Source organism: Micromys minutus, assembly GCF_963924665.1.
Source record: "Micromys minutus genome assembly, chromosome: 20".
Lineage (NCBI taxonomy): Eukaryota > Metazoa > Chordata > Mammalia > Rodentia > Muridae > Micromys > Micromys minutus.
Genome location: NC_137955.1, coordinates 3516499 through 3660677, shown reverse-complemented (window position 1 = coordinate 3660677; position 144179 = coordinate 3516499). Strand labels below are relative to the sequence as shown.

Sequence of the window (144179 nt, the reverse complement as noted above, 5' to 3'; positions counted from 1 at the left end):
CTAAACCAATCAGTGGGGACGTTTTTTCCAGGTACTCAGCCCAGACCTCTCTGTGCCCTGGCTACTCACAGAACAGTTTCACCAGGCCTGTGTCCCTGGATCACAGCTGTTCTGTTGGCAGATTGTCAGAATGCCTGTTCTGAATACAGGGGCCTGGTGTTTAGAAACTGAGTCCCTACGTCAGAGTTCCTGCTCCCCTGAAACAGTTGGGGGGGGCAAAGGGAGGGTGTGTTTTCCAGTTGCTTTGCCCAGACCTCTTTCTGCAACAGCTACTTTCAGTGCAGTCTCTCTAGGCCTGTGTCCCTGGATCTCTGCTGTTCCTCCTCATGGAACTTTTAATCTAACAGACACATAATACACTGTTTCTTCAAAGATCATCTCTAAAATTGATTGCAGTATAGAACATGAAGCAAACTTTAACCAACACAAATAACTAATCTTATTTCTCTCATTGTATTTGATTATCGTTGGATAAAACTAAAACTTAATAGAAAGATAATTCACAGAAAATACATGAATATATTTTGAATCAAGAATGTACTTTGGCATTACTAGGGTCATTGGAGAAATCAGAGAGCAAATTTAAACATTCCTCGAACTGAATTATAAATGTAGCACAGATTATTTGAAACCTTGGCATATGACTAAGGCAGCTCTAAGATGAAAGCTTATAGTGCGCAGTCATTACACTAAAAACTTAGAGATATTAATTACCTAGTGATATTTTGATAAGTGATAAGTGTTAGTGATCTGTGACAGTGACAATTGATCTAGTGACATGCCTCAAGGCTCTAAAAAAACAAGAATAGGCTAAATCTAAATGCAGTGGTAAAAGAAACAAGAAATAGTGGGACTACTTAAAGTAATAAAATGGAAAGTAAACACCAAAAACAAAAGTCAAAAGTAAAAGTACCTCTCCAAACACACACACACACACACACACACACACACACACACACACACACTTAATTTTCAGAAAACCTAAACAGGAACAAAACCTCAAATACAAAGGAGAGAAAAAGTGCAAGTTTATAAAATTAGAAATGAAAAAGTAGATTTTACAGAACAGTTTCATAGAATAACTAGGGAGTATATCGTAAATTTACATGAAAAATTTCTAAACACATATGCCCCAGTGAAGTTAAATTGGGGTGATATAAATGGTGTAAAGAGACACCCAATGAAATTAAAACACTTATTTAAACTATATCCAGAGAGAAATGCCTGGGATTGCATGCATTCAGTATTAGGTCTTAGCAAAACCTTAACAGTGAGACAGTATTCTTCAAAGGGCTCCACAAAAGATAGATTGTATTTTTATATAGTTACTTATAGTCTGAAAACTTATAGGCTAAAATAGAAAGTTTCATTCACTTCTAGCTTTCAGAAGATAGAAACCTAATAACAGAATTAGTATTTAAGAAAGTAAAATAAATATGCCAGCTACCCTTTAGAGGGTTCTAGGGCATACATAGAAATGTAATAACATATTAGTTATTATACTTGCTCTAGTCATCTCTAGAAAGTTGGCTAAAATATTGTTGGCTGATAGAAAATAATGCACATGTATTCTGAATGTGTACCATTCAAGTATCAAAGAGTGCATCTCTTTTGTTTTCTATTTTGTTTATTTTTGAGAATTTCATTATGTATACTGTGAAATACAATCATATATACTCCCCATTCATATCCACCGGTCCCTTCCAAATGCTCCATTATGTGCTCTCCCTGTTCCATGTCTTTTGAAAATAACCAAGTAAGATTAGCTAGTGCTGCTTATGTACTTGTGTATGGATATCAGACCATCCATTGGCTCATAGAAAACCTACCATTAGTCACATTCTCAACAACTAATGATTCTTTCTTCTCCCATAGCTATTCACTGTCAATCTAGTCAGGAAGAGAATGGGTAGACAGAAAGTACTCCATCTTTGTCTTGATTTTTGCTGGCTTCATCGTTTAGCTACTATGAGTTCTGAATGCACTATCCATATCATGTCTAGAAAGCAACATTACACAGTACCCTCTGGCTCATATATTTTTTTCCTCTCCTCTCCCATGGTGTTACATGAGCCTTGGAATTGGTGGGGTTAATTTTGATGTCTCATTTAGGGCTGGACACTCAATCTCTTATTCTCACTATGTTGATCATTTACATATATCTCCACTGACATGACACAAAGACCCTTCTTTGATCAGGATTTAGAGTGGTTTGGGTCTATGGGCATAAACATAAATATTTAGAAGACACTTTGACAACATGGGCATTTAGCAAAATAACAATAGCAGGTTCTATCCTAGTGTCTATGACCTCCCCAGCAATGGGATTTTGACAAGGGCTTTAATATGAGATATACATTCTTTTTCAGGAAGAAGGCCTCAAGTTCAATCAGAAAACAATTATTTGTCTCATAATAATAGTCATGGCTCAGTTGTACTACTAGGCACATCTTTACTTGCAGAACCATTTTAAGCATGCATATTTCAGGGCTGGGTAAAGTTATTGATGTCTTTGCTCCTATAGAAACCTCCACAGCACCTTCTAGCATTATTAAAACTATCTAGAAGGGAAAACATTTCATCGTCAATTTGAAATTGAGTTCCCTGAGTCCTGTACTCAAAGTATTTTGTGTCTCCAGAAATAAGGTCTACTTACACAGAGAAACTGGTATCTGAAGAAGTGCTTCCTAGGATTTTTAATCTGCTGCCTAAATACTGCTCCCTAAAAAGCATAAATAGAAAGTATTTTAATTGGTTGGCAACCAAATAGCAAGAGCCAACACCACATTGTTGATTAATGACCATGAACGGTCATTAGCTCCAAGAGGGAGTCATAACCCACTCTCCATTCAGTGCCTAAAGGATCCAGAGCTTGATGCAAAGTGTAAGCACATTGACATGCCTGGCTAATGAGTGGAGCAAATCTGAAATGAACACTTAGCTGTGGTTTAGAGACAAGTCACATGGATGGAATTACAGACTTGCACATGTTTTTCCTGTCCATTTTATATCTGATAAAGAAAATATAATGATGCTTTTAATCACTCCATGGTTTTCCAGCTAGTAATTTTCAAATAATTCAATCTGGTTTTCAAAGTAAATGATTTCAAAGAAAAAAGTATGGAATTCCAATAAACTTAACATGGAAGGGTTGAAGGGAGCTAAAGGTCTTTAGCTGCAGACTCTGCCATCCCTGCTAGCCCAGCAATGTTGGGAAACACGAAAAGAACTTCTTAAAGTCTACAATGCCGAGAAATTTAAATGGAAGTGAAAGTCATGGGCTTTAAAGCTCTGGTCCACATGTTTGTGTTATATAATCACTGCTCACATTTATTTACTTAGTATTAAGACTACACTAACATCGTTAGGTTGTAGCTGTTTAGATTGTGATAAATGGCAGGCAGCATTTTCACCTAAACAGTACCAGATAGCAGATCTGCACTTTAATCACACACACACACACACACACACACACACACACACACACACATACAGAGAGAGAGAGAGAGGAGAGAGAAAGAGAGAGGAGAGAGAGAGAAAGAGAGAGAGAGAGAGAGAGAGAGAGAGAGAGAGAGAGAGAGAGAGAGAGAGAGAGAAACAGACACATACAGAGACATAGAGACATACAAAGAAACAGAAACACACAGAGGCAGAAACACACACAGATAGAGACCAAGAGACAGAGAGAACCTAACAGGAAGTGGTTCATTCACTTCAGAATTCTATTTATAAACAGATGGATACTAAGCCAGGGGGTAGCCACATCTTGTTCCCATAAACACACACATTCTACCCACCTTTAGACAGCATCTTTTTTACCTTTGTTTGGGTTTCTGCCTAGCAAAGTGCAGGAGAGTAATTCTGCCAGTACAGGAGAGTAATTCTGCCAGTGGATATGATAGGAAGGAAGGCTTTGTGGGTCTTTCTGCTTTTACCAAAAATTCTGACATTGATTAATCTCACCACCATTCTGCTCAAAAAGTTACAACCACTGAAAAGCTACTTACAATAGGGAGGCAACATTGCCTTGGATTGTGAGCAGACTTAGGAATGCAACCTAAAAAGTATAAAAAATAAAAATGTGTTAATTTTGTTTAGCTAGGCTAATTTTCTTCACTTAATACTGGAGGTGACAGCCACTTCACCACCCCCCCACACCTTCATGGGCATATAGTATTAATATTTCCAGGATTATTTATTTTTTTCTAGGAAAGGTTTTTAGAAAGTATTCCAGCTAGTTGTTCAAAAGAAGGCTTTAGTTTTGTGTGTGAGACTTGTGAGGTTAAATTTCCTGCTTCAGGGACCCCATCTAAGTCAAATACTTCATCAAGATTTCTCAAACCTCACAAGAGTTTGAGTCATCTTATTCCAAGTGGTATAGGTTACAAACAACACAACCAGTGTGTAAGTGGCAGTTATGTCCTCTGCCCCTTGCCAGAGAGTGAAATGTGTTAAGAATAGTCAAAGTGACCCACATTGATGTTTGTGGTCTTTATGTTTGGCATGATGAATGATCAGATCCCAGTGTGTCCAGATGAGTCTGGTACTTTGGCTCATTTTCTGTAGTGATAAGAGCATGCCTAAGATGACAATTTATAAAGGAAAAAAGTTTTATTCTATCTCATGGTTCTGATAGGTGTGAAAACTCTGAGCATGCTGCTGACCAGGACTTTGTGCTGCCTCAAGGAAGTAGAAGGGCATCTGGGAGATTGTGGAGCAATCAAGCCACAGTGAGCATTTTTTCCTTCATTTGAGAATTTCATATGTACATATAATGTGCTTTGATCCAAAGCACATCCTCTCCCCCTTCTACAATCCCTTTCCTATTACTCAGTACCATTTTCCTTTACCAACATCACATGTTCTTTTTAAAAAGGAGCACATGTTTCTACTTACTGCTTCCTGTATGTGCAGGGGTGTAGGAGCATCTACTGAAGCATGAATAACTTTTCAAGGGCCCTGTCCTTGAAAAAGGCTAACTCTTACTCATCCAGCAGCCATTAATTGCTAGCAGCTCCTTAGGGGTGTTGCTTCATGAACCCCTCCAAAATCCATGCTGGGACTTTTTTTCTGGCTTGATTTATTACAAATTTTGTGTCTGCACTCACATTTGCTGTGAGTTCATGTGTGCAATATTATAATTATGTCTGGTAAATACCATCTTGATGCAAATGTCTACTACCTCAGGTCCCCCACGGTCTTTCCACTTCTTCCATATCATACCCTTAGCCTTGCTGAGAGAAATGGGGTATAGCTGTCTGTTTAGAGCTGAACACCCCAATGTCTCTTATTCTCTGAACTTTGCCCATTATGGATTTATGATTAATTACCACTGATTGCAAAAAGAATTCTTTTGCATTGAGGCTGGAATTGTGTACTAATCTGTAAAACTTGGGAGGAGGGGGAGGTTTATTACTATTTCCATTTAGCAGAATAATAGTATTAGATTCTCCATTGGGTCTAAAACTTATTCAGCCATGAGATGTTTCACTAGTTAACATTACAATCTTAATTGCTTCATGTCACAAGATTCTAGTACATGGTATCTTCAGTGGTAAGGTTTTCCAATCAAGTCTGGACACCAACCAAGAGCAGTGGCAATCTTTGGTGGTGCTTATGAGATTCCATTACTAATAAATTGAAAAAGTTTACCTATACCAGTTTAGTAAGTTTTTATTTGATATTTTATTGTGTCTAGGAGATGCATGCTGTGTGTGTGTGTGTGTGTGTGTGTGTGTGTGTGTGTGTGTGTGTGTGTTTGTGCGTGCATATGTGTGTGTAGTAATAGATTCCCACATGGCATTTTCATAGGTTTTTGAGTATTACTCATCTCTCCAATGACCTCCCCTCTATGTTACCCTTACATTCTCCACAGCATTTAGTCCTTCCTGTTCCATTATTTCTCTTGCCCCCATCATACCACACACATTCTATCTCTTCATCTTAAAACTTACTCCCAGGCTCTGACTTTGTTGGGACTCCAATGTCAAAACATACACATCTCATGTTTCAAAACTAATATCAACATATGAGAAAATAACATCACATCAGTTGTCAGAAGGGATTTTGGTAAAATTTAACATCTATCAGAAAAGTTTTAAGTAATTTAGGAATAGATATAGAAACATATAACATAAGGGTATCATATGGCAAACCTATAGCCAATGTTGTGTACAATGAAGGAAAACTCAGTTTCCACTAAAATAACAAACAAGCTATAGATGTCCATTTTCTCAACTCCTATTCAATATAGCGCTGATATCTTAGCTAGATCAACAAGACAAGAGGAGATCAAGGGGATTTATGTAGGACAGGAAGAACTCTAAGTACTCTTGTTTACAGATGAAACAACTTATGCATATAGAAAAAGACCCTAAGAATTATATTAAAAAACTAGTACAGCTGAAAAACACATTTTACAAAGTAACAGGGTACAAAATACTTGAATTTTTTTTCAAGCACAGCTCAAGACTGGATATGCTGCTGCATACGTGTGAGGTGGAGGCGGAAGGGTTAAGAACTTCAGGTTAAGATGTATATGAACCAACTGCCATTATATGGCAGTGGCTACATTGCCAACTGGTTAGAAAACAGAAGTCTTGAATAGTATAGTTCCAAACAGGTTTCTACAATGATGGAAATTCTCATTTTCCAAAAAAAAAAAAAAAAAGAAAATAACATCCAGCATGCATGTATGTAGAAGCATGCATGTATGTAGAATGCTTAAAATGTGACCAGCATGGCTACGAAACAAATTTTAGGTGTCATTTAAAGTTAATTATTCATCTTAACAAGTATGTTCCAGATTAAAGCAAATGCATAGAGCTTTCATTCCCAGAAGAGCAATGGATCATAGTAACACTCCTTGTAATCCTAAATCTACAAATACTGACTAGATATCTTTCCTTCTCAACTTGGATAATTTGGAATTTGATCATCCTGCTAGCTCAAAGGTCAAACAAGCAAGGTCAAAGAAACAAACAAACAAACAAACATGGACCTTGATCAAAAAGAGGAAGTAAATTGTTGTCTAGCAGCAGGGATTCCATTGGGTCTAAAGAGATTTATTGGGTCATTAGTTTTAACAGTGAATGAGATATTTTGTTAATGATAGAATTATGATCGTGGGTATCAGAATTCACACAAAGATAAAGTCCGAGGTCATTGTTAGGAAAATCATTAAGACTGGTAGATCTATTAGCTGGGAAGAAGAGCAACCTAGACTCTGGTTGAGAAAAGAGAGGGTGAACGTAATCACTGCTCAGATCACCTTTGACACAGGTATCTTGTTTGCTTCCCAACTTCTCCTGTTGAATTTGTCTCATAATGTCTCACCCCCTGAAGATATTTAGATTAGCCAACCTTTAAAAGGAACCAGCAAATAGTATACTTCCCAAGGTTCCTAAAGAACTCATAGGAGTGTGGTCTTGGGTCTTGATATAGCTATTGCTTACACAGGTGCGCTTACTTTATGACAGTTTATCAATAAGTACATTTAAGATTTTAAATATTACCACACACATATTATATTGTTATGAAAACAGTCATAAAGCACAATTCACATAAACTTGTCATCACTACAAGTAGCAATATGTATGCCTATGTCATCATTTATTTTGAGTTCTCTCACTCACATAAAACATTCACTAAGGTAGACTACAGGAAGCCCATAAAACTCACGGAATGGAAAAGAATATAAATCACAGCAAGCAGGTCTCAGCCTACCATGAAAATAAGTGATTAAAAATAATATGTAAGCAACACCCAAAGACTTGAGAATTAAGCAATATACATCTAACACAAACATCAATAATGTCTTAAGGGAGAATTAAAAATACTTTGAACTAAGAAAAATTAAAATAACAATTACCATGCACACCGTACAGCAAAGACATTGCTTAAAAAAGTTACCAGCATGAAATTAATATATCAGGGAAAAATAAGGATCTAAACATCAGATATCTATGTTTCTATTTTAAAAAACTGGGAAATGATTAAATTAAATTTGATGTATGCACGGAAAAAATAAGTAATTAAAATTAGAGTGGACATCAATGAAATTCAGAATAAGAAATCAATAGGGAGGTAAACCGAAACAAAGTTGGTTCTTTCAAAAGATCAATACAGTTGATAAGCTCCTAAGCAGGTTAGCTTAGATACAAAACATAAACTGTTATATCAGAGATGAAAGAAGTGTAAAAAGAGTTCATTATACAGACATTAAAAGATAATGAAAGAATATTGCAAATGATTCTATAACAACAAATTTAATAATATAGATGAAATGAATCAATTTGTTGAGTTTAGACAAAAGTACAAAAACTTAGAAAAGAATAAATAGATCATTTTTATAGGTCAGTGCTTATTAAAATGAATTGAATCAATAGTTAATAAGCTTTCAACAAGAAAGTACCAAACCAAAGTATTGATAGTGGGTTCTAGCAAATAATTAAAAAAGAAATTATAACGATCTTTATTATTATTTCCTTAACAGAAAAATAAGTGAAAAGATTGCTTTCTGATTTATTCTGTTTTTAGGTTGACACTAAAATCATACCAAGATGTTGAGAGAAAGAGAACCACAAGTAGAAATGTATCTTGTGAGCACACATGCATACCATAGTCAATGAAGTTAAAAATCAGTATACACTTTGACAAAATAATGTTTGTTACAGGTTTGAAAGGCTAATTCAGCAATAAGAAAATTAATGTTATCACTTAGACTAAAGAAAAAAGTTATGATAATTTCAATAGATGTAGAAAGTACATTAGCCAAAATCCATGTGCCATTTATGGTTTTTAAAGATCCTGACAACATTTAAAACTCCCAAGAATAGAGAGATCCTGGGGCAGTGGCCTGGTCCTCACTGGGTCACACCTGGAGTTTTCTGAGCCCAAAGAGTGCTGTGCTCTCTGGAAAGGGGTCTTTTCCAGCTCACAGTGAGGGCCAGGTCTCTGTCATCAGACACAGGATCTGCCTGGGAATGGTGGTGCTTGAAGATCAGCTCCACAGACACTTTTTAACCTGGACCAGAGGTGATCCTCACACATAGGCCCAGAGAGGTCACACCAGGAGTTCTATGAGAGCAGAGTTCTATGCTTTCTGGAAAAGGGTCCTTTTTAGTCCAGAGAAAGAACCTGATCTCCTCCACTAGGACCTTTGGGCAGAGGGCTGAGCTCCTAGAAGAGCATCACAAAAGCTCCCACACCTGAGCCCACAAAGACAGAACTGCTCACTGCCACCAGAACTCACTGCTTGCCCACAAAGAGCCAAACACTCAGAAGCAATATTCCTCCTGAGCTCATGGGCCCTCAGATCCACAGGAGAGACAGGTGCCAGTCAGTGACAAAAAGATCACCTATAATCACAGATAACAAGATGGCAAGAGGAGAGCAAAAGAACTTAAGCAAAGGAAATCAAGACAACCTGGCAACATCAGAACCCAGCTTTTCCACCAGAGCAAATAGTGGATTACCAAACACACTAAGCCTTAGACTTAGAAATCATACTATGATGATGATGAAGATTTTCACGAAGTGAATGAATTACACAATTACAGGGGAACCAGGAGAAATCACTCAAAGCACTACAGGAAATTACAACTAAACAGATGATAAAATTGAAAACCAAAATAGAAACAAAAAGAAAACACAAAAATAATCCTGGAGATAGAAAACCTAAAAAAGAAATCAGGGGTCACAGATTCAAGCATCAGCAACAGACTACAAAAGATGGAAAAGAGGATCTCAGGGGCTAAAGACAACATAGATGAAACAATAAGAGATGATGCAAAAACCAAAAAAATTTCTAACCCAAAATGTCCAAGAGATCAAGGATACAATGAGAAAACCAAACCTAAGAATAATAGGTGTAAAAGAGGGCAAAGAATATCAACTAAAAGGCACAATAAATATCTTCCACAAAATCATAAAAGAAAACTTCCCTACCCTTAAGAATGAGATGACCATGAGCATAAAAGAAGCCTAGGGAACTACAAATAGATTAGACCAGAAAAGAAATTCTTCCAGACATATAATAGTAAAAAAATCCAAATGTTCAAAACAAAGAAAGAATACTAAAAGCAGAAAGGAAAAAAGAACATGTAACATATAAAGGCAGCATAATCAGAATTACACCAACATCTCAACAGAGACTATGAAATCTAGAAGATCCTAAGAGAATACAAATGCCAGCCAAAGTTACTATATCAAGCAAAATTCTCAATTACCATAGATAGAGAGACCAAGATATTCCAGGACAAAACTAAATTTACATAATATCTGACCACAAATCCAGCTATACAAAGGAAAATAGATAGAAAACCCAATATAAGGAAGAAAAATACACCCTAGGAAAAAACAAGAAAATAGGTAAGCAAGAAAACCAAAAGAAGAAAAATAGACAAACATAATTCTACCTCTAACAACAAAAATAACAAGAAGCAACAATACCTATTCTTAATATCTGTTAACATAAATGGACCAAATTCTCCAATAAAGGAACATAGACTATCAGACGAGATAAGTAAACAGAATCCACCATTTTGTTGCATACAGGAAACTCATCTCAGAGACAAAGACAGACACTACCTCAGAGTAAAAGACTGGGAAAAAAATTTACCAGGCAAATGACCCCAAGAAACAAGCTGGAGTAGTCATTCTAATATCAAATAAAATACATTTTCAACCAAAAGTTATGAAAAAAATAAGGAAGAAAACTTTTTACTCGTTACATGAAAAATCTACCAAGATAAATTCTCCATCCTAAACATATATGCTTCAAATACAAGAGCACCCACATTCATTAAAAAAAAAAAAAAAAACTCTACCAAAGCTCAAAACATACATTGTGCCACACACAATTACAGTGGGAGACTTCAACACCCCACTGTCATCAATGGAAAAAGTAGGGAATCAGTAACTGAATGGAGACACAGTGAAACTAGCAGAGGTTATGAACCAACTGGAATTAACAAACATCAACAAAACATTTCATCCTAAAACAAAAGAATATGTCTTCTCAGCACCTCACAGCACCTTTTTCAAAATTGATCATATAGCTGCTCACAAAACAAGCCTTCACAGATATAAAGATATTGAAATACTCCCATGAATCCTATCAGATCACCATGCACTATGGCTGGTCTTTAATAACAACAAAGACAACAAAAAGCCTGTATACACATAGAAGCTGAACAATGCTCTATTTAATGATAATATGGTCAAGGAAAAAATAAAGAAAAAAATTAAGAATTGTTTTGAATTTAATGAAAATGAAAATGAAAGCACAACATACCCAAACCTATGGGATGCAATAAAAGCAGTACTAGGAGAAAAACTCATATCTCTGAGTGCCTCCAAAATGAAACAAGAGAGAAGATACACTAGCAGCTTGACAGCACACCTGAAAGCTCTAGAACAAAAAGAAGCAGATACACCCAAGAGGAGTAGATGGCAGGAAATAAACTCATAGCTGGAATCAACTGAGTAGGAACAAAAAGAACCATACAAAGAACCAACTTAAATGCTGATGCTGGGGCAGCAAGCACTTTGCCTGATGAAGCTGTCTTGCCCTTACTACGTATTGCTTTTTTGCAGAAAATGCTGTACTTAATTGTTCAGGCTGTCCTGGGAAATACTAAGCAAACCTGGCTGGCTTTGAATTTGCAGCATTTGTTTTTACTTTTGCCTCCTGAGTTTTGTAATTACAAGTGTGATTCTCTGTACCTTGCTCCACTGTTTTTATTCTGATAAAGCCTATTCAGTCTTTTTGTTATGCATGTACATATAAACATATATTATGATTTAAAATAAACTCCTTAGCATACTGAAAGTAGAGAACTTTATAATAACCTTTATAATATATAATAGATATGTTATATATATAATATGTTATATAATATATAATTATATATTACATATTTGTGTTTAGTAAATATACTGTATTTATATATTATAAATATAATATACATATTATGTATATCTGTATATCATTTATAATTATGTATGCATGAAAGAAGAAAGAAAATCTGGCATGTGCTTTTGACAAAAACTCAAGTCTTTGTCTATATCAAAGAGGGTTAGTAAAGAATTAGAAGATGTAGAAGACATAAGTTAGAGAGATGGCTCAGTGGTTAAGGGCACTGACTGCTTTTCCACAGGTCCTGAGTTCAATTCCCAGCAACTACATGGTGGCTCACAACCATCTGTAATGGGATCTGATGCCCTATTCTGGTTTGAAGACAGCTACAGTGTACTTATATAAAAATAAAAGATAAATGTTTTTTTAAAAAAAAGAATGAGCAAATAAGCCACAGGATGGGAGACATTCCTCTCAAAAAGGCTAGTTTTCAAATCATGTGAAACTCCTAAAACTCAATGAGAAAATATGCCACCTAATTAAAAACCGAGGCCAAGATGTAACAGATGTTGAACCACAGAAGATAAACAAGTGTCCAGTATGCATGTAAAACAATGCTTAGCATCTAGCAACATTCCTGATATAATATCCTGAATTAAAACCTCCTAAATATGACATTCTAAGCACTGCCAGGAAGCCACACTTGGAAATTTTCACCCTTAACCTCATGTGACAAGTCGTTCTCACAATGGAGGTATACTATGTACAAATGTCACCTTACATGTGGGCTCTGTGCCTATGAGTGTGATGGTTTGAATTAGAATAGACCTTGTAATGGTCTGAGTGAACATGGCCCCCATTTGTTGAAGAGAGGAAAGGCCAGTGCCCATCAGGTAGAATATTCATCAGAATGTCTGTTTATTCTTTTGTCCCTTTGTGGAAATCACAGTGATCGGTCCAAGCCCATCTCAGTTCCTCTTCGTCCTGTCATGGTCAGCCTCCCTCTGGCCCTCTTTGACACTTCTGACATAAGGGTTTTTCTTTATGACTATACTGTTCTATGGAAGTGCATTTAATTCCCTTTATTACAGGCCAATCTTCCCTGCCACTGACATGGATAGTACCAGGGAGAGGAAGATATCAAATACATAATCGTTATCCCTCTCAGCACCTGGAACACTAAGTTTTAAATTACATTTTGATCGATTAACCAGATTTACTTGAACCCTTGACATGAATAATTTAGTCGCTTTTCTCAGATTCTAACCTCCCACTTCCCTAGGATTCTTGTCACTTATCTTATGACCTTTTAACCAATTTTGTTGTTACAGAACTGAGATAAAAAGAGGCGGTTTTTAGCCAATTTCTCTGAGCTTTAATTTCACACTTTAAAATAGGTGCTCAAATAAACACTTTCTTTCTGAGTTATTTTTAAAAAACATATAGAACTGTGTAGTGGTAGTCATTATTGCCCGGTACTCGTTTATAAACTATTATTCACAAAAAGTTATACCAGCAAGGAATTGTGGAAAGGAGGCAGGGAAGCAACTTCCATGTTTGTACAGCTTTCATGCGGGCTGCAGGAGGACCATGGGGTAAGCAAACAGAATGAAACACACCATGGAAGAAGAGCCAAAGCATCATTGAGCAGCAGCATAGGTATTTGCTTCTTTCCTCTTTCTTATGATGAAATAACTGGCAAAAGCAACTTATACATCTGTGTTTATTTCATCAGAGTTTGAGTATAGTCCAGTGTTATGGAGAGAGCATGATGGGAAGGGCATGGGGCAGCTGGTCTTGTTGTCCTCACAGTTGGGAAGCAGGGAGCAGCGGAGTTCTGCGTCCACTTGCCTTCTTCAGCCGGTCTTCCAGTCTGAACCGTCAGCCAATGGAATGGTGTTGCTCACACGTAGGGGGAGCTATCCCATGCCAGCTAACTCCATCTAGAGACTCGTTCCCATAATGCATAGAGATATATCTCCTTGTTGATTCTAGATCCTAACAAGTCAACAATCACACTTAACCGTTGTAGGACCAATTATTTGGAAATGGATTGCACACATAGTATTTGAGAAGGTTAACGGAACTGGACTTGGAAAAGGGAACATCTCTTGTGTGAAGATCCACCTCCCAGCTGGTGTTCGTCATTTCTCTTTATAAAACAAATGAACAAAAAAAAAAAAAAAAAAAAAAAAAAAAAAAAAAAAAAACCAGAGTGAAGTGTTTCTTCTAGATAGATTACAGCACCCAAGTTGGTTTTAGGACAAACTTCTGTCTGTGAAGTTACTTAAAAAGTACAATCAGTTTTCCAAGTTCTTTTTTCCTTCATGTATTCATTAATTTGATTTTGAGTTGGTCTGGCCCTCTGAAGCAAAACCAGGTGCTTTGCTTTGGAGAAGAGATGAGAATTGAGAATGGGTGACATTCTGTGTCTGAGAACAGCCTGTGCATCTCAAACCCTTTCACTGTCTGGACCACTTAAGTGCTGGCATCAGAAAATGTGGGCTGAGGCAGAACAATTGTGTGATTGTATTTAACATCCTCCAAGAGAATTTCAGGGTAGCATAAGCTGCTAATGAATTTCAGGAGGCAGGTGCAAGCCATGTAATTATTTTTCCATTTCCATCCTTCTTACCACTGAGAGCACTTGGTGATTATTCACTGATTTCCATGGAAAAGGCTTTTTGTGAGAAAGAAATATTCTATCAAAAAAAAAAAAAAAAAACCCAAAAAACAAAAACAAAAAACAGCAATTAGATGCTGTTCAAGATGTCTTAAATTGGAAGAAAAATAATACAAACGAAAGTGACAACATGTCAAATTTGAAGGAATTCAACTTGTTTAAAAATTTAAATGGTCACTTTACTTCAGATTCCTAATATGCTTGGTCACCAGAATTAATCATTCAAGTCTCTAGGAAGGCTTCTCCAATGAGATGTTCTTTCTTTTGGAGACTTATCTGGGTGGCAATGTTGGTTGTCCTTAGATTGTCCCCAGCTTCCTCTTGCTCTTCACACTTTTTCTACAGGTCCTTGATCCCACCTTTCTAGTGTAACATGCACTGATATGAAGACCCAAGATAAAGTGTGTTTAGAACACAGCCCTGGGCTCATCCTAGGACTTCAGAAAGAGAATCTCATGTTCCACTGTTATGGTAAAGGGCATGTTTATAGATGGAAGGGTGGCTGATTTTACCAGGGCCTTTTAACACCTTCTTCATGTCCTTTCAGTCTAATGTCTGCTGATCTACTTTAGCTTCGACTTTTTGAAGAATTAAAGGATATCTCAGTTTAAGTCATAACACTCTATCAAAAGGCTCTTCTACTAGCCTGCAAATTTCATGATTTTGTTTTATTATGTAATGAGTGAGTTAATGCAAATGAAGAGAGACAGATTCTGTATAGTCTTATATATAGATTTCAGCTCTGATTCTTTAGATTGCGTATATAGCATCAAGTAACCACAGAAGCCAGGGAAGCAGAAAAAGACCCTGTGGTGAGCAGAGGGAAAAGAGCTCTACAGAGAGGCGTAGGACAGAGGTGGCATGACAGGGAAGTAAGAAACCTGTAGGGCACTTTAAGTTGGGAGGAGTAACAGGATATTACAGAGGTGAGGGTGGGAAGAGAGATAAATAGCATTAAGGAGGTTTAGAAAAAGTCATAGAAAAATATTATTTCGGAAGCTTACTTGATATTATATAATAATACATATGGTTTAAATAGAGTTATGCCACATGGGTGATAATGCTGCCACCAAAAGCCATAGCATATCTAACAAAAACTTTAGTGCCAGGCATAAGAAATCTCCCTTGAAGCTGTTGGCCAGGGAAGCCCAAGGGATTCCCAAACAATATAAGTACTGCTCATGCCTTTGGTTTCCTCCCAGAACATGAAGGTAAGACTGTGCTTACTGGTGGCACGTTAGACACAGTACTTGGGGGAGTAGGGCTGGACCTGACCTGACCTGGATGCTCATACCCCAGAGACTAACTGTCAAGAGGATCTGAAGGATCTATGCATGTTGTCAAGGGAGAAAACCAATTGATAGTCATACCTAGCAGTGAAGAGGATGAACCAGCATGACAAGATATAGCTAAGGCTATCATGGTGACAGCTAATCTTTGGAGTGAGCAAAAAAAAAAAAAAAAAAAAAAAAAAACCTATTTTCTTTAACTAATAGTTCACTTAGTAGAAAGTAGTTCATGTCTGTTACTGTGAGCTTAGCGAGCTACCCATGATTGGAGGGATCATAGATTCTAGAAGAAAACTGTGAATGTACATATTACTGACATTTGTAAAACCAATATAATTCCTAATTCTATTCTAATTGCTTATCCATATATGTACAGATGAGTGTTGCTCTTATACTCACAGCTAAGTGTAGCTCTCATCATCCATCAAAGATGAATGTGCTCTCCCTAAGGCTACTGCAGTGACTCATAACTGATCAAATTGCAAAGACTAAGTGATCTTTAGAATTCCCAAGCACAATTTGTACATCTACCATTGCAAATTCTTCACACAAAGCTTGAAGAGCATTGTGTAGGATTGTAGGTCCCAGGGAGCCAGAGTGCCTGCTGCTAGATAGTGTCTTCTAAACATGATAAGGATTTATAAAAGAGTTTAAGAAGGCATTATGTTGTGTACCTGTAATTGTGATTGAAGTTAAAATTAAGGTCAAACACACAGAGAATCTGATTTCTAAAATTAAAAAAAAAAATGGGTTACCAACATTTGAATCTGTCTTTCAACCCAAAATACATCTTTGGAGGACACAGAATTAGTTTTGTCAGCCTGACATTGTTCTGATGAAGTGTCAATGGCCCTTCCTGTGACATTATAGCCAGAAAGCTAGGAGGACATAGTGTAGTAAGTTGCATCTCAGTTGTCTATTTTCACATGAAGGCAGTAAGTGAGATGCTTGAATATCCCTGAAGCAGGGAAGGACAGTATGGAGAGAATCTCCATATGGATAAGGTTTCTTCCAGGTAATAAGTCCTTCAGGCAATGACATGACTAGCAGAATGACTTATCTGTCCCAGGATACATGTTACAAGGACACCAAACTAGAGGATGATGGTGGAACTAACCAGTCTGGATTTGTAACACAGAGAATGGGGTTAGCTTCTCTTTCAGATTATCTTGGTTTGCTGGCATCAATAACATAAAACAACCTAAGTGGCAGAAGTAAATCATCAGTAAGTATAGCATGTTCAAGGGAGGTGCTCAAAGTTAATTCATTGCTGAATCTCATCTCCAGAAACCACACACCACAAAGAACTTGGCTGTTTCTTCACAGGATGAATGTGATAGTCTTAGGAGTCCAACAACCTGTAGATACAGTCGTAGGGATCACTCAGAGTTGCCAAGACAAACAGCAAGCATCAAGAAGAAATGTCAACTGTAGTGGCACCCTAAGTAATACTGTCTCTACAGTTTCTTTATCTGTGTGGATCTTGAGAAAGGGACCTGGGAAGAGGAAGAAGTCCAGAAAGAACAACCCAATTTTCCCTTTCTTCAGGCAAGCCTTGCCAGCATTAGCAGAAATAAAATGTCTCTATATTGAGATGTGTCTCTGTGGCTGTGGGCTTTAAGACTATATAGTTCTAGCTGCCTGAAAGTCAGTTTTCTTTACTTTGCCTTTGAAACAAGACCTCAACTCCTCCCCCATCATTCCATCCTGGACACTGCCATGATCCTACCTTGATAATAATGGACTTAACCTCTGAAATTATAAGCCAGTCCCAATTAAATGTTGTTGTTTATGAGTTGCCTTGGTCATGGTACAGTTGTAAAACCCTGACTGAGACTTTATTTTATTTTTCTTTCTCAGTCTGGGTAAATCATGGGGCTCTGATATTGGTGTTATTAAAACTCTTTAGTTCATTAGCCATTCTTCTATCTCATCACTTGATAGCCTGGGGTGACCTTTGTATGTGTTCTTATACTAATATCCACCCTTCTAGAACATTTTCCACCCTATGTGTGATGAGATCCTATACAACACATATCTGGCTGTTTTACTCCTTAGTTTAAAGCATTTGTTTTCATTTGCACTTGGATAAAGCCCAAATCTGTAGCATGTTCTTCAAAGAACAGGACCCTACCTGTTCCTCCTCACTTCAGGGCAAAACTCTCTCTCCTGTCTACTGTTCCATCATGCAAATATTCTTCTTTCTAGCCTGCCATTTTTTCTTAAATCAGTCGTTTTATGGCCAGGATCAATCTTCTTCATGTACTGATTGCTCAGCCTCCACTATTTTTGAAATTTCGTCTGAGGCACCCATTTCTGAAGGAAATTAGCTTTTTCTGGGCTGGGTAGCTATAGGCATTCTAATTAATGCACAGCAGTAGAATGTCTCCCCTTTTGTACCCTCACCAAAATGAAATGTTCTCTGTGTGAATTCCCACCTAGAGTCCAAGCTCTCAGAGGGGAGACCATTACTGTCACCTCCATACCACCTACTCTGTTCTTAGTACCATGCTCAGCACACAGTGGCATTCGGTGGTAGATGAAGCATGCCCTTTCATTGACTCTTCCATCTTCTTTTCCTCTCTGTCTTGTTCCTATTCTTTTATAATCTTCAGGGGGAAATGCTATATTTAATACTATTTATGCCTTGGTCTTTTGTGTATTATCACTCTGATTTTGTTGAAATTTCTGTCTGTAAAGGTGAATTGAAATAATAGGAAGGAAGCCTTTGGAGGAATTCAATTAGGAGAAGCTTATTTAATTCATCTATGGATGCCAAATCTAAATAAAATAAAAAAGGGAATAAGTGGGCCTAAAATTTAAAAAATCTACAAACATCTATTGACTTTCCTGTATGACCAAAGATACCTATTTCATTCCCACTAATCCATCAGACACTAGAAAATAATGCTGAGTAAACCATGTGAAACCCATTTTCTAAGAGAAAAAGTAGTTCCCAGACATGTACACTATACGTGTACATGTGTTTGCATATGTGCTGTATGTGCTAGTGCACGTTTGTTTAAAGTCTGTGTGCATGATGAATATGTGTATTGCATGTGAGATGTATGTGTATTACATATATATATATATATATATATATATATATATAATACATAGTATTATATGTTCTGTGTAGGAGTTGTATGCTTGTATGTATGTGTTGTGTGTTCATGTATGTATTGTTTGTATAATATGTGCTTGTGTGTTTTGTGCTTGCATGTTGTATGTATGTATATATGTGTAATGTGTGTATTTTTTGTGTGTTCATAATGTGTGTGTTTGTTTGTGTGTCGTGTGCATGATGTGTGTGCTGTGTGTATTGTGAAGTAAATATAATTGTGGTGTTCACACAGAGGGAATATAATGTATATTGTAGTACTAAATGCCTGAATGATCTACTGGCAGTAACAGGAACAACTAGGTAGGGGAAAAAAAGAAGAAAAGGTAGCAAAGTGTTCTGAAACTGAAATATAGCAGATCATAATGTTGTGACCATGGGATATTTATCTTAAGAAAAAAAATAGTATTATGGGAAGGATTTGCATAAAGGCAGAGTATTTAGCAGGATCAAGTTGGATGCCATATACTGACTGATTTGGAATGGTAAAAGAAAAAGCAATGAAAACAGAGGAAGTTGTAAAAAGTAATTTAATTCAGTTCATAATACTTTTCTATCAAGTTTGTCTACATATCTTTCAAAGTCGAGGATATTTGAAGTTCTGAATAGTTCTCCAACTATTGAAGAGGAAAAGGTTAGTAGCTAATCTCCCAGGTCAGTAGACTATCCGAAGGACTGATAAAGTCAGTTTCCATTCATCTAGGTTATTTTCTGAATACTGGCTGGGAATTTCAAACTTAGCCCTCTACTCATGTAGAGCTCATGTCCTCTGCTCTAGATTAGTGTGAATGCAAATATCAGTGATAACATGGCCTCTGTGAAGAGTGTATAGGCCATCCTTTTAAAATGTTTTTCTATCACTCTGCCTACTGTTCTCTCTCTCTCTCTCTCTCTCTCTCTCTCTCTCTCTCTCTCTCTCTCTCTCTCTCTGTGTGTGTGTGTGTGTGTGTATTCTAGATAGCTTAAGATTTCTAGATAATTGTAGTTTCTAGAGAGTCTTATAATTACTTAACTTATAAAGATATGCACACAGAGGTATTAATCTCCACAAAAGGGAAAATTTGAGTATACATAGATGAATAAATAAATTTAGGCTTTGCTCTGACTGTTAAAAATTAATCATGTAAAAACAAGGCTGGAGATAGTGAAGGAGCACCATCCAATGGATAATAATTGTTTTGAAATATCTGCTATAATTGCTTTGAATTGTGTTAATTATCAAAATGCATGTAGTTTTAAGATTGGTGGTTATGATATTAAAATCTTTTGGGAGAGAGGTCAGAATAGAGGAGGCCTGAAGAGAAAGGAGGCTCCTGAACTGAATCAATCTATACTTTTGGTGATTTGAGGTTCCTGGATCAAGAACTTGGTATTTTAGGAGAGAGGCTCTGTATCTGAGATAATAGGAAAGAAGAAAAGACTTTGGATTCCTTCCATAGCAATATGCATCAGATAAGATGGGGGAAGACCCAGTGAAGCTCTTGGATACAAAGAAGAACATTTCAAGAGGATCAAAGAGGACAGTTCCCTGATTCTTGATTCTGTTTTCAGAGATTTGCTTCCAGAACAGTTTTAGGAATACCTGGTGATTCCTGATGACCTCTTTTTATCCAGCTTTTCAGATAATTTTACTCAGAACTTCAATCAAGCACTGAATCTTCTAAGCATACAGAGTCTGGATAACAGATGCTAAAACTAGCTTTCTTAAGTCTAACATTTTTTCTTTTTAATTTTTTTACCCCTCCACACCCCTTAAAAATTTTGTCACCTCAATTCAGCAGGAACAAGTTGCAGAGAGTCATTATTTGTCTTTTGAGTTTGGATGTCTGCTTATGGTTATTTTAAAAATTATAGTTGTCATTTCAAAGAATAATTTGGAAATGGTCATACTTTTGAACATGGAGGAAACTAAATGGAAAGCTTAGCTTGGGATTTCTGTCTTTCTTTTCTTCTTCTCTCTTTCTTAGGTAAAAGAAGGGGCTTGAGGGGAAAATGGTAGATAGAGTATTATTACAAGAACTTAAATATATGGAATAGACTACTAAATTTATGCTTCAACAAAATCTTGAATAGATATAATGTTACACTGGTAAAATCTCTATAACTGGTGCAACATTGAAGTTATAATTCCGTGGGTACAGAATTGCAATCTCATGAAGTTCCATTTATCGATTCTTGATCTTAGAACATAAGTCATTGGTCTTCTAATCAGGAAAATTTACCTTGTGCCTATGTGTTCTAAGCTCTTACCCACTTTTTCTTCTAATAGTTTCAGTGTACTTGGTTTTATGTGAAATTTTTTGATCCACTTGCACTTGAGCTTTGTACAAGGAGATAAGAAAGGATCTATTTGCATTCTGCATGACTGCCAGTTGAGACAACACCATTTCTTGAAGAGGCTGTCCTTTTTCCATTGACTGCTTTTAGCTCCTTTGTCAAAGACCAGGTGACCATATGTGTGAGGGTTCATTTCTGAATCTACTCTTCTGTTCAATTGGTCTACCTGCCTATCTCTGTACCACTAAAATGCGGTTTTTAACACAATTGCCATGTAAAATTGCTTGAGGTCAGGGATGGCGATTCCCACAGAAGTTTTCTTGTTGAGAATATATTTTGATATTCTAGGTTTTCTGTTATTCCAGATGTATTTGCAAATTGCTCTTTCCAACTCTATGAAGAATTGAGTTGAAATTTTGATGGGGATTGCATTGAATCTGTAGATTACTTTTGGTAAGATGGCCAGTTTTACAATGTTGATCTTTCCAATCAATGAGCATGGTAGATCTTTCCATCTTCTGAGGTCTTCTTCAATTATTTTCTTCAGAGATTTGAAGTTCTTGTTATACAGGTCTTTTACTTTCTTAGTTAGGGTCACACCAGGGTATTTCATATTGTTTGTGACCATTGTGAAAGGTATCTTTTCCCTAATTTCTTTCTCAGCATGTTTGTCCTTTGAGTGAAGGAAGGCTACTGATTTGTTTGACTTAATTTCATTGCTAGCCTCTTTTTTGAAGTTGATTATCAGCTGTAAAAGTTCTCTGGTGGAATTTTTGGAGACCCAGTCTTTCTAATAGTTGCTATTACAAATTGTTTAAGATGATTAAGTAATGCAAGTTAAGGACCTTATAATAAACTCATGGTTATGTTATATTCTGATTTAATCATAATAAGGTGCTTTCAGAAGATTTGAAACAGAAATAGCTAAGAGTCATTAATATTTACCAGCTCAGATATACACTGTAACGATAGATAGTTTTCAAAAGCATCAGAAATTCAAAGAATATAATATTCATAATTATTTCATTATAATTAGATTTTTGACTAAGAGACTTGTCTACTCCTGACAGGATCCTCTTTCCAGTTCAAAGAAGATACTGAAAATCATAATTTCTCTGCGGGAATCACTATCCCTAACCTCAAGCTATATTACAAAGCAATTGTGCTAAAAAACTGCATGGTACTGGTACAGAGATAAGCATGTGGATCAATGAAAGAAAATAGAAGATCCATAAATGAGCCCTCACATACATGGTCACCTGAATTTTTACAAAGGAGCTAAAGACAGTCAATAGAAAAAGGACAGCCTATTCAACAAATGGTGTTGGTCCAATTGACACTCAGCACGCAGAAGAATGAAAATAGACCCTTTCTTATCTCCTTGTACAAAGCTCAAGTGCAAGTGGATCAAAGATCTCCACATTAAACCAGGTACACTGAAACTATTAGATGAGAAAGTAGAGAAAATTTTAGAACACATAGGCACAGGAGAAAATTTTCTGATCAAAACACCAATGGCTTGTGCTCTAAGGTCAAAGATTGACAAATGGGACTTAATGAGATTGAAAAGTTTCTGTAAGTATAAGGACACTGTCAAGAAAACAAAACAGCAGCCAACAGAGTGGGAAAAGATTTTTACCAACCCCACATTAGATAGAATCCTAATATCCAAGGTATGCAAAGAACTCAAGAAGCTAGACACCAGAAAATCAAGCAACCCTATTAAAAATGGGGTACAGAGCTAAACTAAAAGTTCTCAATTGAGGAATATCGAATGGCTGAGAAGCATCTAAGGAAGTGCTCAACATCCTTAGCCATCAGAGAAATGCAAATCAAAACAACCCTGAGATTCCACCTCACACCAGTCAGATTGAACAAGTTCCAAAACTCAGATGACAACAGATGCTGGCACAGTTGTAGAGAAAGAGGAACACTTCTCCACTGTTGGTGGGGTTGTAAACTGATACAACCACTCTGGAAATCTGTCTTGCAATACCTCAAAAAACTGGACATAGTACTACCTGAAGACCCAGTTATTCCACTTCTGGGCATATACCCCAGGGACACTCCAACATACAACAAAGACATACACCACAATGTTCATAGCAACTCTATTTACAATAGCCAGAAGCTGGAAAGAACCCAGGTGCCCTTCAGTAGATGAATGGATACAAAATTATGGTACATTTACACAATGGAGTACTACTTAGCTATCAGAAACTATGACTTTATGAAATTCTTAAGAAAATGGATGCATTTAGAGAATATCATCCTGAGAGAGATAACCTAGTCACAAAAAAAACAGACATGATATGCAGTCACTAATAACTGGATACTAACCCCAGAAAGCTCTGAACACCCCAGAAGCAACTCACAGACTATATGAAGTTAAAGAAAAGAAAAAAAAAAAAAGAAAAACCATTATGCTTACTCCTTACACACCACAAATACTTTGACTAATTCCAGGTTACATCCTGTTTCACATGTACTTTATGCTCGTTGTAGCTAGTAAGATCTTAATGCACACTGTCAAACCTTTAAAAAAGAAAACCAAGCACTGACAAAATGTATTCTTATACTTTTATGCAAAAATGCTTAAAATGTGTACATTTATCTTTGTTTTTTAAGATAAAATTGTTCAATAAAAATATTAATAGTAACAAAAAAAAAAAAAAAGAAAATCTCCATCTCCCTATAGAATTGCTCCAGTTATGCAAGGTAGCTACTGAGCATTGAATTCTACCAATTCATCTACAGACAAAAAAATGCAGTCTAGGAAGGAACACAGATACTAGATAATCAACAGTTTAGCTCTGTCAATATAGAGTAAGCTAGCCATTCATAGTTCGTGTTCACTTAAGGTCTGTCAGATGGTTTTGGACCAGAATGCTAAAACAAATGCTCCAATGCTTTGTGAAATAGGAACTGTCCACGTAGTCAGCTTTTTCTACAAATTGTTCAAGTGTTTGAAGTTATGGTTTTGTGCTTTCTATATATTCAGGCAATATTTAATTCATACTCATTTCTCTGATGGGGTTGAAGACTGTGTCATAATCAAAGTTAAGTTGTTTAACCTTGAGAAAGATGATGTAGATTTGAAAGAATGGTTTTCAGAAGGTAATGAAGTTAAAAACAGAACATAATTCAGGAATAGAGTTATAAAGCCTTTAAGTTAGGATAGATATATGAGTAATGTACCTAAAGGTAAAATTTATAGACTGGCCAATATTAGTATATATCATACCTTATATTGTATAGAGATGTTATAACTATGTTCAATATATATCTGATAGGAAAGGCCTTTTAAAGGAAGAAAAGGGGAAAAATATTGTAGATTTGGTTTAACACTTATGTTAATTGGGTTCTCAAAATTACACAGGAATCCCACATGTAAGACACTAAGTGTCCATGACCCCAGTTGGTTTTGATTGGTAAATAAAGTTACCAGCTACTGCCATGGCCATGCAGGGAGACAGAGATGAGACTTTAGGATTCACAGGAAAGGGGACCGAGAGAAAGTTAGACCTTTATGCCATGAAAGCAGGAAGATCAGGTCTGAGAAGTACAGGTCAGAGACAGCCAGCATGCAGGAGTTGGAAGCACGATTCAGGAGGAACAGGCTTGGGTCCAGGGCAGCTAGGATGGATATAGGTTTTAGTAAGTAATAATCCAGAAATAATGGAGGGAAGAGTGTGCCAGGCACATGGAGGTTTGGGATTGGTCTTGCCATTGAGCTGCTTAGGGAATATTTAAATATAAAGCTGTGTGTGTGTCTTTTATTGGGGAATACAGGACATTGGGGTGGGTATCGAGAAACTCATGCTGCTGCCACAGGGGTGACTTAAATAGCACTGATTTCTTTAATGCAACAGAGAGCTTTCCCCATCTTCTTTCAACTCCATAATTTGACCTTAGTATACTTCCTCAAAATTCTACACCAAGAAGCAGGAGCAGCTGAAACAAGGACAGAAGTCAATTATTTCACCAGTCAACACTACATAATCTCACCAGAATCATAGTACACAGATGTTAAAGAGTTGTGATGTAAAATTATACTTTGAGCTGTTCTGTCAAAACACACTGAAACAGTTGATGTAAAAGCAGTAGGGAGAAATTTCAATGAACTAGTAAGTACAATTCTGACTCCACTTTCTTCCTTTCCAATCATTTTTCAGGTAAAATAGGATGTTTATTTGTATAACAAGAAGATGGGGTGTATTGTTGACACAATAAAAATACTTCATATTTAAAGGGTTTGATTCATATAAACACTTTATGGTGTCAAAGAATATTTAGGTTTTTGTGCATTTGTATCTTTATTTTTGAGGATGTCTTACATATATACAATAAAACATGATAATTTATACCTCCATTCCTATTCTCCACCTGTCTCCATCCCCACCAAAAGTCATGCTTCAAATTTATGTCTTGTCTTTTATAACTTACTAAGTCAAGTTGATGTTGTCTATATGTTCATAGTGGTGGCATCCACTAAGACACCAGAAGTTTTCCAGTGGCTATATCCTCAAAGGAAACAAACAAACATGAGTTTCTTCTGTTTCTCCCTACCAGCAGCTATTTACTGGCAATAACTCTTTAGAAAGGCATGACTCCTGGAGATTATCTAGTCAATCTACGCTGAAATTCTAATTTGCTTTTTGTGGTTGAGATAAAAACTATGACCAAAAGCTACTTGAGAGAGGAAAATGTTTATATGGTTTACATTTTAATGTCACAGTCTATCATTGAGGGAAGTTATGGCAGAAATTTGAGCAGGAACCCAGAAGCAGGAACTAAAGAAGAAACTAAGAAAAAACACTGCTTACTCTCTTTGTTTCATTTTTATACAACTCAGGCCCATATGTTTAGAAATGGTGATGCCCTCAGTAGACTCTGGCTCCCTACATCAACTAACAATTAAGAAAATGCTTTACAGACATGTTAATTGGACAATGTGATGTAGACAACTAACATTTCTTACCAGGTGATATTGTATTGTTTTGACATGTAAAACTAACTATGACAGTTTCTCTCTTGCCAACTTAGAAACAGCACATCACTGTAGCCCATAGTCTTTCACCTCTTTTAGCATTCTTCTTTCTATACTTTCGCAGAACTAGTATCTGGATACTCACTTTTTTGTTTCTTTGTTTGTTTGCAGCCCAAAGCTCCCAAATCTTTCTACAACCCTTTCCACAAACAACTTGGTCAGGCTTATCACAGCAATATCTCAGTCTCTGGTATCACAATCTGTCAGTCACAGTTCTTTAAAGAAACAGAGCTGACTCTCTCTCTCTCTCTCTCTCTCTCTCTCTCTCTCTCTCTCTCTCTCTCTGTGTGTGTGTGTGTGTGTATGTATGTGCATTATGTGTGTGCATGTGTGTATGTGTGTATATGTGTGTGTATTCATTATATGTTAAAAGGGAGTGTGATAGCTTGCATTACACATTTCCTTTATTGATTAATTCAAATAGCACACAAGAAAATATTAAAGAGCACCAGAAGATGAGTTGATTCTTCACAGAGCATCTCCCAGACTTGTGCTGTCAGATGAAAGGCTAACTCATTTTTAGTTGTTTTTATGCTGTTTGGGCTTTAGTGTCTATCCTGTGTATCCCTTTAAAAAATACTTTGGAGCAGGTCTTTGTATAGAGTATTATTTTGCTACAGCTGCCATTACAAATCCCACAGACTGAGGCTGTGAGCAATGGACATATACTGTTTCACATGGGGGTGGGCGTGCTGCAAACAGAAGTTCAAGTGCTTCTAAAAGCCAAACTTTACTCATAGGTCATCATCTCCTTGTCTTCTTTTTGTGATTAATTTGTGCCCATTTTTTCTATACATACAAGATCATTAGCTACATTGAATTAGGGTCTGTGCTAACGATCGTATTTTACTTTGATTAACACTACAAGGAATTTATCTTCCAATACATGCACTCTGAGGTGCCAAGAAATGAAATTTCAATAGAAACTTACCAGAGTGCCTAATCAAGTCAGCCTGTATCTTAAACAAATGTTTTTACCTGTTTCTGAGGGGCTAACTCATAAAACCTATGAAAGAAAGAAAATGTTTTTAATCTGGAAGCCTGGACCATTATTTTATGAAGAGTTGAAAGACTAAAAGCTACAACCTTTCCTTCCTTTATATGTGTCTGTGTTTGTATATGGTCACGCATGTGCCATGGTGTGAGTGTGGAGGTCAAAGGACCACTGGCAGGACTGGTTTTTCCTTCCACCAGGCTTCCTTAATTGTGACTGAGGAGCTGTACCAAGAGCGAGACCGAGGTGTACCACCAAGTCTTCAAGATCGACCTAGAGACTCACTCCTTGCCAGCTGTCATGATCTCCAACATCTGTCAGATGCCAAATGCTTAAGCATCAATCCTCCTGCTGACCAATAACTCCAGGAATGTGAACTTCTTCACTAAGCCTCCAATTAGAATCTTGGACCAAGTGTCTGGGGTGCCCAGCAGGCAGTGCTCCTTCACCATAAAGTGAGGGCTGAGCAGTGAGCAGGTGACCACGCTGGCTGAGCAGCTCTTAGTGCCTGGAGTGAACTACTCAGGGTGGCAGATCACATGGGCTAAATTTAGAAAGAAAACATTGCCAGCAAGGGTTTCTCCTTCTGTGTCTGGCTAGACAATATCATCGACCTTGTGTAAAAGTATATCTTGAGCCTTTAGAATGGAGGGTACATCATGGGTTTCATTAGTAAAGAGGGAGAGCAGGCATTCCTAAGCACAAAGTCCTCTGGCACTTTCCTGCTGCAGCTCAGAGAGAGCAGAAAAGATGGAGGGGTCAGTTTTACTTGGGTGGAAGAGAACATCAGTGGCAAGACCCAGATCCAGTCTGTAGAACCATACACTAAGCAGCAGCTGAAGAACATGCCATTTGGTGAAATCATCATGGGCTATAAGATCATGGATGCTACCAACATCCTGGTATCTCCACTGCTCTACCTCTACTCTGACATTCCCAAGTAGGAGGCATTCAGAAAGTATTGTCAGCCTGAGAGTCAGGTGCACTTCAAAGCTGACCTAGGTAGTGCTGCTCCTTTGCTGAAGACCAAATTCATCTGTGTGACACCAGGAAGTGAAGCAATACCTTTGACCTGCGAATGCCATCCCCCCTCCCCACCCCTGCACTTTAGATTCATTGATGCAGTTTGGAAATAACAGTGAAGGTGCTAAGTCCTCAGCAGGAGGACCATTTGAGTCACTCACCTTTGACTTGGTCTGACCTGGGAATGTGCTACCTCCCCCATGTGAGGAGCTGGAACCAGAAGCTGCAGAGATGTGACTGAGACCTGGCCCCGTGTTCTACCCCTTAAGCATCCAAACTCCCAGATCCTATCTGAAACTCCTAACTTTATGGTTCCAGATTCTTTTAAAAGAAGACCTTGTCTCAAATTTATTTGTAAAAACAACACAGGACTCTGGTCAACTGCAATAGTGTGTAGGTGGGTGTCACAGCAGTCCGTCTGTCTTCACACTGGCAGAAACCTTTGTTATGGGGCCTTCCCAGGGGCCTAGGCATCTTTAGGAGCCTGAGATGGAGCTGAAACCTGGGCCTTAGATGGAGCTGTGGCCTCTTTCTTGGTTTGAACTTTGTGCTTTGGTTGGCAGCGGTTCCGAACCTGGCCCATGAAATCCAGATGGCTGAGTTTGTGTCTGGGACCCTTTGGCATCTTGGGTTTGATAGCCTCAGGCTTCACAAGGCCCTCAAAGGCCTCTCTGCACGTGCACTCACTGCCTTTGCATTGTTGGCCTGCATCTTCTTCAGGCTTTTCTTGTTGTGTTTCTTGGAAAAGCACATGTGCCTCAGAAACTTGAGGTCAATCTCCTTAAGAGATTCGTATCTTTCTGACTGGGGTTTCTTGATGCCATGTATGTGCCATGTGGGTTGTGTGTGGTGTGGTTCTTGGACTTGGTCATGTCTACACGGTAACCCAGGGCTCCTGCAGCGCCTGGGACTGGAAGAGAAAAAAATTTTACATCTTCTACTTCTGCTATCTTTGGGCAATCTGGGCACTTTTTAAGACAGAGAAATAAGTGAGTGTGGGTGATAGGTTTTGATGGAAACAGGAGAGTACCTTTGAGTCCGCAATGGGCTGTGAAAGCGGGAGAGTGGAGGGAGCAGAAGGAAACTGGTGTTCTGTCCACTTGCCCTCCTCTATCAGCAGCTCCTGCTCTATTGTTCCACAAGTGCCTCCTGGTGCCCATGGCATTCTGCTGCCCCTTTCTGTGAGCTGACACCTCAGGCTGGGGACTCCCGGCACTTTCCACCTTGCTAATGTCCACATAGAAGCTAGGAATAAGCCCATAGGTTTCTCTTTAAATTAAATATATATTAATCATCGATATAAACCCTGAAATGGTTTCGGATCAAATCAGTAAAGACATGAGAACTGTGGCTTGGCCTCTGGTACAAACACAAAGGTTAGAGGGAACCTAGATATTCCAGACTCTCTTCATGAACTAGGTTTTGTTTACCCTAATAATACTTGTCTGTTGGAGAGATGAGTTAGGCCGAGCGCACTGGAAATCCATTGTCATAGCCTCTCTCCAACCTAGACTCTGGACTCTGTTTCAGGGTCAACCTGCCCTGTGGGTGCCTTACTGTGCCTAGGGTCAACCTGGCTTCCATTCCCACTTGACTTCCCACTTGACCTTGCTAGTGGTATGTCTCCTTCCCATGTCCTGCTTACACTGGCAATCCCTGCCTCAGGACCTTGTGTAGAGAGGGATTGCCTTACAGGTTTGAACTTGACTCGGACTACTAGTCGTCAGAAAAGCCCAGGAAGTATGGTTTATTTTCTTTCTTTCTTTTTGTTTGTTTGTTTGTTTCTTTCTTTCTTTCTTTCTTTTTTGCTTTTAAAACTATTTATTTTACATATTATGTGTAATAAAACAGAAAAAGTAAATTCTAATCATATTTTTAAATGTTTTATTTGATACTCTCTGTATTTCCATTTCAAATGTTATCCCACCCCACACCCATACTTCCTTTCCCTTTACTTGCTTCTATAAAGGTGTTCCCTCTCCCAATCGCTCTCTCTACCTCAGTCCCTTTACATTCCCCAACACTGGGAAAATGAGCATTCACTGGACCAAAGGCCTCTCCTCCCATTGATGACAGACAATGCTATTCTCTGCTACATATGCAACTGGAGCCATGAGTCTCTCCATGTGTGCTCAATGATGGTGTTTTACTCCATGGGATTTCTGAAGGGTTTGGTGGGTTGGTGATGTTGTTCTTCCCATGGGTTGCAAACCCTTTAATCTCCTTCAGTCCTTTCCCTAGCTCTTCCATTGGTCCCCATGTTTGGTCTGATGGTTAGCTGCAAACATTCCCCTCTGTATCAGTATGGCTCTGGCAGAATGGGATACAGAGCTAAACAATGAATTCTCAACTGAGGAATACTGAATGCCTGAGAAGCACCTAAAGAAATGTTCAACATCCCTAGTCATCAGGGAAATGCAAATCAAAACAACCCTGAGATTCTACAATACACTAGTCAGAATTGCTAAGATCAAAAACTCAGGTGACCGCAGATGCTGATAAGGATGTGGAGAAAGAGGAACACTTCTCCATTTTTGATAGGATTGCAAGCTGGTACAACCACTCTGGAAATCAATCTGGTGGTTTCTCAGAAAATTGAACAAAATATTACCTGAAGACCCAACTATTTCACTCCTAGGAATATACACAAAAGATACTCCAACATATAATGGCACATACTCTATCATGTTCATAGCAGCATTATTTATAATATACAGAAGCTGGAAAGAACCCAAAGGTCCTTCAACAGAGGAATGGTTACAGACATTATAGTACATGTACACAATGGAGTACTACTCAGCAATTAGAAACAATGACTTTATGAAATTCCTAGGAAAATGGATAGAATTAGAAACTATCATTCTGAATGAGGTAACCCAGTCACAAAAGAACACACATGGTATCCACTCAATGATAAGCAGATACTAGCCCCCCAAATCTCTGAATAACCAAGAAACAATTTACAGACCTTATGAAGCTCAAAAAGAAGGATGGCCAGAATGTGGATGCCTCAGTCTTCCTTAGAAGAAAAAACAAAACACTCACAGGAGGAAATGCAAGATCAAATAGAGGAGCATGGATAGAGAAAAAGATCATTCAAAGTCTGCCTCACCTGGGGATCCACCTCATATGCAGCCACCAAACCCAAGCAGTTTGGCTAATGCCAAGAAGTGCTTACTGGCTGGAACCAGATATGATTCTTATTCTATGTGCATGGTTCCCAGGGGTACCTGTAACCACAGGACAAAAGCTGAGTGATAAAATCCAGGTTTGCCCTACTTATACGCAGCATACTCCTCCCATGAGAATGGCGATTGTGTGTTTCCAATTGGGGCTCCCAGGAGGGGTGGAACAGAGTGTCTGCACGTTTTGTGGTCTTCATGTTCCGTTCTTGCCTCAGTCATTCAGCATCCCTGAACATTGGTTCAAATAAATCCTCTCCTAACACAGGGGCATGGCTAGATTCAGTGACTCAAAGCCACCTTACTCAGCTGATCACTGTCTGTGGGGTTGTTTCTCTCCAGTTAACCAGTTTCTGAATTAAGGGCAGTGAGGACATTGTCTCCAAGACAAAGTGCTTGGTTTGACCACCCCGGCCTTCTGCTTCGAGGCAGTTATTGCTCTCCCTTCTTCTACGACATTCTATAGCTATATAATAAGCTGAACTCAAACCGAAAGGGTATTTGGGAAAGCAAGGCTTGGATTTGTTGATGGCTTCCAATTTGGAGACCCAGGAACAAGGTTATAGCTTCTCTTGGGCAGGGGTTGGACCTCAGGGGCTCTAGGACGTCTGTGTATCTGGGTTAATCACTCACAGTGAGTCCTTTGAACTGCCCACTTTCCTACCCTTGGCCCCACCTGTCCCAGCCTCAGCCAGCAATACCTAAGGGTTGCTTGGCCTCTAGCACATTGGCTTTTTTTCTGTCCTGCCACTGCACTCAAATTTCAATGTATACCTTCTAGTGTAAAATGTATATTATTGTGGATTTTTGTACTTGTTTAGTTTTGTATATTGCTGTAACAAAGTTAATTTCTAGAAATAAAGATTATATATAAAAAAAAAGACTGAAAGCAGTCACAACAAAATGTTAGCAACGGTCTTCCCATCACAATTCATGATGGTAGGACGGCATCAGGCATTGTCTAACCTTTAAGGACATAGTTCTGGTGGCCAAGTCAATGTACAAAACACAATGAGTGAATGAATAATAAATAAGGACTGAAGGTGGCTGCCAACCCACTGACATATAGGATTTTCTCCTGTGTAATCAGAAAAAAAGTCTTATATACAGAGTCTATTAAGTAGGATGTTGGGTAAACTTCATGGAGGGAGAATGGCATGTGTTATGGAAAACTTTATTTCACTAAAGAGAAAAGCTTTGTCTTTAGTAGTGTAGAGGAAAGTTTTACGTGATGAGAATGACCTGGTAAAGCGGGTTTGATGCTCTCACCTTGTGCTACAAGCTTGGTAAGCAATGTGTAACCATGTCTGATTTAACAACAGTGTGAGTTTAATTCATGTCTGGGAGAAGGTTCTCAATATATTACTGAGGTAGAGGAGGGGACTAGCTGTATAGTGCTCTTGAAAATGCCCAGTGTGTAATGGATGAGCACTCAGGAGCCAGTGCTACCTATGTCTGTGTAGCAACAAGAATTCCAGACAGGGAGAGATCAGGGGCAAAAAAGCAGACCATACATACCCTCTAGTCACATCATGACATTGCTTAGTTATACCAGCAACTGGTGTTCTTAATAGTCCTAAAATTTTATTCAGAAGAATCCACTTTCTTAAAGTTTAATATAAAAATGTTACCAAAAATTATCACATGATAAAATTAACCAGAAAAACAAAGTTTTGATTCTGGAGCTTCTAGTTTCCATAGTTCTCTCAACTTTGTTTCACAATTCTCTCAGGATCACAGATTACTTCTTTGGATGGTGACCACACTCTTCTCTGTGTAATGTGGATGGAGTTTCCAACAGACTAAGAGATCACTTCATGGGGCATGTGCTCTCTTTTGACCCCTTTATGTGCTGTTTTAAATGTAAGTGGTTCTGAGAATTTATTTCAAACATCCCACAAGGCTTTCAAACATCTGAAAGAGATTATATAATTTTATATGAGTGAGACAAATTACCTATTAAGCTCAACTTCCATATCCCATGTACAGGGCCAAGAATTTTCAAGATTCATGGGTTTCTTGTGGATAGGTGGGTATACTGTGTTAACCAGGTCTGCACCTCTACCTACTGAAAGCCCACAGAAGGATTGAAGTGGTTCTAGACTGTTCAAGACTCTCCTGATCTCTTGTAAACCCCATATCAGGCTGTAACCCCAGAGATCTGATAGCACACAATCCTTTTTGCCTTACATGAATTTACCTCAGTGAAGCTCAAAATTCTGGGGTAAGAGAGCAATTTCCCCCACTTTCTTTCTTCAACCCAGTGATTCTCAATAAATAACATTTGTTGTTTCTTTTCACAGACGATATTTGGAAATGTCTGGGGAGCTTTTTCTTCTTAGCCTTTCTCATACTTGCCACTTATATTCTTCCCTCTGATCCCCTTCTATCCACATTTCAAAATTAACCAAGGAAGAAAAAGAATTGTATAGTAAAACCTAGGACATTTGTCTTAGTTTTATTTCTGTTGCAGTGATGAAAATTATAACCAAAACCAACTTGGGGAAGGAAAGCATTTATTTGTCTTAAATGTTATGGTGAGTAAGAAAAGCCAAAGCAGGAACTTAAGACAAAAATCTAAAGGCAGGCACTGAAGCAGAGACTACAGAGAAACACTGTTTACCAGTTTGCTTCCCATCAGTTGCTGAACTCCATTTCTTATATAGTACAGGTCATTCTGTTTAGATAAAGTTCTGCCTATGCCAGGATGAGCCCTTGCACATCAATCAGAAATAATGAATATGCCCCACATACCTAATGGTAGCAATTACTCAACTGAATTTCTCTATTTCTAAGCGAGTCTATTTTGTGTTGTGTTTAAAAAAAACAAAACAAAACAAAAAAAAAAACAAAAAAACAAAAACCTAACCAGCAACTGAGAAAAGCAACTGAAGAAGATGCCAAAAACTAGAAAGACTCCCCATACTCATAGATTTTTAGGCCTGATATTTCAATATTAGGCATCTTACTGAAAGTAACCTACAAAGTCAATAAAATTTCCATCAAAATCCCAATAGTATTCTTTGCAGAAATTTAAAACTCAAAGTTACAAACACACACACACACACACACACACACACACACAAACAACAAAGAAAACATGATAGCCAAAGGAAACCTGAGAAATAAAAGTCCTGCTTGAGACACCACACTCCCTGAGTCAAATTTCTGGAGAACTTTGAATAGTTACCAAAGGAAGCTTATTGCTAGCAAGAGTAGCACGTGAGAATGTAAAGGCCAAAGATGCTTTGGCACACTGTAAACATGACAACTATCTACATCACAGCATTGTCTGCACTTGTGGCTCTCACCTTTCCTAATGCTGTGGCCTTTTAATACAGTTTCTAATGTTGTGGTGACCGCCAACCATAAAATTATTTAGTTGCTATTTCACTACTGCAAATTTGCTAGTGTTCTGAATAGTAATATAAATATCCGTTATGCAGGATATCTGATATGTGACTTTCAAAGTGGTCATGATCTACAGGTGGGGAAACAGTGGTCTAGTGCAATGTATCAATGGTGTCCAGGTGAAGTCTACAAACTTTAACCAATACATTCCTCTTGCCCAGGGATTGTGACCTACAACTCTATCCTGTAGTGCTGTCTTGCCTTAAAAAATAGCAAGCTGACGTTATGTTGATAAAATTAAAAGTTTTTCTTTCAACGAAGTTTTCTTGCCACATGGTGTTGATAACAGCTCCCAGCATCTGATGTGTGAATGCTGAATTGGCAATAGATCTTGGGTATCAGCAGAAATCTCTTTCAGCAGCGTCTTTATAAATAACAAACTGCCACCCTGATTTTTAGTCTGTTTCTAACAGCCAAATGTTGAGATAAAGGTTTTCTGTGGTCACCTCTCTGTCCTTGACACTTATTCTCCTTCTTCTAAGGCCACTGGCTTTTTTAATCCCTTGGGTTGTTTATTCATAGCACATTATCAGGTTTTACTTTTTATGATGAATTCATATCTAAATGCCTTTTCTCCTACAAGTGTTTGTCCTCAATGAGATTAGCTTATCTGACCAGATGACTGGGGAACACCTCTGGTTTGTCAAGGTGGTAATAGCTAGTCTGGCTACTTGACTGTATCTGGCCTTTGGAGAGTACTTCAGTCTCTCAGACATTGCTCATCTGTCTCTAACGTTTTCCATTCCATATTCTCTTAGAACCTTTTTGGCTCCTAATAGACTACATGGTTCTTTCCTGGGCTTCTTCATACTCCATTATTATGAGGTGACCAAATGCTTCTATATCACTGTCTTCGTACCTCTTTCCAACACTATCATTTTTGTCTTATGCTGTGCAGTTGTCAAATCATAAGATGGGGCTCCTCCAAAGGGTTCTCTTTGCTCTCTACTGTGAGTAGAAAGATGAGATCATACATACCAACGCTAGTATCTAGTGCTACAACATTATGCCCATCTTCTCCTTATTTTCGGTTGTGCTTATTCCTTTCCATGGCTGTGGATGTCACTGGAATGAGAAAATTGAAATCTGGACTCTTGGCTAATTGCCAAGTTTCCTCTGTTCTTTCCTTCTCTAGCAGGTTAATGGGGAGCTTTCTTTGTTGGCAAATACAATAATAATAACCTCATACTATACAAGGCCAGCTTGATTCATGAAACTCTAGCTCCTGGTGGCTGAGTAATTTATATGTAATATTCCAAATTAGATTTTACCACTCAAAGTTATTTATTATATTGCTAATATGATTTTTTGCACATATCCTGACTCTAAAACTGTGCTATATAATTTAAAATACTTATAGACCATGTTTGAGGAGTCACACAAGGGTATTGGCTTTTGTTTATATATACTTATATCCTTGAGCTTACTTTAGTTTAGGGTGGTAGATTTTTTTGTTGTTATTGTTGTATTCATGACATAACTATTAGTAGACTTTTACTTGGACGATAAGGGCTAGTCATCATACAGAGGGCAGAAGAGTAAGTTAATTATCAGTAGTGAATGACATAATCAATCATGCAAATGCTGTGACCCACCCCTACCATGAAAGAAATACATAATGTTGAATGATGTGATTTGGGAGTTTTTAGATTGGTAAGTTATAGATATACTAGAAGATTGTGGAAGTGGGGAAAACTTTAAAATCCAGGTAGCCCCTCTTATCCTATGATGTCCTTCATTTGACTGGTACTATGCTACATTCTCTATAATGAACTAGAAAACATAAAATATATGTGAAAAACATATGTGATCCCGAGGCCTGTGAGCTTGAAGGTGTGGTCAATGATACTACTGATATATAATTATTCCATAAGGAATGTTGGGACATCAGAATTTTTAATTGGAACCATAAAAAAGAGAAGAATTATAGGATTGAATTCTTAGCCTGTAGGTTTTGTATTGACTCCAAATAGTTGGTATTAGGATTGAATTATTGAGCAACCAACTTATTGATGTCCAGAAAGTCAGAAGTTGGTTACTAGGAAAAACCTACAAAAGAGCAACACCTTTCCAACAGCATAAAAAAAAAACACAAACAAACAAGGAGAACTCATTTTCTCATTCGGGAATATTGTGAAAAAAAATTAACCATCATATATGTCTTGGCATTCCCAGCCAAATATTTTATGAACAGTGTGCTAATGACAGAGAAAGTACTTGGTATTGAGGTAGAAACATGTTGATCATTTTGAATTGAAAATCAAAATAGAATTAGAAATTATTAGTTCCTCATTCTTTCCACAGAGCACAATTATATTCCCTTGGTGGCAAGGGGTGGGTATGAATCTCAGCTCATTGTAAATGTGATTCATGGATTCTCAGCTCAGCAGAGTTTACTCTGGTTCATTTTGCTTATTCAAGAGTCATAATAAGTGAATGGACCTTTGTCTTTGAGCTCCAAGATATGTTGAATATGTTGGATATTTAACATGAATACATTGGAAAGATAAGAAAATAAAATGCATAAAATCATCCATAAATCACAATTTTGAGTAAAACTCTGATGTAGTAATTTATAATGAAACACATCATTTAAAGACTATTATTGTGTGAACCCATTGTTTCTTTCCTTGCATGGTAAACTCATTTTTAATACTTGGTGCTAATGAAGAATTCAGGAATTGTTCCTAGAGAATGAACAGCACCCAATATCTGATGTGTGTTGAATTAATTATCAGAAAGCTGGAGGTCACTCAAAATCCCTTTCCCTGGAAAACATGTGACAGATTATTTAATTCTACCATTTATCCATCATTCTGATGTTGCCCCAATTTTTGAAACAATCCTATTTCTGGAACATGGATGACTAATGTTGTCTTTCCCCTTTCTTTGCTTCTGCCATCCAGCTACATGCTTGTAGGGTCCCTTCAGCTAGCTCTCCAGTAATTTAGAGGTAGAAGAAAGACAAAGATTAATAAGGATTGAATAAATACTTGTACTTCAGTTTTTTTCTCTGTAGCCCTCTCACTTTGTTGGATCCAGGTTTCTTTGGCTTCATTAATAACACCACATGGTGGCCACCTGTTGTAGAAACAGGGATTGGCAGGCTCAGTTTCTTCCAACCCTTCGTATGAGGCTCTGCATCAGTGAGGCTAAAGGTTCCAGAACAGTGGCTTGAGCACCATCTAAGAACTTCTGAGGAATTCAGATTCTTAGGCTTTTCCACATACTTACAGAATTAGAAATTTTAGCAAGCCCTCAAGTAATCTGGCACACATCCAACTGTAAAAGCTCCTGCTGCCCAAGTAGGTTAGCCAGCGTTGTCAGCAACCAGCATCAGAGTCACCTCAAAGCTTATTGTAAATACAGAATTCTGAGGTCAAATTCAGAAGAATTGAATCAGAATCTGGACTAGAAAAGGCTGAAATTTTTTTCATATGCACAATAACATGGAGTAGCTATGTCTTATGCATCCTTTGTTCAGTAGTGGCTATATGTTGTACTTACCCGTGGTAGAGTTTCAAAGCAGAAATAAAAACAAAATATTCGGAATCCCAGAGATTTCTATTTATAGTATGTCTACAACTTCCAATGATTTCACTTAGGATTTTAAAAAAGTATATGTTGGTAGAAATGTTGACACTTATGTTTCAATTTTTGAACTTGTATCTTTCTCTGAGCTAGTGATATGTGATACTGTATTTTCTCAACATGGAGCCACAACTCTCTGTCCTACGATCATGAGGGAAAACATCTTGTATTCTGCCTTGTACTGTGTTGCTAAACTATGATGTCTAGGAAAATACATTGACTGAACACATTTTAAATCAGTATACTTTCAACTTACAGTGGACTTATGAGCTCATCGGGAAACAAGGAACATCTGCGTTCATTGTGGGCTTGGTTGTTGAATTCTAAAAGCAATTCTAATATGCACCAAAGTTGGGAACCACTCCCATATGTGATGCTAGAAAACAAGAACCTACTATTGTGTTTCTCTGATAACTTGTGTTTATATGGTCTGGCTTACTCCAAGAAGAGAAGTTAGCGTGACTTGAAAGACATACATGATATGACTGGTTTGGAATGAAGCCATGATTGCCCTGTAAAAGAGTTCAGGGCTTTTACTGACCATCCCTGGCTCAAGAGCTATTATCATCATGGCACTGGGGTGGATTTTAGCCAGGGTACAGTCAGTAGAATCAGAATTTTAGGTAGGGAAAGAAGTACCCTCCTTTCCCAGGGACATGCCTGAAGAAGGGAGCAGATTCTGCTGTGTGGGTCAAGTTTCCTGCTGCTCTATTGGCCCCATCTACTTAGTCTGTAAACGTTTAATGATTTTTCTTCTGAAAACAGCTGGGGTGGGTTCATTGTTTGCTCCAGATTGGTCTAATTTTATAAGATAAATTTATAATTTATAATCTTTATAAATAATGTCCTTGTCAACCATTGCTTGCTTGTGAATTGTTTTGTATAATATGAACCTTCTTTCTTCTAGCTAAGAATTGGATTTTTATCATCAGAAACAAAAATTACTCATAAGAAAATTACTACTTGGTCCAAACACATGATCCTGGCTAATACCAGCTCTTTTTCCAAATGTTACCCCACCCTCTCCATTAGCATGCTTCTCTCCCAAGCCTGAGTGCTCAAGTCGCATTTGTGATGATTACAAAATGCTCTGTGCTGACACTTGCCCTACCCATGTACTAAAACACTTCCCTTTGGGGAATCAGAAATAGTTTCTTCACTGCCTGATTTTTCCCTCATTCTTTTTATGGGGGTCAAAACCAAGTATTAAGTTCATCTTTAAATTTCATATTATTGGCCTTGTATTGAACAGATATAAGGAACCACATTTATTTTTTAAAATGCGATTTTATTTTCAAATGGTGTTTTTTGATTGCAGCAGCCCTAGAACTCGGTAATCTTTCAAAAGAACGTTCTTCTCTTGAAAGTTTATCAAAACCTTTTGATGTCAGCAGTGATGGTGTAGTCAGAGAGCAGAAAGGAAGAGAGAAATCATGGAGAGAAAGAGAGTAAGGAGAGAGAGAGAGAGAGAGAGAGAGAGAGAGAGAGAGAGAGAGAGAGAGAGAGAGAAGGAAGGAAGGGAAGGAGGGAGGGAGGGAGGGAGAGAATGGCACGATTGGGATCTTGAAGAAGAATCATTGAAGAAGCCCCTGTTGATCAAAGCGTAGCCACAGATTTCATGTACAGGTGAGATGGAGATTGTGTATAGACACAGTGTTCTACATTTTAAATACTATGTTAATTTTTTTTAAACGTTCTCTTCTGTGCTGGTTGGAGGTTACCAAAGCTTCTATGAAAAAAGCTTCTGATGAATTCTCCTCTTCAGTCTATACTGGCCTTTTGTACAGTCAATATTGGTTAAAGAAAGTGAGCCACCTGAGCAAGATGATGTGAAGTGCTTTCTGTAGATTGTGTTATTCCCAATCTCAATTCCATTGGCCAAAATCAGGCAAAAAAGGTGCTTAATAGCTTCTCCCATACTACCTCTCTGGCAGCAAATTTCCTTTCCAGTTACTTTGTGTATCTTCAAAATCATCTGGATGCACAGCCCCACCATGTAACAGCTCTACTTCGCCAGAAAGCTGTGGTAATTCATGACTAGACTTGTGCCTATGAAGAACTCAGGAAAGAGACTTAGCATCTCACCTTTCATTATTGCAAATGCAATCTTTTTGAAGCCAAGATTCTTCCAGAAGCATGAATATGAAAGTTTGTCTTTGTGTACAGAGGGTTGGAGTTCAGTGGAAACCAGCAGACACAAAGAGACATTGGTCTACGTGCATCTCTCTTATAGCATAGGTGCTTAGTACATTTAATTTGTTGTTGGAGTTATGCATTCTTATTCCACTGGTTATGGGTATTTGTGACTTTTCCTTTTGATTTTGCAAAACTTCAGAACAAAGAAAGTTTTAGAATACCAAAACTTGTTCCAAATGATTTAAAAATGAACTGTATCCACAACTAATTTGATTTGTAGGCAATAAAGAACAAAAGCTTGTTAACAGAAAGCATTAAAAGTGTGATATAATTATTCACACGTGTAAACATGTTGAAGCCTGGGCTCTCAGTAAAGGCACACTATGCAATAATTTTCATGCTCTAACTGTTGCCTATTTAAAAAAATAAATTCTGCACCATATGCAGGTGTGATTATTCAACCAACTGCCAATTCTGACTGGCTCAAGGATCCTTTTTAAAATGTCCAGATGGATATGAATGTCAGATTTGGCAGTTAAATTATAGAGCCCAATCTATCCCTTTTTAAGTATGAAGGCATTGAAGATGAATATTAGTATCTCCAACTCCACATATACAATCCAAAAAGATTTCAGAAGAACATTGTAGCTTTTAAACTGGGATTATATTTCCTTTGACTAGCAAATAAACTTTCTTTGGATTTTTATCATTTTGCTTGTAAAAGACTTTTGACAATACAAAATAACATGTTTTGATTGCCAAGCAAAAATGAGCAACAAATTAGATTTTACAATGTGCATTATAGTGAAAGGCAAACAAAGTTTTTCATTGTAGCTACCCTGAGAAGCTCCTCATAGTCTGCTACCTGCCTTCTAGAGACATGGTTTACAGGAGAAAGACATTTAAACCAAGCAGGAGGGCAGGAAAGCACCTGGATCCCCAGTGCTTCAATCAACAGATACACACATCTGTCACTCACTGGACAGTTAGCAGAACTCTGCCACCAACACCGTGTGAGAAATTGTTGCAAGCGTCATCGTTGTTATTTCTGCTTGGCACATTTTAAATTCCCCAGTAGTAGTCATGATTGATCACATAATTAATCATCTTCTCATACAACTTAGATGCTTGTATTACCAAAACTTTCTTTCTGCCATAAGGAATACTGGACCATCCTCCCAATACAACCATAGACTGATTGAAGAGAAGCCTCATGATTAGCTCATCACAGAACATATTATAACTTTAGTCACAATTGCAAAAAGAAAATAGCCTACCAGGGTAGGCTCAGAAGTACACTACATCTGCTCTCATCATTTTTAAACATCATACATTAGGTACTAGAGAGTTTAAGAGAGTAAGAATCATACAAATGAATGAATATATGAATGAAAACCAACTGCAATCTTTTTTATTGGATATTTAATTTATTTACATTTCATATGTTATCCTCTTTTCCAGTTTCCCCTCTGAAAACGCCCTGTCCTATCTCCCCTCCCCCTGCTTTTATGAGGGTGCTTCCCCACCCACCTATACATTCCTGCCTCTCTGCCCTGGCATTTTCCTATGCTGCATCATTGAGCTTTCTCAGGACCAACGGCCTCTTTTCCCATTGATGCCCAAAAAGACCATCCTCTGCTGCAGCTCCAGCAATGGGTCCCTCCACGTGTACTCTTTAGTTGGTGGTTTAGTCCTTGGGAGCTCTGGAGGTTCTGGTTGGTTGATACTGTTTTTCACCCTCTGGGGTTGCAAATCCCTTTAACTCCTTTAGTCCTTTGGCTAAATCCTCCAATGGGAACCTCATTCTCCATCCAATGGTTGGCTGCAAGCATTCACCTCTGTATATGTCATACTCTGACAGAGCCTTTTAGAAGACAGCTATATCAAACTCCTGTCAGCATGTGCTTCGTGCTATCTGCCGTAGTGTCTGGGTTTGCTGTCTACATATGGGTAAATCCCCAAGTGGGGCCGTCTGTCTGGCCTTTATTCAGTATATGCTCTACACTTTGTCTCCATATTTCCTCCCTTGAGCCTTTGGTTACATGTTCTGAGAAGGACTGAAGTACCATGCTTTAGTCTTCCTTCTACTTGAGCTTCATGTGATCTGTGAATTGTATCTTGAGTATTCCAAGTTTTGGTCTAATATTCACATATCAGTATGTGCATACTTTGTTTATTATTTTGTGACTGGGTTACTTTATTTTTAATGATATTTTCTAATTTATTAGTTTGCCTAAGAATTTCATAAAGTCACTGTTTTCAGGAGCTGAGAGGCACTCCATTGTACCGAAATTTCTGCATCCATTACTCTGTTGAAGGATATCTGGGTTCTTCCCAGCTTCTGGATATTATAAATAAGGCTGCTATGAACATGGTAGGCCATGTATCCTTATTATATGTTGGAGTATTTTTTCTGTATATGCCCAGGAGTGAAATAGCTGAGTCTTCAGGTAGTACTTGGTCCAATTTTCTGAGGAACTGCCAGACTGATTTCCAGAGAGTTTGTATCATCTTGCAATCCCACCAAAAATGGAGGAATGTCCCTCTTTCTCCAAATCCTCCCCATCATTTGCTGTCACCTGAGTTTCTGAACTTAGCCATTCTAACTGGCTTGTAGTGGAATCTCAGGGTTGTTTTGATTTGCATTTTCCTAATGACTAAGGATGTTGAACATTTCTTTAGGTGCTTCTCAGCCAATTGTTGTTCCTCAATTGAGAATTCTTTGTTTAGCTCTGTCCCCCATTTTTATATAGGGTTATTTGGTTCTCTGGAGTCTAACTATTTGAGTTCTTTGTATATAGTGCATAACAGCCTTCTATCATTTGTTGATCTTTTTCCAATTTGTTTATTGCCATTTTGAAATTTTATGAGATCTTATTTGTTGATTGTTGATCTTAGACAATAAGTCTTTGGTGTTCTGTTCAGGAAAATTTCCCAGGCCCATGTGTTCAAGGCTCATCCCCACTTTCTCTTCTATTAGGTTCACTGTATCTGGTTTTATGTAGTGGTTCTTGATCCACTTGGACTTGAGCTTCGGATAAGGAGATAAGAATGGATTGATTTTCATTCTTCTACATGCTGATCCCTATTTTCTGAAAATGCTATTTTCCACTAGATGGTTTCAGCTCCTTTGTCACAGATCAGGTAATCATTGGTCTGTAGGTTCATTTCCGGGTATTTAATTCTATTCTATGAAGTCACAATTATACTCATACCTAAAACACAAAGACCCCAAAATGAAATAGAACTTCAAGCCAGTTTCTCTTATGAATATTGATGAAAAATACTCAATAAAATTCTCCCCAACAAAATCCAACACAACAAAATGATCATTCATCATGATTAATTAGGTTTCATCCCAAGAATGTAGGCATAGTTCAATATATGGTAATTCATCTACATAATCCACTATATAAACAAACTCAAGGAAAAAAAATCACATGATCATTTCATTAGATGTTGAGAAAGCATTTAAGAAAATTCAACACACCTTCATGTTAAAAGTCTTGGAAAGATCAGGATTTCCAGGCTCATACCTAAGCATAGTGAAAACAGTATACAGCAAACCAGTAGACAACATCAAACTAAATATAGAGAAGCTTGAAGCAATCCTACTAAAATCAGGGACTAGACAAGGCTGCTCACTTTCTCTATCTATTCAGTCAATATAGTATTAGAAGTTCTGGCCAAAGCAATTATACAACAAAAAGAAAACAAAGGGATATAAACTGGAAAGGAATAAGTCAAATATCACTGTTTGCAGATGACATGATAGTGTATGTAAGTGACCCCAAAAATTCCACCAGAGAACTTCCACAGCTGATAAACAAGTTCAGCAAAGTGGCTGGATATAAAATTAACTCAAACAAATCAGTAGCCTTTCTCTATTCAAAGGACAAACATTCTGAGAAACAAATAAAAAAAAAAACAACATCTTTCCCAATAGTCACAAACATTATGACATACCTTGGTGTGACTCTAACCAAGTGAGTGAAAGACCTGTATGACATGAACTTCAAATCTCTGAACAAGGAAATTGAAGAAGACCTCAGAAGATGGAAAGATCTCCCATGCTTATGAATTGTAGAAATGACCATCTTGCCAAAAACCATGTACAGGTTCAATGCAATCCCCATCAAAATTCCAACTCAATTCTTCATAGAATTGGAAAGAGAATTTTGCAAATTCATTTGAAATAACAACAAAAGCAAAACAAAACAACAACAACAACAACAAAAAATACAGGATAGCAAAGTTATTCTCAACCAAATGTTGAGATATCTACAGACTCTGAAAGAGTACACACACACACACACACACACACACACACACACACACACACACACAGAGAGAGAGAGAGAGAGAGAGAGAGAGAGAGAGAGAGAGAGAGAGAGAGAGAGAGAGAGAAAGAGAGAGAGAGAGAGAGAGAGAGAGAGAGAGACTTCTGGAACTTGGATGTGAATTTATAATAGTAACAAGGAACAATATAAATATCACTAATCAAGACTTTGTGGCATAGACCAATAATTTTAATACATGGGAGGGTGAGATAGCAGAACATTAGCAAGGTTAAGGTTTGCATGGTGTTACTTCAAAGGCTAACCTGGGCAACTTAATGATAACCTTTCTCCAAATACAGACTTAAACAACAAAACAAACAAAAACCGACAATAATGAAACCAGGTTACTGTGCAATGGAATAGTACTTGCCTTAATGTGTATACATAAAGCTTGGAGTTAGGCACATAGTATTTCCAAAAAAATAAAGGCAAGTTTTTAAAACACAAAAATGAATATTTCAGTATAAGTCTAACAAAAGATAAGAACATTCTGCATGCTGAGAGAAACAGAAGCAAATATAAGCAAAGGAAGAAATATATAATACGTATAACAATATTAAATTATGTCATGGTATTAGTATACTTATAACTAACCTATGAATTAATTTCTATCTCAACAAAAATGTCTATACTAGTGCTTGCTTCCGCAACTAAAGTTGGAATAATACAGAGATTAACATGGCCACTGCACAAGGAAGACATGCAAATTTGTGAGGCATTCCATATTTTTAGACACCAGCCAACCTACTGACTTTCAGACCCTGGCCAACCTCAAACATACCTTCATTGCCATCAAGCTGAGATCAACAAGCAATGTGAGCTGAAGGGTGTAGGTTGATGTCACGGCGATACATGATTGGACATTAGAGAGTGGGGAGAGAACTTATGTTTTTGTAAGGTTAGAGAGACAAGGAGAAGAGATAGGAGGAGTGGAATCAACATGGAAGATGAACATGACCCATCTTTATCTGCATGTCTTTGAGAACTTTTAAAGAAATGGATTTCTATAGGTCAATTTTATCTTATCTAAGTGGGCTATTTATTTCTTTGTCAACTGGTTGTAAGCTTATTGTGGGAATAGATTGTGGATTGATAATTTAACATATAAACCTGACTGATAAATTATTGATTATTGAGTCATGATTTTACTGCGCTGTGGAGAATGTGAGTCAAGTTACTTGCTGATAGGGAGACAGATGGGAGTGGGGTGCACAGCTCCACTTGAGGGGTTCCTGTGGAGTAAAACCATAAAGTTATAGCACTGGCAGTAGCAGATTCTTTTAATATTTGCCACAATGGAAGGTGTTTCTCCTGGTAGCCATGAAGTTCCTTTGGGCTTCTGAAGAACACCTAAAGTAGCATTACACTGACCTGAAAGACTGTCCTTTCTTCCCAGGGCTATGGTACATAAACTCGGGACCTGTGGTGGCCATGGTCTGGGAGGGGCTCAATGTGGTGAAAATAGTCTGAGTGATGCTGAGAAGGACCAGTCTAGCTGATTCCAAACCTGGCACCATTCCTGGGGTTTCTGCATTCAAGTTGGCAGTAACATTATTCATGGCAGCGATTCAGTAGAGAGTGCTAGGAAGTAGATCTGTTTATGGTTTAATCCCGGAGAACTGATTGACTTCAAGTCTTGTGCCCATAACTTAGTGTACAAATAGACGTGGAAAAACCAGACTCTCTTTCAGCACTACTTATGAGGTATCTGGACACGGCTCTGCCCAGATGGATCGTCTTTTCTAAAACAATAAAAACTAGGGAAAAATGTCTATACTAGCAGCATAATTTTAAAGTTAATAATTAAATATAAAACACATTATGCAAATCAGCTTTGACAAAACAGATGATAAACATTTTATAATTTCAATTTATAATACTCAGGACATTGTGGTCTTGTACAAATCTTGACAAACCAATGGAACAGAGTAGATAGTACAAAAACACAGAGATAGAAATCCAGTCAGTTGAGTTTTAACAAATAAAGGCAATTTAATATAAAAATAATTTTTGACAGATCATACTAGATATTTATAAGAACAAATAAACTTAAATTTACAACTCAACCCATATATAAACTTGATCTCAAAATTCTTCATTGACCAAAATATACGTCCTACATTATAAAACTTCCATATGAAATTAAAGATCTTTGTAACTTTATTTTAGACAGAAATTTTTAAACAGTAGAGCACCCAAACTTTGTGTATTAAAGAATAAATTGAAAAGTTGGACTCCATTAAATTTTAAACACACATTCTTAGAAACAGCAATAAAAGGCTGAATGTGGAAAAAATACTTGTAGAGCATGTACCTGGTACACAGCATTTAAAAATAACTCAGAATTCAACAGAAAGAAAGCAACCCAACTGCTTGACTACCTCTCTTAGAGTTTCTTTGCTGTGAAGAGACACCATGACCAAGGCAACTCTTATAAAGGACAACATTTATGTGGGGCTGGTATACAGTTTCAGATGTTCAGTCCATTATCATCTCGGTGGGAAGCATGGCAGCATCCAGGTAGGCATAGCAATGGAGTGGCTGAGAGTTTTACACCTTCATCTGAAGGCCACCAAGAGATGACTACTCCCTTATGGCTAAAAGAATTTTAATATGCATGTCCACAGTGACATACTTCCTCCAACATGGCCACACCTCCTAATAGTGCCACTCCATGGGCCAAGCATTTTCAAACCACCACAATACTAGACTAAAAATATCAAAAGATATTTCACCAAAATAAGAAAAGAAAATAAATGAAAAGATAAACATGAAAATTTCTTTTATTACTAGGTAAATTCAAGACATGCCATTGTACACTGATTAAAATTAGACAGACTAAATATATCAAGGACTAGTGAAGATGTGGGACAGTTGGATGCTTACACACTAGGTGAAAAGACAATGTTACATTCTTTAGAAAAGAATGAAAGTAGTCTTCAAATCTTTAAATGAATTTGCAAGTACAATGTGATAATTAGCCACAGGACTATAAGAGGCTTACCCAAAAGAAACAAAACATGCCAATAATCAAAATGTTAGTAAAAGGTGTTTACTGGGGTAACTGGCTTTTTGATTGACATGAATCAGAGGCACTGCATTTGAATTTATTTTTGATTAATTAATTTATTTTATAAAATATTATAGCTCACAAAATTTTACATAATAATATAAATAATATATGATCAGTACGCGATTTTTTTTTCTTTTTCATTTTTCTAAGAAGGACTGAGGCTTCCACGTTTTGACCTTTCTTCCTTTTGAGCTTCATAAGGTCTGTGAGTTGTTTCTTGGTTATTCAGAGCTTTCTGGGGCTAGTATCCAATTACCAGTGACTGCATATCATGTGTGTTCTTTTGTGACTGGGCTACCTCAGTCAAGATAATAGTCTCTAGTTCCATCCATTTGCTTAGGAATTTTGTAAAGTCACTGTTTATAATAGGTAAGAAATACTCCATTGTGTAAACATACCAGACATTGTGTATCTATTCCTCTGTTGAAGGACATCTGGGTTCTTTCCAGCTCCTGGATATTATAAATAAGACTGCTATGAACATGGTGGAGCATATGACTTTATTATATGTTGGAGCATCTTTGGGAAATATGCTAAGAAGTGGAAGAGCTAGATATTCAGGTAGTACTATGTTCAGTTTTCTGAGTAATGACCAGACTAATTTCAAGAGTGGTTGTATCAGCTTACAACCCAAACAATAGTGGAGGAGTGTTTTTCTTTCTCTGCATTCTCATCATCATCTGCTGTCATCTGTGATTTTGATCTTAACCATACTGACTTGTGTGAGGTAGGATTTTAGGGTTGTTTTGATTTGTATTTCCCTGATGACTAGGAATGTTGTGCATTTCCTTAGGTGCTTCTCAGATATTCGGTATTCCCCAGTTTTGAATTCTTTGTTTAGTGCAGTACCCCATTTTTTAATAGGATTGTTTGATTCTCTGAAGTCTAAGTTCTTGAGTTCTTTGTGTATATTGGATATTAAACCTCTATCAGATGTGGGGTTGGTAAAGATCCATTGCCAGCCTGTTGGCTGCCATTTTGTCTTCTTAACACTGTCCTTAGCCTTACAGAAAATTTGGAATTTCATGAGGTGCCATTTGTCTATTCTTGATCTTAGAGCATAAGCCTTTGGTATTCTGTTCAGGATTTTTTTCCCTGTCCTGATGTGTTCTATGCTCTTCCCCACTTTCTCTTCTAGTAGTTTCAGTGTATCTGGTTTTATGTAGCGATCTTTGATCCACTTGCACATGAGCTTTGTGCAAGTAGATAGGAAAGGATTGATTTGCATTCCCCTGTATGTTGACTGCCAGTTTAATCAATACGATTTGTTGAAGAGACTGTTTATTTTACATCAAATGTTTTTATTTTCTTTGTCAAAGATCAAGTGACCATACATGTGTGGGTTCATTTCTGAGTCCACAATTCTGTTCCATTGATCGACCTGCCTATGTCTGTACCAATAAAATTCAGTTTTATCACAATTGCTTTGTAATATAGCTTCAGGTCACGGATGGTGATTCCCCCAGAAGTGTTTTTATTCGTGAAAATAGATTTTACTATTCTAGATTTTTTGTTATTCCACATGAATTTGCATATTGCTTTTCCAAACTCTATGAAGAATTGAGTTGGAATTTTGATGGCATTGCATTGAATCTGTAGATACTTTTGGCAAGATGGCCATTTTTACAATGTTGATCCTGCCAATCAAAGAGCATAAGAGATCTTTCCATCTATTGAGATCTTCAAATTTTTCCTCAGAGTCTTGAAGTTCTTGTCATACAGATTCTTCACTTGCTTGGTTAGGGTCACCCCAAGGTATTTTATAGTCTTATTGACTATTATGAAGGGTGCCAATTTCCAAATTTCTTTTTCAGCCTGTTTATCTATTCCATAGATAATGGTGGCTGATTTGTTTGAGTTAATTTTATATCCAGCCACTTTGCTGAGGTTGTTTATTAGTTGTAAAACTTCTCTAGTGGAATTTTTTGGGTCACTTAAGTATAAGATCATATCATCTGTAAATAGTGATATTTTGACTTCTTCCTTCCCAATGTGATTTTTTTTTTTTTTTTTTTTTTTTTTTTTTTTTTTTTTTTTTTTTTTTTTTTTTTTTTTGTCTAATTTCTCCGGCCAGGCCTTCCAGTACTATTTTGAATAGGTAGGGGGACAGTGAGCAGCCTTGTCTAATCTCTGATTTTAATGGGATTGCGTCAATTTTCTCTCCATTTAGTTTGATTAGGCTACTGGTTTGCTGTATATTGCTTTTATTTTGTTAAGGTATGGGCCGTGGACTCCTGATCTTTCCAACACATTTATCATGAAGGGGTGTTGAATTATGTCAAATGTTTTCTCACCATCTACTGAGAGTCATGTAGTTTTTCCTTTGAGTTTTTTATATGGTGGATTATGTTGATGGATTTCTGTATATTGAACCATCCCTGCATCCCTGAGATAAAGCCCACTTGGTCATAGTGGATGATTATTTTGAAGTGTTCTTGGATTCAGTTTGCAAGAATTTTATTGAGTATTTTTGTATCGATGTTAATGATATAAACTGGTCTGGAATTCTTCTTTATAGTGCCTTTGTGTGGTTTAGGTATGAGAGTAATTGTGGCTTCGAAGAACAAGATGGGTAGTGTTCCTTTTGTTCCTATTTTGTGGAATAGTTTGGAGAGTATAGGTATTAGGTCTTCTATAATATCTGATAAAAAGAATTCAGTACGAAATCCATCTGGTCCTGGGATTTTTTTGATTGGGAGGATTTTGATGACTGCTTCTATTTCTTTAGGTGTTATGGGACTGTTTATATGGTTTTCTGATCCATATTTAACTTTGATATCTAATATCTGTCTAGAAATTTATCCATTTCCTCCAGATTTTCTAGTTTTTTTGAGTATAGGCTTTTTTAGTAGGACCTGATGATTTCTTGAATTTCCTCAGTTTCTGTTGTTATCTCTCCCCTTTCATTTCTGATTTTGTAAATTTGGAACCTCTCTCTTTGCCCTCTAGTTAGTCTGGCTAAGGGTTTATCGATCTTGTTGATTTACTCAAAGACCAGCTCTTGGTTTTGTTGATTCTTTGTATAGTTGTTTTCTTTTTTCTCGATTTGGTTGATTTCTGCTTTGAGTTTGATTATTTCCTGCCATCTACTCCTCTTTGGTATATCTGCTTCTTTTTGTTCTAGAGCTTTCAGCTGTGCTGTCAAGTTGCTAGTGTATTCTCTCTCCAGTTTTTTTTTTTTTTTTTTTTTTTTTTTTTTTTTTTTTTTTTTGAGGCACTCAGAGGTATGAGTTTTTCTCTCAGTAGTGCTTTCATGGCTTCCCATAAGTTTAAGTATGTAGTGGTGTCATTTTCATTAAATTCTAAAAAATCCTTTATTTCTTTCTTTATTTCTTCTTTGACCAAGCTATCATTGAGCAGAAAATTGTTCAGCTTCTGTGTGTACATGGGCTTTTTGTTGTTTTGTTGTTATTAACGACCAGCCTTAGTCTATGGTGATCTGATAGGATTTATGGGAATATTTTGATATTATTGTATCTATTGAGGCCTGTTTTGTGACCGACTATATAGTCAGTTTTGGAGAAGGTACCATGAGGTGCTGAGAAAAAAATTATATCTTATGTTTTTGGATGAAATGTCTTATAGATATCTGTTAATTCCAGTTGGTTCATATTCTCTGCTAGTTTTGCTGTGTCTCTGTTAAGTTTCTGGCTTCATGATTTGTCCATGGATGAGAGTGGGGTGTTGAAGTTTCCCTCTATTATTGTGTGTGGTGCTTTGAACTTTAGTTGGATTTCTTTAATAAATATTGGTACCCTTGTATTTGTAGCATCGATGTTCAAGATTGAGAGTTCATCTTGATGGATTTTTTCCTGTGATGAGTAATAAGTGTCCTTCCTTATCTTTTTTGATGACATTTGGTTGAAAATCTGTATTTGTAGACAGATAGTGTGTAAATTTGGCTTTGTCCTGGAATATCTTGGTTTCTCCATCTACGGTGATTGACAGTTTTGCTGGATATAGTAAGCTGGGCTGGCATTTGTGTTCTCTTAGGATCTGTATGATTTCTGTCCAAGATCTTCAGGTTTCCTAGTCTCTGTTAAGAAGTCTGGTGTACAGTCAGATTGGCCAAGATCCAAAACACAGATGACAACAGATGCTGGGGAGGTTGCAGAGAAAGAGGAACACTTCTCCACTGTTGGTGGGGTTGTAAACTGATACAACCACTCTGGAAATCAGTCTGGTGATACCTCAGAAAATTGGACATAGTACTACCTGAAGACCCAGCTATTCCACTTCTGGGCATATACCCCAGAGACACTTTAATACACAACAAAGATACATGCACCACAATGTTCATAGCAGCTCTATTTATAATAGCCAGAAGCTGGAAAGGACCCAGATGTCCTTCAGTAGACGAATGGATACAAAAATTGTGGTACATTTACACAATGGAATACTACTCAGCCACCAGAAACAATGACTTGACCAAATTCTTAAGAAAATGGCTGCATCTAGAGAATATCATTCTGAGTGAGATAACCCAGTCACAAAAGAACAGGGTTCTGATGTTGCTAGGTTGTCTTGTTTCCATTGTTTAGGTTCTTTTGCTTTCCTCTTGACATCTTGTTGTCTGTGATTGTACGTGGTCTTGTTGTATCTGGTTGGAGCCTGTCTTTCGTGTGGGTCTGAGGTCCTGTAGACTCAAGAAGAAATTTGTTTCTGGTTGTTTGTCTCTTTGCCGGAAGGTAGTGATTTCTGATTGCAGTGGCTCTGTTCTGTCTCTGTGGGCTCAGGTGAGAGTGCCTTTGCAAGACCTCTGGTAGCTCAGCCATGTGCAGACAGGTCTTGAGTCTTGATGAGAGTCGCCTGGCCATCTCGGGTGGTCTCAGGTGGGAGAGTACTTGCAAAACTTCTCTGCAATTTCAACCATGTGCAGGTGGGTCCTGAGTCTTGATGGTGGTCCCCCTGCCATCTTGCTGGGCTAGAAAAAAATCGTATCCCACTGTTCAGTTTCCTATCTGCTCGGATCACCTGGTGTTCCCTTCCTGGACAACTGGCAAGGGTATGTGGCAGGTTTAGGGCTTAGGGCTTACCGAGGGCTCAGGTAGGACAGTGCTTGTAAAACTTCACTGCGGGCCCAGCTGTGTGCAGCTCTCTTGTATGTTCTATGAAGGTCTGATATAATTCTTCCCTAAACCATCTGGTCCTAGGCTTCTTTTGGGGGGGGAGGGGTGAGAGACTTTTGATGACTGCGTTTTTTTAAAGGGGTTATGTGACTGTTAGATGGTTTGTCTGATGCTGATTTAACTTTGTTGTCTGTTATCTGTCTAGAAAATAATTCATTACCTCCATCTTTTCCAGTTTGGTTGAGTAAAGGCTTTTGTATTAGGATCTGATGATTTTCTTGAATTTCCTCAATGTCTGTTAAGTCTCCCTTTTCACTTATGATTTTATTAATTTGAATACTGTCTTTATGCCCTCTGCTTAGTCTGGATAATGGTTTATCTATCTTGTTGAATTTCTCAAAGAACCAACTCCGGATTTTGTTGATTCTTTGTATCATTCTTCTGGTTTCCACTTCATTGATTTTTAGCCCTGAGTTTGATTATTTCCTGTAGTCTACTCCTCTTTGGTACATTTGCTTCTCTTTGTTCTAGAGCTTTTGGGTGTGCTGTCAAGCTGCTAGTCTATGATCTCTCTTGTTTCTTTTAGTAGGCACTCAGGGCTATGAATTCTCTCTTAGCACTGCTTTCATTGAGTCCCGTAAGTGTGGTTATGGTGCCTTAATTTTCATTAAATTCTAAATAGTCTTTACTCTCTTTTTTTATTTTTTCCTCGAGCAAATTCTCGTTGAGTAGAGCATTGTTCACCTTCCATGTGTGTTCATATTTTTATATTGCCTTATATGTCATATATATATATATATATATACATACATACATACATACATACATACATACATACATACATACATATATATATATATATATATATATATATATAATGGCTTCCAGTGCTATGTTTTTTATGAAATTGCTGTGTGTGTGAAACTGCTATTTTCCGAGTCTAAATTAAATTCTTTTGCTCTTTATTTTTAGATATTTTTTGTCTCTTGCTAGTTTTTTTATTTTATCTTATTTTATTATTGCTTTTTGGATTCCTGTTTGTATTCTAATGAGATTGAGAGAAAGAAAGTTTGTAGATTTGCGTGAATGGAGTATTGGGGTGAGGAAACTTTACATAGAATATAACATTTAAAAAATAATCTACTTTTAACTTAAAAATAATAAAAGTTAAAGGTATATATTCTGCATTCTCTGGGTATTTTTATAACATTTAAAGTCTCATCCCATTTTAATTAAATTGATTTAAATAATTATAATTAATATATTATTTACTATCTTATTTTTTAAATTACCCATAATCCCCTGATCTTATTAGTCGTGAAGATCTTATGAATGTTTATTTTCCCTTCTGTCAAGCAGTTATTGGGTGCTGCAGCCACAAAGATAAACATATCGAGTGGACCAATGAGAAGCAGCTTTGCCATATGCTGTGATTACAGATTCCTAGGGTGTGAAACTCAAACACTGTGGTTGTGTGGATCAGAAAAGAAGTCCTGGGCTTGGCCATGGTCTACCTGCTCCCCAGCAGGTGTGTTTGTTGGCTGAGCAAGGGAGTAAAGGAAGACAAGGAACACAGATCAAGGGTCCCAGTAAGGGACCTCTTGAGTGTACTGGCCTCTGGGATAATAGACTTTAAAGCCAAAGTCATTCAGAGTGAGGAGGAACACCGGACTTGAGAAGAGCTAGGACTGGCAGCCTTCACTTTTTCTTTTGTCTTTGCATGTCCCCCCCCCCCCCAGCAAGACTAAAGCCTTAGTTGGCACAAGTTTCTCAGAGTGGTGGGTTCCCCTGCCCCTGAGATGTCCTGTGTAACCTGACAGATTATAAAGTGGCTGGCTAGAAGACATCACCAGTGAGTAATGAGCTTGTTGTCAGAGCTGTCTTCCCAGGACATGTTAGAGGGTATAAATGCTACCTTGATTCTTTTGCTAATGGGCAGATAGGATGTGTGGGAACTGGAATTGTTGAAAGTGTACTGATCACTAGTCTCACCCCTAAACCACTGAAAAAAACAACAAACATTTCAACTAAGTTTTTATCACTTATAATTTTGTCCTCTCCTCTCTTCTAAAGGAAAGAGGGTTGGTGAAAATTTACACGGAAGAGCAATACGTTTATTTCCTGAATTCTGAAGAATGCTACATGCCTCAAAACTAGATTGATTGAGTGGGATCTCTTCTATTTGAGAACTCTGCCTGAATAACTGTTGCCTTCCTACTGATTGCTTTGTTCCTTCACTTCACATGAGTCACTGCATTCTAAGTGACTGAGATGCATGGATACCTGCTGCAGAAACTGAATTCTAATTCCTTAAGAACAAGCATGAGGTTATGGTCATTCCCAGTCTTGGTTGCTCGTCAGCTACTATTTCTAGGGCTGTTTCAGTAGTTAGCCTCTCAGAAAGACTGTGGTCATGGGGATGTGTTACCTCTCCTGTGTTCTCTGCCCTGGTGGGAAGTGAGCCATCCCCCTCAGCTTTTCCTGTATCTGTTTTCAAAATCTCACCCTGTGCTGTTAGAAATACACCTGGATCTGCTTTAGGCCCATGGAGGGTAGAAAAAAAAAATAATCATGAGGCAGTTGGAACTAGGCATGGGTAGTTTCTTCCATGGCATTTTCTTACATCAAAATGTCTGTTTTAAGGAATTGGGTTAGTAATAATATTAAGAAATCATGAAAGAGAAACAGGCATATATTCTTTGTTTCTTTTTGATTTTTCAAAACATGATTTATCTGTATAGCTGTGGCTGTAATGGAACAGACTGTGCAGACCAGGGTGGCATCAAACTCAGATATCCTTCTACTTCTGCCTTTGCCTCCCAACTCCCAGTGAAAAACAGGTATTTAAAACCAAAATCAATTAGAAAATTACAGATAAGTGTTGGAAATACTCTCTAATCCCGTCCTTCTCCAACCAGAATTGGGATAGCGAGTTTATAAAAAAGATATCTGAACAAACTAAGGGACCTGAAAAGCTTGCTGTTGATGGTATTGTTAATGCAAAGATTATACAATGAGACTTAATGCCAATTTTCTCAGTAAAACTTCAATAGCCTTTTTTTTCTTACAACTGTATTTAAAAGAAGAGAGAAACATGTACAGATTTTTAAAAGCCCTTTGGCATAAAACTATATGAATATATGTTTGTTAGTACTTGATTTTTTTAAAAAGTTTGATAATATGCATTGAAATCTTACTAGTTAAAATGAGCATAAAGTACATGTAAAACAAAATATAACATGGAAATAGTCAAAGTTTTCTTATGAGTAAAGATTAAATATAATGACTCTTAAATACCAAAATTTTCCACAAAGCTATCTACTTAGCTCTTGAGTTATTAATGATTTAAGGTCTAGGTGTACCCTACTCTGAGTGCTATTAACATATTTTTTTTTCTAAAAAGGACTGAGGCTTCCAAATGTGGCCGTTATTTTTTTGAGCTTCATATAATCTGTGAGTTGTTTCTTGGGTATTCAGAACTTTCTAAGGCTAGTTTTCAATTATCAGTGACTGCATATTATGTCTGTTCTTTTCTGACTAGGTTACTTCACTCAGGGTAATATTCTCTAGCATCCATTTTCCTAGGAATTTCATAAAGTCATTGTTTCTAATAGCGGAGTAGTACTCCATTGTGTAAATATACCACAATTTCTGTATCCATTCCTCTGTTGAAGGGCATCTGGGTTCTTTCCAGCTTCTGACTATTATAAATAAGGCTGCTATGAACATGGTGGAACCTGTGTTCTTATTTTTTGTTGGAACATCTTTGGGGTATATGCTCAGAAGTGGAATAACTTGGTCTTCGGGTAGTATTATGTTCAATTTTCTAAGAAACTGCCAGAATGATTTCCAGAGTAGTTGTACGAGCTTACAACCCCAACAATGGAGGAGTGCTCCTCTTTCTCTGCATCTTCACCATCATCTGCTGTCATCTGAGTTTTTGATTTTAGCCATATTGACTTGTATGAGGTAGGATTTTAGCGTTGTTTTGATTTGCACTTTCCTGGTGACTAGGGATGTTGAGCATTTCCTTAGGTGCTTCTCAGCCATTTGGTATTCCTCAACTGAAAATTTTTTGTTTAGTTCTGTACCCCATTTTTAATAGGATTGTTTGATTCTCTGGAATCTAACTTCTTGAGTTATTTGTGTATATTGGATATTAGACCTGTATCAGATATGGGACTTATAAAAATCTTTTCCCAACCTGTTGGCTACTTTTTCCTTTTTTTCTTCTCCTTTCTTTTTTTTTTTTTTTTTTTTTTTTTTTTGACAGTGTCCTTAGCCTTACAGAAACTTTGCAATCTCATTCTTGATGTTAGATCATAAGTCTTTGGTGTTCTATTTAGGAAATTTTGTCCTGTGCCAATGTATTCTAGGGTTTTCTCTACTTTCTCTTCTAATAATGTCAGTGTTCCTGGTTCTATGTGGAGATCTTTGATCCACTTGTACTTGAGTTTTGTAGAAGAACATAAGAAAGGATCTATTTTCATTCTTCTGCATGCTGACTGCCAGTTGAGCCAACACCATTTGTTGAAGAGGCTGTCCTTTTTCCATTGAATGTTTTCAGCTCCGCCTTCAAAGATTAAGTGACCATATGTTTAAGAGTTCATTTCTGAATCTTCTCTTGTGTTCCATTGATCTACCTGCCTATCCCTGTACCAGTACCATCAGATTTTTAACACAATTCTTTTGTAATATAAATTGAGGTCAGGGATTGTGATTCCCCCAGAAGTTTTTTTGTTGTTGAGAATAGATTTTGCTATTCTAGGTTTTTTGTTATTCCAGATGAACTTGCAAATTGTTCTTTTCAACTCTATGAAGAATTGAGTTGGAATTTTGGTGGGGATTGCATTGAATCTGTAGATTGCTTTTGGTAAGTTGGCCATTTTTACAGTGTTGATCCTCCAATCCATGAGCATCAAAGTTCATTCCATCTTCTGAGATCTTCTTCAATTTCCTTCTCCAGAGTCTCTTGTCCTTTGCCTCTGGTATCCCAACCTGTGATGTAGAGAAAGGAAAGGTTTTGTCACCAGTGCAGCAGAGTGAAAATTTCTCCTTTATCCATTTTAATACGTGCAAGAATTTCTTCAAAAGCCTGAGCATGATATGAATGCCAATTGTTAGCTTTTCCTTCCTGGTGTCAGAAAAAAGAGAAGAAACAATCTTCTTAAAGGAAGTGACCCTTTGGCCCATGCTGCCTTTTACTAAACCTTCTTGCACAGCTTGGTGAAAATCAAAGTTTACTCAGTGCTGATTTCTCTCCTTTTGGGGGGAACAGATATAATTTTTTGTTGTGTTTTATTTTCTAATTTTATTTCTAACTTTGCTTATTTTGATAAGCAGTTTTCTTCATCTGAATGGATAGATTAAGGTACACATAAATGTGGCACTTTTGAATAATCTAAAAGACTCATCCCACGCATAGAAGAAATACAGAAAATAACTGGTACTGCTGAAATGATACCAAAAGAGCAGGTCTCCTTGGGGATAGCTCTAAGCATGTTCTGGGTCTATTCTTTAAGAAGCAGTATGGTTCTAATTTAGAACATATGAAAAATGTAGAAAGACCTACAGGAGAAAACACAAGAAAACCGGACCAACAAGTGCTGAACGTCAACTCTCTCCCTCATGTTGACATTAGTCCTCTTTTAAGATATGCATCGTTATATAAACATCGCATTTCCTTACCCCCTTCCAAACTCTCCCATATGTCACTTCTTGATTTCTTTCAAAATCATGGACTCTCTTTTCATTAATTTTTGGTTACATACAAATATGTATTTATACATACATATATATGCTAAAAATATAAATCCAACCTGCTCAGTCTCACAGCATTGTTTTTATGTATATTTTTAGGGCCATCAGAAGCTACACCCATAAGGTCTCACCAACATGGTCACCTAAGCAAGAGCTGAATAGAACTTGCTAATGCCCATGGAAAAAGACCTCAGTCCTACACAAAGAACTGAAGGTAACTATATAAGGCTGAGAGCAGAAGTAGTCTTCCTCAGGGAGAAAAGCACCAATTCGCTGTCTAATACCAAATGAATATTAGGCCTCTTAATTCACTTCACCTTTTATAACCAATTGGTGCCTGCCATTTTTATTGTTCCTCACAAAGGTGGTGTTCTTTTGATATTCAGTGAGTTGTATTTAAAATTGTTAATTTACGATGTTCACAGAAGGCAAATCAATTCCCATGATTTCATAAACCTATAAAGATATCATTTTAACAGCCACAGAAGCTTATGAGCCTGGGCTAGTACATACAAAGGAGACTTGCCTTTGGAGATTGTCTTTGAGAATGTTCTCACCTCAGAACCATTCTCAGAGTTGGAACTAGAAGGAAAGACATTTGTGTTCATTTTACCACTTCAGAAAGTGCTGGAATGTTTGCTGCAGAAGATTCTGAAGATAAGAGAATTGCTCTTTCCAGCCTTGCAAGGCCTGAAGTGAGGTAACTAGACTTGGTCTCTGTGGCAACTAGAGATTAGGATACCCACATGAGCTGCCAACCTGCTCCTCAGGGCATTGGCTCATCTAAAGGTTGACATGGTGCCAGCTAAGGAGTTGACAGCAGCTGCTCCTATTGCACGGTCGTTGCATGCCTGCCCCGTCTTGATTAATTGTGTTGTTTCATGGTAGACATTCTGTGACAGAACATTCTGTTCTCTTCTGGTGATAATGATTGGCCGAGGGATAACCTCTTCAGAGCTCATCAGTGGGTGTTCCCTTCAGGGATGTGCACACCAGCAGCATCTAAGTACAGGAGCAGTGTAGCAGCGCATTAATAATAAGAAATATCACAGCATTTGTGTCTGGTGGAAGGGACCATTATGCTTTGGCAGTTATCCTTTCTGATCACAGCATGCATGAATGGGATTAGAGCTGGGTTTAAAGATTTGCTAAACTGCAAAGTGTGCCTTATTAATCTTACCTGACCACTGTGAATGAGATGCACCTCTATCACATAAATATCACAGATATGTTATTATCTGGTAATGTGCAAACTGATGGTCAGATCTCTGATGTTCCAAACAGAAAAGGATGAGAAATAACCAGATGTAGACTAATTGATGTATCAGTCTCCCAGAGCAGAAATAAAGTTAGCATCTTAAATCTGTGCTGAATCTTCTTTTACGTTTTTAAAATCCTCAAATCTTAGCTTGAGCCCTCTTACAGAAGACGTCTCCATCCATTGTAAATACAGAGAGGATATAAAAATTTGCAAAGACAGAAAGCAAAAACAGTCTTAAATTTGACCACCCAGAGGTAGCCAGTATTCACAGTGTACTAACATTCTGCTGGAAAATTATATATGTGCATTTTTCTAATGAATGGGTGATGTTGTACATATTGTTTGATAGCATACTTTTTCCATGCAGAGCAATTTATTGTCTGGTTGATATTGTCCTTCTTCCTTCCTCCAGAGGATATTTACCCTATTCTGTTCCTCTCTGGAGAAGCCATCACCTCCTCACTTCCCTGAGTTATTTCCTCAGGACTTACTGCAAAATGACACTGGCTGCTCCAGAACGAGTTCTGCACCTCTCCAAGAGGACCAGAGCACTGGTGTTGGTCAGTAACTTACTGTCGATAATGAAATACATAAGAAACCAGAGGTTCTAGAGTCCCATGGCCTGTCATTTCTAGTCTTGGGCAGAATGCTCACCAAAATTCCTCTTTCTTTGGTCTGTTTCTGTTTCCAACTTCCTAGAAACAATGATTCCCAAACTCTCTGTGGGGAACATCCACCTTTTTTGTTAAAAGATATTCTTTTTCTATTATCATTGAAGACTGAAACTAGGGTCTCACATATAGTAAGCTTGAACTCTACAGTGAGTTACAGTCGTCTTTGTGGTTTTATCCTGACCTACCCTTTTGCTTGAAAATGTACTTTTGTGTATGTTGCAATGGACATGACAAAAACTTTACCCTTGAGAGATGGGGGTAGGGCTTACGTGTGCATGTCTCTCCATACATTCTGAAATGCCAGAACTTATACTTCAATGTGATAGTAGTAACAGGTAAAACCTTCATGTTTAATTCAATGACAAAGATAGAGCTTAGTGACTAAGAGGCTTGGGGGAAGTTGTTTCCAGGATGCTGCTTTTAATCTCTTCTGCCTGATTATATATATATAAAATTTGCCATGGCTAAATTTATATAGATGCATAAAACCATGAATGATTTGTAACTTGACGGTAGAAGGAGAACTGTTGAGAGAAACAAAGGATCTAATGGGTGGGAGGAGGATACTTGAGAATGAGAGGAACTTGCCTTTTATGCCATGAACACTTGCATGAGAGTTCCCTTATACAACCCAGTGCTATGTAGCATTTAAATGAGCATTGAAGCAAATGTATCAATGAAAGGGTTATTATGGAATAATGATGCACAGTGAATGTCTATAATTCTATTAAGTGCAATGTTGGCACAGTAACAGGAACCGTCCCTTTCTGAAAAGGTTGAAATGAAAACATACATGTATTAATTGGCACACACTGAGTGTTCACAAAATACTAAGTATGTATCTGTGTATCTATATATTTCTAAGATTGTTTTACCATATTCTCCCTTTTACATGAATCTGCCCACTACTTAAAACCTACTAAGAACTGAAGTTGGGGAATGGGGAGAGGTAAGCATTTGGCTCTGACTGAGGACCAAAATCCCATTTGCTTTTGTTTCCCAGACCATGTCTTTTTACTTCCAAAGACTGTATAATTTTTCTTTCAGTAAAACCACTTGAACATCATAGAATCCAAAGATAGAATGTGGATGAATTAAGTTAGACAGTTTACATTATTTTCACGAAAAAAGCACATCACACATAGGCAAGGAGAAGAGTCCCAAAGTTTGGAGATGTATCTGATTTACACAGGCAGGCTATCTGACATCTACTTCATTATCAATTTTATTAGTACTCAAGCCCTTTTGACTGTGTAGCAGAGCATTCAGTGATATCTGCCTTAACTGGCTATAGGAACCTTGTTAGTATTCTGCAGAATGAAAAAGTTTATGTGTTCATAAGCTAGGTGTAAAAGGGTTTATTTTCCTTAAAAATTTAAGTCTATGCTTCTTTCTCCCAAGTTGTAAAATGGAGCCTAACAGCAGTTATTGTAGGGCCAGAGAGGACACTCTTCCTAAAGGATTCTGGCTGAGCATTCCTCTCTGATCCGTCACTGGGTGTCTGACTGGTTACTACTGTGAACAGCAGGAAGATGCCATGGATGACTTTCTGAATGATTTTGATGAGAAATGGGGATACTTACAGGATGACCAGTGCATCATCAAGGACAAATATTCAAAGAACACTTGCTGTCAGTAAGTAAAACTATTTAAAATTAATTTTAAAGATGAAACATTCTCATTTAGTACAAAAGACTCTTTTAGTTCTCTTCCTTCTCAGCTAAACAGCATTTCTGAAAGGAGAACATTATGTTCACAAGAGATACTTAACCTGATGTGTCTTTATTTTAAAGACAAGTTTTTGATGGACAGCAGTGAGCTCTTGTACTAAACTGGTAGTAGAAGTGGGTGAAAGGCAGGCAGTAGGAACACACTTGATTTGCTTCTTCCTAACTCCCCCCTTCAACATTCTCTCTACTACTCTTCAACAAGTTTTTAAAAACCATGTTCTTTTATTGAGCTCACCAGACTCTTGGCTATGGAAGACACCCAAATCTCTTTGTACAGTAATTGCGTTTTCCTGATATACAAGATAACTTCTGTCATTGAAAATATTTTGCTTCAGTGTTCTGTTGCTTGTATCTGAAAGCATCTTTGGTATTTTTCTTTAATTAACAAAAGCTTTGGAATAATTCATCATCATCATCATCACTACCACCATCACTACTACCACTTGAGAGTAGGTCTTAAAATGTAGCCCTGTCTTGGCTTAGACCTCACCATGTCCAGTAAGCTGGCCTTGAAATCTCAAAAATCAACCTGCTCTACCCTGAATGCTGAGATTAAAGTAGTGTACCGCCATATCAAGTTAGTTTTTCCTTTAGATGTCTTACAAAGTGTTTTGATCTTTTCATCCCGATTTCCTCTCAGATACACTTCTTACCTCCCGAGACTCTCCCAACTACATTCTTTGTCTACGTAAAAAAGTCAGTCTAGCCCAGTTTGTGTTGCCTGTTTACTTGTGGGCTTGAGGCCATCTTCTGGAGTTTGTCTGACCTACTAAGAACCATAACCTTCAAACTGACTCTTCCCTCCCCCAGAAGCCATCAACTGCTAGTAAGTCCTCAGGAAGGCACGGAAATGTGTGATCCCCTTCCATGCTAAAATGTTAAGTTGCTTGGTCTCATTTATGTCTTGTGTAGGCAAACATGGATGTGAGTTCATGAATGAAGTGAGTATGCCATATTCAGAAGATACCACTCCAGTATTGTCCTGGCTCCAACAATATTTTACCCACCCCTTCTGAAATCCTTCCCCAACCTTGTGAGGAGTATTGATATAGCTATTCCATTTGTATCTGAACACTCCATTAACACTTATTTTCTGAGTTTTAATTAGCTGTGAGTTTCAGGGTTAAGCACCACATAGGAACTTCTCTGATGAGATCTGAGAGCTACAGTAATCTACGGTTTGTGAGCATCTGTAAACATTAGTACAGGAAGCCAAAAAAGGATGATAGATCATCTGGAGAAGTATGAGATGTCCACTTTGGGGACTAGAAACTGAACTGAAGCCCTCTGAAAAAGTGACGCATACTTTAAACCACTGAGCATTCAATAGTGAATCTTCTGAAGATTTCAAAACGAAAGGCAAGTATTTGTGAGGAAATAGTGAAAGGGAGCCCTTGTGTCTTATTTTGGTGAATATAAATTAATGTGGTCAGTGTGGAAAATAGTGAAGTGACTTCTCAAAAAAAAAATAAAAATAGAATTACCAACTGCATTTAGAATGTATGCCTGAAATTCTAGCACTTGAGAGACAGAGGGAGGAGGTCCACAAGTCTGAGGCCAGTCTGGCTTACATAGCAAGTTCATGACACCCTCTGGTTTATAGCAATACTCCTTCTGGGTGTTCTTCCAAAGGAAGAGAAACCAGTATATCAGTGCACACTCCTTCACCCATTGTAGCATTGTTCACCATAGCCAAGATGTGAAATAACTCAACATCCATCAAACGATGAATGGATTGAATAAAGAAAGCACAGTATAGATGCAAATTGAGGTATTATTCAGTTCTTAAAAGTAGAAGGAAATTCTGCCACTTGCAACAATAGGAGATCAATCCAGATGACATTTTTCTGTGTATTAAGCCAGGCACATAGAGACAAACTGACTCTTCCCTCCCCCAGAAGGTACTTAAAATCAGCACAGTTACAGAAATAAAGGGTAAAATGATGGTTACTGGTGACAGGATCATGACAAAGGGAAGATAGCATTAAAATAATAATAATAATAATAATAATAATAATAATAATAATAATAATAATAATAATAATGACGATGATGATAATGATGATGATGATGATGATGATAAAATCCCATTAGAAACACAGCTATAGTGTTTTACCACACCGTTTAGTGACTAGTTAAAAATGTGTATTTAAAAGATTCTGATAGAGATTTTAGAAGTTTTTACTACAAAAAGAAAAACAAAAAACAAACAAACAGAAAACATAAATACGTGGGATAATGGTTCTGCTAACTGGCCTTAGTTGATCATTGTATAGTGTATACATGTACCAGCACATTACATCACACTGTACAAGAAAATGCAGCTGTAAATCACAAATAAAATAAAACAAAACTTGAAAATATGTCTACTAACACTGCCCATCTGCCACAGTTACATTTTGGAACTACTTGTGGATCAGATAAGCACAAGAATCAGGTATTTTGAGGATGCTATTCCACCCATTGTGGTCAGATGAACACAAGAATCAGGTACTTTGAGGATGCTATTCCACCCATTGTGGTCAGATGAACACAAGAATCAGGTACTTTGAGGATGCTATTTCACCCACTGTGGTCCTAGTCAGTGCTAATGACAGATCTCCATGACATATCCTTCGAGAAATTTTATGGCTTTACTGAATCTGATTGTCCTGTTTATTCATAAATGTACACAATTTTAAATAAATATAGTTTATGAGCATTCAGACTTGTCATGTAGCAAAGCTGGTGAGAGTTAAAGAGAAGGCTCTTAATTTGAAAACATGAATTTCCTAGCAGTTCTGGATTTGCTGAAAATACGATGTACCTCTATATGCCTCAGTGTTCTAACGACATCCTGGTTCTAAGGTCAGTGCAAAGTGGAATGGATGAGAACAGTTGAGAAGACAAAGCCCAAAAGTCACATAATTGAAATCTTATTCCTACCACTGATGTGCTGGAGTGGATTTTCTAACCTCAAACAAATCATTTTGTTTTGCTCATAGGGATATCATATCAAGAAGCTTATTTCACATAAAATTGTTTGAGTTTCTGTGAAGAAAGAAAATATGATTGGTTTTGGCAGAATAGAGGAATACACACAGAGAAAATCAGATCTGCAGAGAACACTGGCATTTCAGTGAGGCTTAGCTTTCTGCCCAAACATTTTATATCATAGCTGCAAAAGCTACGTTGGGCATTTTATCTATAATGATCCAGAATTTCTTCCCTGTTCCCCCAAGATTACAGATGAGTTTGTTTCTAAGGAAGAGTGCCATTCTTGGCACTGCAGTGTCAAGCCTTCTAAGATGAATTCTCTGCAGGTTTTCACTTTATGTCACATTAGGTGTGAGAGGATTTTCCATGTGTGCCGAGTGTTAGGGTTACTGAATAAACTCGGGGTTCCACAGTTATGATATTTCTATTCTGATCAACTGAAGAATATTTGGGGTTTGTTACTGTTGGTTCTGATTCCTTGTGCTTTGGCCCCAAGGAAGACAGGAAAGAGAACGTGATTACAAAGATAAAGCATCATGCCATGCATACAGAAACACTAATGTAAATAGAGCTCTGAGCTTGAATTAATCTGCATGATGCCTAAAGAATGCATTTCTTCTCCTCTTCTTCCTTCTCCTCCTTATCATCATAAGCTCTCTTCTAAGAAAGGTAGTTTCTGGGGTGGGAACCCATTTCCAGTCTGTTGTGATTCCCATTCTGGAAGATAAAAGACTTATTAGCAGGGGGTGTTGTCATTATGGTGGCCACTTGTTTTGAAGGTAAATACTTTATTTCTGTTAAAAATAGAGAGTTTTAGTGGTAGATAAATCTCATGGTATTTTGAATATGAGCTGAGTTTCTTTGAGGGTTCTAGGGTTCTGAGGTTTACTGACAAATCACAGAAATAGTTAGGGACTAAAGATGTCACTTAATCCAGGAAAAAATATCTTCTTAAAGGTATTTTTCAAAGCAATATTTGCTTGTGTATATGTATATGCATATATTTACCATTTTAACAAGAAAAGAATTTCACTTTTATTTATTTACTTTATATTAGCTTAAATCTATAAAGGATACAGCAACATGTTTTGGCATAATTCATGGGGGAGTCTATCAGTCTTTCTCCTGATTTGTTTTGTTTGTTTCTGGTCATCACTGTGGTGATTTTTGCTTAAATATGTGAGCATATCTTTTGTCAAGAAGAATTGTTTTTATCTCTGGCATAAACACTCTTGTTTTTCTTTAGAAGATGTGTGAGCTCTGTGTGGTTCTCAAGACTTTGCTTATAGCAAGTAAAAATGGCTTTGCACCACAGCTTTCCAGAAAAATTTTGCCTTTTAGAAGTCCTGTTACCAGCAGACTTCCAGAGGCACCAATATGGACAGAAATAGCTACATAGCATCTTTGTTCCAAAAGAGAAGAATAAATATAATGGGGGCTGTAAATCCACAGAGCTCTCCCGCATGAAGTTTCGTGGGGAAAGAGGGTCCAATCCCAGCAGATGTTTACTATAGTAATCAACTCAGACAGGAGAGTACAGGACAGTTCTCTATGGCCATGTGGATAACCAGGCTGTGCTGTGAGTAAACAGAGACAAGATGATCTGAGATTAAATTCCACTTCTCTTAGGAACCATGTGGTCTACTTAGGATATTCTACCCCAGAGGCTTTCCATTTCTTCAACTTAGAGAAAAGATGATAGCAGTTTGAAGACAGAAATCCTACTATAAAGCAAACTGTGAAACAATGTTGTATTTAAAAAAATATTGTGTGAATGTGTGTATGCATGTACATATTCACATGTACATATGTTTCTTGAATGTGAAAGCATGTATATATGAGTTTGGAGGTCAGAGGTTGATATCAAGCCTTCCTCCATCACTCTTCCCTTCTGAGGCAGGATCTTTAAGGGAACTGGAGTTCTAGGATTCAGCTAGGTTACTAGTAAGCAAGCAATAAGGGTTTTCCTACTTTTGCTTCCCCAGTGCTGAGATCATAAGCATGTGCTACTATGTATGGCTTTGTATGGGTACAAGAGGTTTGAACTCCGGTCTTCATGTTTGTGTGGCAAGCATTTCATGAACTGAGTTATATTCCCAGCCCCAAACGATAACTGTTAAAGAATAAAATAAAAGTGGGTTAAATCTACAATCATACTGTTACTTACTACAAAGAGCCTTTTTTATGCAAAAAGGCCCATTTCTCAGATGGGAGAACTGCTTCAGTATGCTGGACCATTCAGTCTTGATCAGCAGTGATTATGGGGCTGAACACAGCTAAAGCAGTGGTCCCCACCAGAGATCATTGGCTCTCTGCCCTTGAAATCTCACTCCAGAATTTACTGCCCTTGGAATCTCGTAATGTTTAGCTGACTTGTTGTTTTGTATCTGTGAGGTAGAATGATAAACTGAATGTTTATATCTCCCCAAGATTCAGGTGTCAAAGCCCTGAAGCCCAGTGGCAGTGGTACTATCAGGAGACAAAGAAGTCAGAAAATGTGATAGAGGTGGAGTTAGAACCCTTCCTTCTACAAGGGAGGAGAGAGAGTGTATCTCTCCCCACATGTGAGAGAGCACATGGTGAAAAGCCACTTGCATGAAAGTCAAGAAGTAGATCTCACCAAGGATAAGTTGACTGATATCTCAGTCTTCAGTTTCTCAACCTCTTGAACTGTGAGGAATAAACGTTGAACCAATAGCCTCTTAACTGTAGGTCACAAGCCCACAATGAATACAGGTAAGGCCACAGAAACTGGCAACAGTCCAAGGTCTCTGACCATAAGATATGTAATTATAAAGCACATGCATGACAACTCAAAGATGTTTTGACAATGCTCCACACTGTTGGTTGGCTTTGCTGCAGCCTTTGTTCAGACAACAAGACAAGTCCTTTGGTTGTATGAAACATCCATGCAGCATGAAGAAACACTACCTGAAGTGTTGGTTCAGACTGAAAATATTGCTAGGGAATGAACTGTAGTATTTTTACTGTGCATAGGGAATTTTGTGGAGCTACACAAGCATAGTGGTTTATGGAAACAAAGACTTTTAATATTTTTCAATTGTTATCGATATATAAATATCACGTTAGTTTATCTTTGAATTATATTGAGTTATAATCTTTGCTTTAAATTTTTAATGTTTCAGCCCCAGGAGAGACATCTCAGGGATTAAGAATTATATCTTGTCCTTGCAGAATCCCAGCATTCAGTTCCCAGCACCCATGCCAGGTGCTGCACAACTGTCTGTGACTCCAGTTGTGGGGATGTGAAGCCCTCTTCTGGCCTGTGAAGGTAATGTGCTCTGGTACATAAACCTACCCCTAGGCACACTATTATAGACATAATAAAATAAAATTTTTAATTTTTTTCTGAGTTTAATTTTAGTTTTTAAAAAATCCATTAATTAGAGCTGGGAATATGATGGAACCAAATATCTAATGACTTCTGAAATGGTTCTAAACACACTTCTGTCATTTTGTACATGAAGCATCATTTTTAGCATTGATTGTTTAAAGATTGAAATAACTATCAACTCCAAAAACCATTTTTGGAAGATGTTTTACATCCTGCATTATTAAATATGTAGTATATAATTAATCATTTATGCAAAATAAAAAGCATATCCATATAATTAAATGAAATTTTGTTTTAATTTCCAGGTATGTGTGTGTATGTGTGTAAGTATATATATATATATATATATATATATATATATATATATATATATATATATATATATATATAATTTAATATAAATTTCTTTACAATTATAAGTGAATGCTTGCTTTGTAAACCATTTTATGAATCTGTTGTTATAGTTAATATTGACTGTCAGGATGACAGAGTCTAGAACCATGAGACAAACCTTTGGGTATAGCTGTGGTGATCACCCCGATTATATAAGCCAGGCTGTGATGTTAGATGGTGCAGGGAGATGTACCTTGAACATGGCATCAGTCTGGTGGGATGGGGGGCTGAATAAAAGGAGACAGCAACCCAAGCACAAGTGTTTATCTCCTGCATGACTGCATATGTCCTGTGGCCAAATAGTTCAAGTTCCTATTGCCATGAATTCCAAGCTATGGTGGCCTGTTCTCTGGAACTACAGCCAAGAAAACTGTTTCTTATTGAAGCTGCTCATGCCAAGGTATTTTTCCCAGCAATGGGTAAAGTAACTAAAAGACCTATGTACCTGTAACATCATAAAATGTTCTTGGAAACGGGGTGGGGAAGGTTACTATGAGAAACGTTTAAGAGGCTCCCAAGCCTGAGACACTGCTATAGCAGCTCAAGCTGAGTACCACATGAATAAAAGTCCCATTCTCTTAAATACTGATGAAACTCACAAATGAAATTCCATATTTAACAAAATGTCTGCAGATCTTCGATAACTAATGAATCTTTAAGTGTTATATAAGGATCTGCAGATATGTGAACATGAATCAGCTACAGAGATAGCAATAAAATATTTAAGTCTCTTGTTTTTATTGCATCTGGGTCAGATGGATGGTCAATATTTCTATAAGTGGAACTTAAGTTATAATTCAGTGGTAGAGCACTTGCCTCTCATATATAATGCTCTGGGCTTAGTCTCCAGAACTGTGATATAAGAAGAAAATAGCAAAGCAAGTGTAATATGCCTAGAGAGAAGAAGTGCCTACAAGAAACACAAGTACCCCACCACTATCAGCAGCAGGCAGAGTCACCGTGTTGGTGGTATTCGTATATCAGTCAGGGGCAGAGCGTATGGCAGACTTTGTTAATTCTAGCATGACTCTTGGCTCATTGGCCAAAGCCGTTTTATGCCTGGGACATATAAAAATCAAATCAAATCCAGGCAGCACAGCAAGAGAGGAAGTCAGACAGAGTTTGCCATGCCGTACAGTGTGACAACATGAAGATGCCCAAAACCCTACCCTCTGCCCCAAGGCACGGGCAAGACCCAAGCTCTCACTCGAGAGAAGTGGAGCAGCTTGAAGATTATAAAGAGAGATCGAACTGAATACTTAAGGGTGGAGAGGCCAGGACAGAAATCCACAGCCAATCAAAATGCAGACTTGTGGATTCCAGTCCCAATAGATACATCTACAGTGCAACTCCTACAGCTAAGGCTCAAGAAACTGTGAAGAAAGGTGAGCACAAATATTCTAAGAACTAAAGAATCAGGAAGACTGCTGTGAAACCACAGAAGCCACACCCACAAAGTCTCACCAACATAAACTGAGCTGAAAAGGGACTTTAACAATTGTCATGCTACTGGAAAAGGGTTAAGGGGCTGCGAATGGGGCTCAACTGTACACAGAGAAGTCCAAGCAACTAAGAGATGCTGACAGTGGGAAAAATGGTCTTCCATGGAGAAAAAAGAGCAGAGCAGTTGGTTATCTGAGATAGTCCTGTATACAGACTGAGCATGGGGTGTGTGTGTGTGTGTGTGTGTGTGTGTGTGTGTGTGTGTGTGTGTGTGTGTATGTGTGTAAAAATGAGCAAGGAGTGATATATGGGAGAGATTGGAAAGAGCAAAAATAAAGTGGAAATTATTATTATATTATTATAATGATTATTAAACTATTATAATCTCAAAAAATAAAGGAAGCAATTTTTAGAAGGCCTAGCTTAGTCTGCCTGATAGATGAAATGTGAAGATAGCTCTCCATGAACTAAGCACACAGGCATGATTGGTAGTTTTAATTGTCAGCTTAAGAGTCTGGAGTCTCAGTGAAACATTGTCTAGATTGTGTTGGCCTGGGGGTATAACTTTTGAGAAACTTCTTAAGAAGAAAGACCAACCCTTAATGTGGCTAATCTCATTTTATGGATGGGGCACTGGGCAGCAGACAGAGAAAGAGAGCCAGTTAAAAGCAGCTGCGCACACACTCTCTCTCCCCTTGGCTGTGGCTATGTGAGCAGCTCTTTCTCTCTCACTATCCTGCCCATGTGCTGCAATTGTGAACTAGAAAAAAATAATTTTTCCCCAAGTAGCCACTGTGAGTGTATTTTATCAAACAAACAGTCAAAAATGAAAACAAAAACAAGCTAAGCAAGAGTTGGGGAGAATCATCTAAGCACAGGTACAGCCAAAGGTCCCAGGGCAAGAAAGTGGGACATTAAAATGATCGTTCCAAAGGACTCTGGGAATTCACAGCTGAGGTTTTTAGGGAGACGATTGTGATGCAGCCATTTGTCTATTTCAGAGAGGAAGGAGATCCTGTTAGAGGAGAGGATTATAAAAAAAAAAAACTGCATATTTTAGCCAGTTTTATATATTCTCACAGGATTGTTGCTTAGATCATGTAAATTTTCTATGCAAACATACATATTTATAATTCTTATCTAGCCCTCAAAGCAAAGCTCTGCAGGTTAAGCTTCATTTTTAACTTGTCTAGATTTGAAATCACCTAGCTGACATACTTGTAAGATGTGTCTGCTGGGGGTATTTTCAGAGAGGATTAACTGAAGAAGGCATACACACCCTAAATATAGGTAGGATCGTCCCAGAGGCTAGAGTTGAAGGCAGAATACAAAAGAAAAGAGAGGACAAGAGAACCAGCATCTATCTCCCTTTGATTGCTGGCTGGGTGCAGTTCACGCTGCCTGTCACTGTGCCTTCCTAGCATGATGGATCACATCCCTTCTTAAATTATCAGCTAACATAAATCCTCTCTCCCATGTTGCATTTGCTAATAATTTTTCACAGTGTGGAGAAAGTATCAGGTACAACCATAAGCCAGCACATGTCAGTTTCTCATGAACACAAGTGACTACTCTTCTTTGCCTATTCCAAATAAGTAATATGCTCATAGTTTTTATAAAGAGTGGACAATACTTAAGAAACTGCACTTTGGAATGGATACAGACATTGTGGTATATTTACACAATGGAGTACTCCTCAGCTATTAGAAACAGTGACTTTACGAAATTCCTAGGCAAATGGTTGGAACTAGAGAATATCATCCTGAGTGAGGTAAACCAGTCACAACAGAGCACACATAATATGCAGTCACTGATAATTGGATACTAATCCCAGAAAGCTCTGAATACCCAAGAAAAAAACCTCTCAGATCATATGAAGCTCAAAAAGAAGGAAGGCCAAAATGTGAATGCCCCAGTCCTTCTTAGGAAAAAAAATAAGTGTATATCACCCTCTTAGAGTGAGGTACACCTAGACCTTAAATCATTAATAATTCAAGACCTAAGAATGCAGGCTTGTGGAAAATCCTTGGTATTTAAAAATCTTTATGTTTAATCTTTACACACCAAGAAAACTTCAACTATTTTCATGTTACATTTCTTTTATATACATTTTATGCTCATTGTAACTAGTAAGTTTTCAATGCATACTATCAAACATTTAAAAAATCAAGTACTGGTAAAAATATATTCATATAGTTTTATGCAAAATGCTTTTAAAATATTTATATTTATCTTCTTTTAAAAAATAAGTTGTTTAATTAAAAAAAGAAAAAGAAACTGTACTTTGAAGTCAAGCAAAGAGTTGGTCAAATTAAAAGCCTACTAGACCTCTAACCTTGTGACATTGCACATGTCTTCAGAAAAACAGGGTTTTTTACTCATTTCATTTTGTGGTATATGGCTCTTCATGGATTTGGGAATAAAAAGTGAAGAAGTGCCCTCAGTGCCTGCAGGAAGTGCCCTCAGTACCTGCAGGAAGTGCCCTCAGTACCTGCAGGAAGTGCCCTCAGTGCCTGCAGAAAGTGCCCTCAGTACCTGCAGGAAGTGCCCTCAGTACCTGTAGGAAGTGCCCTCAGAACATGCAGGAAAAAGTGTGGCACTTGGTTTCAGTATGCGCAGCCATGGGTAGTTGTCCTGTCTTGTCCTTTGCACCTGGGCTCACTTCACATACTTAAGATTCTCTGTCAATATCAGCAAACTATTCCTGTTGTTATTTTTATTTTGTAGAGGAGCTAAATTAGAATAGAGAGTTGAAATTGTTTGCAGATCACAGTGAAAGTGGCCAATGTCAGAATTTATATGTCACTGCCACCCATGCAATGCTGACCAGGTGAAAGATTCTCTGTTCTTCTCTCTCTTTACAAGAGAAATGAAAAAGAAACACTGGTCCCTCAGATTGTAAGGAAAGCTAATTTGGAAAATGCATGAAAACCTGATTTTTCCAAGCATTTCAGTTCTTTTTGTTCTCTTCTGTCCTTCACATAACCTGGCAAGGGCAGGCATAGCCTCTTGAGCAATTCTGTGGAAATATAAAGCTGAAAAGAATATGCTTCTTGCCAGAGCCAATGATAACAAAGCTGATTTGTTCAGACTTATTATTTTGTTTCAATAAAAGATCTGTCTATGATTTCTCCAGCAGTCCCACCGAGCCAACCCAAACTGAAAAGACACAGAGCATAGCACAGAGAGTGCAAACTCATTGTGGAAACATGACAGATACTTGAAGAATCAGGAAATGCCTTCTGTGAATGACCAGCACCTCAGTCAGTGCAGTCATGACTGAAACAAGACAGCAGTACAATCACGAACTGGGAGACACACAGTAGGGCTTCATGCCCCTATATGGAATGAATACCTAAGTCTAAGCTTGCCAGCTGGCATGTATGGTCCATGGACAACAAGATATTCAGGGCCTTGCCTTCCAACTTGGAGCAATTGCTGGCAGAACACTTTGAGCATGTCAAACGAAGGGTAATTTTTTTGAGGCCCATCACTGTTTTTCTTTTTTAAATGGTAGCCACTGAAGTTGTGCAAACACTTCAGCTGTGGAATATTTAATCTGACATTTGGCACAGCTCTTTTGTTGATCCAAGACATGAAGAATGTGTGTATGCTCTTAGTTCTTTCATTGCTTACTAAAAAAAAAAAAAAAAAAAAAAAAAGGATAAACCAGATACAGCAGTTTCATGTTCCCCTCCTTGCTTTGAACTGGGTCTGTAGCTGGATGTATCCCTAGCTCCGCAGAAATGGAATGATAATTACAGACCACATTTCAGGAGATGAATAGTCATTTAGCCAGGTGGGTGGACGACTTAATGCCTTTCTGGAGGGCATAAAAGCTTCAGGGTGTCACCACAACTGTAGGAGGTGGGCAGCTCCTCCTCTAGAACCTGGTGTTTCATGACCTGAAAGCCTCTCAGGAAAATACTACCCAAAAGATTACCCCATTCCCTTCTTATTTTTTGGTGAGAAGAAACAAAAGCAAAACTGAAACAGCAGCAGAAGAACCTGGGAGTCTCCTCCCTGCTGCAGTGGTCACACAGCTTTCTGCCTCTGCTCTCCAATTCCATGGGTACATACTGATTCTACTCCTTCTGATCTGTCTCATTGACACATTGTTTCTTTAGAAAGTGCATAACTTCCAAATTATCTTTAATTAAGATGAATGAGTTTCTAGCTCTATACAAATGAGGAAAATATTGTCTTAGAAAAGTCATCATTCCCCAAAAGCCTAGTTAGCGGACAGTTCTTTCTCGCTGTATGGAGGGAAGGACAAAGTTCTAGGCAACACTGAACACTAAAGCATGAAACCTTCCAGATGGTTTTTATTCTTTTCCACTAGAGTACGGGAGCGGCTGATTGATGTCAGTACACTGCTCAAGTCCCATCCTCTACAGGAAGCCAGTCATGCTGACTGTACATCAGCATCACAAGCCAAGGAAGACAATCTATTTATCCTCCTCCACTGAATTCTCAGTGGCAGCCACTCAGACCTAAAGCTACAGTTAATATGATCTGTGTGAGAACCAATGATAAGAAGGCTCTTTGCTGTCATTTGGCTATAGATGATGTAATTCTGAGTCAACAAATTTCGAAAACAACGCTCCACTTTATTGTAGAATGAATGGAGCTGGACAGACAGAGGAGAGAATCTGGTAGAGATGCTCAACAAAGAGAAACAAAAACAACCAAGGACCTTGACACTGCAAAGAAACCTGGAGACTGATAAATGGATATTTTCTTAGTTTTGACTCAGGTTTCCAGGCTGTATTCCAAACAAAAACATTTGTCTTTGTTTTTCATGGAAAGTAAAAAAAAAAAAGATCTGTTTTTAAAATAATGTCTATGTTTGTGTTTTTATGGTTCTAGAGTTTGAATAATTCAGTTGGATGACAAAGAAACTATTAGAAAGTGAAAAAACTGTAGTCAATGGGAAAAAGTAGGCTTCACAGTAGCAATGGTTATAAGAATGGGTCTTTTGGGCAAATACAATCTTGACTTAAAATAGATATGAAAAAACACTACTTACTTTCTTTCTCTAGTGTGGAGTTTTGACATTGAGTTTTTGTTTTATATGTAGTGGTAGAGTGACAATAAACAAACAAACAAACAAACAAAAAACAAACAAACAAAAAAACAAACTAGGCTCAGGCCATGTGCCACCAGGAACACCGGAGATCCAGGGACACAGACCTGGTGAGACTGTACCATGTAGTTTTTAACACAATTGCCTTGTAATATAGCTTGAAGTCAGGGATGGTGATTCCCACAGATGTTTTCTTGTTGTTGAGGACAGATTCTGCTATTCTAGGTCTTTTGTTATTCCAGATGAAATTGCACATTGCTCTTTCTAACTCTATGAAGAATTGGGTTGGAATTTTAATGGGGATTGCATTGAATCTGTAGATTGCTTTTGGTAAGATGGCCATTTTTACAATGTTGATCGTTCTAATCCATGAGCATGGGAGATCTTTCCATTTTCTGAGATCTTCCTCGATTTCCTTCAGTTTCCTTCGATTTCCTTCAGTTTTGACGTTCTTGTCATATATGTCTTTCACTTGATTAGTTAGAGTCACACCAAGGTATTTCCTATTGTTTGTGACTATTGTGAAGGGTACCTTTTCCCTAATTTCTTTCTCCACATGTTTGTCCTTTGAGTAGAGGAAGGCTACTGATTTGTTTAAGCTAATTTTATATCCAGCCACTTTGCTGAACTTGTTTATCAGATGTAGAGGTTCTCTGATGAAATTTTTGGTGTCACCTGTGTACACTATCATGTCATCTGCAAACAGTGATACTTTTACTTCTTCCTTTCTATTTTGTATCCCTTTGATTTCCTTTTGCTGTCTAATTTCTCCAGCCAAGACTACCAGTACTATTTTTGAATAGGTAGGGGGAGAGTGGGCAGCCTTGCCGAGTCCCTGATTTTAGTGGGAGTGCTTCATGTTTCTCACTGTTAAGCTTGATGTGGGTTATTTGTTTGCTGTATATTGATTTTATTATGTTTAGGTATGGGCCTTGGATTCCTGTTCTTTCAAGACTTTTAACATGAAGGGGTGTTGAATTTTGTCAAATGATTTCTCAGCATCTAGTGAGATAACCATGTGGTTTTTTTCTTTGAGTTTGTTTATATGGTGGATTATGTTGATGGATTTCTGTATATTAAACCATACCTGCATCCCCAGGATGAAGCCTACTTTATCATAATGAATGATCGTTTTGATGTGTTCTCGGATTTGGTTTGCAAGGATTTTGTTGAGTATTTTTGCAACAATGTTCATAAGTGAGATTGGTCTGAAGTTCTATTTCCTTGTAGGGTTTTTGTGTGGATTAGGAATGAGGGTTATAGTGGTCTTGAAAAATTAGTTAGATAGTGTTCCATCTGATTCTATATTGTGGAATAGTTTGGTGAGTATTGGTATTAGGTTGTCAATAAATGTCTCATAGAATTCTACACTGAACCCATCTGGACCTGGACTTATTTTGGTTGGGAGGCTTTTAATGTCTGCTTCTATGTCTTTAGGTGTTATAGGATTATTTCCATGGTTTAACTGGTCCTGGATTAACTTTAGTATCTGGTAATTTTCTAGGAATTCATCCATTTCCTCTAGATTTTACAGCTTTGTTGAGTATAGGCTTTTGTAGTAGGATCTGAGGATTTCTTGAATTTCCTCAGTTTCAGTTGTTATTTCTCTACTTTCCTTTCTGATTTTGTTAATCTGGATACTCTCTCTTTGCCCTCTAGTTAGTCTGGCTAAGGGTTTCTCAACCTTGTTAATTTTCTCAAAGAACCAGCTCTTGGTTTTGTTGATTCTTTGAATGGTTCTTTTTGTTTTTATTCGGTCAATTTCTGCTCTGAGTTTATTTCTTGCCATTTACTCCTCTTGGTTGTTTCTGCTTCTTTTTGTTCTAGAGGTTTCAGCTGTGCTGTCAAGTTGCTGATGTATGCTTCCTCCAGTTTCTTTTTGGAAGCACTCAGAGCTATGAGTTTTCCTCTCAGTACTGCTTTCATTGAACCCCATAAGTTTGAGTATGTTGTGTTTTAGTTTTCATTAAATTCTAGAAAATCCTTAATTTCTTTCTATATTCTTCTTTGACCATGCTATTGTTTAATAGAGCATTGTTTAATTTCCATGTGTATATAGGTTTTGTTGTCTCTGTGGTTATTAAAGAAAAGCCTTAGTCTGTGGTGATCTGATAGGATGCATGGGAGTATTTCAATCTTATATCTATTGAGGCTTGTTTTGTGACCAATTATATGGTCCGTTTTGGAAAAGCTGCCATGAGGTGATGAGAAGAAGGTGTATTCTTTTGTTTTAGGATAAAATGTTCTGTAAATGTCTATTAATTCCAATTGGTTCATAACCTTTGCTAATTTCACTGTGTCCTTGTTCAGTTTCTGCTTCCATGATCTGTCCATTGATGAGCATGGGGTGTTGAGGTCTCCCACTATTATTGTTTGTGGTGCAATGTATTTTTTGGGCTTTGGTAGGGTTTCTTTTATGAATACGAGTTCTCTTGTATTTGGAGCATATATGTTAAGGATTGAGAGGTCCTCCTGATAAATTTCCCTGGTAATGAGTAAAAAGTGTCATTCCTTATCTTTTTTGATAACTTTTGGGTGAAAAAATCTACTTTATTTGATATTAGAATGGCTACTCTAGCTTGTTTCTTGGGGCGTTTGCTTGGAATTTTTTCCCAACCTTTTACTCTGAGATAGTGTCTGTCTTTGTCTCTGAGTTGATTATCCTCTATGCCTCAAAATGCTGGATTCTATTCATCTATCCTGTCTGATTGCCTATGTCTTTTTATTGGGGAATTGAGTCCATTTATGGTAACAGATATTAAGGAATAGTGGTTGCTGTTTTCTGCTATTTTTGCTTTTAGAGATAGAATTGTGCCTGTGTGTCTTTCTTCTTTTGGTTTTCTTGCTTATCTATTTTCTTGTTTTTACTAGGATGTAGTTTCCCTCCTTGTTTTGGGTTTTCCACCCATAATTCATTGTAGTGCTGGATTTTTGTTCAGATATTATGTAAATTTTGTTTTGACCTGGAATATCTTGGCCTCTCCATCTATGGTGATTGAGAGTTTTGCTGGGTATAGCATCCTGAGCTGACACTTGTGTTCTCTTAGGGTCTGCATTATTTCTGTCCAGGATCTTTCATAGTCTCTGTTGAGAAGTCAGGTGTGATTCTTATTGGTCTGTTTTTATGTGTTACATGACCATTTTTCCTTACTGGTTTTAGTATTCTTTCTTTGCTTTGGTCACTTCGTGTTTTGACTGTTATGTGTCAGGAAGAATTTCTTTTCTGGTCCACTTTATTTGGTGTTCTTTAGGCTTCATTTATTCTCATGGTCATCTCATTCTTAAGGGTAGGCAAGTTTTCTTCTAAAATTTTGTTAAACATATTTACTGTGCCTCTTAGTTGATATTCTTCGCCCTCTTCTATTCTTATTATCTTTAGGTTTGGTCTTCTCATTGTGTCCTGGATGTCCTGGACTTTTTGGGTTAGGAGAATTTGGCTTTTGCATGTTCTCTGACTGTTTTGTTTATGTTTTCAATGTTGTCTTCGGGCCCTGAGATTCTCTCTTCCATCTCTTGTAATCTGTTGGAGATGCTTGCATCTGTGACTCCTGATTTATTTTTTAGGTTTTCTACCTCCAGGGTTGTCTCTTTTAGTGTTTTCTTTATTTGTTTCAGTTTCCATTTTAAATTCCTTCTTCAATTCCTTCATCTCTTTGATTCTGTTTTTCTCTAGTTCTTTGACTTCTTTGAATGTTTTTCCTTTTTCCTCTTTAAAAGCTTCTATTTCTTTATGCTTTTCCTCCATTTCTTGGTTATGTGAGTTATTCAGGCTCTTCTCAAAGATCTGCATCATCATCTGGAAGTATGATTTCAGGTCTGAGTCTTTTTTTCTGGAGTGTTTGGCATTTTGCTGCTTGCTGTGATGGGAGAACTGGTTCTGGTGTTGCCAGGTTGTCTTGTTTTCCCTTGGGTAAGTTCTTTCACTTTCCTCTTGCCATCTTGTTGTCTGTGATTAGTTCCCATCTCTCCCGTGTACCTGACCTGTGTACCTGGATCTTTGCTGTTTTAGGTGGCAAATGGCTTGAGCGTTTGGTCTGCATGCAAGGGCCTTCTGGGTGGACCCCAGTTTCTATGGCAGAGTTCCTGCTCCCCTGAACCAACAGGAGGGCCACACCTACCCCGTGCTAGGCCTAGTCCTCTCTGCAACCCCGGCTACTCACAGCCCACTGCAGTCTTGCCAGGCCTATTTCCCTGGATCTCAGCTGTTCCCAGTGATAAATGGCCTGAGTGATTGGTTCCCACTTAATCGTACATTTTCTTTATACAAACAAATCGTACACAATGAGGACAAAATGTTAATAACTATATGTAAACATATGTATTAACCTCATAAAATAATAATACTTAATAAAAGAAGTACTAGATGAAAGAGTGTGACAGAAGAGGTCATTAATGGCACTTCGGGAGGGGGAACACTATCCTACCTTTTCTCCTGCATTATGGCATGCAGGATTTTCACTCATTTTATGAAACTAACTAACTGTATCCTGAAACACTGGTTACAATATCAGCATACTATTAGAGAGAAGTCAATTGATATGACAATATTCAATGGGTAGGTGCTCTGTTTTCCCTTTACAATTAAAAAGATTTGTACCAGAAATTTAATGGCAATACCATGTGATACAACACAATTTAAAAATGAGCAACAATGAGAGTAAAGGAGGAAGAAGAGAATAAGGAAGGAAGGATAAAAGGGGGAAGGGAGGGAGGGATAAAGGAAAGAAAGAAGAATGGAAGGAAGAAAGAATGAAAGAAAGGAAGAAAGAATGGAAGGAAGAATGGAAGGAAGGAAGAATGGAAGGAAGGAAGAATGGAAGGAAGGAAGGAAGAATGGAAGGAAGGAAGAATGGAAGGAAGGAAGGAAGAATGGAACGAAGAAAGAATGGAAGGAAGAAAGAAAGAATGGAAGGAATAAAAAATGGAAAAAAGAAAGAAAGAAAAGAAGGATGGAGGAAAGTAAGAAATTTTACCAAGGAAAAGGTAAAAAATGAAAAGGCATAGAAAACAGAACTAAAAATAATGTGACAGAAACTACTCTGTGTCAGTCATCACAATAAAATGAGTAGTTTAAACATAATTTAAGAAAAATATGTTAAAAATTTTAAAGTAAAAACACATACAGCAGAGATACTTGCAAATTTTAAATATATTCTCCCATGAAAGTAATAAGTGGTCCTAAAGGAAATGAGAAGGAAGGGGATGCTGAAGGAGGGGAGCTAGAGAAAGACAGGATGTTTTCCCAGAACTGTGGACGAGGTCACTCTCTGGTGGATGAGGTCTTTGTTCCCATTTTGGCAGGTATTGAGGCCTAAGTGTTGTATTTAAAGTCAGAATGACACCTATAATGTGGCCTCAGTTGTGCTATGGTTTGGGGGCCTGTTACATAATCACTGCTGGACTCAATTTTCACTTTTTTTATAAATGTTGACAAAATGCGAGCTCATATGAACATGCTGGACTTCATTGACTAATGTCATGCACCCTTAGGAGAGTAACAAGATTTGATGCTTGTTAAAATTCCTTTCTCATTTGACTTTAGTGTGAAGTTTATACTGTCATTACAAATTAATTAGGCATTCTGTTTAAAAAAATTTTTTATAAAATTTTATAAAACAATTATCAATGCTTACTTATATCATTGCAAATATTTATTTGCTTCCTATCTGAGCATCATTTTTTTCTGGGAATAAAATATCCTCAAACACATAACTGAAGGAAGAAAGAACTTATTTGGAGCACAGCTCTGGGCGGCCATTCAAACAGAGAAGTCATGGAGACAGGATCTTGAGAGAACTAGTGTTGTCATGTTCACAGAGAGAACAATGAATGTATGCATGCTAGTATTCAGCTTCCTTTCTTCATTTTTATGTAGTCTGGGATTTTTTGCCTAGGGAATGGTGCTTCCTACAGTGGATAGATTTTCTCAACCCAATTAATGCAATCAAGATAATCTAAGATATTCTCAGATATAATCTTAGATTTTTCTCAAGCCATGGGCATAAAAGCAAGCTCTTTGGGCACCTCCTAATGCAATCTCATTTCTAACATACCAGGGTCTTTGTAAAAGAAACAAAAGCACATTTAATCTCCATGACACCAACCTTAGAGGTACACTTATAAGTAGGAGTCTCTCCTTACCACCTTGTACTAAATATTTCCAGAAATCTCTCAACTCAAGAATGTTGCTATGAGTGGCTATGTCTGACTCTGTTGCCTGCCTTTGGGTTTCCCCCTATTGGGCTTTTTCCTCTAGCCTCAATAATGAAGATGATCCTAGTCTTAGTAAAACTTGATATGCCAAGTCTAGTTGACATCCATGGGAGGCCTTCCCTTTTCTGAAGAGAAAAGGAAGATGATTGGCTGGGGCTGGAAGGTAGGGAAGAACTGGGAGGAGAGGAGGGAGGGGAAACCAAGGTCATGATGTAAAGTTAATTAATTAATTAAAATAAACTTTGCTATGATTGTTTCTGGGATGTGTGCTCTACAAAGGTTTATTGTGATAAAAATCTTAACCCCAAGGTGAGTATTTTGGGAGCATATGGAACACTGGGGAAGTGGGACATAAAGCAAGGCCACAGAGACTGTTTGCATGGACTTTGTGACTCCAGCCTCTTCCTAACTTCCTCTTTAACCATAAATTCTGGCCTCACCTCACCTACCACAATGTGACTCTACCTGTTCCTCTCACAAGAGGTCAAGCCACCTGATTCTGGAGTTGACCAGCTAAGATTGTGATCTAAATAAACATCTCTTTTAACTTATTTGTCTTGGATACTTCATTCTAGTACTTCAAACATAATATTCCTAAACTTCCTATAAAATTGAGAAAGTTATCAACAATGGATATATAAACATAATTTTACTCTGCTAGATTTGGGGAAAGGTGCAGAAAAAGAAATATTTGTCTCATTGACCAAAATAAACCTAGACATGATCAAGTCGCCTCCATCTGCATTTGGAAGATAGAGAATGGGGGTTGGTTCAGTTCTACTAGAGCTAGTGGCTGCACAGCACTGATGAACTACATAGATCCTTCCATTAAAAGATGTAATTAATATGACTGAGGCAATGAAGCTGAATGTGTCAGCTTGGAGCCCTGCAAAGATGAAAACCATGGGCAACCTCAGGGCATCTGCTAATGTATCAATCATCATCCCTGCCTTGACCCACCTGGACTGATTGCTTTGCAGTCCTTCATATTCTGAGAGGGCCGTTGTATTGCTTTAGAAGCAAGACATGTCTAAATCTGTATTATTAGAATAGCTGATTATCTGAAAATAACCAACTATTTTTCTATAACCTGTCACTTAAAAAAAAAAAAACTAGCATTACAACCTCAGGAATTTTACATTTAGGTTTAAGATTCTGGCCTTGCTACTTTCAGTTTATGTGTGACCTTGAGCAAATCAATCACTAATGGGGTTTATATCTTGAAATCCCCCACCCAAAGTTCTAGGATTCTAGTGTGAAGGTTGTTGGGACATTATAATGTGGGGTTGGGTGGACTAGTTAAATGTGTGTGTGCATGTTGGGGGTGGGGTGTTGAAGGTACAAGCCTCTCTTCTCTCCTTTTTGCCTGCAGATCTGGGAGAGAGTTTTTTTTTTTTTTTTTTTTTTCAATACTCCTGAGGCCTTGATTTCTCTGCAATAGAAGTCTGAAATCTCTTTCCAAGCACAAGAGAAAAACCAATTTCTTCTTTAGGTTTGTTTTTGTCAAGCTTCAGTCAATGACAAAAACGTAGTATAATTATCTTTAGATAAGCTTAATTTTTCTCCATTGCAAGCATTCCTATTGGCCTGAATTGGATGGCATACACAAAGTATTTGGAATAGTATCTAGATTCAGAGATGTGCTCAGTAATGGTTCTTATTATACAGTAGTTAATTTCTTTGGTGTTTTGTCAACATCCTCTGAGACAATTCTATTTACAGGTCTGGTTTTTGTTCAGTAAAAGGCACCCTGTTGCCTAAATAACTTGAAGGCTGTAGGCCTTGAATAGGAAACAACTGAAACACGCTGATTGTAACTCAAAGTTTAAAACTAGGTTTAAACACACGTTTTGTTTCAGTGTAGAAGTGAAAATCTTTTAGCTTTGCCTTATGCATTAAGAACTCATCTGTGGAAAGCTGAACAATTAAACATGGGAGGGCTCAGCAAGACCTGCCTGACATGGAAAGTTATTCCCTTTTGCTAGAATGTCACAATCCCAGCTCCTTCTGATGAGGGGAAGAGGTCTGAGCCAAGACTTGCTTCTTCATAGAAGACTGCAGGAACCAGACACCAGTATCTGTCTATCACTAAGCTGACCTGATAGATGTATGTATGAAATAATTCATAAAACAACAGGTAGGTTATTGCCAAGTGCTGTTGGATGTAAAGTGTAAAAAAGTACATGGGTTTTCATAAACCCATGTATAAATACAAAAACAAAAAAGAAAATTTAATGTTAACATAAGAGCTTTCCATGGTTAGCTCTCCTTTACTTCCTTCCCACCAACTCATAAAAGTTTACAACATATATGTCTACATTATTTGTTATACAACTATTATTATAAAGTATTTCCATCTCTTTGCTAAGCAGAAATCACATTTTCAATTTGGTTACTACTCCCTTCTTGGTTTGTCTATCAGTTTCTTCCTTGTGATCCCCTGAGTCTGGCCTTTAGCCTGCTGCTAGTTGTCATGGCCTGCGTGAGATTTTCTTCTTATACTTCCAGTTACCCCTGAATACTTCTCATATTCTGAGTGTGTAGCTCTCTCTTGTCATTCTTGATGGCAATCCATTCAAGATATGGCTTACAATCTACTAAGTCAACTTACTTAGCAGTTCGTTTTCCCTATGTATTTTCTTTTACTGTGTTGGCCAAATTGGGACGCCATTAAAATCTATTTCTGACATTTCTATTAGTCACAAGAGACTCTTCATTGCTGTTCAGTGATTCTCCATTGCCTTCCGTCTCCAGACTTAGTCCTGGAACCCAGTAAGAAATGTTGTCAATTCTGATACCAGTCTATTCCACGTTTCATTTAAATGAATCATGCAGCATGAGATGATTCTACTCCTCTAAACTTCTGTCTAATGTTGTAGTCAGTATTATAAATTTATTCATTTTTTATTGTTAAATATTATATTATATGGATATACTACACCTTTAAAAAAACTATATTCATGAGTTGATCAATATGTGGCCTGTGTCCCCTCTTACTATTTTGAATAAAGCTTTTAGATTTTTATTAGCATATATTGGTCTTTATGACCCTTGGTTTCATTATAACATTTTTCATGCATGTTCATATTTTGATCTTACTCATTCTCAGTCATCCTGTCTCCATTTTGCTCCTGCTTATCTGTCTTTTCTCACAATGCATTGTGAACATGAATATGTGAATGTTTAGGCAAATATGTACTTGCTTCTCTGAGCTATGTAGTAAATTTATGTTCAATTGCTTCGAGAACTATCAGCCTGTTTTCAACACTATAACATTGTTGGAAATTCCCAACAGTATTTTTAATTTTTCATGTCTTCTCCAAATTCTTACTATCTATAGCTTTTTCACAATAAATGTTCTAGTAGTTCTAAAATAAAATTGCATCATCATATTCATGGGTTTCTTTCTTATAGCATATATGTTACTTCTAAATTTCTTTTAAAGTCTTAAGAGTAATTTTTTTTCTATGAAAACACTTCTGAACCCCAAGCTGCTTTTTACAGGTAGGTGTATAAGCTACCTTTTATTATTGCTGGATTATGCATTTAAATAATTTTAAATGTCATGTAATTAGTTTTGCACAATTCCTAATAAATCAATATTTTATGATTAACTTGATGCTGCTTTTAGTTGTTGCTATCATAATGTAATAATGAAATTCCTGGTTTAAAAAAAAAAGCCACAGAACACTGGAAAACTTTGTTTAAAATATTTGGAATGTTTTGAGCAGGATGAAAACATAATGCCAAAGAATGACTGGAAAGTGCAGAAATAACTAAATCTGAGAATATTCTAGAAGCACAAAGAAAGAATGAAAGCAAAAGGAGGGAAAGACTAATAGTTACCTCTTATATAACAAGTTATATTAATGAAAACTAGGTTTTAACATAGTTTGTGGAACTTAACAATTCAATGAGACATTAAAACAGCATTGATGAAAACATCTTTGACTATCACCAAGTAGGAAAATTTCTGGATGACTAGTTTGTGCACCTATCAAAATTGGGTTCACATGTGGAAGAATCACGTGTGCTCATTTTCTACCTGGAAAGTTTGAAAGGGCACTACATGCTAGAAAAAATGGTGTTAATACCTGAACGACCCTCTCCAAAGTTCACAAGTAAATTCCCACTCACATGCACATTTAGTACCCACCCACCCACACACACACATACCACACCATGTACACACCACACAAATACAGAAATCACACACACACACACACACACACACACACACACCACACCACACCACACCACACCATGCACACACCACACCATACACACACCACACACGCACCATATACACACTACATATACACATCACGCACACACACACCATATAGCATATACCATATACAATATCACAGCATGTAGCCTGTTATATAAAGGTTGAGGCTTTGTTGGCTTTCCCCATCCACCTTAGTGGTCTATTGTTGCTGTCTTTGTTCAGCTCATATTGAAGTGAGAAATTTATGGAGGTTGCCTAAACCTTAACTTGTGCTTCTAGACTCTTAAATTTTTCATTAATATGAAAAAAGTCAAATATTTATAGAGTTTATCACTTGCACTCAGATATGAAAGTATTATAAAATATTCTTCAAACACAATCTGCATATTAACACAGTATCAATGTAATATTCTCTACAGTGTCCAGAACACATTATTCTGGGGAGTTGGAAAACAGAGAGGCCAGAAGTTTGATTGGAAAAGTTCTTCTTTCATATATGGGAATTGCTTTTAATTCTCTGTTATTGATATGAATGAAAAACAAATACTGCAATTGCCAAATGATATTTCTGGGGCTATCTTGATATGATCAAGCACAGGAGTTACTATTGAGCCTAATCTTTGTTGGGATCATGTTATTCATTCCCATTTGCCAGGATCAATCTTTAAGTATCTGTCAAACTAGTGAGACAAGCAAAAATGAAGTTAGCCACTACTCTGAACCAATAAAAATCATGTTAAACATCTGATATTCTTTCTAGATTATATAAAATTTTGTGACTCTGTTTATTCAACTGAGGGTGAGCAGTTTTATACATTTGTACATTGTTGTTCTTGCTAACTACAAAATAATTTCAACACAATCTAAATATTTTCTGGCAATTGATGAACAAATATATTTTTTAAAATATGCATTTGATTGGTAGAGCAGTGACCAGCTGACCTTCATGTGAGTCAGATATGTTACTGGACCACATTGGAAAGTCCTCATATATCATCACATTTAAGGGGCCTATAGATACAGAATTCCTCAACTATCAACACTCACAAGAACCACTACCAAAAAATAAAAAAAAAAAAAACAAAAAAAACTAAAAAACCAAAACAAAACAACAACAACATCAAAAAACCAAACAAACAAACAAAAAACTTGAAACATTTGGTTGTAGCTGTTTTCTCACTGAATAATTACCCATAAATCTCCATGGTGGTGCTGTGCTCTCTTTGCAAAATGGCTTCCTTTCCATAATGAAGTCAACTCTGAGCTAAGGACCAAGATTTAGAGATTGACTTTTGTGAAAAGGAGGGGAAGGGCTCATAATTCAACTGTATATGGTATTCCACACCCTTTAGTATCAAATGGTGGATTTAGTTCTTTTTTTTTTTTTTTTTTTAGTTTGGATTTCATTGCTGTGATGACCATGGCAACTCTTATAAAGGAAAGCATTCATTTGGGGATGGCTTACAAATTCAGAGGTTTAGTCTTTTATCATCATGGTGGGAAGGATGGCAGCATCCAGGCAGACATGGTGCTGGAGAAGGAGCTGGGAGCTCTACATCTTGATCTGCAGGCAGCAAAGGAAGCCTGTGTTTTAATTTTGGCATACTTTGAGCATGAAAGGTACCTCAAAGCCCATCCCACAATGACACACTTCTTCCAACAAGCTCACACCTACTTCAACAAGGCCACACCTAATAGTGTCATTCCCTATAGAACAGGAATCCACACATATAAGTCTGTGGGGGGCATACCTATTCAAACTACCATACATTTTGTTGCAGAAGATGATTCTTTTTATATGTTTGAAGAAATAATTTGACAGTGCTTGCCTTCTGCTCTATTCTTCCTAAGCATTTTGCCAGCTATCTCTGACTCATAAACAAGAACAGATAAATAGAAAAAAGCTCTTAACACCCCTTCTTATTATTATTCTGTGATACTTCTAAACTTGCAGGAGTAATTTGCCAACCATAACATCCATTTAAGCTGATATATCCACTTTACCACTTACACCAGCATAAATGACTGGACCATTTTGGCATATTAAGGGATATAAGTATTTACACATAATAATTTGTAGTCTCCTTATTATCAGCTGGTAGATGGGCAATAAAGCTTAATGCCACTATCTACAATTGTATTTTTTATTATCACTTAGTATTTCTTAGGATCACTCTTAATTAGTAACTATTTCTATCATTGCTCCAGGAAATAAAAACAGGTACATTAAGATTTGTACAGAAAAAGTTTCCAGAGGAACAAGAAGAGTGGAGCTGCAGGAGAGAGACACTGAACATGTGGCTATAATTGAGGCTTAGCTGGTCACAGTGGGATCTGTGGCACATTAATGACACTTCAGAGGTGTCCTGGATTGAACAGGGAGGGCACTTAGTAGAATCAGGTTACCTCCTGGGAAGATGCATAAAAGTGAATGAAGCTACTCTTTTCTGTGGGCAATTTCTAGGTAGAGAGCATTTTTTAAAAGTTATTGAGAGCCATCAAATTTTACTAGTTGTGAAAGTGAGTACTTTCACTTCCAAGGAAGACTGTAGGCTGGGAATACCTCAGAGAAAGATAGACAAACTGGACAAAAAAATCTCCTACACAGGACTTGTAGGTCTTGTGACTATCAGAGAGTGAATCTGGATAGAAAATACAGTATTGACTGAGAGATTTATTATGGAGTGTAAGTGTACCTCATGCAAAATGGGGGTTTGTGCCTGGAAAAATCTTAACAACATAAAAAACAGAATGGAAGCTCCACACTCTGGAATCAGGTAGAAATCTTTTCTGGTGGAAGAGCAAGAATTTCAGCAGAATTGGCTATTTACTTTCCTTCTTTCCTGCCATCAATTCCTACAATTCCATGATTTTCTAGAAATCTCACCAGAAGTCTTATATATAAGGGTAGGTCCTGTCTTAAACCCTTGTGCAAACTTAGTGGCTTCTGCTTGACTGTACCTGATTAGGATTACATTTAATGCATCGTTTAAGGTGTCTCTCACATCTCTGTTTCCAAAGAGACAGAGGAAAGAGAAATGGAATTCATAGCAACCTTTCAAGATGTAACTTGAGAGTCACCAGGGGTTATATGTGGCTAATGCTAATACAATTAATTGCTTGCTCTTCCTAGAGTCTAAGATTGATATTTGTGCACATTGCCTGTCTTTCTCCCACTCTTGCATGGATGACACCTGACCCCATTAGGGTTTCTCTTCTCTTCTCTTCTCTTCTCTTTTCTTCTCTTCTCTTCTCTCCTCTTTTCTTCTCTTGTCCTCTCCTGTCCCCTCCCCTTCCCTCCCTCCCTCCCCCTTCCTCCCTTTTTCCCTTCCTTCTCTGCCTCTCTCTCTCTCTCTCTCTCTCTCTCTCTCTCTCTCTGTGTGTGTGTGTGTGTGTGTGTGTGTGTGTATTGCCCTTTCTCTTAATCCTAGTGCTTGAGTCTACATTGAAAAAATTATCTGCATTGAAATTTCCACCTCTGCCTCATTATACTGGTTATCCACAGAGCTACTTTTAGTGTCTCAGACATGAATTCAGATTGGGCCTGAGTTGAGGTGTCTAAAAGTCTGTCAGAACTGTGAGGCTATGGATGATGACAATGTGGAGCTGCTTCTTTGTCTCCTCTAAAGGGTAAATGCACATATTCTTAGAGCAGACTGTAACATAGGTTTGGAACATTAGTTTCTATCTGCAGACAGAGGGATGAAGCTAAGATGAAGAGAAGGCCATCAGTATTCAGAATGGAAGGGTGAGTTTCTGGGACTCCTCTATTCTGTTTTTAAACAAAGTTTTCATTTGTGTCATCTTGTCAGATGCATCATTGCAATGGCTCAAATGACATGGACATGCATTACAATGAAGCAAAAGGCCGTTCCCAGTGGTGTAGGTCAGCTATGTTGGTCCCAGCATGTTCTGACAAGGTCTTGTTTTTCTGGATTTGAACAGTTGCTTGATGTCCTGGTGTGATTTTATTGTTCTGTACCACCCATTATCTCTTTCCCTATACTGCAGCCAGGATCCCTTAGAATCTGAAGAGTCTCTCTGTATACAGGACACTTTCCACCATGCAGAGATTGTAAGTGGGGCATTGCAGTAATGCTACATCAACCCGGTGTTCTGTTGAGTTTTAAAACCAGTTAGTTTATTGAAAAAATAGACTATGCACAAGGATCCTGACACTTACAAAAATAAGAAAATATCTCCCTAATGTAAAAATAAGCAAAACTCTTGCCCAGAGATAGATCCCATTTCTTCCTGTCTATCTAACAATTAGCACATGCTGTAGAGAGAAATGTGCTTCTGAATATCAAGTGAGTGATCTGAAACCCGGAATGCATTCTGACAGGAAGACTGGAGCTTTCTTAGGTGAACATACCTCCCTCCTGACTGCTCTCCAGCAACAGCTCGACATACACATATACATACACATGTACACATGTGCTTACACACACACACACACACACACACACACACACAGGCAAATATAAAATTCATGTGAAGAGAAAAGTCTGACTTCATCATTACTGTCTCCACTGTTATTTCTGCTTCCTGCATCAGCATCTTTATCAGTGTGCTGATTGTTAGGATGTCATCAGTGTCTCTGGCAGATTCAGTCCTTCTGGAAATGGGAGTGAGTTTAAAGTAGCCTAGTTTGCTTCTGACTTTTGTGAGAAACATCATGACCAGAAGCAACTTTTTGAAGGAAGGGTTTATTTCATCTTTTAAATTTTCATGAAGTCAGGACAGAATTTCAAAGCAGAAAGCTGAAGGCAGGAACTGAAACAAAGATCACGGAAGACTCTGGTTCATAAGCTTTCTCTCATGGATAGCTCAGCCTTCTATCATATGCAACCCAAGACCACCTGCCTATAGACTGACTGTCTTATAGGCTAATCTGAAGGAGACAATTGAGGTTCCTCTTATATACAACCCTAGCATATGCTAAGACAAAACTATGATACGATAGTGTCTGTGATTGTTTTCTTCTCCCAAGGTCATCATACACAGAAATAGAGAGGCATATCTGGACACTTCAAAGAAATAGATGGTGGAGGAAGTGGTAAATATATTCTAGTGGCATTTTAACACTCTCTGAAATGTCAGGCTTATATAATATGCCAACCACAGAGAAAACACAACCAAGGACCCAATGAGAAACCTGTGGCTCTATCATCCAGTGTGTCACCAGATACTTATTTTGCCAATATTTTGAAGAGTGCAGAGAAAATTCTGAGCTCTAATAATTGTAGGAAGAAAAAATACTCTGAGATATCTTTACCCAAAACAAAGGCCTGAGACTTCCAAATGCACATATACTGTGTTAATTGGAAGGTATGTGAATGTAGTACTGAAAACGGCCATTTGTGCAAGGTAACACAGGAGAATATTCATTCATATGCACTGACACATTCACATTCTTCAGCATCTATTGCAAATGATGGATGAATAAAGATGTCAAAAACTCATATTAAATGAATGAAAATTATAAGATAGAAGCAATTCACATTCTTTGTATAAAGGAATACATTCAGCCCTTGAAAGTACAGGTCTCAGTGTAGCATAAATGGTCCTTACAAATTAAAGACTACAACAGAAACCTCCGTGCAATGAATCAGAGGCTTCTGCATGAATCCAGTATATTCACAAGTTTTATTTTCCCTTTATGTCCATATTAGGTACTTTTCTTGAGGCACAAAACACTTAACCAAAGCAAATTCTGAAAAGAAATGTACCTTTTAGTTGACAGTTGAAGGGAAAGACCCATATTACAAGAAGGCCTACATAGCAAGAGAGTGAGTCTGCTGGTCACAGTGTGTGTACAGTAAGGAGACAGCACAGTGAACGTTCTGCTTGGCTATCTTGTTACTTTTGTATACAGCTAGGAATCACAGCCCATGAACAGGCACTACATTTAGGGCAAATCTTCCAACCTCAATTAGCATGATTTAGAAAACTGGATCCATACATATCCAGAAACTATCTCCAAAGTGATTCTGTTTCCTACCCAGCTGACAATCAATATTAATTATATCAAATTATTTACTTGATTAGTACTTTGAAAAATTTTAAGGCCCAGAAACACTAAATTTGTCTGGGTTATGGATTATGTGGGTACATTTCTCTGCTTAGTCCTCTTCTTTTTGCCAACCTCATTCAACTCCATCTGGTAATTTTAATTGGAGCATAGTATAAAATGTCAAATGAATTAACTAGTCAACCAATAAGTGACAGTTATGAGATGTAAGCTATGGTTACAGTGGTGAATGCCTGAAATTTTAGTCTGGAGGAAGGGTACTAAAATAGAAGAGTCTTAAGTTAGAAGCCAGTCTCTGCTACACAATGTAAATGTAACATTTATTCTCCTCTTGTAATTATCTTTTCTAAGGCTTACTGTCTTGGTTTGTTAATTTATGCCTCATCCTGGAAGCTTCTAGCCTCTGTACAAATTTATCTAGACCTAGAATTTTTTCAGCCTCTTAGATGTCCTATTGAATAAGCTCACAGTTTCTAATTATCTTTGAACTCTATGTGGCTGGCTCAACTCAGATGCTCTGGCTCAAACTCCTTTACAAGCTGACTGATTCCACCTATCTTTTCTCTGCTGCTCTTAAATTGCTCTGCTTGGCCTCAAACTAACTCTGGCAATCTATTCTAATCTTCTGGCTCTTTCTCATTCTCTGGCTCATTCTGTCTTCACAAGTGTCTAGCTTGTTATCTTTCCAACATGTCTCATCTGGTAGAACTGCCTCCTCTCTCTGCAAAGATCCTTTAAGGAACTTTTTGTTCTCATGAGAATTGGGCATTTCCTGTTTTGTCAAATCTTTATTTGATTTATCAAGTTGTCTGCACTCAATTAGACATCACTTTCAAATATAGGTGCTCCTACTACAAACTAACTTTAACTTTTGTGTTTGGGATCAAACGTATGTACTGTATTATGGTTGTGTATGTATTTCAGCCAGAGAGGTTAAATGTATGTGATAAGGGCTGAGTAACACCACAACTAGAAAGTTTTGTTTATATTTTTTGGGATTTTTCCATTAAATAACACAAGCTAAGAATTCACAGTCCTACAACAGTGTTCCAATACCCTTGGAATTTAGGAAAAAAATAGGGAGATGATGCCGGAAGGAAGAAAACAAAAAAGAAAGAAAGGGAAAAAAAGCACAAAAAAGAGAAAAAAGGAAGGGAAGAAAGAAAAGAAATGATGAGAGAAAAAAGAAAGGAGGAAAGTAAGAAGGTAAAAGAAATTAAGAATTAACATTTTATATCCTGTTGTTTTCTTTTAACCAAGAAAAACAGACTAAATAGCATTTATGCATATTGAATCTTAAATATGGCAAATAACTGGATCAAACACTAATATAAGTATTCAATGAATAAATGAATATACCCATTCAAAGAATGACAGCACACATTTAACATCTGTGCTATAAGACATTCACCATAGCATAAATAAGATGTGTACCAAGGACCGAAATCCCCTAGGGGTTGAGAAACTGGTGAGTGGGAGATCTAGGTGGCCAGGGAGCAGAGACCTGTGCGGAGTGCTCAGATGGAGCACGCCCTCCGACCTGCCTGATCCAGGGACCAGGAACAGAACTTTGGAACTTCTGTTCCCACCAGGCGACTCTGAGGCATAGAACAGGGCTGGGCCCATCTGCCACCTGGACCAGTGGAGATCCAGGGACACAGACCAGATACAAGGGAAAGGTGAGAACATATCACTGAAAACAAAATGGCAAGAGGAAAGCGAAAGAGTATATCCCAAGGAAACCAAGACAACCTGGCAACACCAGAACCCAGCTCTCCCATAACAGCAAACTTCAGAATTCCAAACACTCCAGAAAAAGAAGACGCAGACCTGAAATCATACCACAAGATGCTGATAGAGATACTTAAACAAGAACGGGAGGAAAAGCAAAAAGATTCAGATGCTTTTAAAGAGGAAACAAGAAAAACACTCAAAGAACCCAAAGAACTAGAGGAAAACAGAACCAAAGAAATGAAGGAATGGAAGAGGGAATTTAAAACAGAAATTGACACAATAAAGAAAAAACTAAAAGAGATAACCCTAGAGGCAGAACACCAAAAAAAAAAAAAAAGAAATCAGGAGTCACAGAAGCAAGCATTTCCAATAGATTACAAGAGATCGAAGAGAGAATCTCTGGGGCAGAAGACAACATTGTAAACATAGACAAAACAGCCAGAGAAGATGCAAAAAACAAAAAGCTCCTAACCCAAAATGTCCAGGAAATCCAGGACACAATGAGAAGACCGAACCTAAGGATAATAGGAATAGAAGAGGGAGAAGAGTATCAACTAAGAGGCACAGTAAATATCTTCAACAAAATCATAGAAGATAACTTCCCTACCCTCAAGAATGAGATGAACATGAGCATAAAATAAGCCTTTAGAACTCCAAATAGGTTGGACCAGAAAAAAAAATACCTCTCGACACATAATAGTCAAAACACCAAGTGCACAAAGCAAAGGAAGAATACTAAAAGCAGTAAGGGAAAAAGGTCAGGTAACATATAGAGGCAGGCCAATCAGAATCACGCCCGATTTCTCAACAGAGACTATGAAAGCTAGAAGAGCCTGGACCGACATCATGCACACCCTAAGAGAGCACAAGTGCCAGCCCAACCTGCTATACCCAGCAAAACTATCAATCACCATAGATGGAGAGATGAAGATATTTCAAGACAAATCAAAATTTACACAATATCTGACCACAAACCCAGCACTACAATGAATTATAGATGAAAAAACCCAATACAATGAGGGAAAATACAGCCTAGTAAAAACAAGAAAACTCCTAAACAAGAAAACTAAAAGAAGAAAAAGACACAACTCAACCCACAAAAGCAATAATGGCAGGAAACAGAAACAACTATTCCTTGATATCTATTAACATAAATAGACTCAACTCCCGAATAAAGAGACATAGGCTATCAGACTGGATACATAAACAAAATCCAGCCTTTTGCTGCATACAGGAAACTTATCTCAGAAACAAAGACAGACACTATCTCAGAGTAAAAGGGTGGGAAAAAAAATCTTCCAAGCGAAAATCCCCAAGAAGCAATCTGGAGTGGCTATTCTAATATCGAATAAAGTAAATTTCCAACCAAAAGTTATCAAAAAAGATAAGGAGGACAGTTTTTACTCATTACCAGGGAAATCTGTCAGGAGAAATTCTCAATTCTTAAAATATATGCTCCAAATAAAAAAGCACCCACATTCATAAAAGAAACCCTACTAAAGCTCAAAGAATACATTTTACCCCACACATTAATAGTGGGAGACTTTAATACCCCACTCTCACCAATGGACAGATCATGGAAACAGAAACTAAACAAGGACACTGCAAAACTAGCAGAGACTTTGAACCAACAAGAATTAATAGATATATACAGAACATATCATCCTAAAGTAAAAGAATACATCTTCTTCTCAGCACCCCATGGGACCTTCTCAAAAATTGACCACACAATTGGAAACAGAATGAGCATCAGTCGATATAAGGAGATTGAAATACTCCCATGCATCCCCTCAATTCACCATGGTCTATGGCTGTTCTTTAACAACAAAAAAGACAACAAAAAGCCTAAGTACACATGGAAACTAAACAATGCTTTGTTAAACGATAGAGGAGTCAAAGAAGAAATAAAAAAGGAAATAAAGGACTTTCTTGAATTCAACAAAAATGAAAACACAACATACCCAAACCTATGGGATGCAATAAAAGCAGTACTGAGAGGAAAACTCATAGCCCTAAGTGCTTCCAAAAAGAAACTGGAGAGAGCTTACATCAGCAACCTGACAGAACAGCTAAAAGCCCTAGAACAAAAGGAAGCAGATATACCCAAGAAGAGTAGACGGCAAGAAATAATCAAAATTTGGGCAGAAATAGACCAAATGGAAACAAAAAGAACCATTGAAAAAAATCAACAAAACCAAGAGTTGGTTCTTTGAGAAAATCAACAAGATTGATAAACCCCTAGCCAGACTAACTAGAGGGCAAAGAGAGAGTATATAAATTAACAAAATCAGAAAGGAAAGTAGAGACAAAACAACTGAAACTGAGGAAATTCAAGAAATAATCAGATCCTACTACAAAAACTTATACTCCACAAAATTGGAAAATCTGGAGGAAATGGATGAATTCCTAAACAGATACAAGATCCTAAAGTTAAACCTGGAACAAGTAAACCATCTAAATAACCCTATAACACCTAAAGAAATAGAAGAATACATCTAAAGCCTCCCAACCAAAAAAAGCCCAGGTCCAGACAGGTTCAGTGCAGAATTTTATCAGACATTTATGGCGGATATAACACCAATACTCTCCAAACTATTCCAATAGATAGAATCAGATGAAATACTACCCAACTAATTTTTTTGAGGCTACAATAACCCTCGTACCTAAACCACACAAATACCCTACAAGATAAGAGAGCTTCAGACCAATCTCACTTATGAACATTGACGCAGAAATACTCAACAAAATCCTTGCAAACCGAATCCAAGAACACACCAAAACGATAATTCATCATGATCAAGTAGGCTTCATCCCTGGGATGCAGGGATAGTTTAATACAAGGAAATCCATCAACGTAATCCACCATATAAACAAACTCAAAGAACAAAATCACATGGTCATCTCACTAGATGCTGAGAAAGCATTTGACAAAATTCAACACCCCTTCATGTTAAAAATCCTGAAAAGAATAGGAATCCAAGGTCCATACTTAAACCTAATAAAAGCAATATACAGCAAACCAACAGCCAACATCAAACTTAACGGTAGAAAATACCAGGGACTCGACAAGGCTGCCCACTCTCCCGCTACCTATTCAACATAGTACTGGAAGTCCTGGCTGGAGCAATTAGACAGCAAAAGGAGATCAAGGGGATACAAATCGGAAAAAAAAAGAGATAAAGACATCACTCTTTACGGATAACATGATAGTGTACTTAAGTGACCCCAAAAACTCAACCAGAGAACTCCTACAGCTGATAAAAATGTTCAGCAAAGTGGCTGGATACAAAATTAACACAAACAAATCAGTAGCCTTCCTATACTCAAAGGACAAACATGTGGAGAAAGAAATTAGGGAAAAGGTACCAGTCACAATCGTCACAAAAACTATGAAATACCTTGGTGTGACTCTAACTAAGCAAGTGAAGGACCTGTACGACAATAACTTCAAACCTCTAAAGAAGGAAATTGAGGATGATCTCAGAAAATGGAAAGATCTCCCAAGCTCATGGATTGAAAAGGTCAACATTTTAAAAATGGCCATCTTACCAAAAGCAATCTACAGATTCAATGCAATCCCCATCAAAATTCCAACACAGTTCTTCATGGAATTGGAAATATCAATGTGCAAATTCATATGGAACAACAAAAGACCTAGAATAGTGAAATCCATCCTTGACAACAAGAAAACATCTGCAGAAATCACTATCCCTGACCTCAAGCTAAATTACAAGGCAATTTTGCTGAAAACTGCATGGTACTGGTACAGAAATAGGCATGTGGATCAATGGAATAGAGTAGAAGATCCAGAAATGAGCCCTCACATATATGGTCACCAGATTTTTGACAAAGGAGCCATAAACATTCAATGGAAAAAGGACAGCCTATTCAACAAATAGTGCTTGTCCAACTGGCACTCAACATGCAAAAGAATGAAAATAGACCCTTTCTTATCTCCTTTTACAAAGCTCAAGTGTAAGTGGATCAAAGATCTCCACATTAAACCAGATACACTGAAATTATTAGATGAGAAAGTAGGGAAAACTTTAGAACATATAGGCACAGGAGAAAATTTTCTGAACAAAACACCAATGGCTTAAGCTCTAAGGTCAAAGATTAATAAATGGGACTTAATGAGACTGCAAAGTTTCTGTAAGGCTAAGAAGATTGTCAAGGAAACAAACAGGCAGCCAACAGAATGGGAAAAGATTTTTACCAACTCCACATCAGATAGAGGCCTATTATCTAAGGTATACAAAGAACTCAAAAAGCTAGACACAAGAGAATCAAATAACCTTATTAAAAATGGGGTACAGAGCTATACAAAACCTTCTCAGTTGAGGAATATCTAATGGCTGAGAAATATCTGAGGAAGTGCTCTACATCCTTAGCCCGCAGAGAAATTCAAATCAAAACAACCCTGAGATTCCACCTCACACCAGTCAGATTGGCCAAGATCCAAAACTCAGATGACAACAGATGCTGGTGAGGTTGCGGATAAAGAGGAACACTTCTCTATTGTTGGTGGGGTTGCAAACTAATACAACCACTCTGGAAATCAGCCTGGCGATACCTCAGAAAATTGGACATAATACTACCTGAAGACCCAGCTATTCCACTTATGGGCATATACCCCAGAGACACCTTAGTACACAACAAAGATATATGCACCACAATGTTCATTGCAGCTCTATTTATAATAGCCAGAGGCTGGAAGGAACCCAGATGTTCTTCAGAAGATGAATGGATACAAATTGTGGTACATATACACAATGGAATACTACTCAGCCACCAGAAACAATGACTTGACCAAATTATTAAGAACATGGCTGCATCTAGAGAATATCATTCTGAGTGAGATATCCCAGTCACAAAAGAACAGACATAATATGCAGTCACTGATAATGGGATACTAACCCCGGAGGCTCGCACTGCCCTAGAAACAACTCACAGACTTTATGAAGTCCAAGAAATAAAGAAAACAAAACAAAACAAAAAAATCTCCATACAACAAGAAAACTTTGACTATTTCCATGTTACATTTTGTTTTACATGTAGTTTATGCTCATTGTAACTATTAAGTTTCAATGCATACTATCAAACCTTTAAAAAAAATCAAGTACTGACTAACAAATATATTCATACAGTTTTATGTAAAAATTATTTTAAAATCTGTAAAAAAAAAAGTACTGACAAAAATATATTGTATAATTTTATGCAAAAAATGCTTAAAATCTCTACATTTATCTTTGTTTTGTAAAATAAAGTTGTTAAAAAAAGATGTGTACCAAAACAAACAAATATTTAAGAAATGTTAAAGTAAAATTTAGGGGCTAAAACTTTCATGAATAATTATGGACAAGTCTCTATGATATAGTATTATTAATGTGCTTATTAGTAACAAATACTTAAAGAACAGTCATGTGTAGCTACCTTAGGCCAACACTTCTTAGAACAGAACCCAAGAACTAGCAATAATAGAAAATGCAATTAACACACAGCTAGAGTGCTTTACTTAGCAGGATTATACTGAGAAACCTAAGACTTGTTGGACAATGAGAACAAAACAGCCATGGGGTTGAAATACTCTGAGTAAGTCCTTTGAAGGGTTGAGTACAGTTAAGCCACTAGTATTGGATGTTATGGAGGTGGCATTGGGGTTCTTGGCAAGCTGGTCTGGAATAAAGGAAATAATTACATCATGACATTTGTGGAAATTTCTCAGAATACTACCTAATGTTATATCCACACAATAACTCTTCTGGTGAGAACCACTTGCAACATAAAGATTGAGAAGGGTTCAAATCCCCATGGATGTTTAGATTATTCAGAGAAAATTACAGATCCCATGAGAACTGATTAAAAGACAAATTGAAAAAGGATTACTAAATATGCAATGTAAATGGACAAGCAATTAGAGACCAATAAATATTTCAAACACAAAGGCAATGGTCACTATTTATTGAGCTTAAGATAACTAGCTCATGAGATCTAGATTATATTTATATTTGATATTATTTTTGTCTCAATTATTATTCCATTACTATTTTCTTCTAAGTGAATATAAGATCTATTATATGTTTATTATATGCCCACTATTTTGCTGTTTTTTTAAAACATCTTTAGATAGCTTAATGTGCATCTTAATGAAGGAAGAAATTAATTCTTCTAGCTGTCCTACAGCATACCATGAAAACATACAGCTAAGGGATAGAGCAGTTAAAATAAAAATCAGACTTGCCTTATTGTGAATCTATGAACTTTACATTCAGCAGCTTTGTGCAGGTATCTGGAAAAATAATTAATTCATAAGCTAATAATTAACACTCAGAGTAGAACTGAAGAGAAATGGGTGGGGTGTGTAGAAGGATTTGGGTGAGAGAAGTTCAGTGGGAATGGGGTTGAACAAGTTCCGAGGCATGGAAGTCATAGGGACAGGGGTTCTGACAGATGGAACTTCACAAGCTAGGAGTACTAGATGTAGCTGAGATTCTGGTTCTCTGACCTTGGGCATTAAGGATAAACTTGTCTGCATAAGATCTTCCCAAGATCTTCTGGCTTTTAGAGTTTTTTTTGAGAAGTCTGGTGTAATTATGATGGGTCCTCCTTTATATGTTACTTGACCTTTTTCCCTTACCACTTTTAATATTTTTTCTTTGTTTTGGTGTTTTGCTTATTATGTAATGAGAGGAATTTCTTTTCTGGTCCAATCTATTTGGTGGTCTATAGGCTTCCTATATGTTTATGGGTATCTCTTTGGGTTAGGGAAGTTTTCTTCTATAGTTTTGTTGAAGAAGCTTACTAACCCTTTGAGTTGGGAATCTTCACTCTCTTCTATATCTATTATTCTTAGGCTTGGTCTTTTCATTGTGCCCTTAATTTTCTGAATGTTTTGTGTTAGGAGCGTTTTGTACTTTGTATTTTCTTTGACTGGTGTGTCAATGTCTTCTATGATATTTTCTATGCCTGAGATTATCTTTTCTACTCTTGTATTCTGTTGGTGATAGTTGCATCTGTGACTCTTGATCTATTCTCTATGTTTTCCATCTCCAGGGTTGTCTCTCTTAGTGGTTTCTTTATTGTTAATATTGTCATTTTTAGATCCTAGACAGTTTTGTTCAATTTCTTCACAAAATTGATTGTGTTTTCCTGCATTTCTTTGAGGGATTTGTGGATTTCAGCTTTAAGGGTTTCTACCTGCTTACTTCTGTTGTCTTGTATTTCTTTAAGGGAGCTATTTATGTCCCGCTTAAGGTCCCTCTATTGTCTTCATGAGATGAGATTTGAGACCAGAATCTTGCTTTTCAAGTGTGCTAGGATATCCAGGGCTTTCTATGATGGAAGAATTGGGTTCTTATGTTGCCAAGTGTCATTAATTTTTGTTTCTTATGTTCTACTTGGCTGCGTCAAACCTCCTGGAAATCAACCTGACTCTCTGTATGGGTGGAGTAGAAAGTGCTAGAACATACAATCTGTTTCTTGTGCTGTAATGGACTGGAAGGAGGATGTGTCTCCAAAAGGTATCTTCTGAGCTGGAAGAAGGGGGATGGTGGATGGGTGGTGGTGGTGGTTGGGGTTGGGGTGTGAGTTTTTCCATTTAGGCCAAGTATTGGGGTGGAGAGATTCACCTGTGATTCTGGTGGTGTCAGAGCTCCTGGAGATCAAGCTGTCTCTGAATGTGAGCAGGAAGGAAAGTGCTGAAGCAAGAGATCTGCTCCCAGGAGCAGGAAATACAGGGACAAAAAATTTTGCAGAGACCAAAGGAAAGACCATTCAGAGACTACCCCATCCACCCCATCTGAAGACACCTAACCCAGACACTATTGCTGATGCCAAGAAGTACTTGCTGAAAGAAGCACGGTAAAACTGTCCTCAGAGGATCTGCCAGCACCTGATAAATACAGATGCAGATACAGCCAACCATCAGACTGAGCATGGAGATCCCAATGGAAGAGTTACAGAAAGTATTGAAAGAGCTGAAGGGGATTGCAATTCCATAGGAACAACAATATCAACTAACCAGACCCCTTAGAACTCTTAGGGACTAAAACCATTAACCAAAGAGAATAAATGAAGAGGTCCATAGCTCCATCTATATATGTAGCAGAGGACAGCCTTATCTGGCATCAATGGGAGAGAAGGCCCTTGGTTCTGTGGAGGCTTCTTGCCCCAGTGTAGGGGGATGATAGAAGGTTGAGGTGGAAGTAGATGCATGGCAGAACATCCTCTTAGAGGAAAATGGGAGGGGAGATAGGATAGAAGGTTTGTGGAGGGGAGACCAGGAAAGCAGGGCAACACTTGAAATGTAAATAAATAAAATAACTAATTAAAAATGATGTACCTGTCATGAGGACACTGGTTTGATATCTCTTTAGAATGTCCTACAGTTGAGACTGAAAATGTCAAGAAAAATGTGAGGCTAGGGCAGTATACCTACTGTCCCAGGCATGTTTGTCTTCTGATACTGAATATTTACATGGTTATGATTTATTACATCTAGGATATGAGTAGTATGACATCTACTCTCTAATTTTATGCACAGAATGAACTGTCAGAGTTAAGTGATCCAATCAACCAGGACTTTTGATCTCTCCTACTATCCTATCTGTGCAAACTTTAATTTATAGCCAACTATGGGAATTATGAGCTATGGTGATTAAGACTCATCTGGCATCTCATCAAATTTCTAAATATCTTTTCTGGTGATACTCTTAAAAAATTGGTAGGTTCCCACAAAGTGATGACCCTCTTTGTCCTACTTGTCCCTTGTCAACATAAACTTCAATAGAGCAACTAAATTAGTACATCAAAAATGTGAGACATTAAGTCATTGGATATAAGAGTTCATTTGCTACTATCTTGTTAATGTTAGGAAAGAAGAACTTTATAAATGCAGCTGGTTCTCAATTATTCTGACCAAGAGGCACACATTCCCTAAGAATAATGACAAATAGGTCTCAAACTGTTTTCTGCATAACAAAGCCACAGAAAGAATCTAGATGTCGCCCCATACAATGATGGTTCCTAGATTGGAATTTTGCACTTACATTTCTGAGTGGTACTGATAACACTTAATTAGTGAGCTTTAACCAGAGCAGGTGCATTGAAATCTAGAAAAGTGAAAAAACCAGCAAGGTCCCAAGTTTATAGACTGTTGTGGCCACACAGTCATATAAGCCTAATGTATGTTTTAGAAACAAACCCCTGATCAGCGTGGGCTGATAGACAGCTAGATCTGAGAAATAAGTGTGTTTGTCATGATTATATCTGAACATAAATACACACAGTCTTAGTCTTGCTAGATCGATAGTATATATGCATACATATATACAGCAAAATGTAACATGATGTTTTCTCCATTCAATTCCTGGTCCTCTGAAACCAGTTTTTGTCATAAGACATTTATCACCTTATAAGTAAGATTGTCTTTAAGATCCTTCCTTAGGAGAATTCTAAGTTAGTTTCTACAACTCTCAATTCCTACTAAGTATTGTAACTGTAAAAAAACTGTTCTTTTGACTATGGAACATCCACAAAGCAGAAACAGTTCTGTCTAAAATTCCAAGCATTAGAGAAGTTCACCTATTTCAACATTGAAATGTGTTGCAATTATTATCAACATAACCAAGTGTCTTTCATTAGTGAAGTCTGTTCTTAAGGAACATACATTGTTTCCTAATTACAATGGTTTTTCTTACTCTTGTAACCTACTGTAATTTTTCGCATAAGGCTTATAAAGTAATTTTCTCTAAAGCTGCTCAGAGACCAGATCTCCCAAATAATATTTTTTCTTAGTTCAGGGTAGTATATGTTCAGTGATGGCTAAACATTAAAGCAGCTTTATTAATCTCATGAAATAAGATGGAAGTATAAAAATATATTCCAGATGCAGTAGAAATAGGCCACTTTGGTCTCTTCAAGACACTAACTTTTCCATGTTCATGATCTCCCGATAAGTATTTGTACTGTGTTGCAAGCTCTGTGTCAGTGTCCTAACCTCAATCCTCTAAGAAACTCGGACAGATTCTACTTGGGAGCTTTAAAGTTGAATATCCTAGATGTCATTGAAATGACTCATCTATAACTTCTATTTACTATAGTCTGTGGCTAAAAATATGATTGCAAGCAGTGATGAAGGTTTTTTTTTTTTTTTTTTTTTTTTTTTTTTTTTTTTTTTTTTTTTTTTTTTTTTTTTTTGACCTGGGACTACATGTTCACAGACCTATAGAGGTCAGGTACCAGTCAGGGGGCAAGAGTGGGTGCCATGGGTGGCCAGAAAGTTCGTGACTCAGATAAAGCTCTAACAATTTTCACATTTTAAAATTTAAAATTCATTTATAGTTTGAATAAGAGTGGCTTTCATCGGTACAGAGATTTGAACACTTGGTCACCAGGAAATGTCACACACCAGGCAGAGTGGCCTTGTTGGAGCAAGTGGTATGACCTTGTGGGAGGAAATGTCATTGGAAGCTTAAGGTTACAGGAGCTCAGTCTGGACCTAGTGTTAGTCTGTTCCTGTTGCTTAAAGATCTAGATATAGAATTCTCAATACTTCTCCAGAACCATGTCTACTAGTATATGACCATGCTATCCACCATGATGATGATGGACTAACCCTCTGAAACTGAGATTTTGGACCATTTGTTTATTGACATTATTTTTAAATTCAGGTCATGTGCCTGCCAAGGAGAGTTTAGTGGTCCAGGCTCCATATATGATGTCTGATAGATTATGATATAATTAATATTTGGAAGAAGTAGAAACAGATACTTTATGAGAATGGCTTTCAACCTTTTCATGACTCCTTAGTATTTGAATAACCCTTTCACAGCAGTCACCTAAGACTATCAGAAAACACAGATATTTACACTAACAGTATGAAATTTACAGCTATAAATTATCAATTGAAATAATTTTATGATTGAGGGTCATCATAACATGAAAAAAATGAATGAAAGAATTGTAGCATTAGAAAGGTTGAGAGCTACTGTTTTAGGAAGCATTTAAGGGACCTGAAATTTAGTAATAATGTAGTAAAGATGAAATTCTCAGAACTCATTTTATGTTTCATTAATTCAACTAGAAAACACCTCTTGGGTCTTTTGAACCCTCAGTGATGCACCATACATGTGAGAGAGAAAACAGATAATGTGGTGGTGGCTGCATTCATTGAGTTCCATGTGTTTTATATTTTATTTACAGCATTTAAATATTATGTAATAAGACAATTACAATGTCTGTATTTGTTTTTAAGAAATAGCATAGACTTCAGAGAATTTTTAAAACATGGCCACTGGTTTGTTCTCATTATGTTGACCAGTTTTGTGCACACTACTTTCATTATGACTTTGACATAAACTAATGGAATCTTGGAAAGAACAAGGTGACACAATTCAAACTATGCTTGGGCTGTACCTGCCAAGTCAACAAAAAATGAATAACTGATTAGGAATTATGAACCTTCCAGGCCTTTGCATCAAGTGTTGTAGACTCTGAAAGTCTCCCACTTATTAGTAACTTTACTTGGTGATGTAAATATCTGGTTTTTTTCTAATTATGAAATGCTATCTGGACTAGAAACAGGGTCAGAGTAAGATAGACATAGTAGAATGCTTATAGCAGGTATGAATATTGTAAACCCAAATTTTCTGAGTCCTAAGGCAATTTCTAGAGTAAGAAAAGAGGAAGGAAATTTGGATTCAGACCAGTTTTCTCTTAGCAATAGTGCATGCTGATAGAAGGAGTTTGCTAATTCTAATCCTTATTTTCCATTAAATGTTCAATAAGATTCTCAAGTAATCTGACTCTTCTTCCTTGCAAACAGAGAAAAATAACATCTATATTGTAATATAGTAATGATCATACCTGTTACGTTTTAAATATATAGCATAAATATATAGCATATGTACACAGCATTAAATACTGGGCACTAATGATTGTTTTATGATTTTCACAGAAAGTATAATTTTAACTATTTTCACTAAAAGTATATTTTAACTTTGAGAGTTTACAAGTATATCTAGAAGACAAATTATGAAAGATACCTTGTTTTATACAAATCTTTTAACATTTTAATATATAATTAATATAGTTACATATATATTTTTATTATTATAAATAATGTTACATAATATAATGGAAATTCATGCAATAGCCTAGGAGAATTATTTGGGGATATTTACTAAAATATTGCAAAATTAAAAACTTAAACATTAAAATCATCTCACATTATGAAAGCATCTCTCTTAACTGAGGTACATAACCACTACACTAGACTGGACCTAATGGAGACAACTTTTATGATTTTCTGCTTTTTACTCCTCTTTTATGCCTCTAGACTAGTTGTTAGACCTTCATTTGCCTGCTCACCTAAGATCCTCCTCCCATCCTAACTATGTTTTCTTGAGACTTGACCCTTTGGTGCAGACCAGAGTCCAGGGTGTTCATAGTTATTTTCCACCTTCTCTTTCAGCTTTTTCTTTGAACTGATCTTCATGGCTTCATGAATCTTGGCTGTTTTTTTCACGGGGAACCACAGCTACCATGCTTGACTGGAATTCAGGGATCCCACAACCATATATTTGACTATGATCCATAGTGGGCCAAAACAACAAAGAAGGGGGGATACAACACACACCTTACAACTACAGATAATTATACTAAGAAACACTTCAAAGACCATACCTGCAGATATTTAGATCCAAGCTCAAAAGCATAAACATAAACAATAAACACAATATACTTCCTACAGAAGCCAGCAACCCTATTGTGCAAGACATGAGAAAAGCAATTTATCTAAAGCACAAGATACGTACATCACTGAAGAAACTTGTAGAAGACATGAAAAAAATGCTTTAATGAAGACCATGCAAACAGCAACAGTTGAATAAAATAATGAATAAAATTAAAACATGAACATAGAATTTAACAACAAAATACAACCACTAAAGAAAACCCAGACTGAAATAAAACTGGAAATTAAAAACTCAGGATTTCAAACAAAAAACCTGAGTTATAAGCCTTGCTTACCGATTAAAAGACATGGAAGAAAATTAAGTCGTGGAGACAAGGTAGAAAAAATAGCTCAGCCAAAGAAAAAAATATATCCTAAAAATATAACAAGGCACAAAATGTTCAGTAAATCTGGAATACTCTGAAAAGACCAGTTCTATGGAAAATAAATACAGAGAAAGACAAGGAACCTGGGTCAGCAGCACAGAAAATATATTTATCAAAAATCATAGAAAAAATTCCTTATCTAAAAGAAAAATACCTATTAACATATAATAGACATACAAAACAACAGATAGGACCAAAAAGGCTCCATGTACATAATAATCTAAATACCAAGTGTACAGATCAAATAAAGAAAAATAAAAGTTTCAATGGAAAACACTAAGTTACTGCAGTATTGACTTCACACAATGATCATGTTAATTTCAATATGCCACTGTCACTAATATAAAAGTCATTGAAACAAAACCTAACCAGAGAAATGATAAGTTAAATAATGCCATAAAATAAATAAACTTAACAGAACATTTCACCCAAACATAAAAAGTATACTTTCTTCTCAATAGCTTATGGGACCTTCTCTGAAATTTACTACATATTAGGACACAAAGCAAGTTTTGAGATATATAAAAATTTTGAAAAAAGAAAGAACAAAACAAAAATTACCCTGAATTCTATCTGACAACCATTAATGAAAATTAGGTATCGGGAGACCTAGACACACAGGAATTGCCAGAACGAGATGGGAAAAGGAAAGCGAAAGAACGTACCCCAGGGAAACCAAGATAACTTGGCAACACTAGAACCCAGGTCTCCCATTACAACAAACAGCAGAATTCCTAACACTCCAGAAAAAGAAGACTCGGACCTGAAATCCTACCTCAAGATGATGCTAGAGATTCTTAAACAATAACGGGAGGAAAGGCATAAAGAATTAAAAGCTTTTAAAGAAGAAACAAGAAAAACACTCAAAGAACTCAAAGAACTAAAAGAAAACAGCAACCAATATTCCTTGATATATATTAACATAAATGGACTCAACTACCAAATTAAAAGATATAGGCTATCAGACTGGATACATGAACAAAATCCGGCATTTTGCTGCATACAGGAAACTCATCTCAGAGACAAAGACAGACACTATCTCAGAGCAAAAGGTTGGGAGAAAACCTTCCAAGCAAATGGCCCCAAGGAGCAAGCTAGAGTGGCCATTATGATATCGAATAAAGTAGATTTTCAACCAAAAGTTATCAAAAAAGGTAAGGAAGGACACTTTTTCCCCATTACAGGGCAAATCTGTCAAGAGGAACAATCAATCCTTAACATATATGCTCTAAATACAAAAGCAACCATATTTATAAAAGAAACCCTACTAAAGCTCCAAAAATACATTTCACCCCACACAATAATATTGGGAGACTTTAATACCCCACTCTCACCAATGGACAAATCATGGAAACAGAAACTGAACAAGGCCACCGTAAAACTAGCAGAGACTATGAACCAAATGGAATTAATAGATATCTACAGAACATATCATCCTAAAAAAATAGAATACAACATCTTCTAAGCACCTCAGAGCACCTTCTTGAAAACTGACCACATAATTGGACAAAGAATGAGCCTCAATCAATATAAGAAGATTGAAATTCTCTTATAAATCCTTTCAGATCACCATGGTCTAAGGCTGGTCTTTAATAACAACAAAGACAACAAAAAGCCTATATACACATAGAAACTCTATTAAACAATAGCTGGGTCAAAGAAGAAATAAAGAAAGAAATCAAGGATTTTCTAGAATTCAATGAAAGTGAAAACACGACATACGAAAACCTATGGGATGCAATGAAAGCAGTACTGAGAGGAAAACTCATAGCTCTGAGTGCTTGCAAAAAGAAACTGGAGAGAGCATACACTAGCAACCTGACAACACAGTTGAAAGCTCTAGTACAAAAGGAAGCAGATACACCCAAGAAGAGTAGATGGCAAGAAATAATCAAATTTAGGGGAGAAATAGACCAAATAGAAACAAAAAGAACCATTGAAAGAATCTACAAAACCAAGATCTGGTTCTTTGAGAAAATCGACAAGATTAATAAACCCTTAGCCAGACTAACTAGAGGGCAAATAGAGAGTATCTAAATTAAGAAAATCAGAAAGGAAAGTAGAGAAATAATGACTAAAACTGAGGAAATGCAAGAAATCATCAGATCCTACTACAAAAGCCTATATTCAACAAAGCTGGAAAATCTAGAGGAAATGGATGAATTCCTAGACAGACACAAGATACCAATGTTAAACCAGGACCAGGTAAACCATCTAAATCTTCCCATAACATCTAAAGAAATAGAAGAAGTCATCAAAAGCCTCCCAACCAAAAAAAGCCCAGGTCCAGATGGGTTCAATGCAGAATTTTATCAGACATTTATTGAGGAGATAACACCAATACTCTCCAAACTATTCCACAAAACATATTCAGATGGAATACTCCATAACTCATTTTTTGAGGCAACAATAACCGTTGTTCCTAAACCACACAAAAACCGTACAAGGAAAGAGAACTTCAGACCAATCTCACTTATGAACATTGATGCAAAAATACTCAACAAAATCCTTGCAAACCGAAACCAAGAACACATCAAAAAGATCATTCACCATGATCAAGTAGACTTCATCCCTAGAATGCAGGGGTGGTTTAATACAAGGAAATCCATCAATGTAATCCACCAAATGAACAAAGTTTATGAAAAAAAAACACATGGTTATCTCACTAGATGCAGAGAAAGCATTTGACAAAATCCAACACACATTCATGTTAAAAGTCTTGGAAAGACAAAGAATCCAAGGCCCACACGTAAACATAATGAAAACAATATACAGCAAACCAATAGCCAACATCAAACTTAAGGGTGGGAAACTTAAAGCAATCCCACTAAAATCAGGGACTCAACAAGGCTGCCCACTTTCCCCATACCTATTAAACATAGTACTGGAAGTCCTGGCCAGAGCAATTAAACAGAAAAAAGAAACCAAAGGGATATAAATTGAAAAGGAAGAAGTAAAAACATCACTATTTGCAGATGACATGATAGTGTACATAAGCAACCCCACAAATTTCAACAGATAACTCCTACAGCTGATAAACAAGTTCAGCAAAGTGGCTGGATATAAAATTAACTTAAACAAATCAGTAGCCTTCCTATTTTCAAGGGACAAACATGTGGAGAATGAAATTAGGGAAAAATGCCCTTTACAATAGTCACAAATAAAACCCACACAAACACATTGGTGTGACTCTAACTAAGCAAGTGAATGACCTGTATGACAAGAACTTCAAACCGCTAAAGAAGAAAATTGAGAAATATCTCAGAAAATGGAAAGATCTCCCATGTTCATGGAATGGAAAGATCAACATTTTTAAAGTGGCCATCTTACCAAAAGCATCAATGCAATCCCCATCAAAATTCCAATCCAGTTCTTTCTAGAGTTAGAAAGAGAAATTCCAATTTCATCTGGAATAAGAAAAGACATAGAATAGCGAAATCCATCCTCAACAACAAAAAAACATCTGTGGGAATCACTATCCCTGACCTCAAGCTATATTGCAAGGCAATTGTGCTGAAAACTGCATGGTACTGGTACAGAAATAGGTACATGGATCAATGGAATAGAATAGAAGATTCAGAAATGAGCCCTCACATATATGGTCACCTGATTTTTGACAAAGGAGCTGTAAACATTCAATGGAAAAAGGACAACCTATTTAACAAATGGTGTTGGTCCAACTGGCACTCAGTATGCAGAATGAAAATAGACCCTTTCTTATCTCCTTGTATTAAGCTCAAATGTAAGTGGATCAAAGATCTCCACATTAAACCAGGTACACTGAAACTATTAGATGAGAAAAAAGGGAAAACCTTAGAACTCATAGGCACAGATGAAAATTTCCTGAGGAGAACACCAATGGTTCAAACTCTAAGGTTGAAAATTGACAAATGATACTTAATGAGATTGCACAATTTCTGTAAGGCTAAGGACACTGTCAAGAAAACAAAATGGCAGCCAAAATAGTGGGAAATGATCTTTACCAACCCCACATCAGATAGAGGCCTAATATCAAAGCTATACGAAGAACTCAAGAAGCTAGACACCAGAAAATCAAACAACCCTATTAAAAAATGGGGTACAGACCTAAATAAAAAGTTCTCAATCAAGAAATACCGAATGGCTGGAAAAAGTCTAAGGAAGTGCTCAACATTCTTAGCCATCAGGGAAATGCAAATCAAAACAACCCTGAAATTCCACCTCACACCAGTCAGATTGACCAAGATCCAAAACTCAGATGACAACAGATGCCAAGGAGGATGTGGAGAAAGAGGAACACTTCTTCATTGTTGGTGGGTTGTAAACTGCTATAACCACTCTGGAAATTAGTCTGGCGGTCCCTCAGAAAAATGGACATAGTACTACCTGAAGACCAAGTTATTCCTCTTCTGGGCATTGACCCCAGAGATGCTCCAACATACAACAAAGATACATGCACCTCAATGTTCATTGCAGCTCTATTTATAATAGCCAGAACCTGGAAAGAACCCAGATGTCCTTCAGTAGATGAATGGATACAAAAATTGTAGTACATTTACACAATGGAGTACTACTCAGCTATTAGAAACAATGACTTAACGAAATTCTTAAGAAAATGGATGCATCTAAGGAATATCATCCTGAGTGAGATAACGCAGTCACAAAGGAACAGACATAATATGCAGTCACTTATAATGGGATATTATCCCCAGAATGCTCTGAACATCCCAGAAACAACTCACAGACTGTGTGAAGTTCAAGAAAACAAAGAAAGATTTTAATTGAAATAGGACTGTATCACATCCTTCTTTCCTTCCTAAAGCCCCTCCAAGTTTCTCTCCTATCCTCTCAATTAATAGCCTCTTTTCCTATATTATTCTTACATATATACGTATGTGTATGTATATGTACCCACAAATACTTAATTGCAACCTTAAAAAACTGTATTTGTATACTTTTATGCAAAAAATGCTGAAAATTTGTACATTTATCTTTTTAAAAAAGTTATGTATCTACAACACAGAAATAGCAGAAGCTATAAAAACGAATGTAAACCAAACAACCCAATAATAAATATAAAATATATCAAGACTGAAATTTAAATTTTTTAGAATTGAATGAAAATGTAAACACATCATACACAAAAGGATAGCATATATGAAGCCATTTCTAAGAGGCAAGTTCATAGCACTAAGTACATTTAAAAGAGAATTGATATTAATAATTCTTGAAACACTTGGAAACTCTAAGAAAAAATAGAAGAACAAACGGTGCCCTACAGGAGGAAGTAAAAGAAATAATCAAACTGAAGGTCAAAATTAATGAAATGCAATTAAGCAAACAAAAAGCAATGCAAAGAATCAATGAAATTGATATTTATTTCTTTGACAAGATTTTAAACACTGACAAAACTTTTGGCAAATCAAATTAAAAAATAGAGATAATTTAAATGAAACACAAAAAGGAAACATGCAAAAAGGCACTGAAGAATCTATAAATACTATTTTATTCCTTCTCATTCTTTCCTGTTAAATCAAAATATCATTTAACACAATGACATTCTTCCAATACTGGATTTCTGCAACAAAATCTGCATAGTAAATAAACAAATGACTCAATTGTTCATATGTTTAATAATAGTAAGCTCCATGCTGACTCTACTGTAGTTCAGCAATGCTTTTACTCAGAGAGGTTTAGGTTTCCACACATAACATAGTTTTCCTTTAAAAATATGACAAATCAGGACTGGAGAGCTGGTTCAGTGGTTGGGTGCATTGGTGCTCATTTAGAAAAACGAGTTTCCATTCCCAGCACCTGTATGGTGGTGCATACCAGTTTATAATCCCAGTTCTAGGGAATCTGACATTTTCTGTGGGAACTGGGCAGAAATAAAATGTACATATTGCCAGATGACAAAACACATAAACACCTTTTTAAAAAGTGACAATATATATGTATACATATGTGTACATGTACAACATATATGTTTATATACACACACATATATAAACACACCCCTAGGGCCATAGCTCAAAGACTGTGTGAAACCCTAGGCTGATTCCCAATTCACCATGACTACTTATTAAAAAAATGCAATATATTTTCTAATTTTGTTCATTTCTTTATAAAACACATTTTTAATGCTCTATGCTTTTGGGATTCCCTGATAACCCTTTAGTGTGGAAAAAAAAAAGAACATATTCTATATACAAAAATGTGTTTTCTCTGAGGGGCATAAAGTTTGATACATGAGAATCAACTATTGGTTATTATTTCTATTCTATGATTCTGTTTTATCCCTGTTCATTTCCTTCTGTTGGAAGAGAGTATGAATTCTCCTCATTTCTTCCCTTTACCTTTACTTAGCTTTTCCACTTTGTTCCTTAGAAAGTAGCCCCACAGGCCTTGAACTTGTGGCAATCCCCGTGACTTAGATTTCTGAATAGTGGCATAACAGGTATATGCCATTGTGCCTGGTATATGCTTTAATCAAAGTAACACCTATGTCTTAGTCAGGGTTTCTATTCCTGCACAAAACATCATGACCAAGAAGCAAGTTGGGAAGAAAAAGTTTTATTCAGAGACTGAGGGAAAGGTCATCCAGAGATAGCTCCACCTGGAGATGGATTCCATATATAGTCCCCAAATCAAGACAATATTGTGGACACCAAGAAGTGCATACGGACAGGAGCTTGATATAGCTGTCACTGGAGAGGCTCTGAGAGAGCCTGAGAAATACAGTCAGATGCTCTCAACAAACCACTAGACTGAAAACGTGATCCCCAATGGAAGAGTTAGAAAAAGGACGGAAGGAACCAAAGGTGTTTTCAACCCCATAAGAAGAACAGTAATATCAACCAACACACCCCACTCAGAGCATTCAGAGACTAAACCACTAACTTAAATGTACAAACGGAGAGACCCATGTCTCCAGCCACATATGTACCATAGATGGCATTATCAGGCAGCAAACAGATAATCCCTTGGCCTTGTGATGGCTCAATTTTCCAGCATAGGGGCATGACAGTGAGGAAAAATAGGAGGGTGTGTTAATGGTTTGTGGGGTGTGGAAGAACACTCTTCTAGAGAAAGGAGGAAAGGAGAAAGAATAGAAAAATTTCATAAGAGAACCTAGAAAAGAGGATAACATTTGAAATGTAAGTAAAAAAATATCAAATAAAAATAATAAAATAAAAAGGAAAAATATGAGATGTGCAGGCTCATTTTCACCTGCACCAGCAGACAAGCTGGGGCACAGGCCTGGTGAAGTTGCACTGTGAGTACCCATAGCACAGAGAGAACATGGTGGTAGTTGTAGAAAAGGAACCTTTCTGACCCACATTAAGGGCCAGGCCTCTGACAGAGAGAATCAAGATCTGCCCGGAAAGGCTGTACTTGCAGACCAGATGCCCAGGCTCTCTTCCACCTGGACCAGCAGAGAACCTGGGATACTGGCCTGGTAAGGTACCTTGAGTACCCAGAGTGCAGAGAGTGCTTGGCACAAACCTAGTATTCAAAACAAAGAAAGAATACTAAAAGCATTAAGGGAAAAAGGACATGTAACATATAAGGCAGACCAATTAGACTTAGAACAAACTTCTGAACGAAGACTTTGAGAGCTAGAAGATCCAGGACAGACATCATACAAACCCTAAGAGAACACAAATGTCCATCAAAACACCCAATTACCATAGATGAGGAGACCAAGATATTTTAGGACAAAACTAAATTTACACAATATCTAAACACAAATCCAGCCCTACAAAGAATGATAGATGGAGAACCCAACATAAGGATCAAAACTACACCCTAGAAAAAGCAAGAAAATAACTAAGCAAGAATACTAAAGAAAAAAGACACACAGATACAATTCTACCTCTAATAGCAAAACTAGCAGGAAAAAACAATCACTATTCCTTAATATCTATTAACATAAATGGACTCAATTACCCAATAAAGAGATATAGATTATCAGACTAAATACATAAACAAAATCCAGTATTTTGTTGCATACAGGAAACACACCTCAGAGACAAAGACAGACACTATCTCAGAGTAAAAGGCTGGGGGAAAACTTACAAGCAAATGGCCCCAAGAAACAAGCTGAAGTAGCCATTGTAGAATCAAATAAAGTAGATTTTCAACCAAAAGTTATCAAAAAAGATAAGAAAGGATACTTTTTACTCATTACAGGAAAATTATATCAGGATGAATTATCAATCCTAAGCATATATGCTCCAAATACAAGAACACCTATATTCATAAAAGAAACCCTATTAAAGCTCATAACATACATTGAACCACACACAATAATAGTGGGAGACTTCAACATCCTACTCTCATCAATGGACAGATCATATAAGCAGAAACTAAACAGAGAAGCAGTGAAACTAGCAGAGTTTAAGATCCATTTAGAATTAACAGACATCTATAGAACATTTTATCCTAAAGCAAAAGGATATATTTTCTTCTCAGCACCTCATGGCACCTCATGTAACATTTCCCAGAATTGACCATAGAGTCGGTCACAAACCAGGCCTCAACAAATACAAGAACATAGACATTCTCACAAGCATCCTACTAGATCACCATGGACTAAAGCTGGTCTTTAGTAACAACAAAAAGCCAACATACATTTGAAAGCTTAACAATGCTCTACTCAATGATAGCATGGTCAAAGAACAAATAAGAAAGAAACTAAGAATTTTCTAGAATTTAATGAAAATAAAAGCACAACATACCCAAAGCTATGGAATGCAATAAAAGCAGTACTAAGAGAAAAAGTCATAGCTCTGAATGCCTCCAAAAAGAAACTGGAGAGAGCATACACTAGCAGCTTGACAGCACACTAAAAGCTATAGAAGAAAAAGAAGCAGATATACCCAAGAGGAGTAGAAGTCAGAAAATAATCAAACTAAGAGCAGAAATCAACCAAGTAGAAACAAAAAGAACCATAAAAAGAATCAACAAAACCAGGAGCTGGTTTTTGAGAAAATCAACTAGATCAATAATCCCTTAGCCATACTAATTATAGGGCACAGAGTGAGGATCCAAATTAGGAAAACCAGTAATGAAAGGGGAGACATGAAAACAGAAACTGAGGAAATTGAAGAAATCATCAGATTCTACTACAAAAGCCTATACTCAATAAAACTGGAAAATATGAGGGAAATAAATAAATTTCTAGAGAGATACCAGATGCCAAAGTTAAATCAGGATGAGATAAACCATCTAAACAATCCCATAACACCTAAAGATATAGAAGTAGTCATCAAAAGCCTCTGAAACAGAAAAAACCCAGAATCAGATGGGTTCAGTGTAGAATTCAATCAGATGTTTATTGATGACTTAATGCCAATACTTTAGAAACTATACCACAAAATTGAGTCAGGTGGAACACTACCCAACTCATTGGTCGAAGCCACAATAGATCTCTTTTTAAACCACAGGAAGACCCTACAAGGAAAGAGAAATTTAGACCAATCTCCCTTATGATGCAAAATATTCAATAAAACTCTTGCAAACTGAATCCAAGAACACATCAAAAGAGTCATTCACCATGATCAAGTAGGCTTCATCCCTGGAATGCAGGTCTGGTTTAATATATGCAAATCCATCAAAGTAATCCACCATATAAGCAAACTCAAAGAAAAAAAAAAAACCACATGATTATCTTACTAGGTGCTGAGAAAACATTTTTGACAAAATTTAACACCTCTTCGTGTTAAAAGTCTTGGAAAGAATAAGAATCCAAGGCCTATACCTAAACATAATAAAAGCAATATACAGCTAACCAATATACAGTTAGCGAACATCAAACTAAACGGTGAGAAACTTGAAGCAATCCCATTAAAATCACAGACTAGACAAGGCTCCCCTCTCTCTCCCTACAATTGGACAGTAAAAGGAAATCAATGGGATACAAATTGGAAAGGAAAAATAAAAATATCACTATTTGCAGATGACATGATAGTATACTTAAGTGATTCCAAAATTTCACCAGAGAACTTTTACAGCTGATAAACAACTTCAGCAAAGTCTCTGGCTATAAAATTAATTCAATCAAATCAGTAGCCTTCCTTTACTCAAAGGACAAACATGCTGAGAAAGAAATTAGGGAAAAGATACCCTTCACAATAGTCACAAATAATATAAAACAACTTGGTGTGACTCTAACTAAGCAAGTGAAGGACCTGTATGACAGGAACTTCAAATCTCTGAAGAAGAAAATTAAAGAAGATCTCAGAAGATGGAAAGATCTCCCATTCACACGGATTGAAGGATCAACATTTTAAAAAGCCATCCAACCAAAAGCAATGTACAGATTCAATGAAATTTTCCTCATCAGAATTTCAACTCAATTGTAAAGAGCAATTTTCAAATTCATCTTGAATCACAAAAACCTAGATTATTAAAATTTATTTCCAACAAGAAAACTTCTGCGGGAATCACCATCCCTGACTTCAAGGTATATTACAAAGCAAGTGTGTCAAAAACCACATTACTGGTACCGAGATAGGCAGGTAGAACAATGAAACAGAATAGCAGATTCAGAAATGAACTCTCACACATATGGTCACTTGATATTTGACAAAGGAGCTGAAAACATTCAATGGAAAAAGGACAGCTTCTTCAACAAATGGTGTTCGCTCAACTGGCAGTCAGCATGCAGCAGAATGAAAATAGACCCTTTTTTACCTCCTTGTACAAAGCTCAAGTGCAAGTGTATCAAAGATCTCCACATAAAGCCAGGTACATTGAAACTATTAGAAGAGAAAGTAGGGAAAACCTTAGAACACATAGGCACGGGGGACAATTTCCTGAACAGGACAGCAAAGGCTTGTGATCTAAGATCATGAATCAATAAATGGGACTTCATGAGATTGCAAAATTTCTATAAGGCTATGGACACTGTCAAGAAAACAAAACAGCAGCCAACAGATTGGGAAAAGATCTTTACCAATTCCACATCTGATAGAGGTCTAATAGCCAATATATACAAAGAACTCAAGAACTTTGATGTAGCAGTAAATATTAAAAAATATAACGGGTTTACTTTACTGGTCCTGAGGTCTTACTCAGGCCCGATTTTAGTTTGGAGTCATGCACTCCTCTGGCGACTAGTCTGAGCTGCCAACATGGCCCAATTTGTCTTTCCCTTGTCAGTTTTTTACCTCCTGTTTTCCACCTCTTTCCCAGAGTATTTCTGTATCCCAAAATCCTACACAAATACAACTCTACAGCAAGATAGCTTTTCATATAGTTTTATATGTTCAACTCTCAATTCACAAACCTTTTACACAACAAGATTACATTAAATAGACAAAGATAGAAACTGCCCTTTATAGAAGATGCTACACCTATAAAATCCTTAATGTTCATAGCTTTTTAACACCAATAAATATCACCTGGATCAGACTGGTCCTTGGGAAGCTCCATGTTGCCAAGAACTTTCCCTTCCACGGTCTGACCTCTGTGCTCCTACTTTACTTGCCCTTCCCAGTCACTGACTTTTCTTTATTTTACTAATTAAAATGGGAAGGTTCAGTTGGAGTCAAATGAGTAGTCAGCCCTTGCTTAGGAAGTGGAATTAACATTAAAATAGTAACAACTTCAAGACAACCTACAGTTAGAAGCCAGAGAAACAAACAATCTTATTAAAAGATGAGGTACAGAGCTAAACAAAGAATTCTCAATTGAGGAATATCAAATGACTGAGAAGCACCTAAGGAAGTGCTTGACATCTCTAGTTATCAGGAAAATGAAAAATCTAAACAACCATGAGATTCCACCTCACACCAACCAGAATGGCTAAGAGAAAAAACTAAGATAACAGCAGATGCTAGAATGTGGCAAAAGAAGAACACTCCTCCACTGTTGTTTAGATTGTAAGCTGGTATAACCACTCTAAAAATCAGTCTGGCAGTTCCTCAGAAAATTGGACATAGTCCTACCTGAAGACCCAGTTATTCTACTTCTGGGCATATACTCCAAAGATGCTCCAACATACAATAAGGACACATGTTCCACCATGTTTATAGAAGCCTTAATAGCCAGAAGCTGGAAAGAACCCAGATGTCCTTCAGTAGATGAATGAATTCAGAAATTGTGCTATATTTACACAATGGAGTACTACTCAGTTATTAGAAACAATGAGTTTATGAAATTCCTAGGAAAATGGATGGAACTATAGAATATTATCCTGAGTGAGGTAACCCAGTCATTAAAGAACAGACATAATATACAGTCACTAATAATGGAATACTAGCCCCAGAAAGCTCTGAATACCCAAGAAACAACTCACAGACCATATGAAGCTAAAAAAAAGGAAAAAAAGACCAAAAAAACTGGTGGAACCTTCAGTCCTTCTTAGAAAATAAAAGCAACAATAAGTGTATAGCACTCTCCAAGAGTGGGGTACACCTAGACTTTAAGTCATTAATAATTCAAGAGCTAAGAAGATTGCCTTATGTCAATTTTTGGTATTTAAAAATCATTATGTTTAATCTTTACACACCAAAAAAACTTTGACTATTTCCATGTTACATTTTGTTTTACATGTACTTTATGCTCATTGAAACTAGCAAGATTTCAATACATACTATCAAACATTTTTTTAAAAAATCAAGTACTGATAAAAATATATTCATATAATGTTATGCCAAAATGCCTTTAAAAATCTGTACATGTATCTCTGTATTTTTTAAATAAAGTTGTAAGAAAAAATATAATTTTGAAATTCTTCCTTCTATCCTGACACCACACTGAAATAAAATTTACAACTGACAAAAAACAAGTACCTATGAAATACATAAACTTATGGATATTAAACAACTCATTACTGAGTGATAAATGGATTTAAAAAGAAACAAGAAAGAAATTTTTAAAAAAGTTTCCTGGAACTAAATGAAAATGAAAATACAACATGGCAAAATCTTTGGTCACATTGAAATTAGTCCTATGAGAAAAAATTATAGCTCTAAAGGCCGACATTAAAAAATCAGAAAGTCCACAAATAAATGATATAACTCAAAAATTTGGAAAAACAAGAATGAACCAAATCCAAATCCAGTCAGTGACAAGAAGTAATAAAATTCATAGCAAATAAATAGAAATAAAGAAGACAACATAAAAGATCAATGAAGATTGGAGCTGGTTCTTTGAGATGATAAACAGATTGACAGACCTTTGATCCAACCAACCAAAAGAAAGAGAAGACTCGTTAACAGTATCAGATATCTTCAAGGAAACATTCTAACTGACACCAAGGAAACTTGAAATAGTATACGGGGACATTTTTAAAATGTTGTACTCCATTAAGAACGATAGTCTAAAAGAAATAGATGAATCATTAGACTAAGCCAAACCACCAAAATGAAACCAAGTAAAAGTCAACAGTCTAAATAGACCCACAACATAGATGGAGATTGAAAGAGTAATAAAGTGCCCTCTGTTATAAAAACAACAACAACAACAACAACACAGCACAAAACAAACAAACAAAAACAAGAACAGGTGGAGTCTACAGAAATCTACCTGATGCTTAAAGAAAATGTACAGCTATTTTTTCTTAAATCATTCAAAAGTGTAGAAACAAACAAATAAAATGCTTCACAATAGATTCTATGAATCCAAGCTCATTCTAAAACACAAGCCAGGTAAATACAAAATAAGAAAGAAATTGATAGGCCAATATTCCTCAAAATCTGCTCACTAAAGTACTTGCAAAAAGAATACAGATATAGATAGACAGATAGATATTTACTCATCATGACCAAATTGGCATGGGTGGTTCAACATATACAAGCCAATAAATGTAAAAAAATCACATGAATGTACTTAGAGACAAAAATTCCAGGATCATCTTAGTAGATGCAGAAAAAAAAAAAAAACTTTGAAAAAAGCTACATACCTTCATGATAAAAGTACTAGCAATGCAGAGTCAGAGGGAGCTTCTCAACACAAGAAAAGCTAGATCCAACAAACGCATAGCCAGCATAATCCTATATGGAAAAAAACCTGAAGCAATCTTCAACTGAATGTCAGTGAATATATCCATGACACTTCAGGTCAGACTCCATCCAACCACAGCCTAGGAGTAGTTGGTTGACACAAAAGGGGTTCCCTCTCTTGTGGGATTTTTGTGCTGGTATTTGTTTGGTTTTATTGTTTGTTTTTGAGAGAAGTTTAATGGATAGGGAACTGAGTGGTTGGAATCTGGGAGGGGTTGAAGGGAGAAAAAGAATATATTGTATAAAGAAATATTTTAATTAATTTTTTTCAAATTACTTGTGGCAAAAATTGCACATATCTCTAGGTATTCTAATGTTTCTACATTACATATTTAAGGTGCATTGTACATTGCACTAATTGAATTTCAATAAAGTTGTTATAAAAGATAAATCACATATACTTAAAATTACAAATGTTTATGTCAGTCAATCACTTACATATGTTCATTATGAACTGAATAAAGTATAAACTTTTGTGAATTTTAAAAGTCCATCAATGGAGATTATAAATAATTTATGGAATATCTTTACCATGAAATAGAACACTTCTCCAGAATAATGAAATCGATCTTTCTCTGTTTGTACAGAAATATATCTAACTCTGTCAAGTAAGAAAAGCAAGTCATTGAAGAAAATGTACTGGATCATCATATTCATGAACAAGTGGCTTGCTTCTAGTCGCGCATGCGTAATTGCATTGAGAAGGGCTTGTGAATATGTATCAGACTATTAGAAGGGCTTTTGTCTTGGATGTAGATGTCATTTTACGAATAAAATGTAAAACTAGAAAAAATGAAGGGAAGACTCTTAAGTGTCACTTTGTAAACTCCTATATTATGTATATAATAAAAACAACAAAGAAACTCAGTAAGATGACATAATTCATACTATTAACTATAGTCAGTACCTCGTGGGTCAATCACAGCACAGCATTAGTGCAGGACAGGTTTTATTTTAGGTGACATTTTTCATGAGAGAAGGAAGGTGATTGGTCTTAGTAGACACCATGTGGTGCAAGCTCAGACATTTTAATTATTTTAATTTGCTATTCTGATTTTTACTGATTGGAGTACTTTCCTGCAAATATTCACATTTAGCTCTGCTTAGAGTTTTTTTTCAATAATGATTTCCCAAGCATTTCTTACCTGCCTCCCTTGTGGCATTTAACTGCCTTTTGTCAATACCCCTCATGAAATATTTCCACTTAATCTTTTGACTGAATACTTTCACCATCAGACACCCTGCAGCATGCTCTTACAGGCTTATCTGATATTTTTCATTAACTCTATGAAACTAAGTTCATCTGTTACATTCTTTTCCTGCTGTAACCGAGAGCCAGTAATAACTGCTGGCACATAGTATGCCCTCTGTATGTGCATGTGTGCCAGGGAGAGCTCACAAAAGAACTGAATAGTAATGACACTTTAAGAAAATAGTTTTTAGAATAACAAGATGAAACAAAAAAGACTTATTTCTAAATTCTTATTATTTGTGTCTTTCCCAATAGATGAACAAGTAGCTAAAACCCTAAACAAGCACAAGATATGACTTTTCTTCAGTTGTCTAGAACCATTTGCCCTAATACCTTTGTCATTCAGTTTATACAAAAAGATAAAAGAAAAAAATAAAAAAAGAGAAGCATGGCTGAGGAATTATCATTCTCCCAGTTCTAGTCCAGCAAAACCAATAGTTACAACAAATAAATCAAGAATTTATATGACAGCAGGAGAGTTCTGGGCTTTGGAAGCTTAATTTTAGCTCATTAGACCGATGTCTCTCTATCTGAGTTTGAGCCTGAGGTCAGCATAGCTTTGCGTCCATACTAAGCTAGATTACCACATCCATTAATATGTCCATCTTGGAATGCAGTAAATACACATTTTTTAAATTTTCTTCATTATTTCTGGTTGTGTCCGAACAAAAGAGAAAAATGCTATCTTTAACATGTAGGTTCAACAACCCAATATAAGATATACCAGATGGTGGTTTCTGGATCTTTCTTTCCATTTGAGCAAATGAGAAAGTATTAAAATATTTTTGGAAGCATATGTTTTGTCTTATTTTACTTTCTTCTGCACCTTAGAAATATATTTAGGATTAACCACCTGGGCTTAGTTTAGGTGACCCCAGTTTGATTGACACTACCTAAAGAATCTCAATCTGGCACCGGGCGAACATTTGCCTATTGTTCTCCAGCAGGTATGAGCAGGTTGCTTATTTTGGCATTGTTAGTTTTACGGAGTGTCTTCACAGCCTATTTGGTCTGTTGTTTGTCAGACTTACCACACAAGGTCATTATGTTTGTGTGTCATTTTCTATCTTCTGCAGATTCTGCATCAGAGGAACACTGAGTTCTGAGACTGTGGTGGTAACTTTGTGATCTTTCGAATTTTTAACGCCTTTTTTACACTGATGTGAGTATTCTAAAATGGATGGAGTCATATCTTGTGATTTGAAAGTCTCTAGTTCTAAGTATGTGTTTTCTGATGCCTCTTCGGCAGTAAAGAGACTTGAGGAAGGCAAAAACTGGTCCTTCTTGGGAAAACAGAAGCTTGTCACAGCCCAAACAGCCCCACCAAGGACTGGGGCTGGCTGCACACCGTGTGCTTCAAGGCATGGTGTAAAACATTGTGTTCCATAAACACGTCTAAGAACTGCTCAAAAATACTGAAGCCACTCTGCCAATCAGATCTTGGGTGAGCCTCACCCATCACACTCCTCACCCCTCATGACAGAATTCATGCTACCTGCAGGTCCAGCTAATAAAATCGAAGTTTTGTTTCTAAGCTGTTGGGTGATGAGCAAGAGCACTCTCACTTACCACTGAGTGGTTTACAACCCACTGGTTTCAGAAAAACGATTAGCTAGGGTCTGCCTGGGAGCTGTGCGTCTCTGAGCTGTCTGATTGCTCTGGTGTCTTGCTATGTCTTTCTGGGAAGAGAGTGAGGCAGGTCAAATTAGTAAGATGAGGAAAAAAGCTGTTTTGATCACCTGTTTTTTAAGGTGAAACAAGCAGGTCAGGTTTGGAAAGAGTGGCTATTGTTTGAGCTGCTCTACCATTTGGGTTTTATAAAAGTTTTAAAACGGCTAAGAAAAAAATTAGTGTTTTTCTTTCCTCTTTGTCTCATCAATTAAGCTTTGTTACTAGAGTCTACTGTGTCAGCTGGATGGGAGCTATATGCTCGCTGTGTGCGACCCTTAATTCCACAGCACACTTGACTCACATTACAGGAAAGTAATTACTTAAATCGAGCGATGATGCAATGTCAATAAAGACGAAGCGCTGAGATGGACACCACCCATGACCATATAAAGGTGATTTATTATTTCTATTACTGTGTGGTTTGTGCTCGGTGCCTTGGCCAAGGCCTCAGGATAATTAAAATTCAATGTCTACACAAGTGTCTCATGAAACGAGCTAATGAGATTGTTTTTTGATATGCAAAAATGTCCTGACAAGGTTTTTAAAGGCATGCTGTACAACCCCGGCCAATTACAGAGAACACAGCTCTGTCTCCGTGTCTATCACTAGCAGCTGAGTAGACAGCATTAGACTGAACCACATAATTGCTGCTTAATTTTCGTGTCTGATACTGTAGCAATGTTGCGAGGCATTACAGTGGCAAGAGCAAATGTTTGTTTTCCATGTAATTTTCTTTCCTCAGCCTTTTTGGGCACCAAATGAAATGCATTTCTTGGGTTTCTTAAGCAAAACAGAGCATGTGTAGGAACACACACACACACACACACACACACACACACACACACACACACTTAGACACACACACACACCTCTGGTTACTTTCTCATTTGGTGAGGATTTTGTGGGCTTGGGATAGAGTGATGGGGCATGAACTAAGGCTGGCTTACTTCCAAAGCATGGAAAAATTGGGCTGTACTTTTCTTAATAAGAAACTGACAACAATATTAAAATATTGTGAGAAATGTCACTTGGGTGTGCTTAAGATTTGAATTGGTTTTCTAGTACTATTACCAGTGTAACAACAGCACCACAAGTTTTTATGTAGCTCAAATAATATAATGAATTGTCCCAGAAATCTACAATCAAGCCTTCCGTAATATTGGCCACTTTTGAAGGTCATGAGGAAAGCCGTGCCATGTCTGTAACCCACCTTTCTCTGTGCAAACCAATCTTACCCCTTTCGAGATTATATTGGATTTGAAGCCCATCTTGTTGTGGGATGTCCAGAGCTTTCTGGGGTTAGTATCCAATGATCAGTGACTGCATGTTATGTCTGTTCTTTTGTGACTGGGTTATCTCACTCAGGATGGTATTCTCTAGATGCATCCATTTTCTTAAGAATTTCATAAAGTCATTGTTTCTAATAGCTGAGTAGTACTCCATTGTGTAAATATACCAAAATATTTGTATCAATTCATCTACTGAAGGACATCTGGGTTCTTTCCAGCTTCTGGCTATTATAAATAGGACTGCTATGAACATTGTGATGCATGTGCCTTTGTTGTATGTTGGAGCTTCTTTGGGATAAATGCCCAGAAGTGGAATAACTGGGTCTTCAGGTAGTACTATGTCCAATATTCTGAGGAATTGTCAGACTGATTTCCAGAGTAGTTGTTTCAGTTTACAACCCCACCAGCAGTGTAGAAGTGTTCTTCTTTCTCTGCATCCTTGCCAGCATCTGCTGTAATCTTAATTTTTGGTATTAGCCATTCTGGTTGGTATGAGGTGGAATCTCAGGGTTGTTGGGATTTGCATTTCGCTGGTGGCTAATGATGTCAAACACTTCCTTAGATGCTACTCAGCCATTTGATATTCCTCAATTGAGAACTTTTTGTTTAGCTCTGTACCCCATTTTTAGAAGGGTCGTTTGATTCTCTGGTTACTAACTTCTTGAGTTCTTTGTATACCTTGGATATTAATTCTCTATCAGATGTGAGGTTGGTAAAGATCTTTTCCCAATCTGTTGGCCGCATTCTGTTTTCTTGTCAGTGTGCTTAGCATTACAGAAACTTTGCAATCTCATTAAGGCACATTTGTCTCTATTTCATAGGTTTTCCCTACTTTCTCTTCTAATAATTTCAGTGTACCTGGTTTAATGCAGAGGTCTTTGATCCACTTGCATGTGAGCTTTGTACAAAGAGATAAGAAAGGGTCTATTTTCATTCTTCTGCATGCTGAGTGCCAGTTGGAACAACACCATTTGTTGAAGAGGCTGTCCTTTTTCCATTGAATGTTTACAACTCCTTTGTCAAAAATCAAGTGACCATATATGTGAGGACTCATTTCTGAATCTTCTATTCTATTCCATTGATCCATGTGCCTATCTCTGTACCAGTACCATGCAGTTTTTAGCACAATTTTCTTGTAATATAGCTTGAGGTCAGGAATGGTGATTTTTGAAGGTGTTTTCTTGTTATTAAGGATGGATTTCGCTATTCTAGGTCTTTTGTTATTCCAGATGAAATTGCACATTGCTCTTTCCAACTCTATGAAGAATTGGGTTGGAATTTTGACGGGGATTGCATTGAATCTGTAGATTGCTTTTGGTAAGATGGCCATTTTTAAAATGTTGATCCTTATAATCCATGAGCATGGGAGCTCTTTCCATTTTCTGAGATCTTCCTCGATTTTCTTCTTTAGAGATTTGAAGTTCTCGTCATACAGGTCCTTCACTTGCTTAGTTAGAGTCACACCAAGGTATTTCATATTGTTTGTGACTATTGTGAAAGTTATCTTTTCCCTAATTTCTTTCTCAGCATGTTTGTTCTTTGAGTAGCGGAAGGCTATTCAACTGATTTGTTTGAGTTATTTTTATATTCAGCCACTTTGCTAAACTTTTTTTCATCTGTGGAAGTTCTTTGGTGGAATTTTTGGGGTCAATTGTATACAGTATCATGTCATCTGACAACAGTTATATTTTTACTTCTTCTTTTCTAATTTGTATCCCTATAATTTCCTTTTGCTGTTTAATTGCTCTGGCCAGGACTTCCAGTACTATGTTGAATAGGTAGGGGGAGAGTGGGCAGCCTTGTCGAGTCCCTGATTTTAGTTGGAATGCTTTATGTTTCTCACTGTTAAGTTTGATGTGGGCTATTTGTTTGCTGTATATGGCTTTTATTATGTTTAGGTATGGGCTTGGATTCCTGTTCTTTCCAAGACTTTTAACATGAAGGGATGTTGAATTTTGTCAAATGCTTTCTCAGCATCTAATGGGATGACCATGTGGTTTTCTTTTTCTTTGAGTTTGTTTATATGGTGGATTACATTGATGGGCTTCTGTATATTAAACCATCTCGGCATCCCAGGGATGAAGCAAACTTGATCATGGTGAATGATCGTTTTGATGTGTTCTTGGACTCAGTTTGCAAGGATTTTGTTGAATATTTTTACATCAATATTCATAAGTGAGATTGATTTTACAGTGTCCTTGTTCAGTTTCGGTTTCTATGAACTGTCCATTGAAGAGAGTGGGTGTTGAGGTCTCCCACTATTATTGTGTGTTGTCCAATGGATTTTTTGAGCATTAGTATGGTTTCTTTTATGAATATAGGTGCTCTTGTATTGTAACATATGTGTTAAGGATTGAGAGTTCCTCCTGACAAATTTTTCCTATAATGAGTAAAAAGTGTCCTTCCTTATCTTTTTTTGATAACTTTTGGTTGAAAATCTACTTTATTCAATATTAGAATGGTTACTCCAGCTTGCCTCTAGCATCTGTTTGCGTGGAAGTTTTTTTTTTCTCAACGTTTTACTCTGAGATAGTGTCTGTCTTTGTCTTTGAGATGAGTTTCCTGTATGCAGCAAAATTCTGGATTCTGTTTATGTATCCAGTTTGATAGCCTATATCTTTTTATTTGGGAATTGATCCATTTATGTTAACATATATTAAGGAATAGTGTTTGCTGTGTTCTGCTATTTTTGCTTTTACAGGTATAATTGTGCCTCTGTGTCTTTCTTCTTTTGGTTTTCTTTCTTAGGTATTTTTGTGTTTTTACTAGGATGTAGTTTCCCTCCTTGTATTGGGTTTTCCACCTACAATTCATTGTGGTGCTGGGTTTGTGGTCAGATATTGTGAAAATTTTGTTTTGTCTTGGAATATCTTGGTCTCTCCATCTATGGTGATTGAGAGTTTTGCTTGTGCTGACATTTGTGTTCTCTTAGGGTCTGCATGATGTCTGACCAGAATCTTCTACCTTTCATAGTCTCTGTTGAGAAATTAGGTGTGATTCTGCTTGGTCCATGTTTATATGTTAAAATGACCGTTTTCCCTTACTGCTATTAGTATTCTTTCTTTGCTATGGGCACTCAGCATTTTGACTATTATGTGTCAGGATGAATTTCTTTTCTGGTCCACTCTATTTGGAGTTCTGTAGGCTTCTTTTATGCTCATGGTCATCTCATTCTTAAGGGTAAAGTAGTTTTCTTCTATGATTTTCTTGAAGATATTTACTGTGCCTCTTAGTTAATATTCTTTATCCTCTTCTATTCCTATTTGGTCTTCTCATTGTGTCCTGGATCTCCTGGACATTTTGATTTAGGAACTTTTTGGCTTTTGCATCTTCTCTGTCTGTTTTGTTTTCAATGCTGTCTTTGGCCCCTGAGATTCTCTCTTCCATCTTTTGTAATCTGTTGGAGATGCTTGCATCTGTGACTCCTGATTTCTTTTTTAGGTTTTCTACCTCCTGGGTTGTCTCTTTTAGTATTTTCTTTAATTGTTTCCATTTCCATTTTAAATTCCTTCTTCAATTCCTTCATCTCTCTGGTTCTCTTTTCCTCTAATTCTTTGATTTCTTTGAGTGTTTTTCTTGTTTACTCTTTAAAAGCTTCTATTTCTTTATGCTTTTCCTCCCGTTCTTGTTTAAGGATCTCTATCACCATCTTGAGGAATGATTTCGGGTCTGAGTCTTCTTTTTCTGGAGTGCTTGGCATTCCGCTGTTTGCTGTGATGGGAGAGCTGGGTTCTAGTGTTGCCAGGTTGACTTGGTTTCCCTTAGGTAAGTTCTTTCACTTTTTTTTGTCATCTGGTTGTCTGTGATTATAGGTGGTATTGTTGTCAGTGATTGGTTCCTGTCTCTCCCATGTACCTGGCCTGTGTCCCTTGATCTCTGCTCTTCCTGGTGGCAAATGGCCTGAGTATTTGTTCTGCACACAAGGGCCCTCTGGGTGGAAACCAAGTCCCTATGGCGGAATTCCTGCTTCCCTCAACCAATGGAGGGGGCATGCTTTCCGGGCACTCAGCCCAGACCTCTCTGTGCCCTGGCTACTCGTAGAGCAGTCTTACCCGGTCTGTGTCTCTGGATCTCAGCTGTTCCTGGGGCAGATGTCCTGAGCACCTGTTCTGCACTCAGGGGTTCTCCAGTTAGAAACTGTGTCCCTATCACAGAGTTCCTGCTCCCGTGAATCAATTGGGGGGGATTTGCTTTCTGGTACTCGGCCCAGACCTCTCTGTGCTCTGGCTACTCACAGCGCAGTCTCACCAGGCCTGTGCCCCTGGATCTCTATAATGAAATTCTTATGCTGTGATTTGAACCTGTAAATTTTAGAAGGATCCAAGTAAACCCACTACAACCTTCAAATTCATAATAATGTATGTAACTCGATAAATGTATAAAATTACATACTCAAAATAATCATGGAGTTATTTCTCAAAATTAGCATGTTGTCTGCATTTTAACCTCATGGAATTTACTCTAGAGCACACTTGCCAAGTATAGAAAAAAGAAGTGGTAACTCAGAGAGATATACCTACGGTCCACTGATCTAGTCATTCTTAGTAAAACATGTTACAAAGAGCTGCTTGTACATTCTCTGTGACCCCAGCCACTGTTCTATTCATTGAGTATATTAATTCTGAAAACAAACAAACCATGAGTGAGCACATGGCCTTACTTACATGAGAGAGAGTCTTTCCTGGGACCCAACTAGTTCAATCATTTTACCGAGTATAGGGACCTTTTTTGGAGAAAAATTGCTTTGAAGATTTCAGCTCAGTGCTTTGTAACCTATCTTCTTGAATTGAAAAATATTACGACAGGATCATGAGTTGGTAGTTAGTGACTGTCATGTTAGAAGGTGAAGTTGGCCACAACATTCATTTCTACAAGTTTTACAGACTAGAAATTTGTTGAGAGAAAATGCATATTTGAAGTACAGATTGAAGGTTTGGCCTAGAAGGCAGATGATAGTGTCTGAAAAACCACACAGTAGTATTGGATGATTTTACAAACCTCTGCAGCTCTAGAGAGACCCAACATGAGGTTACAGGGGCCAGAAGTAGAGACTGGTCTTGAAGATTGACAGGAAGAAATGTTGACTGAAAACATAGGTGAACCAGTAGAAGGTGAGAATTTAAACACAAGCCTTGTACTATTCTTCTCACATATAGATTGTAAACTGCCCCAGATACTTCATTTCACTCCTCGGTGTGTTCAGCCACTGCTGTGAAAAGTCCTGTGCTTTGGCAATGTACCAGTTTATGTCCAGACTCTCACCTCCTATTGGGTCTTCCTTTAACATATATTTACATTATACTTCCAGGATGAAATGGTGATCAGACTCCATGAAATAGTGGGGTTATAGATGATTATATCTTGTAGCAGTAGAGGAAAGAAGAGAGACAAGCGGCAAGCATTGCCATGAGGAAGATACATGGGTGGTCTATGGAATACAGCAGGGCTGGTTCTAGGCCTTGTCTCTCCACCCACACTCATCCTGGAAGTTATTTCATCTAGTTTCTCTTCCAAAACCATTTATACTAGTGACTCCTCACTGCTCTTAGGAAGACCAGCATTGCTCCTGAACTCTATCTACATTTTGATTTCCAAAACATCATTCTAAGGTCACTACTAGTGTCTTTAGCAGAACAGACCTTGAAAACAATTTATTCAACTCAACCATTCCCACACTAAGACTCTCCATAGCTCTCATTATATTAGGAAGAATATAAATTCTGTGGGGTGCTCTTTAAGACCTTGTATCATCTTCCTTTCCAGTTTGACTTCAGCTTTCCAGTTTAGTATGGTCCAGCCATGTTTGGCCATATGGCTGTTCACTTGTTGGTTGAGCAAATCAAAAGAGAAGACAACTTTCTCTCTATAAACTTGCAATGATATTATGTAAGCAATTATTTATCAGATCTTCTTCTGGTTGCCATCTCATTGCTCCAAATCAATACATCACATTGACATCTGAGCAGTTTTCTCTCAATTCATGATCTATAGTGGCCTCCAACTACCTCTTTGGACACTAGTGAGTTTTTTTATAGTATGTATACTTCTGAAGGCATTTGGTCTATTTGTTTATATCCCTGCTTTCGACACCCAACCCCAATTTTCCCTTGTGTAAAAAAAGCAAAAAGACATAAGTCACAGAGAAGAGACTGTAGGTGTGTTGGGGTTAGGATTGCTTTCTGCTTTTATGATGCTCAGCATAATATTTTTGCACTAGGTTGCCACCAGTCAATGAAGTAGAGACTCAATAAACTGTAACTCAATAACTAGTTAACCCAGGGACAGATCTTCATGAATCATATAATATAAGTACTTACTATAAGCCTGGAGCTTTGAGAAAACAGTATCAGAAGACCATCATTTGCTGAGCATCAGTGTTTACGATACTTCATATTTCTGGCTATGACTTCAGGCTTTTCAGGATGGTTACAGGATCCTAAGAAAAACCCCTTCCAATCAGCAACCTGGTTTGTCAGTCATTTAAAGAAAACAAGCTTGCCTAACTCTTAGATTTGCTGTTAGAAAATTAAAAAAGAACAACGGGCCCCGTGCATTTGATTTTCTATAAGGATCAGATGAGAAATAATTTGTCACTAAACAAGATGAAAGAGAGAATGCACCCAGTATAACAGGAAGCTTTCTAAATCTATTGGCTAAGAGCATAAACTTTATGATCTAGTTTGACCCTACAGGAAAAAAACCATTTGAGAGGACACAAACATCCAGACCACATCACACTGGTCCTCCACAAAGGAGAAAATAAGGAAAGGGTCAGGAATCTAATGCTTTTTGGCAAGTGTGAGCATAAAGCAAGGTGGTGGGATGAAGACTTGAAGGAAGGAAGGTATTAATGGGAAAGAGCATTCTACTGAATGCTCTATAAGGTGATGGCTAAGGGAAGGTATTAATGGAAAAGAGCATTCTACTGAATGCCTTATAAGGTGATGGCTAAGGGAAGGTATTAATGGAAAAGAGCACTCTACTGAATGCTCTATAAGGTGATGGCTAAGGGAAGGTATTAATGGAAAAGAGCAATCTACTGAATGCTCTATAAGGTGATGGCTAAGGGAAGGTATTAATGGGAAAGAGCATTCTACTGAATGCTCTATAAGGTGATGGCTAAGGGAAGGTATTAATGGAAAAGAGCATTCTACTGAATGCCTTATAAGGTGATGGCTAAGGGAAGGTATTAATGGAAAAGAGCATTCTACTGAATGCCTTATAAGGCGATGGCTAAGGGAAGGTATTAATGCAAAAGAGCATTCTACTGAATGCTCTATAAGGTGATGGCTAAGGACCCTGGCATTGGTGAAAGACAGGCTTAGGAGACCATGCTGAGGCCTACATGAGTTGGCAGCAAAAGAGCTCAATGGGGACAAGAGGTTCTTTTTATCATATAATGGTTGACTTCAGCAAGTAGACATCTGTATGCACACATATAAACCCAGAAGCCAGGCTTACTGGCTCATGCCTGCAATCTCAATTCTCAGAAGGCAGAGACAGAAGGATTGCAAAGTTGAAGCCATTCTGAGGTATATAGAAATACCTCATCTCAAAAAATAAATAAATAAAACACAAAAGCAAAACAAAAAGCACAGCAATAGAATAAAACCTAGGCACAGACTTTACACCTTTAGCAAGGGCTGTCAACATGAAACACAGAGCTAAACAAAATGAAGAACTAGAAAACATACAAACGAAGAGCAGAGAAAAGGTCTGTAAACTTGGATTTGGTGAGACACTTTTAGCTAAAACACTCAGAGAAGTGACCAGTGGAAGAATGAAGTTGACAAGTAGAATGTTATTAAAAGTGTTCTTTATGTCAGCTTTGTAAAAGACACAGCTAAGAGATTGTAGAGGCAAGACATGAATAGAAAGGAAATATTTGTAAACTGTCTACATGAGTTGGGAGTTTTCTCGAAGACATACAGAGAACACTTGAAGCTGTAAGAAATTAAATAGCTCAATTTCAAAGTAAACCAAAGCAAACTCCTCACCAGAAAATGCACACAGAAAGCATATGTAAGAACATTGTCATTATCATCAAGAAAGTGTAAACTCAAAGAAGACAGCAAGGCACACCAACTAATGTGGCTGTAAGAAAAGCAGTGTCAATAGTGCATGGTGATGATTCATAGCCTCATCTTCATTGCGGGCACAGATGCAGGGCTGTTCGAAAGCAGTTACCATTAAATATGGCTGACCATACAACAGCAAATGCCCCTTAAGCGTTTACTTAACATATCTTAAAAGTTTACCCAAATGAAACTGCACTTTGGAGGTTTATAACAGTTTTATTCATAATGCCTCAAAATTCAAAATAAGCAAGATGTATTTCAATGGACAAATAGGTAAAGTGTAGCTCAATGAAATATTATTTAGCAACAAATAAGATTAAGCAAGTGAGAGAGCAAGCAGGAGAGGAACCTAAGTTGTGATCATACATGCAGGCTTACTAACCTACTGCCCAATGAACAAATCAACAAGTCAGTTGAAAGGGAATTAGTACTGAGTGACTCTGATTATATGTCATTATTAAAGGGGAAATGTGTAGAGACAATAACCTGAGGAGTGCCTACAAAGAGCCAGGTGTATTATGGGAAATAAGTAATGATAGCCAAAGATCCTTTGGGGGTAGTCAAGAGATTATATATAATAATGGGATAATCACACACTTTTCCTGTATCTAAAAAAATAGATATTTATATAAAAGAATAAATTGTATCATACACAAAAATCTGTTGAAATGCTCTAGAAGATCAAAGAGTCTGTGGGTGGCTTTGGCATGTAACAGAATACTGTGTTATTAGTGTATACAACACTGTCATTGAAAAGAATGATGGATAGAGTCAACCCTAAATAATTCTGAAGGTGGCTAAAGGTGGGAAGCCTAAAAGAAAAATGTGTGCCACATTGTAGCCTACTTGATAAAATCCTTCTGGTGAAGGTACATTTTAACAATTCTGACACCAGTAATGTGATTCCCTGGTTAGCAGTTAGCAGGAGCTAGCTTTTTCATTTTATACTGAAAGTTACAGATAGCAAAGAAAGAAGATACACTTGTCCACCTGGTGATGTCTTTTAGTTGGCTGTGTCAAAATGAACTCTGGTTAACTCAGTATAAAGACATGACTTCACAAAGATATATCTATAGGTTTGTGAGTACACTCACATATTTATATATGCTGTATCTAATCTATAGACACAATTGAGCACACACATACACACACACTTTACATTATATTGTATAAGAGAACTCTACAGCCCCTTCTTAAAGAACATTCCTATATAAAGTGATACATTTTGCTTTGATAATATATGGTATTTTTGTTGTCTATATGTTCTAAATATTTTACAGTATGATTTTTTCTTTTGTTGTAAATTATGTATAATAGAAAATCCTTTCAATCTAACATTTTGCCTACAGAAATATAATAATTAAACCATTTGAGAAAGTCATTTGGCAATATGCAGTGAACATGAGAGTGTGTTAGCTTCATGTCTTGATGTCTCTACAGAAAGCTGACAAACATAGGTAAATGAATACACAGAGATGTTTGCTACACTCATGCATGTAATAATGCAAGTGTGGAACCCTTGAGCTTCCCTTTAGTAAAAAGATGGATAATCAGTTGGCTTATTTTTATACTAAACTGGCATATGAAAACATAAACCTTTTAATTTTAAATGGTAGTTATTTATTATTGTTGTGTGTGATGTGTGTGGGAAGGGGCAAATCTATGTATGACTGTGGAAGTCCAAGGGCAACACATTCTTTTCTTCTACCCATGTAGGTTTTAGGAAGTGAACTCAGGTTGTTAGACATGTATGGCAAATGCCTTTAACTGCTGAGTCATCTATCTGACTCCAAATAATTTTAATCTATTAAATCAAAAAAGATACATTTCAAAAACAATACTCAAGTTAGTAAAAGTTAATAATTCCTATATTAAATTTAAAACCCTAAATATGAGCCAAATACTATATATATATATACATATATATATATATATATATATATATATATATATATATATATATATATATATATATATATATGAAATGTTCAAATTCGAAGGAAGAGTATATTAAATTATCAAGAAGAAACATGCACAGAGGTAGAATTCTATTTAACCTTGGCTGTGGAGCTTGAAGTAAAAAGACTACATTTCCCAGACCCCCTTTCAGTTTAGTGTGGTCCCTTCATCAAGTTTCAATTAAATAAGTTTGAACCGAAGTGCTGAATAAGAAGAAACCCACCCTTAAAGAATGGAGACTGGTCCTGGGAGCTTCTTCCTGCTGTGAACATCCGCACTCTATCCTCTGTTTCCTGGCCACATCCCTCAGGCCATGGCCCCGGATACAGCGATCTGAGATCCTGACTCAGTCCAAGAAACCCAGACCCGCTGCTGCCCCAAAACTGTAGGACAAGTCGGCCTCTCCAGACCTCCCAAAGGGAGAAACAGAACAGCAAGAAGCCATTGAACATATTAATGAAGTACAAAATGAAATAGAGTGAATAAACAAGCCAGTGAGGGAATTTTGAACGTAGAACAAAAATATAACAAACTCCGCCAACCATTTTTTTCAGAAGAGGTCAGAATTGATCGCAAAAATTTCAAACTTTTGGGTAACAACATTTGTCAACCATCCACAAGTGTCTGCCCTACTTGGGGAAGATGAGGAGACCCTGCATTATTTGACCAGAGTCGAAGTGACAGAATTTGAAGACATTAAATCAAGATTCAGAATAGATTTCTATTTTGATGAAAATCTTTACTTTAAAAATAAAGTTTTTTTCAAAGAATTCCATCTGAATGAGAGTGGTGACCCATCTTCAAAGTCCACAGACATCAAATGGAAATCTGGAAAGGATCTGACAGAACGCTCAAGTCAAAGGCAGAATAAAGCCGGAAGGAAGAGGCAGCGCGAAGAGCCAGAGCTTCTTCACCAGGTTCAACGACCACTGTGACGCGGGGGCTGCTGAGTTAGGGGAGCTCATCGAAGACGACACCTGGCCAAATCCCTTGCAGTACTATTTGGTTCCTGATATGGATGATGGAGGAGAGGCCGAGGATGATCATGAAGAGGAAGAAGGGTTGGAAGATATTGATGAACAAGGATATGAGGATGAAGGTGAAGAAGATGATGACGAGGATGAAGGAAGAGATGAGGATGAAAGTGAAGATGATGATGAGGATGAAGGGAGGAAGGAGAGGAGGATGAAGGCGAGGATGACTAGCACAGAAGACTGATGGATCCAACCTTCTTTTTTATTTTCTTTTTCTTTTTTAAATTTCTCCAGTCCCAGGGAGCAAGTTGCATCCTTTCCTTTTTGTCCCCCTGTGCTCAGTGGCCATGTTTGTGATCTCTCAACATCATGGTTCTCAACTAATTTGGGGGAAAATATCTTCAGCAAATTACAACAGGAGAATAATCTCTATGTTTCTGTTCTAAGTTCATTTTTATCCCTTCTTATCTCAAAAACTGTGGATTCCACACCTCCACCGTGCTCTGTGGGAAAAAAGGAAAGCCCCCCAGTTTTCTTGGCTCTGCTGGAGGGTGGAGGGTGCTTGGTCCCTGTGTAGTAGTGCATAGAACTCTAGCTTTTTTTCTTTTTTCTGTATATTGGGCTCAGAGATTGAACTGTGTCTCTATGTGAATACAGACGGTTAGCATTTAGAAACATGTCTACTTTCTCTTGTTTAGTAAAAAGAAGGGGGAGTATAGACGGTGAGCAAGGGTGGGTTTGAGGTGTCTGGGGGTAGGTGGGCATTTGACAAAATGGTTTCACCTTTGGCATGTTTAACTGTGATGTTTAACAGCCATCATTGCAGTTTAAGGTGACCCTTAAAATAAAACTTAGGAGGCTCATTTTAGCCTGTCAAGCCACTGTTTATCAACTCATTCCCAATGTATCTTAGTTTCAGAGCCAAATCTATTACCAATTCATACATTCTCTGTACTATCCACACTTTGTCATTAGAAAGAAAGAAATATCTGAAGATAGATTACAAATGAAAACACGCAAATTTTCAATGGCCATAGAATTTTCCCTTTTAATATGAACTCTAGAAAACTGCTTTTAATCTTAAATCTCCTCCCACTCAATATTATTGAATGTGGTTTTGAGAGTTTTTAATTTAATTTAATTTTTAAATATATATATATATGTATATATATATATATATATATATATATATATATATGTATATATAACTTGTGTGTTTTCCTATATGTCTTTGTGTACCATGTGACACAGTGCCAATAGGTGCCAGAAGAGGGCATCGGATCCCCTTGGGACAGGGTTATAAATGGTGATGACTTGCCATTTGGGTGCTAAAAATCAAACCCAGGAAGGGTATTCATTGCTTTGACCCCGTGTGTCCTTTTTTCAGTCCCTCTTAGCATGTTTTAAATGATCTGCAGTACATTAGAACATGTTATTTCTTCCAAAGTACTATACATTATATCCTTTTAATTATGTTGATGCTTTCTTTTGTGCCCTGTTCACTTTTCTCAGACATATGAGTTTAATAACAATCAAAAACATCACAACTAACTCTACTGGTTTTATTTTCTCCATGGAATTCCATCCACAACAGCTTGCAATTTTCAGGTCTCTCTGAGTGTTGAGAGCAATTTCTTAATCTCTGCCTTACAAACTTTGTGCTCTGTCATTGACTTCAGTTCCTATTTTCACATTAATCAAGAGATAATGGTACCCTTTATCATTTGCTGATGGTGCTGGACTGTTTCTGCCAATGGGTGATGAGTTGAGCCAGTGGAGAATACTATTCTCTTGGAATCTGGGTAGAGTCCTCAGAAGGCACCCATGCCAATGTGTGAGTCACAGTCAGAGGAGTGGGAACAGCCCTGGGCGCCTATGCCCAGTGAACCCCAACTCCTTCCAATTGATGGGCACTGTGTTCTTCTATCAGGCTCAAAAGAAGGAAAAATAGTTGCCAAATACATTGGGGTTCAGGCAACAGATTCACTAACTTTCTGAAGCCTTTCAGAGCATTCTTTCAAACAGATCCATCCCTCTCAACTACTTTCAGGCCAAGCAAGAGCAAGCTTTGTTTTGCAAACTTATTGAAAGGAATGCTCAGAAGTCTGAGAAAATTATCAGGCTCCGAAACTCTTGCTCTTCACTTGGCAGTGATGGTATTTTAAATAAAAGTATGTGTGTCTCTATAGGATTGATTGAAATAGCTCTCAACACTAATTGCATTATTATTGCAGAGAAATCACCAGCAATATGCATGTGGCTTCTTTACCCAAAACAAAAACCAATTCAAAACAAAACAAACAGCTCTAGTGCTCAAGGGTTCTGTAATAGAAAGAGACTGTTCTTGGGCTCATACAGTGTAAACCTTCAGTTCACTTCATTCCAGACCAGCTCAAGCTGTAAAGAATCAATTCTGTTTACTTCCCCAACATATTTCACTGGCTGCTAAGTGGTGATTATCATCTTTTGTTTTTCTTTTCTTTCCTTTTCTCTTTTTTCTCTCATTCTGTTCTTCTTTTCTTCTTCTTCCCCTTCCCCATCTCTCAAAAAGCATGTAACAGTACACTGAAATTTAACATGAAATGCAGTCAACATCATTGTTTTCTTTTTCAATATTGATGATTTTTGTGTAAGAAAACTCACCGTCTCACACTGGACTTGAGCTGTCAATGTCCTTTGAATATTTCTGTTTCCACTGCAGAAATGAAGGCAAATGCTGTGGTGAACAATTTTTCCTTCTGGTGCTAGCAAAAATTTACCCAGGCATCCATTAGCTGAAATGATGTTTTGAAAGGGAAAACAACATTCAGGGTCTCAAGGATTTTTGAAATTTGACTCTCTCTTGGTCAAAGAGAATATTTCATAATAAGCAAAACACTTACTTACCCTGGAGTTCAATAATTCATGGACTCAATCACAGTGGGAACGCACATGAATTCGCGGTTGTAGTTACCTTTTCTTTCACTATACACAGAACATTTTATCCCCATAGACTGGAAGGACCTCGCTGTGTGTTAGGAAAGAGGATACACGTGCAATAAAGCCAACAATGGAGAGAACACTGGAGGCTCTGAAATAGTCTGGTGACTCTAAAATCAATCAAATAATCAGTGAGACTTTACTACGTGCCTTGAGACACACTCATCTGTGCAGAGGAAAGCACACAATTCTCTGGCTATTAGGGAAGTGAGCAGGAAGCATGGCACACATTGTAAACAGGGGAGTCAAAGAGCCCGAGACCTAACCGCCCAGACTGCATTGTCTTCTCCCAACTCACTGTTTTGAATTAGACCTAAAGTGGTGCCATTGGTCTGCTTTGAAGAATTTTGCTAGGCATCAACCTGAAAGAAATTAGATTGTGGAGTTGTTAACAACACTAGTCCTTAATAAAGAAATAGTCTAAACACCAAAAGGTTAATCAACAAAGACATGTGAGATACAGGAATACAAATGAAGTACCAAAGAATGAGAGAAAATTGGCAATCTTTCCCCAGATAATAAAGATTTGCTCTTTACCTTGAAAGACTAGGTAAATTGCCCACTCAAAGACTGAGTAGGGAAGCCAACTCATTGGGGACCAGGAACAACTAGAGCAAAAAGATGAAGTAATACCATCAAACCCAAGTGAGAATGGACACTAACAGAACTCCACAAATCACAAATGTTGGCAGAATGCGGAGAAAAGGAGATTTTTTTTTTTTAATATATGGTTGATGGGAAAGTGAATTATACAACCACTGCAGAAAAGTATATGGAGATGCCTCAAACACAAAAATAGATCTACTCCCATAACCCAGCTCTCCAGCTTCCTGCTGTATATTCAGGGAAAGTTAATTAGCATACAAAAGAGAATCCTGTATACTTATTTTCAGTTGTAGCACTGTTCTCAATAGCTTAAATACAGGGTCAGCTTGGTTCTCAACAACAAATAAATAGAAAAGAAAATATAACTGATAAATATGTGTGTATGTGTGTATATATATCACACATATGTAATATCTATATTTGTTCATATATGTTTATAAGATATAAATTAATAGTTATAATATAATGTATGATATATGTTAATAATATATAAATTACATACAAACACACATAAAAAGTGAAATTCTGCCATATTTGACAATGTGAATAGAACCAGAGAACATTACGTTGAAATAATCCAGAAACACAGAGTCAGGTGGTACAAGGTCTTGCTTTCTCACCTTGGCAGCTGAACATCATCTGTCTGATTGCAGCACAGTAAATAATCTCACATGGGAATAGTAGACAATGAACATACATTTGTTACTTTTCTCACTACTGTCATGAAACACTTAAGAAAAGCAACATAAGAAAGCAAGGATTTCTGTGAGCTCCCAGTTTGAAGGAACACAGACCACCTTAGTGGTGAAGGTGTGATAATGAAGCATTTTCACGACAATGGCAGTGTGAAGTGGCTGTTTGTTCTAAAATACCAATTACAATTCTCAGTCCAGATAATTATCTACATCCTATCTGCTAAAGGTTTTGTTTTCCCAAACAACATCATTAGCTAGGGACCAACTGCTAAAATATATAAGCTCATAAGGTACGGGGACGTTCAATTCAATGCATGTGAGTGGGATTTTTATTTCATGAATTCTGTAAAACTTAAAGATATTTCTGTGGTAAGAGTAATTTATTTTGAGCAGGTGGTTCACTTATCACCCTGGTAGTGCACACCTTTAACCCCAGCACTCTGGAGGCATAGGCAGGCAGATCTCTGAGTTTAAGGCCAGTCTGATCTATGGAACAAGTCTCAGAACAGCCAGAACTACACAGAGAAACCCTATTGTGAGGAACAAATGAACAGAAGAATGGTTTGCCTTTATATTTCCCAAATATCCATCATTACCAAAACGACCTGAACAGTTAGTTAAAATACAAAATGTAAAGCCCTGATCTTTAATGACCTGGCTTGGTAAGTTTGACTCACATTTGGGAATCAATATTATAAACCTGAGGTTTAAAAACCATTGTCTCAAGAGCATTGTAAATGTGACATGTTCCCCTCCCCAAGAATGTACCTATGTCTTCAGTTCCCTGTTCTCCATCTCTGGGCAAGCACACATTCTTCCTACCACTAGGTTAGGAAGTCACCTTTCTTCTCCCTGAGTTTTCACTTGAGAGAGAACAAAGCTAATCTACCAGCCGAGAACAATTTATGTTTAATAACCAGATGGTACTATGTCTGGGACTTTGTCCTTTTTGTGGGAAGCATGGTTTGCTATCATACAACTAAGCTTTTAGAACGGACCAATTGACCTTCTGGCATCTACCTAAAGACACTAGACCTCCAAATGCTACAACTAAGAGAGTGTAAGATGTGGCATCTTTAAAGCTATAGAAACTTCATTGTGTGATCAGCTATAAAACAACAGTGATAATTTTGAAAGACCTGGATGCTTCTAGCAACTTGCATGATTCATGCAGTTTGCCATAGGAGCTTATTAGCTAGATGGATTAGCTAGATGCTCTTCAAGCATAAGTCAGCCATTGACTGATAGTCTATGGAAGTTAGCCTAATAAGATTTCTAAATAGCCAGACTGTTCCCATATCTGGTGTGACTTCTCTACCTGACCTAACACATTGATTACACCTTGGCTTAGGATCAGATAGACTTATATTCCAGCCCTAATCAACATTTTGCATCTGTATGCTCTGGGGCACATTCCTTCCTGTGCTCTGTCCTTGCCTTGCTTCTACAAAGTGGGAATTGAGGTGTCATCTGACATGGATTCTTGGGTGGAAATGAATAGAGAGCACCTGGCCTTGGCCCCTTTTGCCTTGTGGTAAGCTTGCATTGCTTTTAGTGAAAAGACCAACAACTTTATTGTGACAGTGAACTATCTTGTTACGTGTGTCTGTACATGACTTCTTTCTCAGGCTGCTTGTGCTGTGCTGCTGTGCTCCATAGTTTGGACTAAGCTGGAGAACTGCCTGTTTCTTCTACATAAACATGGCCGTGCTACTTCCCAACACATACATATCATTTGAAGGCTTTTCATGGTGTTTTTTCTTGATTTGGAAATGTTGTTAAAATCCCTATTAGTATGCAAAAGATTATTATCTAGAAAAAAAACCCTAAAAAGCACAAGAAAGTTTTCATCAGATATTGAAAACAAAACCAAAGCCAAACAAACAAAGACCAAATAGGTGCATATGGATTCCTCTCCTCTAAAACCATTGTAAGACTCAAATACTGAATCAAGTCCCTCTAATAAATGTTCTTGATAGTTTTTGTAGTACTTAGAGTTGATAGTGCTCTAGACATTTGTGAGCATTGGCTGTAAGGCCAGCTTTCCTTTCTCAACCCCTTTGTAACTGCAACTGTAATGGGTAGTGGAGGAAGAACCTTGTTCTAACTTTGTCCCCAGCACCGAAACCTAGGCCCAGTGCCCAGAAAGGTTGGAAGTACCCAGGATTTTTAAACTTCCAACACAACCTCAGCAAATGACAGGCTCCTGCAAGAGCATAAATGTTCCAGTCACAGGCTCAGAGGAGGACCAGTGTGAGGTGTAAGCCTGTGTCTAAATTCCTCTACACTGTAGAGTCTACAAGGTCATGTATAAATTCCTCTCAGGACCCTGGGTGAAATCACACCACTGCTTGGCTCCCGCTGCCCTCCTTTGCTGCCTACATTTCTTGCCTGTCATCAACAAAACATTTGCCCAAAAATCTTCACATGGGGCCAGCTTCTGGTTACTCAAACCTAAAAGTTTAAGTTAATTATTATGTAAGAACTGTTTAGGCACTATTCCTGATGTATAAATATTTTTATTCAAGTACTGGACTCTGAGGCTTACAAATCATAGGTATACAGAGGTAAAAATCATTGTTTACCTGTCTTATGAGACATCAGATCTGACATCACCCAGAGATGCATCAGTGGAACACACTCACACATACATAACATACACAAAAAGAGAAATAGATGTGAGAGAGAGTGGGGTGGGGGAGATTATGATAGGGTGTGTCCTTCTCCTTCCCTGCCTCCTCCCTCCCTCCTTTCCTTCCTTCCTTCTTTCTTTCCTTTTCTTTCATCCTTAGGGATAGAATCAAAGTCTATAAATGAAGCATCTTTAGTTTGCTAACACATTTCACACTTAAGAACACAGACACATTTAAATAGATAGTTTTAAAGTGTTGGACTTTTGCCAAGTCATGAAAAGAAATGCATAGATTTCCTAGGTGTGGCTATACAATTCTTTAAAACCTTTTGAAAGTCTGGGCTCTGTAAATCAGAGAGGAAATAGTCAAAAAAAATATTTCAGCTTTGTTACTATGAGGGCTGCAAGGAGGTCAGGGATTTTTGCAAACTGTCAGGAAAAGCCTGGATGTGCAGGCTGTGCGTGTGAAAATGCACAGGTCTGTGGTCCAGCTGTACCTTTCTAACAGCGGAAGGGAAACATACCGTTTGATTAGCAGGAAGATATTTTAAGCAAAACAACACAAGATTTCAGGGAGACTATATGTGAACAGAACAAGAGGGGTTGCCATGGCCAAGAGTATAGAATAAGCTCTCTGTGCCTATAGACAAAAGCAAAGAATCCTCTACTTACAGCACAACTCCACAAGTGACTCCCTCCTTCAGGCTGCTTGAGGTGATTGAGTTTATAACTCACCAACTAATGGATATTCCTTGCAGTGTTGGGGGCATGTGAGTCTCTCTCCCTCTCTTTCTCCCTTCCTCTTCCTCCATCTGCTTCTCTCTTCCTCCCTCTCACTCTGTCATCTATCCCTTTTTTCCTTCCTCCCACCTCTCTTTCTTTCCCCCTCTTCTTCACTCTCCCTCTCTCCCTCTATTCTTCTCCCTCCCTCTGGTTCTTCCCCCC

At 37.3% G+C, this 144179-nt stretch overlaps 1 pseudogene across 1 annotated transcript; it reads left to right on the top strand.

Moving 5' to 3' along the window:
- Window positions 1-27933: 27933 nt before the first annotated feature.
- Window positions 27934-136566, top strand: LOC308433635 (protein SET-like; annotated as a pseudogene). Its single transcript has 2 exons — window positions 27934-28214; window positions 135659-136566. The product of its transcript is annotated as a protein SET-like (transcript).
- Window positions 136567-144179: the final 7613 nt, after the last annotated feature.